Below are 144,179 nucleotides of genomic sequence, written 5' to 3'. Positions count from 1 at the left end.
GAAGTGCTAATTCTATACATTCCCATAGCACCCTCTACTTGCCCTAATTATAGCTCTTATCACTTTGAGATTATTTGTCTCCCTCATGGTACTAGAAACTCCATGAGGGTAGGAACCATGTTTGGTTTATTCACTATTCCAAGTAAGCACTGTGAGTGAGCAGTGACCTGAGCACAGAAATTACTTAAAATATTTGTTAGAAAAATCAATGAATATCCATATAATAAACTCGAATAAGGGAAGTAGATCAATAACAGAAACTTCCCTTTCAATAATTATTTACCAATTTTCCTTCATATTCGTCATAAATATGATGGTTCTCAAGTGTGCCTGCCCATCAGAATCATTCAGTGAGTTTTTTAAAAATGTCAATGCCACAGAGCCTCAAACCCAGAGATTCCAATGAATTAGTCTGGTTGAAAGGATGGTCATGAAAGATTTTCTTTCAAATGGTACACAAAAGCAACCTTCTACTCCATCTGTGCATTTGAGTTCCTTTCCTACAGTCTACCAAGCATATGGAAGGAGTCATGTGGAAAGTCAATTAAAAGAATTCAAAAGCAAAATGGATCAGAAAAATAAGGCACTGTTTCTTTTTTTTTTTTTTTAAGATTTTATTTATTTATTTGACAGAGAGAACGAAAGAGCACAAGCAGGGGGAGCAGAAGAGGGAGAGGAAGAAGCAGGCCCCCTTCCGAGCAGGGAGCCTGATGTGGGACTCAATCCCAGGACCCTGGGATCAGGACCTGAGCCGAAGGCAGATGCTTAACCATCTGAGCCACCCACACGCCCAAGGCACTGTTTCTTGTTATGACATGCCTCACTGTACTTATTCTCTCTTAACATGGGTGTTAGGTTTTGCCTGATCTCCGTATTTTCACGTATTTCACATATATTTTAGACTATCTGTCCAGCTCTGCCTCTCTTGCCCCTAATACCCTCCTAGATATGGCTCTGGCAGTGCCCTACTCCTCCCCTAGCACAGCTGACTGGATTCAGGCAGACACCTGACTTAAACAAAACTGATCAAATAATCTTTAGAAATTTTAAAAATAGGGGGTGCCTGGGTGGCTCAGTCATTAAGTGTCTGCCTTTGGCTCAGGTCATGATCCCAGGGTCCTGGGATCGAGCCCCACATCGGGCTCCCTGCTCAGTGGGAAGCCTGCTTCTCCCTCTCCCACTCCCCCTGCTTGTGTTCCCTCTCTCACTGTGTCTCTCTATGTCAAATGAATAAATAAAATCTTAAAAAAAAAAAAAGATTTAAAAAAAAATTTTATGGGCACCTGGGTGGCTCAGTTGGTTAAGCGACTGCCTTCAGCTCAGGTCATGATTTTGGAGTCCCTGGATCAAGTCCCGCATCGGGCTCCCTGCTCGGCAGGGAGTCTGCTTCTCCCTCTGACCCTCCCCCGCTCATGCTCTCTCTATCTCATTCTCTCTCTCAAATAAATAAAATCTTTGAAAATAAATAAAGAAATAAAGAAATTTAAAAAAATAGGTATACAAGACAGCTAGAATGATCCACAAACTGGAGAGCTTTAAGACAGCCACTTTCTATTAAGTGCTCAAAGAAGCTGAAAATTTCTGCTCCCAAATAAGAATAGAGTAGATGTGCAGAGAGGGGCCATGATGCCAGTGTGAGAGAAGCACTATCTTGGATGGCGTTCTCTTCTCCAGTGCAGCTACTCTCTGCTCTGATTCCAGAGCTCCCCCTAAATCATACACATTCTCATTCCTTGCTCAGGTTTCTGTGCTTCCCAACCCAAAGAACATTGATTAAGACACTCCAGGAATTAGGCCTTATGAAGACAGAGCCATAAGCCATTTACTAACCTAACTGCCTTGTGAAAGAAAGACAACAGAAAACACCTCAACTATCTACTCAAGAAAGACTTAAATAGAGAGGAGATGGGAGAAACTAGAAAGGTAAGAACATTTTTAGAAGATAAAGTCTGAAATGTCCTGTTTTCCCCAGTGAAGTCTTATCTATGTCAAGTCACTCACTGTCAGTGTACTTCTGACCAGGATTATATTATGATTCTGCCCTTAATTATAGAACATCTTCCAATGTTATATTACGATTCTGCCCTTAATTATAGAACATCTTCCAATGTTTTACATTATTGATATGTTCACCTTGTCTTTACAAATGTATTCTACATTCCCAAAAGAACAGAAATGAGGTCTTTCATATATGGATGTATAGATCTATAGATCTTCACAGGATTATGGAGAAAACCAGAATCTTGGGAAAACCTGTTGAAAGGTAAAAGTGCTTTACAAATATTGTGGATTACCAATGCCTGGGGAGTTTAGCTGTTGGGAAATGCAGTTAATATGGGTATTGATTGGTCCTGATTAAAAAGAATTGTACTGAGTCACAGGTGGTGGTGATGATGGGCATCCAGTCTAAAACCCTTTCTAGTAATTAGACATACTTCCAAAATGTAATTACGGAGGTCCTAACAATGATTGCCCTTGGGAAGCCCTTTGTAATATGGATAATAATAGCCCCTTATTGAGAACTTGGTATGTGCTAGGCATATGTCACTTTATCCTCACATTTAGGCATTATTATTTCCAATTTTAATAAACTTTTATATTTTGAAACTGGTTCAGGGATGCCTGGGAGGCTCAGTCATTAAGCATCTGCCTTCGGCTCAGATCATGGTCCCAGGTCCCAGGGTCCTGGGTTCGGCCCCGCATTGGGCTCCCTGCTCAGTGGGAAGTCTGTTTCTCCCTCTCCCACTCCTCCTGCTTGTGTTCCCGCTCTCACTGTGTCTCTGTCAAATAAATAAAAATCTTAAAAAAAGAAAAAGAAACTGGTTCAAAAATCAGAACATTACAAAATAGAAACATTAAGAAATCTTGCTCTCACCGTGTCCCTATCTACTCCGTTATCTCCCACAATAATGGTAACCACCTTTGTTGAAGTTTCCTGTATATTCTTTTAGAACATCTTTTTTTTTTTTTTTTTACTGTTATTAGTCTCCTTTTATTCTTTTGGTGATCTCCTCCAGAGTTAACTACTTCTGTTTGTGGGTGATGAAATGTGTAAGGAATCCACTTCAAACGTTGGCCCAGCTATGAGCATGGTCTTTCCCTTTACTTGAATTCAGAATGAAGACTTTTGATTCTTGTTTTTTATATTCCAGTCCCAGAAGTAGTTTTTCACTGTAGAAGTTATCTGCAGGCAGTCTTATGCTTTCTAGCAGTAGTCTACGACCAGGCTCTAGCTTCTCCAGGACACTACACAGGATGGATTTAAATGTGTGTTAAACTAAGAGGCATTCTCTCAAATGAGTTTAAACGCATTTTATTTTTAGACAACCTACATGACATGTTTTTTATTCTTAAAAACAATGCCTCTGCTCCAAATAAATCAGGGTCAAAACAAATGAAGAGCTCAAGAGGCCATCAGTCCCATCTGTCTAAGTCCTGGTGTCATGTGGGTGAAGAGGAGCAGCCCGTTATGGCAACAGCTGATGCATCCAAAGTCATGGCAGAATTCGTTAACATTTCTCCATTTCTAAACCGTCTGTAAAGAAAATCATATATGGGTTCACACCATCCTCATGGGAGTCCAGCAGAGCAACCACGCCATATGGATTCATGTTTTCACCAATAAAGAACTGGTAGTTTTTGAAATTAGCAAGGATGTGATTGATTTGCTCTGCAGCCCCTGTCATAAAAGGTTTCACTCTTTCTGGCCTCTGTTCTTCAAGTTTGCCTTTGATTGATTTCATGTAATCTTTGATGTACTTCTTGTAGGCTTCTTTTGTGAAGCTGGTTTCCTGCAACTGATGGTTCATGACAGTATCAACACCAGTGATTACTGTACTTTCGGGACCTTCGCCCTCCGGGCCTTCAGAAGATGCATTTCCACCAATGAGCGAGTCATCAATGTTACCCTCTGTCTGTCCTACTGACCATGGCTGATGAGGTCCCGGTAGACGATCATGCTAAGGCACTACCTTAGCAGGAGCCGGGAGCTCTGACCGAGCGGTGCAGCCGGAGCGGCACTTTCTATTAAGTGCTCAAAGAAGCTGAAGGAGGGGGCTAGGGGGAGGAACAGGCAGAAAAGGCCGACTCAGTCGCTCCCCGTACAGAGGGCACGCACGTCCCCCTACGTCATTGCGCGCTTTTAGAACATCTTTAGGCAAATAATTTATTCCCTTTCTTACACAAAGACAACACCTTGGGTTCCCCTCTCACTTAAATATGTCCTGGAGATTTTTTCATATATTTACAGACCCTTTTCTTGGTGTTCTTTTGTATAGCTATTCAGTATTCTATGGTGTGAGTGTACTATTGCTTAAACAGTTCCCTATCGATGATCACGTGGGCTGTTTTCAATGATTTGCTATTACGAACAATGCAGCAGTAAGTACCTTGGAACATTTTATGTTAGAGTCAGTTTTCTATCTTCCATAGGGCTTTATAGGGCACACACCAGGCACTTGAATACCTTATTAATAAAGCAACTACTATTACTGTACCTAAACATTAAAATGAAATTCCTACTGAAACTTCTGAAATGGTCCTCCACAAGAGAATTTCTATTAATTATAGCACTTTACGGCCCTGAGACAGAGGACGGCCTGGAATGACCGGGGTGCACGAGAGAGCAGGCACACCTGGACCTTTGGGAGGAGAAACACACAGGGACTGAAAGGTGGTTTTTCCAAATTACGTTAGATCCGCAAAACCTCTTTGTTTTGCGGCGAGATTCAGCTAAGGCTGAAAGGGCCCGGGAGGCAGAGCGGTTACTTTGGTCTCCCTACTCGCCGGCAGGCTGGCCTCCACCCTCAGGGGAACGCGCCAAGTCACTCCTTGAGCGCACCCAAGTTCTCCCGTGGACACTGCAGCTCATTTCCTCCTACCTTGAGGTCTCTCAACCAATGAGTTTGCCTATTCACCCAGAAAAGCAACTATCGGTGACAGTTCTAAGACTGGAGAGTGAGTCCACGCTGGAACAACAAATCTCATGACCGAGAATGGAGCTGAAGAAGCTGAAAGGAAAGCGGGGTCCACATGGGAGAAAGAGGGGATTAAGAGAGATGTTATAGGAAACATCTCATCAATGTGGCACCTCCATCATCTGGATATTCTAGAGGAAACCTCCAGAATGGCCTGCTTCCCAAATGTAGATACATCTAAAGCCAATGAGATTTTGTTACCCATAGTATTCTCTGCCTGGTGCCCAGTGATATGCTCAATGGAGGTAAAAATGCAAAGTACGGCCTGGAAAGAAATTTATTTTTGTGGTTTCTTAGAAATGACTGTCATCCGTAGCTCTTAGCACGTGAAGCAGCAGATGGAGTTGCATATGTCCCATGGGAGAGAGGACTGGTGCAGTGATTTCTTTCTGACTCCAGTGCATTTCTTACTGAGACACAGGAAGGCTCATGGAATTTGATGCCTCGGCTCATCACTGCTCAAGACTCAATTCAGCCCAAATTGCTCCTGTTGGAGAAGTGAACTCGGATGGTTCCTTTAATGAGGCAGGAAGGGGAAATTCCATTTTCTGCCTGAGCTCAGTGCAGCCTGCCCGAAGGCTGAGGGGTCCAGATACCGAGCCATTGACCGACTTGGATCCAGGAGCAGCAGTGTCAGCAGATCTGGAGGCTCAGCCTCACTTGGAATCAGATGCTATTAAAGCAGAACATAATCTTCTCTGAACAAGCTGCCACCACAGCTCCCATGGCCACCATCTGCTGTAGCAATGTCCCCACCGTGATGTGCTCCCTGCTTCTTCTGGTTACCTTCCCATGCATGAGTGCCGCCTGATTTGGGAGGCTGTAAGCTATAAATAATAGCTTTAGCACCCCAGCTCAAGCCAGGAGCAGAATTCTCTATGGTGGAATCATGCCAGCACACAGAAAAGGCAGTAGTGGCCCCTCATCTGCCTTCCTCCCTCCCCCCAGTTCCCTCCCGCCGGTCCCCACCCTTTCTTTTTTCAGGCCTCTGGGGCTCTCTCTTGCTTGGCAGCTGCATCTGGTGGACCAGCTTGGAGCAATGAGCTTCTGCCTCCCAGCTCAGTGAAACTTGCAGTTTAAAAGAGAGCCTCCAGAAGAGAGTAGTGCTGATTCCAGAAGAACGGACTTGTGAATGGTGGCTTGGCAAGTGCCCAGCTTTCTGGCTCCCGGGCCAGGAAGATACTATTGCACAAGGTGGCCTTTGGAGTGCCTATCCTCTGAATTAGACCATCTAGGTCATTTGCTACGTTTTTGGGAGTAGGGCTGGCACTGACACAAATTAATTTCTAATTCTGCCCTCAGAGTAGCAGCACCCAAGATCTGGGACTGTTGGGATTATTAGGCTGCCCTGGGGGCAATTTCTTCAGATGTTTTTGTCATTTCTAACCTGGTAGTAACTGTAGGGCTTTGGGTGTCTTAGGGAGCTAAAACAAAATATCATAGACTACGTGGCTGAAACAACAAACGTTTATCTCTCATAGTTCCGGAGGCTGGGAATCCGAGATCGTGATGCTGGCTGATCCGGTTCCTGGTGAGGGCTTGATGCCTGGCTTGCGGAGGCTGGCTGCCTTCTGGCCCTCAGAGGGGGTGGGCGAGGGAGAGGGAGAGCCAGGGACAGAGCTTTTAAGGTTGAATCGGCTTGAGACCCCAGGCGCTCCAAATTCTAGTCTACTGTTATTTCAACAATGTTCTTGTGCTTCAGGTACCAGTTGTTCTTTTAGTTACAATATCTGCTCTTTCAGACTTCCTTTGACAAGAAATTTGTACTTCTGAGGTCAATTTATCTAATAATAAGAATACCTGTCCCTCTGATGGAAGTTGAAACCTAAGCATTTGCAGATGACACAATCAAATGAGTACCATCTGCCTCAAAAAGCAGGCCTAATATATTCTACCCTGGGGAAAAGTAACAGGACCTCTTATAAGGAGAGTTGACAACTTGAATGAAAGTATCATGGGGTCCTTGAGATCAAATAGTGGCAAGTGTCACCTAAGAAAGAATTTCACATGCTCTCAACAGGAAGCTTGAGACACTTGTTTGACCTGATCAATATGATGAAGAATGAGAAAGACTGTGCCATCCAGGTGGGGGGCGGGGGGGAGGACAAGTATGTGTGGGAGGCAGGAGACCAAGGGACAGAGAGGCCAAGGTGGGCACACTAGGAAGGGAGAAGGCGCCCATTTTCCCCAACTTGATGCACTGACTCCTAGAGGCACGTGTGTTCTGTGGTGAAGAAGAATGGACTGAAAGTCCTGCAATCGGAATCCTACAACCCGCTCTGAGGCCGGGCGCACCAAGCGAACTGCTTTCAGGTTGTATTTCCGGGCTGGCCAGGTGAGACACACACACGAGGGTCCTGAAAGCTGCAAGGCTCAGTGGAAAGAATGGGACACACGATCTCCCGCCAGATGAAGAGAAAGGATGAACACAACAGTACCGATAACAAAGAAGACTGGAGGTGACTTTTGTGAGAACACCTGGAACAGTGACAGCATCTCTCTGTATGTGTGTATCACTTCACGTCAACTTTTTTTTAGTACTGTTTCCACTTTTTAATAAAAATTTTAAAAAGTTTAAAAAAAAATTATATCCCTTTGAAATGTGCCATGCATTCAAATCAATAATCTAGTTTTGCCAAATCACTAAATTTTTCAATAAACCCTCTATTCAGCTGCTCAGTTTACCTTTGTTCTATTAGGCATCTAACAGTGTCACATGTACAGAGACAGAGGGATCTTTTATTTTATTTTATTTTTTTTTTAAAGATTTTATTTATTTATTTGAGAGAGAGAGAGAGAATGAGAGAGCACATGAGAGGGGGGAGGGTCAGAGGGAGAAGCAGACTCCCCGCTGAGCAGGGAGCCCGATGCGGGACTCAATCCAGGGACTCCAGGATCATGACCTGAGCCGAAGGCAGTCGCTTAACCAACTGAGCCACCCAGGCGCCCCAGAGGGATCTTTTAAACAGCTGCTTGATTCACATCACCAGGATGAAAGCGAATTTGAATTGGTGTATCCTAAGCGGGGACAGATAATGAAACACTTGCCAATGAATGAATTTATCAGTTTTTCTATTTTTCATTTTTTCCTTGAGAAATATTAACTTATTAGTGTAAGCAAGACTTCGAAACTTGTGCTACTTATGTTAAAATATTAATCTAAGATGGATCCTATTAGGAAATACAGTAATTCTCTTAACCTTATGCAATTCCAGGCCATTATCTCTTGTCAGGCAGTTATAATGGTGACTGCAACTGCCTCCTAGTCTCCCCACGCTAGTTTATGCAACACTCCAATTTATTTTCCACACTGCCTCTGACAAGCAACCTTGCAAACTGCAAATTTGATCCTGTTACTCCGCTGGGTAAAGACTTCCAAAGACTTCTGGATAAAGTCCAAAGCGTTTACTCTGGCTTACATGGACTTTTGTGATCTTACTCTTGCTTACATCTCTGACCTTGTTTCTTGGTATCCTTCTTTCTCACTCTCTAAGTCCTGGGTTACTGACCTTTTTTTTTTTTCTGTCTCTGAAAGCACTGGCCTTTCTCTTCTGGGCCTCCACACAAACAATTTCTCCTATCTGAATGCTTTTCTGTCTGCTCCCTCCCCATCCCATTCCGAGCAAACTTCAGTATCATTTCCTCCAGGAAGATTTCCCTGACCTTATAATCCCCAACCCAACCCAAACATGGGTCAAGGGCATCATCTCATTCATATGCTCTCCAACAGCACTTCCCCATCAAAGCACATAATACACCTGTACTGAAGCTGCTTATTTGTCTTTCTCCCCTCTCTGCCCCTCAGATCATAAGCTTCATGTGAATAAAAACCTCTTGCATTTCACAAACCATAGCAATTCCATGCTGCTGAAGTACTGCTTGACAAAATAGATGGCTGAAATATTTTTAGTAAACGCTGAAATAAGTAATAAATCACACCAGTTGAGGGTGGAAGAAGATGGCACTGGGGAAGTAGTATGTGAGTTGGGACTCGGGCATGGGTAGGTCTTGGATGAGAAAAGAAGAGGAAAGTCTTTCCCACACAAAGGAACTACATAAGCAGAGGCAAGAAAACATGCTTCAAAGTCAGGTTCATAAGGATACATGAAGGGAGACAGAGAGAATATAAAATTGGAAAGATGGATTACAAATCCACATATTTTAATTAGGTACAATAATTTTTGCAACTTTATTAAAACAGGAGCCAAAAATGTTACCAGTTAAACTCTGAAATGGGGGCCCCTGGGTGGTGCAGTTGATTAAGCGTCCAACTCTTCGGTTTCAGCTCAGGTCATGATCTGAGTCTTGAGATCAAGCCCCACATCGGGATCCCAGCTCAGTGAGGAGTCTGTTAAAGTTTCTCTACCCCCCTCCTCTGCCCCTCCCTGTGCTCTCTCTAAATATAAATAAATAAATCTAAAAAAACCCAACAAACTCTGAAATGGACTAATAGTTTCTAAATAAATGTAACAATTAAAATACTTCCTATACATGGTGCCAGACCTGAAGCATTTTTTTACCTTGTACTTTTTCAGAGTATCCAGATCATGAGCAGCATCTTGTGACCCTATAAGAAATAAATCATATCACCTTGAAAATAAAAATAATCATCCTAACTTTTTAATCTAATTTTGGTAGCAATTCTATTAGTTATTTATTTAAAAAATACAACTTGGAAGGACCTCAATCCAACCTTCTAAAAGACAATTTAGAAATATTCATTAAAAAATGTTCATCTTGTGGGGTACCTATATGGCTCAGTCGGTTAAGTGTCTGCCTTCAGCTCAGGTCATGATCCTGGGATCCTAGGATAGAGCCCCACATCATCAGGCTCCCTGCTCAGTGGGGAATCTGCTTCTCCCTCTCCCTCTTCCTTTGTCTCCCACCCCCAGCTCATGCTCTTTCTCTCTTGTGTTCTTGCTCTCAAATAAATAAATAAAATCTTTAAAAAAAAATTCATCTTGTGTATGTATCTCGTCCTCTGCAATCCCACTTCCAGCAATTTGTCTTAAAACTCCCGGGTGTTGCAAAGATTAGCTATGAGGATGTTCACTATAGTACTGTTTATAATACAAAAAAACCCTAAACAAATAAAAACAACCAAAAGCCTAATCATAGGGGTTGGGTTAAATAAAATGATACATTTATGTAGTGAAATATATACACCCATTAAAATGAGAATGCAGAGGTACCTGGCTGGCTCAGTGGGTAGAGCATGTGACTCGATCTCAGAGTCATGGCTTTGAGCCCCACATTGGGGTAGAGTTTACTTAAACAAAACAAAACAATGAGAATGCAGAAGAATATTTATGGCATGGAAATATATTCTCAATATATTAGGTGATGATACCATTAGTTTACAAAATACCATCATCCATTTTTATAAAAACATGTATATGCCTAAAAATGGACAGGAAGTATATAGAACAAAATGTTTACAGTGGGATTACAGGTAACTTTTTTTTATGTTCATCTGTATTTTTTACAATAAATATCTACTTTTTTTGTAACTTAAAAAAGGGTATTAAAAAAACCACCCACAAAATAACTCAGTGCCATTTGGTTTGGGAATACCCAATAGCTTAGAGCAAACACTGTTGGTCTATGAATTCTACCCACATTCCGTGTACCAATAGGGCTATCTATCCCCTTTTACCGTTTCTTCCTGTCAAAGTTGGCTCTCCAGATCTACCAAACTTGGAAAATGACTCTAGCTAATATGCAAGTCCAAACAGGAGATAACCAGTTAAAATAAAGTGAGTTAAACAATTGAAAAAATAGGGCATTTATTATTTAAAGATTTCAAGTATTTTACTTTCCTAAATTAGGATCCATTTCCATGCATGATGTTTTTCTTACCTCACCTATCTAGGGAATCTGTCAGCTTCTATTATGTGATTTTAGGTAGCTGAAAAGCCAGCAAGTACACTGGTTGGTCAATATTCGCCTAGTAATCTGAAACTCACAGATTCCTTACTGAGCCTACATTTAAATTTATTCCTAAAAGTTAGCCTATCAAAATATTAATATCTGTTAAAAACTGGATGGTGGATATGTAGTTGTCTGTCATATTATTGTCTGTAATCATCTATACCTTTGAAATACTTCATAATTAAAAAGTAATTTCTCAGTTTTCTGCAGGAAGTTCTAACCATCTCCAGGGGGGAAATGGCTTCAAATAAATTAAATGCAAATCATTTTTAAAATAAATGATAATTAATTCTACTCTGCCTAGGTCTTAAAATAGCAAAAAAAAAAAGAAAGAAACATGCATGAATGAAATTCTTTCTTTTAACCCTAGATTGCCATTATTATATTTATCAAGGCTGGATACTTCAATCATTTCCATTAAACACACACACACCAAACACGACAGGTTGATTATATTTCAGAATTGGCTGGTACATTTTGAAAGTCACTTCCAGAATATGAACTCTATTGAAATAAATTTAGTATCCTTGAGACCAAAAAATGTTAACTTGTATGTTCTGCCTTTTCAAATAAGAAAATTATGAGTGTTAATAGGTGGGGAAACAATTTTAGTCAGCATAAATGGATTTCAGGTAATTGGCTTGTATGTTTCATTTAATACTTGGTAGTATTACAGTTCATGTTAATTCTCTCTAAATTCTAGATAAAAACATCAGCTTTTCTCCAATTTTAAGTGGCTGCTTTGTGTTACAGTCCTGTGTTAAACATTTATTGGAAAGACACATTATTAAAAGAAACACTGTATACTGTATATCATGACAATGTGTTATTTTTTTTAAGATTTTATTTATTTATTTGACAGAGAGAGGCACAGCGAGAGAGGGAACACAAGCAGGGGGAGTGGGAGAGGGAGAAGCAGGCTTCCCGCTGAGCAGGGAGCCCGATGTGGGGCTCGACCCCAGGACCCCGAGATCATGACCTGAGCCGAAGGCAGACGCTTAACGACTGAGCCACCCTGGCGCCCCGACAATGTGTTATTTTTAAAAATGATTTTTTTGTTTTTTTTAAAGATTTTATTTATTTATTTGACAGAGAGAGACAGCACGCACGCGCAAGCACAAGCAGGGGGAACAGCAGAGGGAAAGGAAGAAGCAGGCTCCCCACAGAGCAGGGAGCCCCATGTGGGACATGGTTCTGTGACTGGTCCTGAACTGAAGGCCGACACTTAACCGACTGAGCCACCCAGGTACCCCAACAATGTATTATTTAAACCTTTATTTTGAAAAAGTAGAATGTTATCCTTTTATAAACTATCTTAATTGAGATTTAAAAACAAATATCAATTTTAAGAATTTTACAATTTTAACAGTGGCTACATGAATCATAGTTGTGTTAAAACTCATAGAACTAAATACCAAGTCAACTTTACTGTATGAATAGTTTTGAAAATGATTAAAAAGTTGATGAATAGGGAAACAATTAAACAAAGAGGGCTAAGAATAACAATTTACAGTTATTTTTACATCGATACTTACAAGCCACTAATACTCATTATTTGGCCAAGGATTATTATGGAAATATAAAGATGAGGTATTTTCAGCATTTTGCCATCATAATATATGTATCATAAAAAATAGCTACATAAGATCTCCGGAATCCTGTTTAAGAGATTCTTTTTATGAAAATACTAAGTATTGTATAAATTCTGATGTAGTATGTCTTAATTTATAAGTCACCATTTTCATCATCACAAAAACAAACCAAAAGCATTACTGAAATGGGAAATAAATGATATTTGAAAGAGAAATGTTTTCTTTCAGAAAATTGGTAGGAGTGAACATTCATAAATGAATAAAAACAGGAGCATAAATTACTATGAGGATGAGTTAACAATATTTGTGGAAGAACTGCACAAAATAAAGAGCTATACAAATTTAATGTGTTATCACCTCCCATCTCCATAACCGTATAAAAGATCCCAAGATTTTCACTTAGAATTGAAGAGATCTCAAATGTCACCATTTGGAACTTCTTAACAGAATATAAATATATATATATATAAAGTTTATATATATATATATATAAACAAATAATACAGGTACCTTTCAACTACCCAAGAGAAATGGAATTTTCTACTTTTACGAAGTAAGTTGGTTTTAAGAAAAGTCCTAGGGATTTTGCTGTAAAAATATAATTTTCAAAGCCTAGGACAAAAATGCTAAGATCTTTTTGTCAGCCTGTTAGATAGTTCAAGGGCCTACGTAAGATTTTTGAAATGCAGAAGCTGGTTTGAATTTATGAGCTAACCGAAAAAGATTACAGTTTTACAGCTTCATTTTCTTTATTCCCTACCAAAAACAAATACTAATTTCAATAGTGCTAGGTGGGAGTTGTGTTGCTTTGAAGAGATGAAGAAAGCTCTTTGAAGCAACCTAGAAACAATCCCCCCATCTCCAGAGAGAAACTCAGTCTGGTCAGAAAGAACCCCTGCATCATTCATGCGGAAGAACTTAAGATGTAATCATCCACGGGTCCCTCGGAAATAAGGCACTTGTAACTAGGCAGAAAAAGGTCCATCTACCTCTCACAGGAAAGCAGGTTGTACCTGATAAAAACATCCCATTTCCTGGTCCAGAGAGGAGACCATATAAGGTCTAGTTTCAGAAGTCTCTCCCAGAACTCTCCCAGGATTCTGGGAAGGGTTCCAATGCCAATCTGAGAATACTACCTTGATCAGCTCACTTTGGATAAGTCTAGATAAAAAAATCACAAGCGAAGTTCATGAGAGTGAAATGATATTTTAAAATTCTACCATAGAATTTTAAACCATTATTACTACAAGGAAGCCAAATAACTGAAAAATGTGCCTGAGCGTATTTTCTTTCCTAGAAATGGTGTGCAAGTCCTGGGTCAACCTTTCAGACTAGCTAAATGGTCCCTTGATTTTGCACTGGGCTTCAGGAACTAGTTGGAGATATTTATTTGAAGTGAAAGATAGCTCATGTAGCAATACATGTAATACATAATACAATAACAACTCATGTAACTGCAATTAATTTGTTTCAAAAATTTTCACAACCTCAGGATAACCCTATGAGAGAAATAGATACCTTTACTTTAGTTTTACAGATGGTTTCTTGCAGGACCAGAGAGAACAAATGACTTATGCTAGTTCATCTACTATGGTAGAGCAGGACTGAAAACCTGGACTCTCCAAAGCAGTCTAAATGATAATGTAGAGTGGGAGTGGATCAGACTTGACCTTGATGCCCAGCTCTGTTATTTACTAGGTGTGTTACCTTGTGCAAATTACTTAACTATTGTTAAATCCAGTTCCCATCTGTGAAACGGAGTTGATAATCCCTACTTCAGAGAGTTTTTTAAAAAGGAGATGCTATGTGCACTTCACAACAGGACCTGGCTATTTCTGATTCCCAGTTCCGTGTTCTTTCTACTCAAGAATGGCTTGGCTGCATAAATATTGGCAAATCATTAATCTTTCCAAGTCTTAATTTCTCTACTCACAAATGAAAAATAATTCAAATCTACTTGAACATACTAATTTTTTTTAGAGAATGCCATACCATATTCTTGCCAAGCTAACAAGTTTGTACTTTTCATACTGTTCTTCATTTACTATTTGCGGAGCATGCTTTATATAGGGAAACAATATTCTCCCTAATACAAGAAATCATAAAACTATCAAATTCATAGCTATAAAATGAAAACACAATTTCTCCTTAACACTCAAAAAACAGGCACTTAGATGTGGCTATAAGAGTCATGCATTCCATGATTTGTAACAGCAGAGAAGGCAAACAAGCACTTGGCTATTTCAAGTACTAACTTTTCTATAACCTTAACCCTTGCTACTTACAGTTTTACCTAATAAAAGCATTCTTTCTAATTTGATGATTTTTAAGGCTATATCCATTTATAATCCAAGAAAATACAACATTAACATGCTATCCTCCGGAGAAGTAAAAAAAAAAACAAAAAACAAAAAACGGATGAAAGTTGTTCTAAAATCCAAATACCAGGTGCTATGTGCTACTGGAATCTATGCTTCTTATGGATATATTGTGGGCCAGCTAATGGAAGTTCCAAATCTAAAAAAGGAAACATTTCAACTTTTCAGCAGGGTAGCTGATAGAACAGAATAATACATATTCGGGAAAAAACGAGAAATATGGCTAAAAGGAATCAATGAGTTAGTGCCAAATCGATATACTCACCCAGGAGCAACCATGGCTTAATAACACCAACATGCAGGTCCAAGCTAAGGTCCTGCACATAACCACAACTACCCCCACTGCTCGGCTCTACTTCTTCCACAACATGAATTCTGGCATCTTTCCATGTTTCTATAATTTTCTTTCCAGTTAGCGTTGTCACCCTGGTGCATTGCTTCCTGAGATTATTCCGGGAGAACGCTTTAATTTCCTGGTTAAGGGAGTGCATTACACGAGCAGTGGCTAAGAACAAAATACAAGCAACTCTAGCCAAGACTGGAAAAGGCCGGAACTGCCCGTCCCTTAGCCCTCAGATTAAAAAAATAGAGCCTCAGGTGTTCAATCCCCTCCAGGTGATAGCAGCTACACACCGGAGACAAAGACTTCCAGGTCCGTTTTCCCCAGCACCACCAAGTAAGGCGAACTTTGATTGGCCACTGAGAAACGAACCCCGATTGGATGCTGTATCTTCTTCCGGTCCGCCGAAAAGCTGCGTTAATTTCCACTGGCTCAAGGAATCCGCTCGGAGTTTATTTTTGCTGCTTAAACCTAGCTTTATTATTCATGCAAAGTGGGAAATTAGAAGACTTAATTGGAGAGACGACTGATATTCCCTCGCTCTTTTAAATGCAGTGATTTTCTGGCTATGTTGGATTGGTGTCACTTGTAGAGACCATAAACAACGGGTTGAAGGACGTACGGCTGCTGCTTTTAGCGAGAAGGCGAGGTCGTAGTGCAAACCTTCCTACTCCGCAGAGGTTTTCTTGTCCGCCTGTTTTAAGACTAACACAGTGGTGCTATCGATGTCAAAAATAACTTTAAGCTTATGTTTTGTACATTTTATGCTATCCCTGCCAAGAGGGGCGTTTGCCGCATAAATACTGTTGTGTGAATTGTGAGATAAATCCACAAAAATACTTTAAGTTCCTATATGTGGTTGAGACGAGCTTGGAACATGTTTTCTAATTTTTTTCCTGTTTTCGCCACACTGGAGTCCTTTATGCAGTGAATATACGCTCTTTTTTTTTTTTTTTTTAAGATTTTATTTATTTATTCATGAGAGAGAGAGAGAGGCAGAGGGAGAAGCAAGCTCCCCGCAGAGCAGGGAGCCCGATGCGGGACTCGATCCCAGGACCCTGGGATCATGACCTGAGGTGAAGGCAGACGCTTAACCGACTGAGCCACCCAGGCGTCCCAAATATACGCTCTTTATAAGGCATTTCTTCAAGTCTTCCATACATAGTTTCAGAAAAACGGATACGCAGACACACAAATTTGTAAGACAGATCGGTTACGGAATGATGATTCTCCTTACAAAAGAATGGTTTGTTTTGCAAAAGAAATAACAAGATTAAATAGGAATTTTCCTTACCCCACTTTTAAATGGTCTCACACACAATGTTTATTTACACATGTATAAAGTGAGGAAGTTGCACTTAATGAAAACTTCTCCAACACTACATATCAAAGTTTTTGTTCTTTTGAAGTTTTCTGATGTAGAATTAAGATAAACCAAATTTTTCTCTGTTGAACAGTGAGATATAAGCCCAGGCTATCTACAAAGTACTCTAAAATGAAAAACTGAAGAAATGATTCACACCATTTAAATAATCACAGGTTCATCAAAATCAATTCTAACCACACATTATTCCATATGTTTATAATTCAACCATAAAAACGATCAACTATTGCGCACTTCCTACTTGCTAGGAACTGTGCTTGCAAGCAGTTTTTAGATTCTCAGGGCTATCCATCAGGTGCTTAATGATGCTTTACACGCATTATCCCATTTGATCTCACGACAAGTCTATTATGAATATAGTATTATAATCATCTACATTTTACAACTGAGCAAACTCAGATGCAGAGAGAGCAAATAACAGATCTTACACTTCACAGCTCCTAAATTCATAACTACAAATAAAACCTAGATTTGTTTTAGGCCAATGCCTTAGCTCTTATTTTCTTTGAAATAGTGCCCCACTCCCCCAAAATTATAGCTAAAAATATTTATTGAGTACTTGCTGTGTTCCAGGAACTGTCACAGTCACTGGTGATAGAGCACTGAGTAAAAAATAAAAGTCCCCTCTTTCATGGAGCTTGTATCCAAGTGGAGGGAGCAGATGGACAGACAATAAATAGATATATAACCATGTTAGGTCCTGATTTAAGTGCTAAAATGAAAAATTAAGTGAAATAAGGGAACAGAGTGAAAGAGCAATGCGCTATTTGCTATGCATCAGTGAGAGAGGGCCCCTCTGATAAAGTGAAATTTGAGCAGAGATTTGAATAAAGTTCAAGAGCCAGACCCTCCCAGCCATCTGGGAGAAGAGCTTTGCAGATGGAGGAAATAGTAAGTGCTAAAACAGAAGTGTACTGGTGGGAAGAAAGAAATGGAGATATCCAAGAAACTTAACGGGTGGCTAATGTGGCTTTTGGGGGTAAGTGAAGGGAAGAGAGGTAAGAGATGAGGTCACGAGAAAAATGATAAAGACTTCGGGTTTTATTCCAAGTGAGATGGGAAGCCACTGGAGGGAAACAGGTAGAGAAGTGGTGAATCCTGTATTGTGCTGCCGGGATGCTCCTTCAGTGAATGCCTGTTGTCTGGGGGTGCTTTTGACAGTCCCTTTAGGAACTGCCTCAACTGCAGAGGGCTGCCTTGCCTTCAGTTGCACCTTTCACAGGATACACCACATCGATGACTGATTGGTGAGGAAGCATAAAGGCCTGGCCATCTTGGCTCAATTTGAAACAACTCTGAAGGGCACTGTAGCTCTAAAGTCCAACATGTAGTTGGCGAAGGCTGTCATTGGACATGTATAACCTCTTGACTTCTCTGCCCGATCCTGATCTTTCCCTTCACTTCCACAAATGTCGATACCAAGGACAATCCTTTAAAAAGTCCTAGATGCCAGAACCCTACCTCAGTCTGCTTCCGGGGAAACCCAGTCGGTGACAAGTGACATGAAATTATGCTTATGCTGCAGAAGGATCTTTCTGGCTGCTGTGAGGAGAGGGGGTAAAATGGAGGCAGGGAGATTTGTTAGAGGGCTACTGCAATGGTCCACATGGGAGACGATAGTTGCTTGGGCTAGAATGGCAGCAGAAGGAGAGGTAACAGGTAGGAAGATCCTAGATATATATGAGAACCAAGGCAAGAGGATTTATTAGCAGATTAATATGGAGGAGATTAGGATAATTACAAGGATTTTTGGCCTAAGAAACTAATGAGAAGATTTGCCATTTACCAAGAAAGAGGTGATGTGGAGATGAAAAGTTCAGTTTGGGACATGTTAAATTTAATATGCCTATTAATCAACCAAATAGATATGTCCAGTGCACAGCTGCACATATGAATCTGGACTTCATAGAAAGGATCCCTGCAGAAGTGTAAATTTTGGAGTAATCAGCTTAAAGATGCCTTTTAAAGCCGTGAGAGTAAATATGATGATCTAGTAGTGAAAACTGATAGAGAAGCCTGATGTATGCCTTCATTCGGGGGCGAGGAAGATGAGGAGGATCCAGCAAAGGAGACTAAGAAGGAGAGGTCCAAAAGATAGGAGGGAAAAGGGAGGGAGAAGTCAGAGAGTACAAATGAAGAAAGTGTTTCAAGGAGGACAGTGTGATCAACTGTCACATGTTGCTGATAGTGTTGATTAAGATGAAGACTGAGCACTATTACTGGATTTAAAGGCTTCCTCAGCAGGAACAGATGCTATGTCCCAGCACTATATGAATAATATCTGATTCAATCCTCATGACAACCCAGTGAGGTAGATAATATCTACTACATTTTTAAAGAAAATTACATTTACTTTGGAACTTAAGGACCTAGCCTTTGGTCACAGAGTTTGGGTTTGTTTGTAAGATTCTAATAACAAGGATGAATACAGGTCCATCTTACTTCAAAGCCCATGATCTTTGCACCACATCACTCTGTAGAGGATGGGTAGAATGGTTGGTTACACATCGATAGCTCTGGTCCCTGCTGATTATACTGTAATACTAACATGCCTGCAGTAGCACCGGACACCCCAACACTGATTCTATTCACGAACTCTACCCAACTCAACAGGTCATTTTACAGAACAACAACCAACATCCAGAGAAATAAGCTGATCTTTCTAATGGCACATTGCTCATGATCCCAAGTCTCTTGACTCAATAGCTAATGCTTGTTCTACTTCACTATATGGTTTTCCAAAAAGTCCTTTAAGGGCAAAACTCACACTTAAGGGCTCACATAGCTAGCCTGGATGCAGAGGGATTGGGAGAAGCCCACTCTTTCAGGACTGGAGTGCTGGCAGACGACATAGAAGAGGCAAAATGTTATGAGACCCAGGCCAGAGGGAGAAGGCAGCATTTCATCCATGGAGGAAGCATTGCATTTGTTGGGACAAGATTGGTAAGGAATTTTCCTGAAAGAGGGGGCACATCCTTCCAGGGGCTAAGGGGCCCTGGGCTGGGCATAAGGGGAAAGTGTGAAGTGAATACACCCTGGAATATGTTCCCATGCCCCCTGTATAATTTCCCCCTTCTAACAGATTTAGAGTATTTATGCCAAGCACTGTACTAGGCATTTTCCAAGTATTATCTTCAGTCCTCACAAAAATCCCGCTTTTAGATAAAGTAATTGCAATGCAAAGAACTACTAAGCATCTAGTATTCAATCTCAGGTCTGTTGGATCCCAGTGCCCACTTTCATCCCACTACATAACACATTTGGGCATATTACATAATAAAATCATTGTGGGAATATGTAATCTTAATTAATTCAGATATGACTTACATGGCTAAAAACATTGATAAATAATAAAAAAGCTACTTTGCATTACAGTGTAGGGCTTGACTTAATTGTCTCAATTCTGCACTTCACTGAGATGTGCAGACATAAGCTGAAATAATACAGAGAAAAACCAAACTTCTCTCGTGATTATGGCACTTTTCCCTGTGCAAGCTTTTTAAAGATATTTTTAAAAAATCAGTTCAATTAAAACAAGTTTGAATGCAAATTTTCTTTATGGATACAATGCCTATTATATGAATTTGTTACTGGAGCATTTTGATTACATAACATCTTTTGTTTATATATACATGGCTATAATGATAATACAATAGTTAAGGATCTCACATGGCCCAAAACAAGTGAGATCTTTTCAAAGCCTGGAGGAAGAGAGTTTAGGATATAATTTAGAAATTTAGAGTTCAGTTCTTTGTAATATACATTTTTTTTCTATAGTTTTAAATTTATTTTTGTACATTTGTATTTGTTGATGACATAGAAATATAGACTATCACATTTCTGTACACTTTTGTAAAAGTCTTTTCAGTACTTGAACTCTGCCTACATTATACAGAAATAATCGGTTACTATTTTAATAACTTCTTTTTTAATTTAAATTCAATTAATTAACATAATGTATTATTTGTTTCACAGGTACAGGTCTGTGATTCATCAATTTCTTTGTAATACACATTTTTTTAAAAGTAGGCTTCACATACTTGTCTAATTCTTTTTCATCTTTTTTATCTCCCCTCAAAAAACAAATGGTTTTTGTTTTAATTTTTGAAATCAGTAACATGCTAGGAATGTGGGTTATCTTTATTGCAGCCACTTTTGTGGTTCAAAACCATATTAGTAGGGAAAAAATCAACCAACAAGCATTTATGGCATATCTGCAATGAGCCTAATACTTCTTAAAAGGCTGTAAAAGTAAAAAAAAAAAAAAATTGGTATTTGATTGCATTTAAGATACTAATGAATACACACTGTTATTTTGTGTACCACCAGGTGAGAATAAATTCTGCCAGTTAAACTTTTATAATGTTTAAGATGTCTACTTTATTATAAGATGCTTCTTGACTTTGAGGAAGTTAATAGTATAAAAAAATGTGCAGTTTAGAGTTGATAAAATTCAACAACTACAAATAGATCCTGGTTTCCAAGAGGTTAGAATTCCATTTTTGAGGGGAGTAATCAACTGAGAAAAAATAAATCACAGAATAGGAAAAACAGTATTTGCAAAAATATAGAAGTAAAAAATAATAATTCATGTTGTGGGGAAACTTCCTAGCTTTAAAGAAGGGTGCATGTTGGGAATAAAATTTACACAGTATGGTAAGTTTAGTTTATATATGTTTCAAAAGCCAGGTGGAAATGTTTGGGCTTATAGTGTTTATGAACAATAGAAGTGACATGATAGGAAATATTTTATTATACAGGCTGAAGAAAATTATCAGAGGACCAATTAGAAAACTAAAGCAATAATCCACGTATAGGGACATGATAACTGGGATTATGTTGAAGCCCATAAGAACTGATGACTTAAAAGGCACTTTTTAAAAAATAAGTGAAAGATATTGAAAGAATGAATATAGAGATTAAACAAAGTGGTTCATCAAACATGCTATGAAAGTTTAAAGCTAGGGAAACTTGGATACTAGTCTTATAAGGGTTATGAGTTACAGTTTTATCAAGTGTTGAGGAACCCAATTTATTTATTTAATACCTGCCATTTTGTAAGCCTTCAACAAATTTTCACAGATGGACAAATGAGTGCGTAAAGCCAGGACATCTGAGTTTCACTGAGGCCATTCACATAGATATGATGGTTCAATGAGAAAATATGAATTTCTCAAAAGATCCAGTTTAGAGAAAGCTCAGTCAAGGACAATGCCCAGGGGACAAATTTTGGAGGCCTGAAAAGCAACTGAAATATGAAAAGAAACCAGATAAGGAGAAGTTATGAAAGCCAGTAGAAAATATGGGCTGTGTAATCAAAGGTTAAATAGAGTTGAAAACAAAAATGTTGTCCAACGGTATAAAAAGTTACAGAAAGGCCAAGGTACAGAGAACCAACAAAAGATAACTTGGCATGATAAAATGAGATCAGCTGGTGATTTTTCATGGAATGGCTTCATCAGAGTGGTAGGGACAGATGTCAAATTAGAGGGGTTGAAGGGATTTGATGGACTGGAAGCAAAGGCAGATGTAGGTCATGCTTGAAAGTACTACATTGTCAATGATAGAAAATTCCCCTTCCATGGCGTCATCCTCAAGTAATGTTAACCTCTCCACTTTCTGTCATGAATTTATCTTCCTTTAAACTTCTTTAATTACATTATATATAAAATATGTATACATTGGAGATCTATAATTACATTGTATATAATTATACATATTTTTTTAAATTTTATTTATTTATTTTAGAGAGAGTGCAAGCAGGAGGAGGGGAGAGGGAGAGGGAGAATCTCAAGCAGACTCTGCGCTGAGCAGGGAGCCTGATGCAGAGCTTGATCCCAGGACCCTGAGATCATGATCTGAGCCGAAATCAGGAGTCGGATGCCTAACTGACTGAGCCACTCAGGTGTCCCTATAATTATACTTATTATGTATATATATATATTATACATATAATATATATATTAATATAACTTATTATATTTTTATTTAAAATGATAGAAATGGAGAAGAGAACTGTGAATAAATTATTTTAAAAATTAGGAATAAGATGGATAATGTTAACTAAGTTAATAAAAGCCTAGGATATTAAAAAATACTAGGGAGTATATCCTGAAGTTTAAAAAAAATAATTTTATGTCAACCCAACCCACACATGGTGGGGGCACCTGGGTGGCTCAGTCAGTTAAGCACCTGCCTTAGGTTCAGGTCATGATTCCAGGGTCCTGGGATTGAGCCCCACATCAGGTTCTCTGCTCAGCAGGGAGCCTGCTTCTCCCTCTCCCTCTGCCTGCTGCTCCCCCTGCTTGTGCTCTCTCTCTCTGTGTGTCAAATAAATAAAATCTTAAAAAACAAACAAAACATGGTGGGTAGTAATGTTAACTGAATATGTTGTCTAAAGCACTGGAATAAGCAAACAACAGAATAATGGTCAAGAAGTTTAGAAAATGTTTGGATCATATATCAACTGGTCTAATCCACTAAGGAAACCATATATATTTCTGGATTTTAGATGGATGCATTAGAAAGTCATAGTGCTTTCCTTCAAAATGTGTCTCTGTGTCATGGGTGGAATAGGTAATGGCGATTAAAGAGTACATTTATCATGATGAACACTGAGTAATGCAGAGAATTGTTGAATCACTATGTTGTATGCCTGAAGCTAATATGACACTCTATGTTAACTATACCAGAATTAAAATTAAAATTCTAAAAAATGTGTCTTGGTGTCAAAGTTCAGCTGGATGACCACTTGGTCAAGTGCAATATGACATTTCTTCTATTTTTATCTTCAATCTTCTCAACTGAGTCAGGAGTTCATAGTAACTTTTGTTTCTCTGGAAATACTCCTAAAGAACTATATACTTATCTGGAAATATCTCTAAAAATATCCTATGAGGATGAACAGTAAAAGCTAGAATCACTAGAGCTAAGCATATAGAAGAAAGCACTCATTCTTTTCAAAAATTGGTTATTTAAGTGCTCATGTTGGCAGCACATACACTAAAATTGGAATGATACAGAGAAGATTAGCATGGTCCCTGTGCAAGGATGACATGCATATTTGTGAAGCATTTTGTATTTATAAAAAATGGTTATTTAAAACTATTAATTAATTTGGGATGAGACTGTAGGGTGAAAGGATTTTTTCTGCTGAGAGGTCACTCATTTGATGATAGCTAAGTCTTTTACTTTCTGATGTTTAGATTTAAAAGACCAAGATTGAAAAACTTCAGATTTTAAAGATTTAGATTTACATACATTGATAAATAAGTATTTAGCATGAAGAGAGTAAGGCATATTGGATCAATGAATTTAGGAAAAAAATGCAAATTTCACAACTCTTCCCATGCTAAAATTCTAGGAAGCAGACTGCAAGAATAGTGAAGTAAAAGTCAGGGAATAAAGGTTATATTAGATTTTTTGCTGATCTCAGTTTTGGATTTTGTTAATTTTTCAAAGGAAGAATATACCCCAGCTCTAAAACTACATGATGCCTCAGTTTGAAAAAAGCAGCAAATAATGAGAAACTTTACATGACTATTTTTTATGGAAAGACTGCAGAAGATGATGTGCTGTTCTGTAGTTGTACTATACAACTTTTGTGTACTCTTTTAGCAAGAATAGAGTATTTGTCTACTAATCAAATATGTTAAATTGCTGTCTTGCGAAAAAGAGCAAAAACATATTTTGGTTTTGTTTATTTAATGTATATTTCTTGTGTTTCTATAAGACAAATAAAGGTTCATGGCTTCCTTAAAATATGCTTTTAAATACATATGCACCAATTAGTCTAAGAAATTTAACTATGCTGCATAAGAAAATATTTTGTTTTACATAAGAAAGAGTCCAACAGTGCTTCAAAACTAAATGTGGCTAAATCATCAGTGTACTCAATGTTTGAATGTTCAAGGAAGCCTTATTATTCTAGTTCTAGTCATTCTTACACTACTGAATTTAGGACCTCATATTGTACCCTATTCACAAGGAAACCTTTGAAGTTTCTAAGAAAAGTATAAAAAAATCAAATTATGGACGCCTGGGTGGCTCAATTGGTTAAGCGACTGCCTTCGGCTCGGGTCATGATCCTGGAGTCCCGGGATCGAGTCCTGCATTGGGCTCCCTGCTTGGCAGGGAGTCTGCTTCTCCCTCTGACCCTCCCCCCTCTCATGTGCTCTCTCTCTCTCTTTCTCAAATAAATGAATAAATAAAATCTTTAAAAAAAATCAAATTATGGAGGAAAAAGTTTTCTTATTGGCTAATGGAATTTATTTAAAATGGTGGAGGAAGGAGGTTTATAAATCAAACAGAATTAGCTGTATGTCAATAAGTACTAAAGCTGCATGATGGGTACTTGGGAGGGGGGTAAATTTTACTATCCTTTCTCCTGTTTGAAAAATTGAAAATATCCATTACCAAAAAGTGAACAAATAAGTAAAATAAATAAAAACAGGTTAACTTTTATCAGAACACATACCTTTGTGGGCAGCCTGGGTGGCTTAGTCGGTTAAGTGTCTAAGTCTTGATTTTGGCTCAGGTCATGATCTCAGGGTCATGAGATTGAGCCCCCTGTCAGGCTCCACAGTGGGTGTGGAGCCTGCTTAAGATTCTGTCTCTCCCTCTCCCTTTGCCCCTCCCCCATTTTCTCTCTCTCTCTCTTAAAAAAAAAAAAAAGAGTATATACCTTTGTGATCCCCTGAAATTGGCCCGTGTCTTGGGAATTTAAGCATCTTAAAAATTGTATTTATTAAGGGGTGCCTGGGTGGCTCAGTCGTTAAGCGTGTGCCTTTGACTCAGGTCATGGTCCCGGGGTCCTGGGATTGAGCCCCGCATCAGGCTCCCTGCTCAGCGGGAAGCCTGCTTCTCCCTCTCTCACTCCCCCCTGCTTGTGTTCCCTCTCTCACTGTGTCTCTCTCTGTCAAATAAATAAAATAAAAAATCTAAAAAATAAATAAATAAATAAATAAATAAAATATAATTTTATTTTATTATGTTATGTTAATCACCATACATTACATCATTAGTTTTTGATGTAGTGTTCCATGATTCATTGTTTGCGTATAACACCCAGTGCTCCATTCAATACGTGCCCTCTTTAATACCCATCACCAGGCTAACCCATCCCCCCCACCCCCTTCCCCTCTAGAACCCTCAGTTTGTTTCTCAGAGTCCATAGTCTCTCATGGTTCATCTCCCCCTCAGATTACCCCCCCTTCATTTTTCCCTTCCTACTATCTTCTTCTTTTTTTTTTTTTTAACATATAATGTATTATTTGTTTCAGAGGTACAGTTCTGTGATTCAACAGTCCTACACAATTCACAGCCCTCACCATAGCCCACACCCTCCCCAATGTCCATCCCCCAGCCACCCCATCCCTCCCACCCCCCACCACTCCAGCAACCCTCAGTTTGTTTCCTGAGATTAAGAATTCCTTATATCAGTGAGATCATATGATACATGTCTTTCTCTGATTGACTTATTTCGCTTAGCATGTCACAATGTTTTTAAAAGGTGATTTTATGTCTTTATACAATATCACATTTTGAAATGTCTAGAGTTTGCAGGTCCTTGCACCATGAAGAAATCAGCACTGCATGGAGTTTTATTATTATTTAACAAAAAGAGAGGAACACTATAACTTCACTGTGCATGTGTGCATGGGGGTGTGTGCATGTATGTGTATGTATGGCTATTTATGTCTTTGTAGCATAGATGACTTGTAACTCACAAGCTGTAGAGTCACACAATGTGTGCTCATCTCCATGGTAACCATTTCTAAGATAAATGCACTTCTGAACAATGATCCCAAAATAGTCTATTACCCATTTTTGTAGATTTCCATTTTAGCAGCAAAAAACAAGTTTGAAAAACTTTGATCCATTCCTTAACCAACAAAAATAGAGACAACAAACATATATCCAAATCTGTGGAGAAACTATGGTTAAGTGCAATAACAATTTCTATAATAAACTCAAGATTTTGTTTGGTCTTATTTTCATTTTATGGACTATCTATACTTATTGCTTCTCCTGCAACTTTTTGGCTTCCTGCATTTTAGCCATTTGCCCTTTTTAAGAGTTCTTGGCTATAAAATGAAGAGGAAGAAATGATTAATCTTGCAGGTCTCTCTTAGTTCTAAGAGTTTATGATTTTACGATTTCTCTATTCGACTTGAAACATTATGAGAACATCAGCTTGGAAAATAAAAATAAAAAAATTGAAACCTAAGTCAGGCAATTTTTTCTCTTACTAGTTAGATAAAGGAGAGGGTATTTTTTTTTTAAAGAGTCTTCTTTATCAGCAATGCACTTTTTTATACTTTTTTTTTTTTAAGTAGGTTCCGTGCCCTACATGGGGCTTGAATTCATGACCCTGAGATCAAGAGCTGTATGCTCTACTAACTGAGCCAGCCAGGCACTCCTATAAAGGAGAGTTTTAAAACTATTTACCACAATAAATTAATAAATTCCAAATTTTTAGTCTTTTTTTCCTAAATAAGTTGTCTACATTTTCTTAATTTTTTTTGTTTTGTTTTTTAAAGATTTTATTTATTTGACAGAGAGAGACACAGCAAGAGAGGGAATACAAGCAGGGGGAGAGGGAGAGGTAGAAGCAAATTCCCTGCGGAGCAGAGAGCAGGGAGCAGGGAGCCAGATGCGGGGCTTGATCCCAGGACCCTGAGATCATGACCTGAGCCGAAGGCAGACGCTTAACGACTGAGCCACCCAGTCACCCCTATAAAGGAGAGTTTTCAAACTATTTACCATAATAAATTAATAAATTCCAAATTTTTAGTCTTTTTTTCCTAAATAAGTTGTCTTCATTTTCTTAACCTTTATTAGAATATCTTAATTTTCTAAAATGACGACAAGTTGAATGGAGTTCTTACATTGGGGAAAATCCTTTCTATAGTTTTAAAGATGCTTATTTCACATATACTCCTTCCCACTTTCTCTATTTCAATATCTGACTCCTCGAAGGGATTGGGAAAGTCTCTGTGACCCTCAGATGGGCTGGGTCAGAATATACGTCAATGGAGAGAATGGTAAAAAGCAGAGCTGATTCTACCCAACCCATTTTCAGTTCTTGGGAAATTGAAGGCTGATTCCTCAGGGTTTCAGTTTCTCTATCACTCCTCCTCCCCCACCCCAACAACCTCCAGGGCCCGGACATTCTCTATCCTCCAAGATTTGTACGGATAGGGAAGAGGCAGTTTCCCTGTGGCAGAATTGTAGCACCATACTTGTCCTTTGAGAGCAATCCTTACTCTGGGCCCAACTCCTTTAGAATTCCTTTTAAATAGTTTCCTTCCTGTGGAGTATCACGTCTTCTCTAAGAGCTCATCTGAAAACTGATATGTCCTCCTCCTCTGCTTTCTTCAGTGGGAGGAAACTTCCTCTTCCTCTTATCAGGGAATAGGTGCTTCTAACAGCACACCTTGGCCAGACCACCAAGACTATCACTGCTATTCTTACCAAACCCAGACTCCCTCCCAAACAGACTAACTCTGTTCAGGTCTTCCCCCTCAGTACAAGGCTGCCTAGTGACCTAATCTAGGCTAACAAAAGAAAAGAGGGACTGGAGAATTTGTGTCTACCTTTTGGATACAAGTATATTTTAATAGCAGCCTTTCAGTCAGTGCCATTACATTTTTTGGCTCACCTTAAGAATGGTGGGGACTTTAAAAGGGTAGGGCAGCACCACAGAATGCTACAAAAGGCATAGTTTGTGCAAAGGCCTCTTCAGTTGATGAAAGGGGTGATTTTGGTATTGGGCTTTGTGAGTGCCACAGAGAATACAAAGAACCCCAAGTGGAAACTTCATTTTAGTTCCCACAGGTTAATGGATCTTGTATCCCAGAAGTCCAACTCTGTCACTCATTGTCCAGAGGCCAAGTAGGACTTGAAATGGTGGTGCTTGTCTTGTCTTGACCCTTTTTTTAGACCACCAAGCTTCCAGGTACCCCTCCCTCTCTGAAGGCCCATTTATCTGAATTACTGAATCTTGGGTTATGACCGAAGTACTTTTAAAGGGGCCTAAGAGATAGTTTAGTATTTCACCCACTTTCTCCTTTCTGCTAAGAATCTGAACTGAAGGTAAGTAACACTGTAATACTCTAAATATCAAGAGCTTACAGTGTTAGGCATATCACATCAAGTTGGTGATCTACATGCTTTTATTATAGGGCCTACTTTACCAGTAAATACACACCTTTTAGTTCTCAAAAACTAATAGAGGACCAAGAACTTCTAGCAAAAGCCTCAGCTAGCAGCAGATATATAACAGGTTTTAGACCTGGATATCCTTGTTTTCTTTCACTGACATAGAATTGCTTAGAAATTTCTTGGTATGGGGACACCTGGGTGACTCGGTCGGTTAAGCGTCTGCCTTGAGCACAGGTCGTGATCCCAGGGTCCTGGGATTGAGTCCCTCATCGGGCTTTTTGCTCAGTGGGGAGCCTGCGTCTCCCTCTGCCTCCCACTCTCCCTGCTTGTGTTCCCTCTCTCGCTGTCTCTCTGTCAAATAAATAAATAAAATCTTAAAAAAAAAATTTCTTGATATGGATATGCTATAACTCCTGTAAGTGTAAGAATTTAGGTTGTATCTTACTATGTAGTTATAAATGGTATCCATACACGCAAAATTTTTTTATTTTCGATTTTTTTTTAGGGAATATTTCCAGGAGTCAAACATTCAATTTATGAGTGTGTGTGTGTATATATATATACATATATATATATATATATTTCCCTTATATATTGGATAAGGGAAAAAATCCCTTAATCCAATACCAAAATATATATCATATTTTAAATGATTTTCATACTTATGTCCAAACTGATCCCCAAAAGGGTTATAGCACTGTACAAAAGTGGTCTTTTACTGCAAAACCAGCTTATTTTTAAACTTCATTTTTCTTGTTTTCCAAAGTATGAAGTCTTGCTGCTCTAAATTTTGGAGATCTCCTTTTTTTCCCATACTGTAAATTCATGAAGAAAATGCAGTTTGGATTTTTTGTGTTATAGAGAGGAAAAGGCATTTGACATGGACAACACAAAATTATAAAGATTAATATTTCTCTATTTTATTACAGCTCTTTTTCTTACAATGAATCTTAGGCTTAACTTAAAATTTGCTAAACAAAAAATAAATGAGGAGTATATTTATCAAGCTTGTCAATATAATAAGTCAAATTTCCCAAAGCTACAGCAGTATTTCCAGCAAAAATGGTATTCCATGATTTTTTTGGAGATGAAAAAGGGAGAAACTATTCTTAGACCGAGTTGGTCAAAATGATTTTGTAATTTTCTTGTCAATTAGTGTAAATATCTAGCAAATGTTTAATACTAACCTTAAAAGGTTTTGATTAATAAATACTTCGCTATGATTTTGAATGCTATCTGATTTAAAAAAATTTTTTTTTTACTTACACCTACGTGCCAGCCAGAGAGCTTTTTACATAAGCAAATTTTCATAATCAAAGTTGCCTAAGATCAAAATTTACAGAATAAGCACTGGGTGAGAATTATGGTAGACAGGACAGGTAACACAAGGCCTGGTGGCTTTATGCCTGCCAGTCCTCAAAGACTTGTGAGTCACTTAGAAGAAAAATATGTCATTGTTCAGTAGGTGGTTTATCTTTCTTCCAACCCAGTGACTCAGCACGATGAATGTACTTGGTGCATTCTTTATTTGCTTCTTTGATCAAACCAAGATTTAGGGAGCACTACTCAGAGAGCTGTGATATCACATGCTGTTAGCTTAGCTTCAGTTTGATAAAGAGATATATATTTCACTGATCTTAGTAAGTTTTACCACTTGGTTTGGCCATTGTTAGGCATGCCACTTTGATATTTATCCTCACAGTCTCCTCTTTTAAAATCTGTCTAAACATTACCACTAAAAAACGTGAAAATAAAATTAGCCCCATTTTAAGAATACTGTTTATTTTCAGGTCCTTCCTGAGGGAACAATAATTAGTTGTCTTTTTTTTTCTCTAAGATTATTTTTAAGTAATCTCTATACCCAACATGGGGCTTGAACTCACAACCTCAAGATCAGTGTCATATGCTCCACCAACTGAGCCAGCCAGGTGCCCCTAAATAGTTATCTTTTAAAAAATAATTCAAATGGGGGGGATGGGGTAACTGGGTGATGGGCAATAAGGAGGGCACTTGATGGAATGAGCACTGGGTGTTGAATGCAACTGATGAATCACTAAATTCTACCTCTGAAACTAATAATATACTATATGTTAATTAAATTGAATTTAAATTTTAAAAAAAGAAAAATAATTCAAAGAGATCTCTTCAAGAGTTCTTATTTATTATTTATATTATAATAATTTATTATTTATCATAAATTTAAAAATTCTGGTTTAGATTATAAACAAATTAAAACCCTTTACATTTAAATTTTGGAAAATGTTAAGTGTCAAACCTGGTAATGGGTACATGGGAAGTTAGTATACTCTTCTCTACTCTTTTTATGTTTGAAACCATTTGTAATAAAAAGTTAAAATTTAGAAAAACATTCCCTTTGAATAAATACCTCTTGAAATACCTCTTCAAATAAAAGAGACATAAAAGAAAAATAAATCCTTCACACGAATTAAACTAATCTGTTTCCCATGGAGGAAAGGGAAAAAAATCCCTTAATCCTAGTATTTGGTTATATTTTTACATGACGTCAAAGAATTTGAGGCACCTTAACCTAACTCTGATAATTGTAGTCAAGTCCATTGCTTTGTGTCAAACTGTTATTTAATGTTAAATGATGCTGGTAGTGGTGGCAGTTGCACTTACTTTATATTTACGTTTTGCTTACCTGGAAAAGCATTAGCAGTGTGAAACATAGGGCCAATTATATGCTGGTAGAGTGGGAATTTGCCATCTGGCATATAATTCAAGAATTTCAAAGTCATGTTAATGTCCAGGTATTTGAAAACCAAACAATACTGGATTTTCTTAGAATTCATTGCTTCTTCCATTTTTGTGAGCCTTTCATGTATCCTATGCCCCTTTCGTTCTCAAGTTAAGTTTGTGAAGTCTTACTTCTTATGAGTAGAGTATGAATAAGGTGTATCAGCCACAGATTTCCAAATGTGCTGCTTTATACAGAGCAGCTTTGAAAACTGAAAAGCTGGCTGAATCTGCTTTAAGCAGCAGGTTTCTGAGACTAAATTTACAATTTTTCTGCAATCATTCCGAGGCTGACTAACTATGGTTTATGTAATGTGCAGAAGCCACAGGATCTCTTTAAAGCTCTGCACATTTCATTAAGGAGGCAGCCAACCCTGTATTACATATAACAATAGGAGAAAGGGATAGGTAAGCAAATGATAACTTGCATACAATTCAAAGATTTAGTGCTAAACAGCAGTTTCCATCTTTCCTTGCACTAAACTGTTTAGTCAAGGTATTCAACTAAAAGAAAAACAAAACAACTTGAGTTTCCTGCTTTCAGTTCTCCTTCCCACCTTCTGTTGGAGGTGCCAAAGTTCTGGCAACCAGAGGAGGCAGATAAAGAGAGAACTTGAGTCATCCATCTGCAGTGGGATATTCAGTCTTGATATTAGTCTGATAAGATTACAAAGGCTACCCTATGACGTCCATGGAAAGATTACCATGGAGTTGGTGTAATGCATTGAACTATAAGGAAAAATAATTTTTAGGGGTGCCTGGGTGGCTCAGTAAGTTGGGTGTCCGACTTGTTCTCTGCTCAGGTCTTGATCTCTGGGTGGTGAGTTCAAGCACTGCGTTGGGCTCCATGTTGGGCTCCGCACTGTGCATGGAGCCTACTTAAAAAAAAAAAAAAAAAAAGGAAAAATATTTTTTACACCTCTGGACAATGGTCTTAAAAGTTTGTCTTTTAACATTTATGTCAGGTTAAACCTGGACACTTAGCTACATGATTACTTGGATATGCAATTGCTCCTGTTATGCCTTTTCAGGTGGACTCATTATAATCCAGAATGGTTCTGAAGCTTGGGTCTATGAAGCTGTATAGAGGCTTTAATGAGACCATGAACTCTTGTAAATTGCACTAAAAATTTGCATATTTTTATAGATAGGATGCATACTTCATTAGATTTACAAAGGGGTCCAAGATCCAAAGTTAATTAGGAACCTAAGTCAGAAACAAGAATTAATTTGGTCTGTAAACACCAACACATAAAGAAAAACTGATTGCAGGTTTGTTTTGTTTCTGCTTCAACTCCTTGGAGGACGTGAGTAACAATGAGTTGCTCACTTCATTCCTTTCTTCTGATTCAATTCATGGGCTTTGAGTTTATCTCATCCTCTATTTAAAATTTTTTTTTTTTAAAGATTTTTTTTTTTTTATTCATGAGAGACAGAGCGAGAGAGAAAGGCAGAGGGAGAAGCAGGCTCCCAAGGAGCAGGGAGCCCGATGCGGGACTCGATCCCAGGACCCTGAGATCATGACCTGAGCCGAAGGCAGACGCTTAACCATCTGAGCCACCCAGGCGCCCTCATCCTCTATTTTAAAACAAGAGAGTGACCTAGACTAATTCCATTATTTCCAGAATTGATTACAGAGCCAAGATTTTCTTCTGATGTTTAGAAGTTCTATAGTTTATAATTGAGTGGTTGCATTTTTAGCTGATATATTAGATAACAGAACTACCGAAACTATTTTCTATTTAAATCAATTTACAAATGTTTACTGTTCATGTCAAACTATTCTATAATTAAAATCTGACACAAGAAAGTATTTATACATATACAAGTATACGCAAAAGTTTGTTTTAAAATGCTCCTAATATTCTAAATGCAGAATCTACTATATAAAATAAGTGATAATGTGAAACTAGTTAGGAGAAGTGGTTTTCATTTCCTTATAAATTGAAAGTTAATTGCTTATCCTATCATTTCAAATATGGCACAAATAAAGATGATTAGGAATGGGAGAAATACAAAAAGTGTGGAAAATTTGAATAATTTCTGATTCTAAAGTTTTGTTGTGAAAATAGTAATCAGTTGAAGTAATTAAAAATAATAGAAGAAATGGTAAAACTTTAACATGCAAACAATCCAGGTGGGGCAGTGGTATATTCATAGTTTTAAAGCAGAAAAAAAAAGGATTTGACAGTAGCAGCTCAGTTTTTATGATAGTGGTCAAGTAATGCTGGATTTGAATTTAAGTGGGAATACAAACTTGAATTTAAGCATCAGTGAACTCCTGACTTATTTTAAACATTTAGACTTCAGTGATGTTTTAATGGAGGAAAAAATCATCTTATAATGAGTTTATAATATTTTAGCATAATGTATATTTTATAATAAGAACAAATTTAGTATCCTTAACATTTGCACATAATCAACACTTAGAAGCTTAATGATTTTGGTGTGTGTTTAACATGAAATAGTGAAAATATCGTTTTCAGAAATTATTACTTTGAAATAGGGATTTGTCAAGCAAAGCAATGTTAATACAATTAGGTAGGCTTTTAATTTTTTTGTCGAATGCTAAAACACAATGAATTAGCTATATTATTCCCTAACCACTTCTCTCAACTCCTTTACTTTCTCTCACCTTTGCACTCACCTAAAAAAAGAAAAATCCGTAACCTTCCATCTTTTTTGTGCCATTACCAATATAGAAAATTACACAACTGAGCAGACTGGGGCAATAAGAATAATAGCCATAACAGTAGTAATGACCAGTAACATTTATTCTCACTGAATTGTATAAAGTATAGCGCTAAAAATTATTTCATGCATTCCTCATAACAATCTAGAGAGGTAGGTAAGTTATACCGATTTAAGGTGAAAAATTGAGATTTAGAGAGCTTTAGTCACATGGTCAACGTCACATTGCTGTATGTGGCAAAGGCAGGATCCAATTCTATCAGTCTGACCTCAGAGCTTAGGTTTTGTTCTGCTAACCATTTAAATACATAACACCAACTCAAATGAACATTTAACATCTTCTGGCACATGACCTTCCATTTAGGCTAATGAACTATTTGTTATGATTATGAATCACATTAATGCCTGAAAAGTACTTGGAATAGAACATGACACATTGCAAGTACCCAGTAAATGTTAGCTAATATCATTATCTTGTCTCTCCCTACAACCCCCGATCAAATATCATTCTGGCTCTATATTATCTGCTTCCCCATCATATCTTTCCTTCCTGTTCTATCAAAGCTTCTGCTCTTTTTTTTTAAGATTTTATTTATTTATTTATTTATTTATTTGAGAGAAAGAGAGAGAGAGAGCACAGACAAGTGCTAGACCAGGGCGGGTGGGGGGTAGAGGGAGACAGAATCTCAAGCAGACTCCATGCTGAGTGGGAGGTACGGGGTGGGGGCAGGAGGCACAGCAGGGTCTGATCCCTGAACCCTGAGATCAAGACCTGAGATGAAACCAAGAGTTGGATGCTTAACCAACTGAGCCACCCAGGTGCCCCAAAGTTTCTGCTCTTTTGACCATCCTCTCTGCACTGAGTTATAAATCTCTCTTTCTACAGGATAATTTGGCAACTACCACTGAAAATAAACAAAAGCCCCTCCCTTAACCCCTCCAGGTACTGCCCCAGTCTCTGTTCCCTTTCACAATTCTATTCAGTTTCAGTTTGCTGGCTCTCAATTCTTAAAAGTTGGAGTTCCTAAGGGCTTTAGACTAGGCTTTATTTACCTTTTTTAAACACTTGTTCCAAAAGTGATCTCATCTATTCCCGTGGCTTCAAATAACATCTGTATTCTGATGATCCCAAATTTGTATCTACAGTCTAGGCCATTCCTTGGATGTCCAGTTCAGTTTATTCAATATCCTTCCAAATTTTTGAAAAACTGTTTACTTTTGGGGTCTACTAAATGTAAATATTTTGGGTCTTATATGTTCACCTGGAACTTGAGTATCATAATAGGCTTATCCTATATTCTAATTCAAGTTTTGTCCTACCATTGACTTTGCCAATTTTCTATGCATTCTCATATTTAAAGAAAACTTAAGATTAAACTAGAAAGATTCACCAAAATTACACTGATTTGTATTTCATCATCCACTATTTAAGTGTAAGTCTAAGCATAACACATACCTAAAACAAAACCAAAAAATTCACAAATCCTTTGTACTATGAAAATAATCAAGATGAATTAAAATCGATCATAAAATAAAATTTTTCATTACACTGGAATTTTTCTACAGGGAAAACTGAAGTTCCTTGGAAAGATAAATCTATCATTAGTTTTGCAGAACAGAAGCAAATAAACATGTGTGAAGTGCATTATCAAAGATCTGGCAAGCCAAAAGATGAAACTAATTGGATGTGAATGGTCAAGGTCAAGACTGTAACTAATTTTTCATTGTTTTCTTTTTGAACTTTTTGGATCAGTTCTATTTCTGGCATCTCTTCTGCTGACTACTGGAGACATCTCATGTTTCATTTAGGCCTGTCTTCGTTATTCCTTTGCAATACCAAGTTGCAATCTCTGGCTATAAGTCTCAACTCCTATTTCATTTACTACAGATATTGGGATACTGTTGCTCCATCTTTTCCCTATTGTCCTTCCTAATTATTTTCTAGTGGAGTAAATTTTCATACCTGATTGTCTTTGGATGTAGGGGAACAGAACTTGAAGTATTGATTTAATATGTATGTTATTGTTTACCCTTTCTATGACCATTGTTAAACAACAGTGAAATCTTTGATTGTCCTTCTCCACACTTCTTCACTCAGCGTTGGTTCCTCTCTTTGCATTATGGTCCAGCTACATGTAGTCTTTGAAACAATTTTTAAAAATGATAATTCTTTGCAAAACTCCATTAATTGTCAGAGAGAGAGCACAAGCAGGGAGAGCAGCAGGCAGAGGGAGAGGCGGGCTCCCCACTGAGCAAGGAGTCTGATGCAGGACTTGATCCCAGGCCCCTGGGATCATGACCGAAGCTGAAGGCAAATGCTTAACCAACTGAGCCACCCATGTGTCCCCATTAATTTCTGTTGTATATGTGCCTGACCCTTCCCATTGCCTGATTCACTTTTCTCTTTCTGCACTCAATTCTGTCAGAACGTAGTGGTTTCCCAAAGGAAGGGATGGAGAACGGACAAAATCAATATATATCTGTTGCACCATTCTCAGGCTGTGAGAAATCTATTTCTGAAGTCTGATGGGGACGAAAAATGTTGCATCTGTCTTTAAAAATAAGTGGAACATTACCTTTGACAAGAAACATCTTAATCAAAAGGCTTTAATCCAATCTGCCTTTGTCAATTTTTCTCTCTTCTCACTTTAAGTAGGGAGGCTGGATCACGTAAGTGATTTTTAAAAGTAAATCGAAATATTCCTCATGATTAGCAAAAAGCAATACAGAAATAATTTTCATCGTATTTTCTGGAGAAAACAAAGCTAAAGAAAGGTATCTAAAAAAAGCTGGTATATTAGGGGAAAATATGAGTCTGTTATTTGAAGAAAATTTAATGAAGGGATTATTTATAAAGGTTTGAGCACAGTTAAGGGACTTTAGAAGAAACTGCAGAATCATGTTCACTGGGATACCTGACAAATTTATGCCATCCAACTGATCTTCAGTGACATCACAGTAAGTAAGAATACGCATGAATTTTGGTCAGGCTGATAAGGGATCCAATACCAGCTTTAACACATTCTACGGCAATTTAAAAAACCTATCTGCATTCCAGTTTCCTCACTTGTAAAATGAAGATGATGATATCTCAAAGGATTGCTGAGACAGATAGATGAGAAAATGTAACACAAATAGTAGCACCTAACAACACATAGTGCAAAAACGCTTGAATGTTAAATTTTATTATTCCTGATTTGATTCCTAGTAGAGATATAATACTGGCCACAAAAACTGTTAATATTTAGGATCAGGTGTGGCTGTAATAAAAAAAAAAAACAAATAAAAGAAGCTTAAATACAATTTTCTCGGGGCGCCTGGGTGGCTCAGTCGTTAAGCGTCTCTCCCTCTCCCACTCCCCCTGCTTGTGTTCCCTCTGTTGCTGTGTCTCCCTCTGTCAAATAAATAAATAAATAATCTTTTAAAAAAATAAATAAAAGTTTCTCTTTCACAAAAATCCAGATCAGGATAGGAAAGGCTTGGTATGGCAATTCTGCTCTAAAAAGCCCGCATAAACCTTCCATGTCTATCTTTGCCCTCCTTAGCATGTGGCCATTGTCTTCATGGTCCAAGATAGTGGCCTTTGCATCCTTGTTTCATGTGTCTGAATGAAGTAAGTGTAGAAGAACTGGCAAAAGGAAAGCTGCAGCAGTCTCTTAAGGAAGGGTCTTGAAAGCTTATATCCTATTGGCCAGAACATCAGTCATATGGCCACAGTGGGCTGCAAGAGAGGCTGGGAAATGTAGTCTTTATTTCTAGGTGAGAAAGAAACCACAGACACTGAAGGATAATCTGTAATCCTTGTCACAGTCAGCAACTGTTTCAAACTATCTTTATTATCCTCAAGTTTCCCAAAGTCATCTTTTGTTCTCCCATCTTTTTTTCTATCTTTCTTCTTCTCCACCGAATTTTTTTCCTGCCTTAGCATTTGTAAGCCTATATATTTTCTGTTCCACTTTTCTTTCCACCTTTATTTCTTATTGTGTCTGTTGTGTATGTAATGAGCATTCCTATTATTTTCCTGCTATTTTGCATTTACTAAGGTTGAACTTTGTGCATAGAATGTCATTTTCTACAGGTTTATAAGTCCAAGACTTCACTCTCATTCAAAGTTCAAATGTAAGTTATTCAGAAAAGGGCTCTTAGAAGCTTCAGTTTGAAACTGTTCTCTCTAGGTCTTCTGTAGCCTTGTACCTCAGGCTGCCTCATATTAGATCTCCTTATGCATATTTCTATTCTCATCAGGATGTGAGTTCAAGGAGATCAAAATCTGTATCTTACACAGCTTCATATCTCCTTCTAGAATAGTACTCTGCACATTTTAAGTATTTGATTAGTTATGTATTATATAGAACTGGATAATATTCTTTAAATCCATCTACAATTGTTACTGTAAATGATCGAATGTTTTATAATTCCTATATAAAAAGCTGTGTGCTATAAATTAGTTTCTGAAATTTTATGAGCATTTTATAATTGAATCATTGTAAAATATATTTGGGGACCACAAATTATAACTCTAACATAAATTCTTCTATAAAGCCAACTTCACTCTTCCTCCAATTTAAATATTTTCCAGTTTGGATTTCCAAATGCTTACTTTCCTTAGAGTGAGTACCATTATACTTGCCTCAAAAAAACATTTTTTCAAATGTAGGTATATAACTTTTTAAGAATCAGATTTATTGAGATAATTTATATACAATAAAATTCACACTTTCTTAGGCATACAGGTCTATACTAGTTAATTTTATTAGTTAATTTTCTAAGATTATTACCAACTTGAAGCTATTCTCTACTTTCTACATCTCTGGCTTATAATTTTAGTGATCTCCGAATATGTTCTAGGGACAGAACAGTAGAAATCTCTTAACTGAAGGGAAACTACTTGGAAATCTTTAGTACCAAATGAACTGTTAAAACTATGCTTTATATGATGAGGGAAATAAAATCTCCAATAATGCTTTTAAAACTTAGTTTCCTAATCATTTAAAAAATTTTATGCTTTTCCAGAAAGCTATGGTAGGAAAAAACCACAACAGGTACATTTTTTTTGGTAATAGCTTTAGAGGTTGATTAACACAGTATAACGTATTTTTAGACTGAAGAACTGAAAGAAAATATAAAATGATATATACTAATTACAGTTGCCATAAAATCATATGTACATGGCAAAATACATAATTACCTTAGCTCTGATAGTATGCTTTTTATACATAGAGGCAAATACTGAAAGGGTTGAATCTTAGTAACAAGATGCTTTTTGATGCAAAATGTAGAAAAAATGCAAGAATTATAAATACTTCAGCTAGATCTAATCTCTTTTACTCAAATAGGCATATTCCATTCAGTCTAGGGTCAATATGTCTAGAAATTATAATAAAAGCTGAATACTGGACTAGTATCTAAAAAGTTCTCCCTCTATTGGGTATTCTGAATTATAAGCAGGTATAAGTGTTCAAGTTCATATGGAAACATGATAGTGGCTTTTCCTGAGGAGTAATAGTTTTGTTCAAATGATAATATGGTGCCATTTTCTTGTTCTCTTTATATAGCACTTTTCAAAAACTAGAAAATGATGTAAACTTTCATTGGTGGGACTCTGTAGTTCCGCCTCTAGCTAAATTTGTTTGTGGTCCCCCGAAAGAGCATATCTGTACCTCAACATTCACCATCTTTCCATTTTCTTAACTGGCTGCCCCAAACCCCTCATGCAGCTTTGCTTTTCCCAAGTCTGCTCTCACTGTGGCAGGCTCCAGATGATTGCCTCCTCTAAATTAAAATTTTAACTATCAGGTTGGAAAGTAACCAGATAAATTAAATCCCCCAACCTTTTACTGAGTAAGAAAAGCTCAAAAGGTCATCTTCCTGAGGTGTTTGAATTAAAAAAAAAAAAAAAAAAAAGGGCTCTTTAGGTACAAAGTCTTCATTCAAGGTAATGAAGTTCTATTTGTAGAATTTAAAGCACAGTGTCAGGTATGATTGACTTTGTGGGGGATATCGGACTTCTTTAATGTCCCTTAAGTCAAATGCACTCAGTCCATTCCCTTTCTCTTGTCAGGATATTAAAATAAAGATTTCTGTAGGAATAGTACATACCCTAGCTTTAAAAATTTTTTTTAAAGATTTTATTTATTTACTTGAGAGAGAGAGAGAGAGAGTATGAGCAGTGGGGGAGGAGCAGAGGGAGAGGGAGAAGCAGGCTCCCCACTGAGCAGGGAGCCCAAGGTGGGGGGGCTCCAACCCAGGACCCCGAGAACATGACCTTAACTGAAGGCACAGCCACTCAGGCACCTCTTAAATTTTTTTTTAAAAGCTTTCATCACAATTTCCTTTTCATAAAGCGTTTTGATCAATCCAGTGATAGCTTATCTACTCTCAGAATGTTTTTTTGAATGTGGCAGAACATTTTGTCATTCACTTAAAATTAATGAATATAATAGAAAGATTAACACATGGAAAGAAATTAAGGGCAGAATGATCAAAGCAGTGTGAATCCTCTTGGCTAGAACTCCTCAAGCCAATTACCTAAGTCCTTGATTCCGTCACTTTTGGAACCAAGTTTAATACATTTGTCTAGAGGGAGTAGTCTTGGAGTGTGGCCGGGAAGAAACCGATCAGGAAAAAAACCCAAAAAACAATGAGATGGAAAAGTAGAATGTTTCCAAGAAGGGGTGGGATTTAGGGTGGAGGCCAGAAAAAAATGCGATCGTTTCTTGATTCATTGAACATTTATTTTTTGCCTCCCTCATGCCAGGGCCTATTTAGAGTCTTCTCCGGATGGGTGCCACTAGTCGACAAATTCCGGATTCCGATTATCTCAGGAACTTGAGTTGCCCTCACTTCCGACCTCCTCTCTCACAAACTGCCTTGAGGCAGGGGAGTAGGGATGGGATGGGGAGGATGGGAGAGGCGATGCCCGCCTAGCGGAGCACAACATCTGCTGTGTTCAGCCGGGAGCAGTCTGTCAAGCAGTGGGAGGGAAAAGCTTGGAGCCACCAGCCCACTCTTAAGCGAAAGTCGCCTGAAACGCTCCCCTCCCGCCCTCCGGGCTTCTGATGGTTTCTTTAGGGAGGTGGTGCGGAAAGGCAACTTTTGGGAACTTGTAGGAGAGGGGTGTGGGGCGAAGACGAAGGAGCATGGAAATGCGACTCCACTCGGTCCCGGCGGAGGACTCCCGTGCCGGGATCAGGCACAGTGGGCTCGCAGGGCAGGGTCTGGGGCGGGAGTCCTGTCCCAAGCGGGCGGCCGCAGCGGCCAAGCGGAGTGGGGCGGGCGAGGGCCCCCCCAGGCGCAGTTCCCCGTCCGGCCTCGCGGGGGCGCCGGCGCGGCCGATCAGGTGACCGAGTGCTCGTCCTGGGCTGCGGGAAGCTGCCTCGTTCTCAGCCGCCGGAGACGCCGCCGCCGCCGCCACACCTAGTGGAGGAGCCGGGGAAGGCGGCTCGGTGGGGGCTGGGGCGGAGAACGCCGGGGGTGGGGACGGAAGGGCGGCGGGCGGAAGGCAGGAGGCTGCCGGGGCGCGGGCTGCTGCGGGGGAAGGGACCCTGAGGCGTCTGCTGCGGTTCCCTCTATCAGCCGCGCGGGATTGGGGCGCAAGGGTCATGGACGTTCTCCCCTGAGACGGAGGTCCCGGGCTGGGGGCGGGGGGAGGAGGCCCGAGAGAGGTTGACGCGGAGGCCGCGGGCCGGTGACTGGGCGCGAGGCGGCCGGCGGCGGCGGCACCACCACCATCACCACCACCACCACAGATACCACCATGTCGCGCTCCGTGCTGCAGCCCAGTCAGCAGAAGCTGGCGGAGAAGCTCACCATCCTCAACGACCGGGGCGTCGGCATGCTGACTCGCCTCTACAACATCAAAAAGGTGCGCACGGGCCGGCGAGGCCGCGGCGGAGGCGGCGGGCGGCGGGGGAGAACGGGGGTGGGGGCAGCGGGCGGCGCCCACGGCAGAAATCACGGCACTGCCGCGTCAGGCCCGGCCCGGGGTCGCTGAGATGCGCCGCGGCCTAATGCGGAGTCCCGGCGCCTCCCCCGGTGGCTGGCGGGCCGGCCGGAGGCAGAGAGAAGCCATTTCCCCGCTCCCAGCGGTGGGATCCGGCCCGGCCCGCACAGGGTGAGGGGCGCCGCTGCCGCCCCCTCCTCGGCGCCCCCGCCCCCGGAACGGGGTCAACTGGAAAGGGAGGGTAGAGGGTGGGCAAGATGGGGGCGGGGAGAGCATAGGAAAACTTGAGTGTTCCATAACTGAGGCTGAATGGTAGGAATCTGGCGGAGATGGTAGCAATTTTTTCTGAATTTTTTGATGTGTGAATGTGGGAAGGGAATTGCTAATCAGGATGAACCCCGCATCTTCTCCACTTGCCACTTTATTTTAGATTGCTAAATAGAAGTCGTTTGAGAGCATGCTGACAATTTGGAATTATTTCATTTTGAGGGTGGAGAGGAGGGGGAAGTGAGGGTGGAACTAATTTTCTTCTGAAATACTTCTGGGCTGTGAGTCACTAGAACAGGAATAACAACCTTCTCTCCCATCCCTCTTTACTCCTCCTCATCTTCGTTTTTCCAACCTTGTCTAATAGTACCGAAACACCATTTCTTAAAGTTCGGTGTCGGTACAAAATTAAAACTGTAAATATATTGCTATTATTGCTGGTTGATAACATATAAGGAAAATTTGTGTAGTTGTAGCTAATAGGCCCATTGAAAGTCTTTAAATGGCTTCAGCAGATTAAGAAATGGAAGGCTGAGTTGGAGTTAAAAAAAATAGATGTAAAGATAGAATAAATAATTTATCTTAAGAGAAAACAAACCAAATTTTTTTTTTCCTTTTAAGGCAAGGTTAGTAAGTTTCAAAGAACTTGGTAAAGAGAAAAAGAGATTTTTGGGTACACTCTTTGAGTTTCCAATGTGTATTTGATGTCATGTCTTCATAATTATTTTGTTGGCTTTTTAATATGTCATGAATATTTCCTTTAGCATGACCATAGTAGAATTATAACGTGTGTAAATTAGGGCTGCTGATGAAATAATATTTTTTTTGAAGTCCATATAATGAGGTTCAAGTATAAAACTGATTTATTCCAACAATTTGCTGTAGATATTGTAATCTTAAAGGAGAAGACTGTCCTGGCTTAATAGTAATAAGTTTTGTATAAGGATGGTTTATGTTCCTGTTGCTTACCTGGATGCAAGATTAGTTTGCCTCTAAACACAGTAAAATCTGGAGAGTAACTGCAATATGTCTATTCAGTTTGTTACATCTTACGTGGCAGGAGCTCAGTGTCATTACAAAGAAGCCCTCTGCATTTACCAAAGAGCCTTGGTTATAAATTTATGTAGTTGCAAAGAACTTAATTTTGATAGTATTACTTACAGGTTGTATTGACCTGAACTTTTTGTGAGATTATGCTTCTTCACAAACTTTGAAATTTGGTTCCTATATGAACTTTGTCCAAAAAAACGAGCAAGGCAAGCAGTACTAAAAATTACTAGACCTGTGGTATTGTGGTTAAAGGAAATGGTTATGATGGTTTTCAGAAGAGGAAGTGAGAGTAACATCAAAAGTGATTTGGGTATTTGGGCACAATGCCTTTTTAAGCATGCATTTAAACATTTTTATGGTATAAATACAACCAAACTTTACCTATTCCACCTTCATAAAGTGCATAAGATTAAACCAAATTTTAGGCATTTCAACTCTTATTATTTCAGTTCACTGCCTTAAAAGCAGATTTTTTTCACTTCCTGTTTTGAGAAACTTCAGGCTCTTGTATTACTGAGCTAGTGAAAAATGAGTTTAATGTGATTATTATATCCAAGTGTCAAATATTTTGAGTTATTGAAATGTTATATTTCAGCACTTAACGCATATTTAGAGTTTGTTGAGAAATATTTTGTCTACCTTGCCTGATTGTGAGTTCCCTCTGGGCAGGGAGAGTGTTACTCATTTTTGAATTACTAGTACTCAGGGCCTTACCTGGTTCACAAAGTCTTCAGTTAAGTCTTGTTGAATGGATGAATACACAATTTATGTTATATGTGTGTATTTAACATATGAGTGTGTGTATAATCTTGCTCTAGTTTTAATAATAGCTTTTGGTTTGCTCTCCTTGTGTAATTTTGCATACAAATGCATCAGATAGATTTTGAATCTTTTAGCCTATAGAGTTTTCTATAAGACTGACATATCTTCCTGGCTGGCTAGGGATTGAAACATTTGTTCAAAAATCTCGCCAAAAAAAGTGAGTAAGATTCGTTCACCATGTGTTTATAAGGTTCATGCAGTCTGCATTTTTATGACAGTATGAGCTACCTAATCTTTTCAATCCTAATCTCTTACAGTCCTCAAAAAAAAAAAAACTTCCACTACATAATACATGTCTGCCAATCAATTATCACCTTTTTATTAATGCATGTGTGCATCAGATTGTTAGATTTGATCGCTCTGTTTCAATTGGAAGTCTGCATGGAAATATTTTAGTGAGCATACACAATGAAAATACTTAAGTGACTTGAGTAAATGACTTCATAAATTACTGTAATCAAAAATAATATGCTTTAATGCTTATTATAGGAATGTAACATGATTATTGAAAATGTTTTGCTTTTTTAAAAAAAATTTCATCAGTTGAAAAATTTTTGACATCTTAATATGTACAGATTATGGAAATTTTAAGGAATTTGTAGACTAATCAGGGATGTGAGAACACATGAAGAAGGAGGGTTTTAGGGAAAAGACATGAAGGTGGTAGGTAGTTTTACATTTAAATTTATTTGTTTCTTGAATCCTTAGAAATTCTGTTTTTATTGAAAATATGTCTTTTTCCAGACCTGATAATACTACTCACTTATATGTTGATTTTTAACATTTTCCAAGCTCCTTTTTTATCTGTTACTGTGGCATGGCAGGCAGTGTGGTTGTGGAAGTGGAGTATGGGGCCAGAATTTAGGAGGACTGCATTACAGTCTTCAGTCTGTCACTGAGAGTTTTGTAACATTGGGAGGTATCTTGACTTCCATGAACTTCATTTTTTCTTCATCTGTAAAACGGGAAAATTAACTGTAAAACAAATGCTAAAGTCCATTCTAGCTCTGATTATCTTATCTTTACAAGTAGAAGTCATAGCCCATTTTATTTTATTTTATTTTATTTTTTATTTTTATTTTTTAAAGATTTTATTTATTTGAGAGAGAGAGAATGAGAGAGCACATGAGAGGGGGGAGGGTCAGAGGGAGAAGCAGACTCCTGCCAAGCAGGGAGCCCGATGCGGGGACTTGATCCAGGGACTCCAGGATCATGACCTGAGCCGAAGGCAGTCGCTTAACCAACTGAGCCACCCAGGCGCCCGTCATAGCCCATTTTAAACAGTAACTGAACTCAGTTTAGTTTTCTATAATTCAGAGATGGTAATCCCTTCTCCGCCTATATCACAGGATTGTTTATGAAGATAAAAGATAATGATAATGTGAAAATAGTTTAAAACCTCTGTGAATATTTAGGAGTCTCAGCAACTTTTTTGGGGCAACATTTGTTTTTTCGAAATTTTACTGCTATTAGCAAACACATTCGCAAATACCAAAACATTTTTGCTGAGTTTAGAAAATATATCTATTTTGTTTTTTGTTTCTTTTCTTTTCCTACCTGCCACCAACATGAATATGATAATTCTGTACCAAAAAGGTCTCTCATTTAATACTTGAATAATTTTTCTTGTTACATTATTGCCTTAATTCTAAAGGACAGAAAGGAAGAGAAGACCCACCCAGCCATTGTAAACTCTTTTTGAATGGCATGTTTGCAGGTTTCAATGCACTTTGTTTTAAAAAAAAAATTTTCTTATTAAAGGCTATTTTTCTTTTTTTTTTTTCAGTCTTTTCCCCATGATTTTGGATATATTTATTTTATGAGGAAAAAATGAGTAGAATAGCAGTGTAAAAAATTGAAAGTCCTTAGCTGGTATCTGCTATTTAAAGGAGGAAAAAAAGGGTGCATGGGAAGTGTGTAAGTGCAAGGTAAAGGGAGGGGACTAGCTTTAGTTTTCTCTTTCAGTGTTATGTTTCTCTTCGTTTAGGGCATTATTTTCTCTGTTCCTCAATCAGGAGCAGAAACATGCTCCAAAGATTGGTTTGTAGCAAATTGTAGACTAATAAGTATTATTAGTATGCTTCCCCTCAGTGGGGTTTCATTATTAAGAGCCTTAAACATGGTAAGAAGGAAACATCTCTCCATAAATCTGAATTAAATAATATATATTATTTATTTAAACAGATCCTATCATGTCCATTTGTAACTTTATTTTTCAGGAAAGCTGCTTGTAAAAATGAGGATTTGACAATATTTTTTCATGTTATGTTGGATGGTAGGCTGAGGAGATTAAAGATCACTGAAAAATACTTAGGAAAAATTACTTTTATTTTTTCAAGTGGCAATGATAGATATCCTTTGTGGACTAGTTAAATAACTTAAATATTAAGCATTTTTAATGATTACAAAAGGAATACATGTTTACTATCAGAAACTCAAACATAAGAGAATTGTGTCACTTTAGAAATTCTTTGTCTGCCCTTCTCCCACTTTAAAAAATAAGCCTTATGTACTTATACCCTTTTCTGTACAAATGCTAACATATGTGCATGCATATTTTATTATATTTTGATTAAATTGGACTCTTCTACAACCACTGTGGGACTCTAACTCATGATCCTCAGATCAAGAGTTGCATGTTCCTGCGACTGAGCCAGCCGGTGCCCCTGCCCAATTCTTTTTTTTTTTTTTAAAGATTTTATTTATTTATTTGACAGAGAGAGACACAGCGAGAGAGGGAACACAAGCAGGGGGAGTGAGAGAGGGAGAAGCAGGCTTCCCGCAGAGCAGGGAGCCCGATGCGGGGCTCAATCCCAGTACCCTGGGATCATGACCTGAGCCGAAGGCAGACACTGAACAACTGAGCCACCCAGGCGCCCTAAAGTTGGAATTTCTAATGTACTTTTTCATTTTAAATCTTACATAAAGTTAAATAGTAACATTTTCACATTGAAAATTTTGCAACATGAAATATAAGAAATGCAATTTAAGAAAGTCCACCAGTAAGTTTGTTTCTTTCTGTCTTGGGGAGAAATTAGTAATTAGTAAATTAGTAGTACTCTTTTCTATTCTCAAAATGTGGTTTTTTTGTGGACTGTTTTTACTGTTGGCTTTATCAGTAAATGTAGTAAAATCTTCTTTGATCCTTTTAGGAATTTTTAGTACTGTAATTAGACTTTGATAGATTTTTTTACTTAATCTGACAGTGATGAGACAATCTCCTGGTTAATCATTTCTTTGAGTAATATGCTGCAGTGTTTTACTTAAATAAGTTAACAAACTTCATAAGCTCTTGAATTGCTAATTTGTAAATAGGGTTGTACATGTGCCAATTTAAAAGGAATCTCTTGTTTTAAGTAAAAGCCTGTTTTGGAAAATACTTTCTTATTGCATAGTTGATTATTTTAGATACTTGACAGTAATAAAACTACATTTTAAAAAATATTTTATAAATCATGTGAACTATTAGTTAGTCCCAAATTTTGAGGGTTTCTTTTTCATTAATTCATTTACTCTTCATTTATTGAATGTCTTCACAGACACTGGGGAGACAGATAAATTAAGATGCAGTCTCCAATGCCAAGAAATTCACATTTTAGTAGGTTGAGAGATTTACAGTTATTTACCTAAAATGTATTGCATAAGTGTGCTTATGGGAGTCTTGAGAAGGGCATTGACGATTCCATTCTGGGGAAGAAGAGATAGTGACTTTTGTGCTTGCTTTTGAAGTATGAGTAGAAGCTTCTGGTAGGCAGTGACAAGGTGTACTGGGTCCTTATTTAAGATTCCAGAATTTTGTTCAGCAGAATGTATAAAGATATAAAATATATAAGGTTATAAAAATCCTAGTAATGTCTAATGCGCTCATGGCTGGCATACAGCCTCTAAACTTCTCTATCGTTTTCCATAGTTGTAATATATTCTGTAGCTTGAGAGAGCTAGATTCTAGATAAAGCTCTGATACTGTCTTTTAAACTTTGGACAAGTTATTTAGATGTTCTGGGTTATAGTTTCTTTATTTATAAATTGAGGAGACCAGTGGTTCTTAGCCAGGGATACACAATATAATCATTTTAAAAGGTTTTTAAAAATACATCTGTATCTTGACCCAAATCTACTGAGTAAGAAAAAGCCCTGAAGTGATTCTGATGTTAATAACCACTGAAATAAGTAAAATGTAAGTTTTTAATACCTCTGATTTCTTTCTCAGGCAGTTATTCACAGTTGTGATGTAATTTTGTTTTCTGGGGTAAAACTAAATTCCTGGATCTCCAGAATGCTTACTTGTTCTTAGCTTCTGTTATGCTCTAAGCTGTATATTTTGTTTTCTAAGCCATGTTAATCGTTTTGATTCTAATTCTTGAAATCTTAAATAGATGTTCCAGTTCTCCCATGTCTGTAGAATACTCTTTAATTAACCTTAGAACGTTGAGTGAGTTAATTCATCTAAAGTGCTAGTGCAGTGCCTGGCACAGGAGTAAGAAATGAATAAGTTTAGGCTATTGTTATTAAATCTATTTCTGGGGCTTGAAATAAAGTGGACATTTAGTAAGTTCATTTTTTCTCCCCTGTTAAATCCAGCTCTGGACCACCTTTGGGAAACATTTCCTAACTTTTCCTTTTTTACTCTCTGACATTATGGTTTGATATCTATTTACTGCTAGTACAAAATAAGTATTTGTATTTCAGGAGTCTATTCTTCATTGGCCTTTAAAGAGCAGCTTTATTTAATTAATTAATTAATTAATTTATTAAGATTTTATTTATTTGAGAGAGAGAGAATGACAGACAGAGAGCACAAGAGGGAAGAGGGCAGAGGGAGAAGCAGACCCCCAGCTGAGCAGGGAGCCCGATGTGGGACTCGATCCCGGGACTCCAGGATCATGACGTGAGCCGAAGGCAGTCGCTCAACCAACTGAGCCACCCAGGCGCCCCTATTTTATTTACTGATTTTTCAATTTTTTAAGTAAAGTGGAGCCCTATATGGGGCTCGAACTCAAGACCAATACCTGAGATCAATACCTGAGCTTAGATCAAGAGTCACATGCTTAACTGCCTGAGCCACCCAGGCGCCCCAAGAACAGCTTCTCTAAAACAGTAAAAATGTGACTCTGTATAATACTTGAAAAAAACCTATAGAACACCTTTGTTTTATAAATTGAGATGTTTCTCTATATTGCAAGCTGAAAAATGTTTAAGAGCAATAGTGACATACACCTCTTCTTGTGAATTGAATAGTAATTAGTAACTCATTTGAATCACTAAAATTTTTAAAATGAATTTTGAAATATATAGTGCATTGAAATATTTCTTAAGTTTGTGATTTTCCCAGAATTTGTGCTTAGAAAGCAGTAACCATAATATATATATTTTTAAGTTGGCTATTACTGGCTCTAAGTAACAGGTAGTTATTGATAAATTTGCATTAATTTTAAAGCATTTCCAATAATTCCAGTATACTTTCCTATGAAGCCTCTTAATCTAAATTTTAGCAGTGAATTGCTTTTTTTTTTCACCTACCCAAGCTCAAGGGGAAGTTCAAATCAGATTGGTTGGCCAAAATATAGGTGATACACATGAGAAAACAAAATAATTGGAAACAAAACCACTAATATGAGAATTTAAGTCTTGTTTTGCTCTTGATAGATTTTCCAATATTTATTGAAAATTTTCTATGTACCTTTCATTTTTAAAATTAGAAAATAAAAGAATGATAAGTAAGTTGTTTTCTCTAGTCCATGATTTTAGGTGATGTCTGTCCTTATTCTAGGCATTAATGTCAGTTAATTTCCTTGAAGACTGAGGGAAGAATCTTGGTCCTGGTATGCTTTTAATTTTGCAAAACCTGCTTTAAAAACTATGGTTTTTCTTGTTTATTGAGTAAAAATTAAATTCCTGTTTCTAGCATAAATTGGTCACATTGTGCGGTTTTCTCTTCTTCCCTGACATATTCAGATAGGGCTAGTTTCTTTCTTGTACTCTCAGAAATAGCATTCTCACTCTGAACTCTGGAATTTTGTTCATGTTTTTTCAATTACGTTATTGTATTTAAAAAATTGGTTTGTCCTGTAGTATTTTGGCAAAGGAATGTGATTTATTGCTGAGTTAGACTAGGACTTAAAAAAATAAAACTGATGAAACTAAGCAGATTTTTCCTTTGATAGTAATTACTCCAATGCAAGTTTTGAGCAGTTGAGGTATTGAAAGAATGGAGCATGTTTTTTTACTGTTTTTATGAGCATATGTATTTAGATAAGCATTTTTAGTGCTTTGGAATCTTTAGGTACTCACAGCTGAACCTTGAGCAAGTCACTTAATTTTTCTGACGCTCCTTTCCTCTCTGTTGAGAGATGTTTAGGCAGTTTCAAAAGCATAGATGTTTTACACACAACAGGTGCCCAGTAAATGTTCTTTTTACTCCCCACTCTTGGGTCTTTGTTTTCTTTTTTCTTGATTGTTGCTTAATCTCTTATGAATAGATTGAGGACTATTTCTTTTATTTGATTTTTGTAACATCATAGTAAGTTTTTGAAAAAATACATAGCATTAACCATATAAAGTTAATCTGTAGTATGTAATCTTATGTTGTGACAGCCTGAGGAAAGGACTTGAGAACGGGTTTTGGTGGTAGATTGGCAGAAAAATTTGTTTTAGAGTTATACTTTGAAATCACATAAAGTCTGGTCTTGAGGTTTCTAGTCAAAGATGTTTATTTTGTGGCCTGGATAAAATAATGTGGTTTTCTAAAACATCTCTGTTCTTTATTTTTGGTAATAATATTATACTTAAGTTTTGTGAAAAAAAAATGAACTTGGAGATGTTGATTGATAATTAATACTGAGTTAGAATTGGTTAAATGGAAAATTTTACTTTGATAATTGGGAACTCACTATAGATATCCATGTGTTTGAGAAATTTATTTTAAAAAATAGAAGGTTATTATTTAGAACTTATTTATTAGGTATTTACATACCAGTCATTGGAATAAGCACTTTATGTGCATTTTGTCTTTTAAAAATCTGAATAACCTACCCTGCGAATAGGTAGTATTTTAGTACCCTTAATTTTATAAATTAGAGAACTGAGGTTCAGAGATTAAACAATTTGCCAGGAAGTCAAGTGGGCTGTGCTCCTTGACTCAGGGACAGATTTAATTATTATATTTAAGTATTCCCTTTAACATTAGTGCAGTTTGATCTTCCACATTAAATAGTCATAACTTTGTTGAATTTAAAGATAAGTAGAATATTCATAGAAGATAAAGTTGCAGTCGTGAGAACTGGAAATTTAAGTACATAAATATTAAATTTCCTTTAGATCTGGAATTTTAAATTACAGTATTTTATGCATTATGAAAGCATGCTGAGTCAAGATAATATAAAATACACGGTTTTGGGATTGTGGGGTTTTTTTTGTTGTTTTTTTAAGTTCTTTGGTTCAGAAATGGTTTCCTTTTTGTCTAGTGAAATAGCTCTTTTAGCCAATTATGCAAAAAAAATTTTTTTTTTGGTAGGACTGTAAGGTTCAGTTATTTAGATGCAATTTTGCCCTGTACTCACCTTTCCTTCTTCTGTTTTTCTTTTTTGGTGTGGGGGAGATAGAAGTATTCAAAAGTTTTATTTGATTTAGGCCTTTTGGTAAGCCTTTCTGATAAAATTTGTTAATTAAGTATAGTAGTATATGTTGTTTTCTTAAATGTGGCACTTCAAAGGGTGATACTTTTGAGAGTGAAAGATTAATTTTATGTAATAGTGTAGTTACACTAGGATGAGGTAGAGTTTCAGGTGTACCAACTGCAGACAATGTTTTTGAAATATAGGTTGTTGTTTTATGATTTCTTTGTCCTCTGTGTCCTGAAAATGCTTTGAGTGAGGTGGAGAAGAATATTAATTTTTATAAACTGAGACATGTGGTTAGTTGGAATTTTGCTATACTGCATCGGTATAGGAGGAAACCCTTTTTTTTTTTTTTTTTTTTTTAAATTTTATTTGTCAGAGAGAGACAGAGCACAAGCAGGGAGAGAGGCAGGCAGAGGGAGAAGCAGGCTCCCCGCTGAGCAAGGAGCCCGATGCGGGACTTGATCCCAGGACCCTGGGATCATGACCTGAGCTGAAGGCAGACGCTTAACCGACTGAGCCATCCAGGCGTCCCAGGAGGAAACCCTTTTTTTTTTTTTTTTAAAGATTTTATTTATTTATTTGAGAGAGAGAGAATGAGAGAGAGCACATGAGAGGGGGGAGGGTCAGAGGGAGAAGCAGACTCCCTGCCGAGCAGGGAGCCCGATGCGGGACTCGATCCAGGGACTCCAGGATCATGACCTGAGCCGAAGGCAGTCGCTTAACCATCTGAGCCACCCAGGCGCCCAGGAAACCCTTTTTAATTGAATTATTAAGTATGGCTTTTTGACAGATGTTAATTACTTAGATATTAGCTTTTAGTCAACTCATTTTTTTTTTCTTGTACTTTTTCTTTTTTGCCTGAATGTTCCTTACACAGTTTCTCTGTTGGTATTAAGTAAATAAATCAAGCAGGTTGATTTCAGAAAAAATAAAATAGGAGCTAGTACTTCTGTATAGTATCTATGAGCCATGTATGTTTTATTGGCATTTTTGAGTGCTCATGGTATTCCAGATACCTATGTAAACTGCACATGCGCATGCATGTGCACACGTAATGGGCCTAAAAACTTTTTAGGGTAAATTGCAATTATTATCAACCTATTTAACAGATGGAAAAACTGAGGCACAGAGGAGTAAAATCACTTGCTTATGGTTATGCAGTTAAGAAGTGATGGAGTTAGGATATGAATATGGACAGCCTATCTTAGAACTCATGTTCTTAACTACTAGACTAAACTCTTTCTATGAGTACAACATATTTGGCATTTAGAGAACAAATGAAGGAAATGTGTGATTGGAAAAGGGAATTGTCATTTTTGTTAGTTCTATATACTATGATAAAGACTATTTTGCAGTTATTACTCATATGAGACTTTTACTTGGGTAATTATAATTATTGAGGCTGTTATTGACAACAGCTAACATTTTTAGAGCATTTTAGAGCACGTATGTGCTAGCCCTTCTGCTAAATACTGTACATGGTTTATCTCTTTTCTAATCCTCATAATGACTCTATGAGGTAAGTACTAATTTCCCCATTTAAACGTGAAAAAACAGACTAGGAGATATTTTGTAATATATTCAAGGTCCTATGGATTGGAAGTGGTAAAGATTGAAACCCAGTAAGTCTTAGTCTAGAGTCTGTTCTGCCTCCCAGTGTAGTATGTTTAGATATGGCTTATTGAGCAGTGTGGAAAAAGGTAAATCAATTCCAAGGAAAGATTATACAACCATTTACTTTTCCATTGAAATGAAATTTCATTCTTTTTGTTTTCAGTGTAAGAAGGAAGAGTTCTTCATATATATACATGCATCTGTATATATGAGAATACGTTTGTGTTAGTTTTCAGATATTTGATTAAATTCTTATACAGTAAAATTTGTGATCATGGGAAATACGTATGGTAGTCTCATATTTTCATTATTCGATAGTCACTAATATTGTTAGAATGGATAGCTAAATTTTTAAATATTAGAATATGGAAGATAAAACATAACATTAAAAAACTGAATGTAATAAAAAAATAAAAAAATGTAATCTGGAATCACTTTAGAATTCTGTACCACCTCGGGCATATTTAGGGAACCTGATTTTCATTGTATCATTGGTGTAAGGAAATGCTAATCTGTAGCTATTTCTATTTGGACAAATTCTTAGTATGTGGTTCTTAGTTATTATATAGTATAATATTTTTTGGGAAGTGGATTAATTGGCAGATTAGTTTATGAGAAATAATATTTTAAACAAATGATAGTCTACTCTGAGGAAAAGTCAGATGTATTTTAGTATTGATGATGTTGAAATGGAATTTGCATAGTTGCCTTGTGTCAATCTGGTTAATGATTATGAAGTTCTAAATTGCTTAAATTAATTTTATCTACTTATGTTTGAGCATTAAGAGAATTCTTACTGCATTCCTAATTCCATTTGGAAAATACAGGAATGTTTGCATTGATTTTTATACTTTGGCTTGGAAGGGAGTTAGGTGATATATGAAAAGTAGTTTCAATTTGAGCTGAAGTGCAAAAGTCATCCAATAACGATTTATTTTTATTCTTGGCTACCGTTTCTTTTTAAGGTATGTAAAATTTCACTGACGGTTTTGCTCCTATTTTTATAGTTGCATGTAGTCTTCCTTTTTCCTTCTAGTATTATTTTAAGTTTATTTAGGAAGAGCACCAAGAAACTGACATGGTTGTACACTTACACAGTAGTATTTAAATATATATGAATAGTATAAACTCTATAAATCTATTGTATACTAAACTCGCTACTTAGGATACCTTTAAATATGTAGCACCATATAGTTCTAATCTTGTTTCGTTATTCATAGTCTGCGGTGCATAAGTTCTCTACTGAAACGTATGTCATAGTTTGACAATCATTGTTTACACGTAATTTTCTCTCTTTTTATTACAATGCTTCCCCAGCAAGGACAAGTTTGGAAGGTTTGCAAAGCTTTTCACCTTCCCTCTGCCCGCTTGCCCGCTTTCAGATCAGTTTCATGTTTCATAACTTCTCTTTCTGCAATTCACAACATAGCCATAGTAAACAGTGAAAAAAACATTAAATTGCAATATATTTCCTCACACATAGTAGAGAGAGAAAACTTTTTCAAAGGACACATTTTTTAAAAAAATGCAATGAGAAGTTAAATAGCAATGTTATAATTTTAGTAATTCCCTAAGAAATAACATCTCACTAGCACGCAGTTAATTAAATGTCACATAACGAAACACTGAATAGTATCAATTATATTTGGTATTGCTAATAGTTCAGATAAAAAGTTCTTTCTAATGATAATACTTGATATTTGTATAATGCTTTACAGTTTACTACAGAGAATGCTGTATGGCTGATGTGGTCAAAATGTAAACATTCCCATTTATTCTGTGCTTATGAGATATAGAACAGATGTAGATTCATTGTTTGAAGTGCTGCTGGTATGATGGAAAAATACTGTTGTAGTAACTCAGATGTTCAGAGGAATAGGCAACACACTTTAGTACTATAAAGACAATTTTAGCAGCTTCCATTCCAGTTCTTTTGAACTAGGGCTCTCGTATTAAAATGTTTAAAGTGAATGAGGAAAACATTTTGGAAAAGACATCTAAACATAAGCTTTTATTTTATAACACTTAGAAAGAAACATTTCCAGTACGCCTCTGAATATTTAATTTTGTAATATTTTATTAGCTTCAGATGAATACAATCCTACCTCAAACCAAGACTTTTTTTTTCTTTTTCTTTTTTTTTAGGTTTGAGCTTTTTCCTTCACTGCTGTTCTGCGCTAACTGCTTTGAAACTTTCCATGCATTTTTTTCAGTAGAAGAACATCTCTGTACTGTCTCCCATTGCATATTTCAGCTGTGACAATCCCTGCACTTTGCCTATTCATTTTATCACCTGCTCACCAAAAACAATAAATATCTCTGATTTCTGATTACAGATTTGCTATTACTTGGTTTTAGAACAAGGATGCATTTCACTTTTTTATTACTGTTGTTTTATAGGCATGTGGAGATCCCAAGGCAAAACCATCCTACCTTATTGACAAAAACCTGGAATCTGCTGTGAAATTCATAGTCAGAAAGTTCCCTGCTGTAGAAACTCGCAACAACAATGTAAGTCATAGAAATTTTTGTATTACTTGATTTTAGCCATCTGTAGGGAAAGTAATGGTTAGTGTAATGTTGAAGTAGTTCTTATTTGTCTAATTCTTTATATTTTGGTATACCAATTATGTACATTGATTAAGGGCTTTTAGGAACAATATTCTTATCTCTAAACTGGAAAAAATGACTCTGAACTACATCACTCTTTAGAAAACATAAGATCTTAATTTCTTACACACTTTCTTCTCTTTCAAGTTGCGACAGAAGGTAAGGTAATAGAAATGTATATATTCCAGATATTTGCATGACTAGTTGGGGAGTTTTTCCTTATAGTCATAAACTTTATTTTGAAATTAGTAAATGTCTTCATAGAACTTGTACTGTTTTTAGTAATTAGCTGTGTTTATTCTAAAATACATTTGTTTCTTTAGTATTTTTATAATTGAGACAAACATTTCTGAAAAATAATATAACAAGGTGATGGTGTAGGATCTTTATTTTTCCTACAATAATAGGAAAAATAGTTTTTATTAGTATATAAAATATAGTCATATCCAGAGTCTTCCTGATATGTTTACATAATCTTTAGGGGTTCTTTATAATAATTTCTGTAAGTAACTAATTTTAGAAAATTAGAGCTAATTTTATCTCACCATGGTCTTTTTGTTGACTTGGAATCTTTCTGCATGTCTTCTCTTTTTAAATTTTTTACTTTTGTAGTCTCATGTTATAATCTTTGCTTTTTCTTTATGTACAAACTTAGTCTAGAAATTTCCTCTTACATATGGTCTCCGTACTTTTAAGAAACTGTTTAAAAAATATTTTGTCATCTTTTGGTTTCCTCAAATCAAGTATAGTTAATGAAGATTCATATTTTACCTGTTGGTATCACCTTTTACTTAAAAATATTGTAATGTAGAGGTAGAACACCAGTCAGAATTAATAAAGTCTGGTAAAGTGCTTTTTAAAGAATTAAGAAAAGTCTGTGTTTCTTGTGAGTATGGGTTAATAGTTTACAAAACACAATAGATTGTGTTTTGTAATTGGTATATTAAGGTATCACAATTAGTTCCTGATTACAGAATGGGTGATTCAGTGTACACACTTCTTCTTTTTTTTTTTTTTTAAGATTTATTTATTTATTTGAGAGAGAGAGAGCATGAGAGGGGAGAGGGTCAGAGGGAGAAGCAGACTCCCCACTGAGCAGGGAGCCCGATGTGGGACTTGATCCTGGGACTCCAGGATCATGACCTGAGCTGAAGGCGGTCACTTAACCAACTGAGCCACCCAGGCGCCCCAGTGTATACACTTCTTAAGAACACCGTTATTTGTGTGGAGAATTCTTTTTTAGTTATTGACATTAATTAGCTGACTCATCTGACATAATATACTCACTATGAATGAGAGAAATTTTATAATGAAAATCTGTCCTACATTTAGTTTCATACATACTTTTTTTCTCCTGGCTCATAAAATCTCTGTGATATGAGCTCTTCAGAGAATCATTTAAGTTTAATTTGTGTGTGTGTGTGTGTAAAGTTCCATGTGAAAATAAGCATAGTTCCTAAATATGAGGTCTTTTTTAAGAAAATTATCAAGGTCTGATTAAGTACATGTTCACTGTTTTTGTAACAGTAACATTTTTTGGTAAAGAGTAAATTAAGAATCTTTGCTCTTCCTGATTTGTGGGGCAAACTTTACAATAATGCTGCTGTTTTTTGTTTTTTAATAATTTTACTTTCCTTCTCAATTTCTGCAGCACAAAATTGATTTTTTTAAAATAACAGTTTTATTAAGGTGTGATTCACACACATAGTTTACCCACTTAAAGTGTACAATTCAGTGGGTTTTTAGTACATCCACAGAGTTGTGCATCCAGTACCACAATTTTAGAATATTTTCATTACCCCAAAAAGAAACCCCAGACCTGTTAACATTCACTCCTGCCAGTCCCCCATCCCTAGACAAACAGTAATCTGCTTTCTTTCTGTATGCCTATTTTTAATATTTCATATAAACAGAATCATGTAACATGTGGTCTTTTGTGACTGGCTTCTTTTCATTTAGCATGTTTTTAAGGTTTATCCAAGTTGTAGCATATATCGGTACTTCATTTCTTTTTATTGCCAAAAAATATTCCATTGTATGGGTATATCATTTTATTTATCCATTCACCAACTGATAGATGTTTGAGTTGTTTCTGCTTTTTTTTTACTGTTATGAATAATGCTGCTGTGAACATATATGTAAAAGTTGTTGTGTGAACTTATGTTTTCATTTCTCTTGGATATGTATACTTAGAGGTGGAATTGCTGGGTCATGTGGTAATTTTTTGTTTAACCTATGAAATCAATTGTATAGTATTGTTGAATATTATGCTGCTTGTAGAATTTACTCTGGTTGTTCTGTATGCAAAGTCTGAGTTTTGTCATATAGCCTTTACAACTATTCTGTGTAATGCTATTCTATTGTTTTTTGCCTACTGAAGTACTGTGTACTAGGTATTTATGAAGTTCTGTGATCTTAGTTTTGATCTGAGCCTTCGAAAATCCTGGTGAGAAGTTCCTGGCAACCTTGGGTCAGGAAATGAGAAATGAGTTGAGTTTTGTTATTTTTTAATTTCATAGGAGTACTTAATGGAGGTTTAAGGACGGGGAATGGTAGTAGCATCTGGGAATGATAGAAACTTGCAGATTTCTGGGTGTTAGGTATACCGAAGAAATGGTATTAGTATCATAGTCGGGTTTTTTCCTTTGTATTTGGGTCTTTGAGTCATTGTATAAATATGTGCCACAGAGCATGCTTACTTTATCTCACGGATCAGGGAGAATTACTGGTTAGCACTGTTTCTGTTTTGACAGATAAGCACCACTTGTCCCCAGTTTCAGAAAAGGCAATCATAAAAATATCGTTTTGGTGAAAATTAAACACAAATTTATTTTGAAGTTTCCATGATTAGATTCTTACAAAAAGGCTACCTATGTGCTCACAGATAGCTGGTCATCTGGTATTCTAACAAAGGGAGGACACTGCTGACAGATAAAGCCAGATTGGTGCCTAACATAGCTTTAACAGTGATGATGTTGGGCTCTGCTGAGTCAGTTTTACTGTCTTGCTCAGGCCCCTTTGTGACCTGGTAAGAACTTTCGTACTCTCCCAATTCTGGATTTAGGGAAAGTCTGGATCAAGGAATGGTTTTTTTGTTCGTTTGTTTGTTTTTGTTTTTTTGTTTGTTTTGTTTTCTGAGTCGTGATTTTGAACTAGATGCCCCATAGGCTTCAAAGCAGCTGATTAGGTAAAAGTCAACTGAATAAAAGTGATACAGTTTTATAATTATAGCAGCACTTACTGAGTGTCTAATAGAGTTATTTTTCTTAATTTTAGATTAAGGAAAGCATTTCTGAGCTGAGAGATTATCTAATTTATCTATAACTTGATATCTTCTAGTATTTTGAAAGTGTGACTGCCAGATGGGTGTATAATTTGTTCCCCGTAAGTTTCTTATGAGTGTATTGAGGGAAATCTGTTATTTTCCTGGATAAAGAAAATAGTAGAAACTTCTTATTTTTTTAACAGGTAAAGATTGTTTTGTCCAAGAAATTCTAAGGGGCATTTTAAGGAAATGTTCAGGTGTATGTATGTTAAAACATTTCTTACGAAATATTTAAAATATTTTAATTTACCCCCCTTTGTTCTGATGTTGGGTATTTCCATTTAAAAGCTATTCTGGGGGCACCTGGGTGGCTCAGTTGGTTAAGCCACTGCCTTCGGCTCAGGTCATGATCCTGGAGTCCCAGGATCGAGTCCCGCATCGGTCTCCCTGCTCGGCGGGGAGTCTGCTTCTCCCTCTGACCCTCCTCCCTCTCATGCTCTCTATCTCTCATTGTCTCTCTCGCAAATAAATAAATAAAAATCTTAAAAAAAAAAAATTAAAAAAAAAAAGCTATTCTGTGTTTTTTAAAACAGTAAAAATATCTGACATGAAGGTGTCATTGTAAGATTTGTCTACTTACTGTACATTTTAGTGTCAAATTTTGGATTTGATTCCCAAGTTAATGGGAAAGTGATATAAATTACTGCCCTGTATATGTTGAATTAGGTCTTAATTCGCTAAGAATGAAGGCATTGTTGGTGAGGAGAGTGCCACAAGAATCATACAGGGATTCTGGACTGAGATACAGGCCATTATTGAAATAATTAGAAAATTAAGTTTTCAAACTTAGGGGAATATTTTGTGTTATAGGTATTACTTATCTCCTCTCTTAAGGAACACAGTATTACAGGATACTATGTAATAAATTAAAATTTTTAAGTAGCTTACAGCATCAGTTAAGGAAAGACAAAAATAAAGCAACTCTAATAATGTTGGTTGTGAGACATAGCTTTAGAATCTTTTTTTTAAAAATTTTTTTAAAAAAGATTTTATTTATTTATTTGAGAGAGCGTGGGAGAGTACAAGCAGGGGGAGCGGCAGAAGGAGAGGGAGAAGCAGGCTCCTTGCTAAACAGATAGCCTGATGCAGGACTTGATCCCAGGATCCTGGGATCATGACCTGAGCCGAAAGCCGACACTTAACCAACTGAGCCACCCAGGAACCCCTAGAATCTGTTTTTAAACACCATTTTATCCCTAGTGCTTGGTACATAAGAGGCAATAAATAAATGATGAGTGAATAAAATTTCCTTTATTCAGTCATTGTTTTAAATTTATGTCAGAACCCAAACTTAGCAATAATTTTTTAACTTCATTATGTTACTAGCTAAAAAATAACTATCCTTTTTAGTGGAGCTACACAAATACATCTCATTAATGATACTACTGAGATTAAACTGGAATAAGAATAGGAGTCCCAGCTTCTTAAAAACATGAATGTGTTTTGGGAGTGGGGTGATGGTATCGAGGATGGAGGTAGGGAAGCCCTGAAAAATGCACTGTGGTTTAGTTAGAAGGAAAGGGTAAGGAAACTTGTTTCTAGCTAATCTCTAAGAGGGCATTTGTTGTCTTGTCATGGTTTCCATTATGATGTGGTAGTTAAGAGGATGGACTTTGGAGCCAGTTAACCAGAATTTGAGTTCTAGCTGAGTGATTTGGGGAAAGTCATTTCACATCCTTTTTTTTTTTTTTTAAAGATTTTACTTATTTGAGAGACAGAGAGTGAGTGAGAAAGCGAGAGCACAAGCTGGGGGTGGGGGAGAGGGAAGAGGGAGAGGCAGACTCCCTGTTGAGCAGGGAGCCCAACGTGGGGGCTCTATCCTGGAACCCTGGGATCATGACCTGAGTTGAAGGCAGACACTTAACCGATTGAGCTACCCAGGTGCCCCAAGTCATTTCACATCTTAAAGCCTCTTTGTTCTTTTTTTTTTTTTTTTTAAGATTTTATTTATTTATTTGACAGAGACACAGCGAGAGAAGGAACACAAGCAGGGGGAGTGGGAGAGGGAGAAGCGGGCTTCCCGCCGAGGAGGGAGCCCAATGTGGGGCTTGATCCCAGGACCCTGGGATCATGACCTGAGCCGAAGGCAGACGCTTAACGACTGAGCCACCCAGGCGCCCACCCTCTTTGTTCTTATCTCTAAAATGATGATAATACCAATCAGTTCTCAAGAATCAGTTTAATATCTCCTAAGTACTTCACAGATTTGTGTGACAAATTGCTTTTGAAAAATGAAAGCTGTTACTTATTATATTACCTCTGACTTTTTGGTCTACTTCACTGGTAAGAATTCTTCTAGCTGCCTTTTAAATGTGGGTATTTCTAAATGACTTCCTGCCCTCCTACCCTTTCCACCCCCCCTCCCTGCAGTATATATGTATGAAAACATTTACTTCATGGCTTCAGCTAAGTAATATACTCTCTTCTGTTTTCTGGGTTCTAGATCTGAATTCCAGCTACCTTTTGGACAGCTGCACAAGTTAAATAGCAAACTTTGTATCTAGTATTGAACACATGATTATCCTCCATTTTGTTTTTCTTCTATGTTTTCTGTCTTGAGCCATTATCTTCCACTTGGTTACCTAAACTAGACTTTTCAGAAACCCCTTTGACTTTTATAAAATGTCAAGTTTCTAATTTAGGGCTCATCAGTTTTAATACTTGTCAGTTTTAATAATGTTTTGAATTTATCCCCTTCAGGTCTGCATCTCCTGCTGGGAGAAATGCTATGATAATCCAAACACTGCTTTTCATTCCTTCCAGTCTCTCCTCCTGTTGCTACCCCCCTACCCTCCTCACTAGAAGAGGCCAAACAAAACAAAACTAATCTTTTTCTCTGTGGCAACTCACATCTCTGTTTTCCTGGCCCAAGCACTCATCTTTGAATCCTGTTAACTAGGATATAGTAGGCCAATAAATAATACTTTGGTTTTAAAAGGAGGTATCTTATAATAAAATAATGTAGCAGTACTTTTTTACTTTTTTTTTTTTAAGATTTTATTTATTTGTCAGAGAGAGCGAGCACAAGCAGGGGAGCAGTAGGCAGAGGGAGAAACGGGCTCCCCACTGAGCAAGGCCTGATGTGGGACTCGATCCCAGGACCCTGGGATCATAACCTGAGCCGAAGGCAGACACTTACCAGACTGAGCCACCCAGCCGTCCCATTGTAACAGTATTTTGATGGTATATTTTGTCATTAGTCAATATGTCTCTCTCTACATCTATATATACGCTAATGGAAACTTAAATATTTGGTCTTGACCACTTAAACTTTGCCAAAATTGAAAAACAGTGAGAACTAACTAAAGTGTCTCTTCTTTTAAAAAGGTATCATCAACATTCATTTAATATCTCTTCTACATGTAATAATTTTTAATTCTAGCTTGAATAAACAGAGTAAATAAAAGAATGAACCCCTGATTAGCAGATACATGTAAGCCATGCTTTGATATATTTGAAAAGTATTTGAAATAAGTCAAGTACTGGCAGGGAATTGCATTAGCACTAATGACCTACCTAAACTGGTTTAAATTGTCTTTTAATTTTTACCAAAATAATATGAATGCATGGTAATGAGTCAAATAGTTCAGAAGAATTTAGGATGAAAAGTGGTTATATCTCCTATTCCACTCTTTCCCACCCTGGTCATATTTCTCAGAAGGAACATGCTTATTCTTTTTCTCTTATAAATTCATTTACCAATGTTAGACAATGTCTATTATAAACTCTTTGCTATAGAAGGTAAGAATTTAGGTCATTCAGTTTCTTGCTCATTACTTACTCTCTCCTCTCTTCTTGATATTCGATAGTTTTTTTTGTTGTTAATATTTTTGGATCATTGGCTACTTCCTTTTTAAACTTTAAATAATATAGTTCTCTATTTTTATAGCCTCACCCTCGGTCATTTATACCTTAATGCTATCAAAATTGTTAGTGCTTTCTTTTGTTTTTGAAATCATAAAATGTTCTGAAATTGAATTATATGCTGATTCTAAAAATTAAAAACTAGTGAAGAGGGCCCCTGGATGGCTCAGTCATTGAGCATCTGCCTTCGGCTCGGGTCTTGGACCCGGCGTCCTGGTATCGAGCCCGACATCGGGCTCCCTGCTCAGCGGGAAGCCTGCTTCTCCCTCACCCACTCCTCCTGCTTGTGTTCCCTCTCTCGCTGTGCCCCTCTCTATCAAATAAATAAATAAAATCTTTAAAAAAGACAAACAAAAAACTAGTAAAGACCTGAGTGCTTAGTGCTTCATTCCATTGTCACACTGGACTCAGAATAATTTATATTACATATATTTACTTATGTTTATATATATATGTAGCATTAAAATGAAATGGATTCTTTCTTCCAGAATTATTTCATAGTTAAATTTGTTTCATAGGTACATCATGATTTTCTGGACTTACAGTTACATGCCTTGATAGAATTCTTAAATTTATCTGTCCTAATCATATCATCTTTATAAGCTTTCTTTTTTTTTTTTTGTGGCTCTCACTCTCTCCTATAACCTGCAGTCTTCTAATTCCCCTTTGGACAGTTTGCTTATGTCTGCTGCATAGCTTTCATCCTGGAAAATCTTCTCTTTGTTGTCCCGCCAGGGCTTTCACATGGAGTTTTCATAGAGTTTGAGAATGCCTTGAAATTGTGTACAGAGCTTGAGTGTGAATGTATTTTTCAGCTTTCATTGTATTTTCAGAGTTGATTCTTATGATCCCAAAACACATCTGCTTTGAAATCACAATCTTGTATACTGTATATTCTAATTATACTAAACTGTAATCATAACCTCTTCAGCTCATTAATGCTGTTTTCCTGCAAATGAGACTGCCAATGGACATTATACTGGGGTTTTATAGCATAGCCCCTAGCATAACCCCCAAGGAGATACATTCCTGGCATTGGCAATCATCTTTCTATTTTCCTCAAATTCCTAAAGTTATATCTTACCTTTAGTGACTGCAATGGTAATTATGATCCCCTACATAATAACAAAGGATGTTACCAATACCTAATAACTTGTTGATTTTTAATTTTTATTTTCTTGGTCATTTGTTTAAAGGGGGCTCTAGCCACTTTTAGCCTGGTACCCTTTGAGTACCCTTAGCATGGTATTTTACTGTTTATCATGGCAGGTCTGGTCTTACCTTTGGTCAGATCAAAAATTATTTGCCAAGATCCAAAGTGAAAGGCAACAAAAGAAACTACAGTGGAGTAAATGAGACATGTTGCAAAAACACTTATTTTTCTTTATTTTTCCTAGCAGTGATCTTGGCTAAAAATGTCTTAAATATGTATACCAATGGTCTTTGGCCAAAAATAAATAGGATAGTATACTGTGTTAGTCCTCTGTCTAGTGTTGGGTAGAATGTAGAACACGGGAAAATTTATTTAATTGCTTATATATTTTTTAAGATTTTATTTATTTGAGAGAGAGTGTAAGTGCATGAGTGGGGGGAGGGACAGAGGGAGGGAGAGAGAGAGAATCTCAAGTGGACTCTACACTGAGTGTGGAGCCCCACATGGGGACTCGATCTCATGACCCTAGGATCATGACCTGAGCTGAAATCAAGGGTCAGATGCTTAACCAACTGAGCCACCCAGGCACTCCTTAATTGCTTATTTTTTAAGGAGTATTTTATTTTGGGAGAGGGTATTTATACTTTTCATGGCACAAATGGCCATGCTCTCTTTTGCCTCTAGGCCTTTGTTTATTGCTGTTTTTACTATCTGGCTAAATATCTTTCTCCCATATTCTTTCACTAGGCTAACTTCTACTTGTTTTTTGGGTCTATCCTTAGATGTCACCATTTCAGAGAAGCTTTCTTTTAACCCTTCCAATTAGGTTATGTGCTGCATTTATAGTTTCCCTCCATTTATCACTTATTCACTGTATTCACTTACTCTTATTACTTTATTCTCTTACTTGAAAGGTTTGTTGAGTGCTGTCTGTGAGCCAAGTCCTGTTACGTGAGAGGGGATCTGACAGTGAATAAACAAACCAAAATATTGCCCCCTGTAGAGCTTATATTCTGTTGGGTAGAGATAGACAGAAAAGAATATGAATGTAATACCAGGTAGAGATGAGTTCTAAGAAGAAGAACAGAGCAGAATGATAGTGGGAAGATACTTAAGGTGACTAGGGAATGCCATTCTGAGGATGAAATTTATGGTCATTGAGATGAGAGCTGATTGTGACTTGGGCTAGAATTGTAGAGGTGAAAAATGTTCAGATTCTGAATTATTTTGAAGACTGGTCGTGAAATGTTCAGATTCTGGAAATGTATTTTGAAGATAGAATCTACAGTAATTTGCTGATGCATTGATAGGGGGTATATGAGACAATGAGAAGACCCCAAGATTTTGGCTTGAACAGATGTCAAGATTTACTTGGGTGAGGACACAAGAGGAACAGGTTTGGGGTGGGGTATAGAAGGGATAGTACTCACCAGCTCAATATTAGATATGCTAAATTTGAGGGCCTACTAGAAATCTGAGTGGAGATTTTGAGTAGCCAATTCTATATATAAGTATCGAGCTGAGATAGGTAGCATGAAGCTGAGAAGTTGAAGAGAAATTATTGAAGAGAGAGGAGGAGTGGCATAATCATTGAGAGTAGGAGAATGAATTGACAGTAAAAGTTGGCAGTGAAAATGGAGTAATGTTGCTACTCAGTTATGGTTTATGATCATGAATTGGGGTTGAGATCAAGTCAGCATGTATATATGCTTTCTCTCACTGTGGGTTTTATCAGGCAATAATGATAGAGGAAGAAAGAGACAAGGGTGTAATACAATGATGGGCCATTCAGTCTTAAGATGGATAAAAAAGGAAATTGGGCATGAGATGGTGAGTGAAAAGATGATAGGGTAAATAGATAGGAGGTGCCTCAGAGTTCAAAGAATTGATGAAGATGTATAGGTATTAAGAGGCTATTACAGGTATTAAGTGGGAGTTATACTTCCATTGATGCCATTTTACCTTGTCTCCAAATCTCCCAAGAACAACAGATAAACAAAAAGGCCAGAAAGAAGCCAAGACAGTTTAAGCATAAACGTTATTCCTGTTTACAGGCCTGTGAATTGAGGAAATTTAACATGAGCCACCACTCTCTGTCAATATGTAAGAAAAATAATTCCTGGGAGCCTTCTCTATTTTAGGATCTCCTTTAATTTCCCCATCTTTTTCACCGTCTTCCCTACCATTAGAAACTCCTACCATTCTTATTGTGGTCTTTCTCAAACTGTGTGTGTGTGTGTGTGTGTGTATTTAAACCTCTTTCATGTAATTGCTAGTTGGTGAGGGTCTTTGTCTTGTTAAATTAAGCATTATAGTTTTTCACCATGCACCTTGTACCTAGAAGTTAATTTTGGTGTAACCAGCTTCTAAAACTGGATATTTACCTAAAAAAAGGTGAGAGTTACCTGTGTATCTACATACCCTTACTAGATTATATACTCATTTAGAGGGCTATAATTTTATTCATAGTTTTATCCTCAGCTCCCCTCATGATGCCTGATAATTTAATAGGTTGGGATATTTGTTGACTAAATGAATAATATATTATTACAGTAACTCTTCACTTTCTTAGAGGTTACTTTTCATATCACTTGCCTCTTTGAATTACCTCTGAGAACTAGGAAGGAAGCAATTCCACTTTTAAGAATCTTTTCTTTTTTTTTTTTTTTTAAATTTTATTTATTTATTCTTGAGAGACAGAGAGAGAGAGAGAGAGGCAGAGGGAGAAGCAGGCTCCCAAGGAGCAGGGATCCCGATGCAGAACTCGATCCCAGGACCCTGAGATCATGACCTGAGCCGAAGGCAGACGCTTAACCATCTGAGCCACCCAGGCGCCCTTAAGAATCTTTTCAAGAGGGGTTCCTGGGTGGCTCAGTCAGTTAAGCTGAACCTTCAGCTCAGGTCATGATCTCAGGGTCCTGGAATCTCAGGGTCCTGGGATTGAGCCCCAGGCAGTGCCCCCTGATCAGCAGGGAGTCTGCTTCTCCCTCTCCCTGTTTCATGCTTGCTCTCTCAAATAAATAAATAAAATCTTAAAAAAAAAAAATCTTCCCAAGAAAAAGAAAGTACGCATCCACATATAGATATGTTTATAGCAGCATTCATTATTCATAATAGCTTAGAACTGGAAACAGTTCAGATGTCCAGCAGTTGATGAATAAATAAACAAAATGTGGTATATCCATTTAATGGGATACTGTTCCAGAATTAAAGGGAACACGCTACTGATACATGTTGTAGTATCAATGAACTCCAAAAACATTTAGGTTAAGTGAAAGAAGCCAGATGGAAAAAGCTACATGTTGTATGATTCTATTTTATAAGAAATGTCTAGAAAAAGCAAATTTGTTGAGACAGTAGATAGTAGCACTTGGTGCTGGGGATAGTGGGGGTAAGAGTGAGGTTAACTAAGTAGGCACAAGGGAACTTTTTGCGATAATGGAAATCTAAAGTAATAAGGTTGGTTGCACAACTCTAAATTTACACAAATTATTTAATTGTTCATTTATCATGGATGAATTTTATGGTAGGTAAATTGTAGCACAATAAAGCTAGGAAAACAATTTTGAGCAGCTAGAAGTGGTATTTTAGAAAAAATGAAGTTTATTCAGAAATAAGCTTTTTGGGTTCTCACTGTGTCAAGGTTGTTGAGTTTACTTAGGCAAAATTGTAACAAGTCTCTTTTCTAACGCACTGTACATTAAAGGTACTCTAGGAGCAAATGATAATTGACAGGAAGAGAAACTGAAACTTTAAAAAGTAAAAAGTATAGCCAACAAGGACTGTTTAATGTTGGTTTATTACCTTGTATATGTCAGCACCTGAGGCCATCCTGACATGAATAGCTTGGTATAATTATTGATTACAGTGATGACATCTAATCAGTAAGAAAAGCTTGATTTATTTCTGTGTCCCCAGGTTACGAAAGCAAGGTAATCACATATTAGAAAAATTTATAAAAATTAATTATTAAAATTGAATGTAAAGGAACTAGCTTCATTTATATTTTTATTTACATTGGAAAATGATGCCATTATATGAAGTAAATTATATTATTAACACAGTGTGCTGTCTTTCATATAAACCTGTTATGCCTGACCAACCACACTATACTAGGACCTGTAATTAGTGATTTTTCTAGTACTAATGATAAAATTACAGTAGTTTCATCAGTTTGCATTAATTTGACCATCTTGTAACCAGAAATCTTAAACTTTCAGGATTTTTTCTGATGCAAGTTAATGCACTGAGGTGGTAAAATAAAGATTGTTTTAATTTACCTATTGCTACATAACAGACCACCCCAAATCTTACTGAGCTTAAAACAACAACTTATTTTTTATCATTCTGTGGGTAGACGGGGCAGTTCTTGTGCTTGTCTCACCAGCCTTACATCACAGGTGCATTTAGCAAGTGGGTTGGTTGGGGGATGGGCCTAGCTGGGCTTAGCAAGATGCTGAGTTTCTTCTTTCCACATGATACGATATCTGAGGCTTCTTCACCCGTGGCACTTAAGGGCAGTGTATATTGAAGAGGTGTTTTGAGCTTTCAAATTTGATTGACCTGTATTGGCATTTTACCCTTTTATGGTCTATTTCTGTATCTGGAAAGTGAGTATAAAAATATACCCGGATTGGGAAATAGAAAAAAGTTCTGTAGATAGATGGGAGTGATGGCTGCACAACTGTGTTAATATATATTTTTTTAAGATTTTATTTATTCATTTAGAGAGAGAGAGCAAGTGCAGGGGGTGGGCAGGATAGAGTGGGAAGGATTAGTTATCATTTACTTTCCCTAAAATTTATTTACTCTTTGCTCAGAAAAATGCATTTCTGAAATATTGACTATCAATAGAATCATTTTGTATATGATAAAAGGAAAATCCTACAAAATCCTATGAACCTTTTGAAAAATGTGTATCCTTTTGTGAATTTGGATTTTCAGGTTATCTTAGAGATTTGCTTATATTGGATAGAATATGTCATTCTCTTTAGATATTTCACATTTCCTTCTTTTATGCTTTCTTATCCTGGAAAGACATAATGAAGTATTTTGCCCAACTTTGGGGACTTGTTTAAGGGATTAAATCACCATTCTGTGTTAGGATACGTAAACTCATTTGAGACAAGAGTTGATGCCTGATACAGCATTCATTTACAATCAGCAGTGCAGTTTGAAAATTGACTTAATATTTTTATGTTGAGAATGTTGAGGATAAGTAATTGATTGATGGATTAATTGATTGCCCATCTATGTGCTGGTGTTCTCAATGCTGGAGATAAAGCAGAGAATGATACAAATGTCCTTGCTCTCATGGATTTAAGTTTAAGTTGAGATTTTATTTATTTTTTATTTATTTATTATTATTTTTTAAAAAGATTTTATTTATTTATTTGACAGAGAGAGACACAGCGAGAGAGGGAACACAAGCAGGGGGAGTGGGAGAGGGAGAAGCAGGCTTCTCTCAGAGCAAGGAGCCCGATGTGGGGCGCCATCCCAGGATACTGGGATCATGACCTGAGCTGAAGGCAGACGCTTAACGACTGAACCACCCAGGCGTCCCTCAAGTTGAGATTTTAGACAACAAACAATTAACAGAAATAAATACATACTTTGATTTGGAGATGAGTGGTAGGAAGAAATAAAAAGCAGGATAAGGAGTTAGAGAGTAATGAGGAAGGAGACTATTTTAGAGAAGAATGCCTAACAATGGCTTCTCTAAAGAGAAATGTGGGAGTGAGCTATGCAAAGAAGTGGCGAAGAGCATCCCAGACTTGAGAAAGAGCAAGTGCAAAGGCTCTGAAGTAGGGCCAAGCTTGGTGAATTTGATTAACTGAGCAGGAAGACCAGTATGACAGCTTACAGAGTGAGGCTAGAGGAGTATGAAAGGAGATGAGGTCTTAAAGATAGGCAGGTGTCCTGTTTGAATTTTATTCTGAGGCACTGGTAGGGACTTTGTATTTTATTTTAAGTGTGATGGGAAACCACTGGAATTTTTTAAAAGCCTTTTATTTTGAAATAATATTAGACTTAAAAAATTTGCAGAGATAGTGCAGAGAGTTCCTGTATACTCTTTATCCAGTATTAATATCTTGCATAACCATTATTGGAATCAGTTTTTTTGGTAGTGTGTTACTTTAAAATTCTCACTCTCCTGCTTGTATGTGGAGAAGATTGAAGAGGCAAGAGATGAAGTATGGAGTCCAGTTTGGAGGCTAGTGTAGTGATCTAGGTGAGAGTTGATGAGGCTGGTAGCTGACAGTTCAAGAGGTTTATCCAGATAGCTTCTTGGGACTTGTATTTTTAAAAGCCTGGTTTAGAATATCATACTAAGAAAATACACGAAGCTTTCCCTGAGACCAAACTTCTGTACTTGGATTTTTTTTTTTTTTTAAAGATTTATGTATTTATATGAGAGAGAGAGAATGAGACAGAGAGAGAGCATGAGCAGGGGGAGAGTCAGAGGGAGAAGCAGGGATCCCAATGTGGGACTCGATCCTGGGACTCCAGGATCATGACCCGAGCCTAAGGCAGTTGCTTAACCAACTGAGCCATCCAGGCACCCTGTACTTGGTTGTTTTTTAAGAGGAACAAACTACTAGCATAATTTAGACCAAGAAAAATATTGTGCATAAGCAACTTTGTTAATGAAAGAAGGTAATAATTGAAATAGGTGAATAAAGGACTATAGCCACATTTCTTTGTGTTGAAAATCAGTGAGTTGCTGTCTTAGGCGTTGGTTCCTTATTGTAAGTTGCCAGTAATTTTTCTTTGAAAGAATGAAAACTAGTAAATACTACATTTCATCAATTTTTTAGATACTTACTTTGTATGGAAAATGTTTCTTAATTTGACAAAGATTAATTACCAAGATTTTTCATTGCAAAGATACACTCTTGTTTTATGATCTGCATGGCTAATCTTTATCTTGTTTATTTTCGGCTTTTACATATTTTACTTTAATGTTAAGAATAATGATTCATAGTTTGAAATTTTAATGAAAGCATTGTACAGATATTTTTTGCTAATGTATAGAGTTAATCTGTGTATCTATGATATGCTTTTGAAAGTATTAATGAATAGAATGAATTCTTCTCAAAATTGTACTTTTCTAATGTTCTGTTCTGTAACATCAAACAATTTATTACTAATTTATGTTCTTAAACTATTCCCTGCTTTTTGTTTGCTGTAAAACAGTGAGGTGATGACTTAAGAAAACTTTGTTTTGGAAGTTGAACCTAAAATTAAGTACTTTTTAGTAGTATCTACTCTCCTTCACTTTAAGAACTAAATGGTAGCATTTTTTTTTTTTTTAAGATTTTATTTATTTATTTGAGACAGAGAAAATGAGATACAGAGAGCATGAGAGGGAGGAGGGTCAGAGGGAGAAGCAGACTCCCTGCCGAGCAGGGAGCCCGATGCGGGACTCGATCCCGGGACTCCAGGATCATGACCTGAGCCGAAGGCAGTCGCTTAACCAACTGAGCCACCCAGGCGCCCAATGGTAGCATTTTTTGTGGTTGAATTCTGAAAGTTGTAGACACTTTTGTTCTTTGTTATAATTGAACTCTTTAATGCATAGCTTTGTGGAATTTATTTTCATTAAATAGGGAAGATAATTGAGATGATTGAGTGAGATACTTGTAGAATATTTGGAACAGTATCTGGCAAGGAGTGCGTGCTCACTTAATATGAACTCTTATTAGAAGTACTATAAGTAGTATTGGGATTATTTAAAATAGCCTTGTTTTTCCTTGTTTTGGAAAAAGTGGTCTGTGAGCCTCCTTTCTTACTTACCTAATATTTAATGGGTAGTTTCTGGGTGTCAGGCACTATCAGATGTTCTTATGTACATTATTTTGGCTCATGATGAGGGTATTAGGCTCTGAGAGGTGAAGTCATTTAGTCATGGGTGTGCAATAAGAGGTAGGCTTTCTAACAAAACTACCCAAATCTGTCATCTGTCATTGACATATAAAGGCCTTTTAATTTGTCAAAATCACTCTTCTGTTAGATGTTTATATTGGATACTTTCTTATGTGCAGAGCTATATGATATGGGTTGTGGAGATTGAAGAAATGAGTTTCGTACGCTGTCTTACAGTGTTGGAGGTAGCTGTGATACAAGGTAGAAAATGATATTATTAGAAATAATAATTTAGAGGATGGAGATGTTTGCATTCAGGGAAGAAGTTTAATTAGGGATGGGTGTTTTTTTTTTTTAAGATTTTATTTATTTATTTATTTATTAGAGAGAGAAAGAGAGTGTGAGAGGCAGAGAGAGAGAATCTGGAGCAAACTCTGCCTTGAGTGTGGAGCCCGTCGTGGGGCTCGATCCCACATGACCTGAACCTAAATCGAGAATTGGATGTTTAACTGACTGAGCCACCCAGGTGCCCCCAGGGATGGTTTCTTGAAAATAGGTTAACATTTAAACTAAGTGATTTGGGAGTAGTGGGATTTGGACATCTCAGTAGAGGAAACAATAATGAAAACATGAGCTATGTATAGAAATAGTGAATAGTTTGTTTTGGCTACTGTGTGTGAATGAATGTAGGGGAAATTTTAGATTGGAAAGGTAAGTTAAATTTAGGACCAAATTGTGTAAAGCCTTGAAAACTTGATGTTTTGAATTCAGACATTCATTAGTTGAGTGAATTTCTTTTAGTCATTGTAGAAGCTAGTTACATATGGTTTGGGGAAATAAAATTGAATGAGAAATTTAGACCACAATGAGATCTTATTATTAAAAAGGGAAATTGATGGGCATGCAGAATGGTAGAAAGAGCACTTTATTAGGAGTAAGGAAATGAGATTTCCAATCCTGACCCTGCCATGAAGGAGTTACATAACTTTGGAACAGTTCTTTTACATTCTGTGTGCATTAGGTTCTCAATATGTAAAATGAGGTTTGTATAAAAGATCATTAAAGCCATAATGAGATGGTGACTGTCTTTTTTTGTCCAAATTAGGATGCTGAAAGAGGTACTATTAATAATTAAGCCCAGTAGCAACTGAATTATATTCTTGCTTATCTTAATGAGTCTTTCACCTATTATGTTTCAAAACTCAAAGGACTGAAAAGCAAGAAAAAGGACTAAGACATTAATCATAAATGTTTAATGTTGAACAAGGTAAAGGTAGAATAATTGAAGAAACAGAACTTTTTAAACATTATTTATTTTTAATTGAAGTATAGTTGACACACAGTGTTACATTAGTTTCAGGGTGTATGACATAGTGATTCTAGAAGTTTATATGTTAATACTGTGCTTACCACAAGGGTAGCTACCATCTGTCACAATACAGTGCTATTACAACACCCTGTGCTATACCTTTTATTCCCATGACTTACTCATTCCATCACCGGAAGCATGTGCCTCCCACTCCCCTTCACCCATTTTGACCATCTGCCACACCCTGGAAATAGAATCACTTTTAAATAAGTATCTGCTTGATGTTATGAGTGGTAATGATTTGATTAAAAATGTGCATATGAACATGGAATTGTTTTGAAACAGATATATTCTTCAAAATAAAGTCAGTTACTATTGTAGATAAAGCTAAAAACAGTTATACATCACTGTAAGTATACACTTTAATATGTCTGGCATTTAGACGAAGTAATGAGGTACTTCATTTACACATGTTTTTTAGACAAAATTCTTTAAATGTCTTCAGGGACTGAAGTCTTTAGGGTAGTTTACCCTGTATTAGCTGGGTCTACCAGACTGCTGTGCTTGCAGTTTTAAATAGTCTTGTTACAGTTTTGTGTTTTTTTTTCTTTTTAATCTTCCCTTGATGTTATACTCACTGCTCTGAATTTTCTGGCTTATCATAATGGTGTTCGGTACAGTTATGTAGAGAGGCATCTTCCCTCCCAACCTTCCTGTATAAGTAAGAACTGCGTGAGAGCTTCAAAATTGTGTGGATTTGGTAGCAAGTTTGTTATTTCAAGCCACTTTCCGTATTTTCTAGTTTGCTCATATTCTAGATAAGTGATTCTCAGACATTTAATGTAAATTCAGATCACCTGGGTATTTTATTAGATCTGGTATGGGCCTGAGAATCTGCTATTCTAATAAGCTCCTAAATGATGTGGAGTTGCTGTTCTGTAGACTACACTCAGTATCAAAAGTTCTGGAAAGTTTATTGGAATTCTGTCAGTCTTATGATACACAGGGCATTAAATATGGCTGGATTCTTTTGGAACTTATATTGATAGTTTTAAAAAGAAAATTAGGACTTTTGTAAATCTAATAATACAGTTGATTGAATAATATTTATCTTTTGTATTCACATTTCCCTCTTTCATGTTTACCAGTGTCTTAACCCTAGTTTTGCTTCTTTCTCATTTCTTTTTTTGTTGTTGTGGTTTTTTGCTTTTGTTTAATGTATTATTGTGTTTTGTGGATCTGGTCAGGGAACCATTACTGTATTTTATGTTTGTATCTACATTTTATTTTGCATGCGTAACGTGGCTTTGCCTGGATGTTCTTTTTGGTAAGTTCCAAATTTATAAAGCATATTGTTTTTTTGTAGTGTAAGTTACAGTGTTTTTCATCTTTTTTTTCCTCTCACTTCTAGTAATGTGATCATGCTCATGAGTTGTTTTTAATTTTTTTAAAGAGTTCATTTGATATTCTTTCCTAACATTTTCCAACTTTCCTTAATAGTAGTTCAGTTTGATACTAATCTGCTTTGATTGGTTTTATAGCCTCACACTGTCAGTTGCTGATCACTGTTAGCAGTTGCTGTCTCAAGTATTTTGGTTTTTTAAAAAAGCCTTAATCATCTAAAGATATTGTTCTATGAGCTTGTGCTTCCATATAGCAATCATAAAAGAAGATAGTTTGTAGTAAAATTAAATATCTTTATTCTGAATGAACAATGCATTCTAAATTTGTTTTTACAGCAACAGCTTGCACAGCTACAGAAAGAAAAATCAGAGATTCTGAAAAATCTGGCATTATACTACTTCACATTTGTAGATGTTATGGAATTTAAGGTAGTGTATTTTAATATGTAATATTTAACATACAATGATGTTTGTTAATTGTATAAATTTCTTTATCACTTGTAGATAATAAAATTTGAATTCTAGAACTAAGATTTAAATTTGTGTATGTTTTCTAAATTTAGTATTATTTATATAGATAAAAGATTAAAATAAGCTTTATTTTCAGGACCATGTTTGTGAATTGCTGAATACTATTGATGTTTGCCAAGTCTTCTTTGATATTGTAAGTATTATTTTCAGAAAAATGTCTGATTCTCTTCTGATTTTCTAATAGAACTAAGGGGACTGAATATTTTTCTTCAGAAAAAAATTATGTGACTAGTGTGTGAAATTTTAGCATTGTTACATTGGCTTATTTTGTAGCACTTTTTTAAGGTAAGGAGTTATTATGTATTCTCTATTTTTACTTGTTTGTCACTGGGTATAAGTCTTGTACATATTGGGAAATAGTAGTTTAGTATTTTATTTTAGAAGGCCCAATTAAAAAAAAGTTAAGTGAATAATATTTTTCTCTGTGAAAGCATACTTGATGGAATCTTTCTTAGGTAAGACAATTTCTAGATACAGGAAGTCAAAGTGAAAAATGCCTCTATTGACAATTTACTTATTAAGTGAATTTTATTATTTATTTAATATTCTTTTTTCTTGCTTAGGCTCCATATTCCTTCTTATTCTGGTTTTGTTTATCCTTTTAAACTGTCATCAGTTAAGGCAATAACAAACTTTTTTTTCATCCATAAAATTGTGTCACCAACACAAAACTGTTACCTATAACTTCCAAATTTTAGGTATATTTTTGGTTGAAGGAATTAGAATCTTAGAAATGGGGATGGGGGTGCCTGGGTGGCTCAGTTGTTAAGCGTCTGCCTTCGGCTCGGGTCCATGATCCCAGGGTCCTGGGATCGAGCCCCGCGTCGGCTCCCTGCTCAGTGGGAAGCCTGCTTCTCCCTCTGCTGCTCCCCCTGCTTGTGTTCCCTCTCTCGCTGTCTCTCTCTCTCCGTCAAATAAATAAATAAAATCTTTAATAAAAAAAAAAAAGAAATGGGGATAAAATAAATAACTATAGAAAATTATTGGTTTTCAGTAGCTGCCATGAAGATTTGTGTGTGTGTGTGTGTGTGTTTAAAACTTTGCAAAATAAGGAGTTAAACTTGATTTTTGTTTTCTAGACTGTAAACTTTGATTTAACAAAGAACTACTTAGATTTGATCATAACCTATACAACACTAATGATACTGCTGTCTCGAATTGAAGAAAGGAAGGCAATCATTGGATTATACAACTATGCTCATGAAATGACCCATGGAGCAAGGTAGACCTGCATTATACAGATCTTTGTGAAATTCTCAGTTTGATGGCTAACACCTCACTGAAATTTGATATGTCTGTTTTAAGTGACCGAGAATACCCACGCCTTGGTCAGATGATTGTGGATTATGAAAACCCTTTAAAGAAGATGATGGAAGAATTTGTACCCCACAGCAAGGTAAGACCTGGTTTTTAGATGCAGTAGCAGGCATGTGAGATACAGGGTCAGGAGATGGAGCCCTGTGTTGGGCTCCATGCTGAGCCCATGTGGTGCTTGCTTAAGATTCTCTTTCCCCCTCACTCTTGCCTGCTCTCTAAAAAAAATTAAATAAATAAATAGGCATATGAAAAGGCATAAGGGTAAATAGAGTGATAAACTTCTTTTATGAAAAACATTATAATGGGATATGAATAATAGCTATGTATGGTTTTATCCAGTTGTGAACCAGAGAACTCATATTAGTTAGATTCCAAATAGTATTTGGAGACTCAGGGATCATTCATTATAGTTTTTAGATTCGGTATAGGGTATAGAGGTAGTGAAATTTAGTATTTAAGAATGTTAACTCTTATACCAGACTACCTGGGTTCTAATCCCAACTCTGCCAATTACTAAGTATGTAATATTGGGCAAGTTACTTAACCAACTTCATAGTATCTCAGTTTTCTTATCTGTAAAAATGGAGTAATAGTACCTTCCGCATATGGTTGTTAGGATGATTAAATGAGTTACTTCATAAAAAGTATTTGGATACATAGTATTTGATACATTTTATTATTATTATTATTTTTTATTTTCTTTTTCTTTGTTCTCCCCCCACCTGATACATTTTTGCTATATTACTAATAAAGCCTCTTAATGAGAAAAAATAAGAGTTTTGTGAAAATAATTTGGAATGTCTATCTTTTACAATATATTAAAAAATAGTTCTTAATGAAACAGTTTTGGTTCAAACGAGTCTTGCCATATGGCGTCTCTGCAGTAGGCTGCTTCAAATGTTCCTAAGCATATCGAGAAAATGTGTAGGTATCTCATACATCCTCATTATAGATAAGGAAATTGAGGGCTAGAGAAGTGACACAGTTAGTCATTTGGCAGTAATAGTGGCAAAACCAGAGCTAAAGCCCAAGATTTCAGAATCTTGGTTCATTCTCTTTGAATGATGAGAGTTAGACATTTTAATAATACACTATTTTGTATAAATCTGTTAATGCCAAGAATTTTCCTTCAGTTTTCTTACTCCTGTGAAAATTCTGAAGATGCATTTACAGAAGATGTGTTTGCAGTTTAATTTTTTGCAAAGCTGTATTATCCCACAAATTTATATAGGTTTAATGTTTTGAAGTTAGTTGGATCTTTAGTTAGAAAGACGCTAGTGGATGGCATCATTTTTGAAGTAAAAATCAGCATTGTAGATGGAAGTGTCAGGATTCCTCAGAGTGCTGAGCATATCATAGTCATCTGTCTCTGATTTTGGTAGTGCTTTTTCCTCACTTAGAACTGTCTTCCCTACTCCTCCCTTGTTTTCTCTGTGGATCCGTTTCTGATTTTTTGCCAATCATGGATGGCCTTGTTTTTATTTACCCACTTCAAATTTGTTTCTTTTCCCACCTAGGTGATGAAAATTTCCTTAAAGGCTGTTGGATCTCTTTTTAAGTTCTCCATAATCATTCGCATATACTAGACTATTAAATTGCTTGAGGAGATTTGTCCATTTGGATTAGACTATTTCCTGATCATGATTTTTCTGATGTTCCGTGATATCCCAGTTTTTTTTTTTTAAGTCTGTCTTTCTTTCTTTCTGTTGAGTGTGAATGGGGGGAGGGGCAGAGGGAGAGAGAAAATCTCAAGCAAACTCTGCGCTGAGTGTGGAGCCCAACAGAGGCCTCTATCCCACGGCCCTGAGATCGTGACCTGAGCTGAAATCAAGTCAGATGCTTAACTGACTGAGCCACCTAGGTGCCCCAATATCCCATGTTTTGGTAGAAAGTCTATCCTGTATTTGCTAGGATTTGTTAAAATTAATTTAATTTAAAAAATATATTCATAATCACTTGGTAGAGTATAATAAAAATACAGATTTCTGGGGTCTATTCCCAGAGGTTCTGGTTGACTAAGTTTTAGGTAGAACCTTGCTTTCTGTTTTCTGAACAAATCCCATGGTAGCAGTCAGATTAAAGAATCACTCTTGGGGGTACCTGGGTGGCTCAGTCGGTTAAGTGTCTGCCTTTAGCTCAGGTTGATCCCAGGGTCGGGGGATTGAGCCCTGCATCAGGCTCCCTGCTCAGCGGGGAGCCTGCTTCTCCTTTTCTCTCTGCCATTCACCACCTTGTGCTCTCTGGCTCTCTCTGTCAAATAAATAAATAAAATCTTTAAAAAAAATCATCATTCTTGTACAGAAATTTTAGGAAGCTGAGATGAGTACCAAAGCCCAGTTAAAAGCAAACAAGAAGCAGATGAGAAGAAACATTAAATACCTTGATGATAAAGCTGTAATTAACAGACCAAATGGCAAATAGAAGTTAAGTAATTTATTAAGATAGAGTACATTTTTTTTATAAGGCATTCTTTGGAGAAATACGAAATATGTTGAGTTCTATTAACACTTAATCATATAACCCTAACATTCTGTTATTTCAGTGAGAACTGTCAGAGTACAAAAGAATGACACTAGGCTTCCTACCCCTTTTGAAATAAAGATCCCAAGATTGCCAAACATTTTAACTTCCAAGGATGTAACGTGATTTCCTGAGCTAAGCTTTTGCCCAGGAATGCAGAATCTATGTTGCTTTTATGAAATTAAAAAAAAAACTTGAGATAGCCAGACCCGCCTCAGATATTATATGGAGCATAGTTGTAATTACGTTTTGTTGTTTTAGGATGATACGGTTAGAAACACACAGCAGTTATAGCTGAAATTTAAATGGAAAAGGAAAAAAAATTTTATTCCTCAACTTCCTTTTTTCCTATTTTAATTAGTCTCTTTCAGATGCACTGATTTCTCTTCAGATGGTGTATCCTCGAAGGAATCTTTCAGCTGACCAGTGGAGAAATGCCCAACTATTGAGTCTCATCAGTGCACCTAGTACAATGCTTAATCCTGCACAGTCTGACACCGTATGGTTCTATTTTTCACTTTTTGAATGAAAATAGTGAAGTTGATTTTTTAAAAATACCAGTTAGGCAGTGTTGTTGCAGTGTTTCTTCTAATTAGTATTAGCCTATCAGTGAAATTTATTGTAAAATGCTCAGTAAGTTATACTGTTGAGTTTATTTCTAAATTCTGATGCTGAGTTAATAAAATTAGTGTAAGTATTTTCTTTTAAAATTTAAATGTTTGTTTTCTGGTGTTGTAGAAAATTTGGAAAATGCATAAAATTTTAAAGAAGAAAACAAAAATCACCTCAATCTTCACCGACTAGAGAAAATCATTATTATGTTCTTTCACACAGTGGACCCTTGAACAACACAGGTTTGAACTGTGCAAGTCCACTTACACCTGGATTGTTTTTGTAAATGTATTTTCTGTTCCTTAAGATTTTCTTAATAGGGGCGCCTGGGTGGCTCAGATGGTTAAGCGTCTGCCTTTGGCTCAGGTCATGATCCCAGGGTCCTGGGATCGAGCCCCGCATCGGACTCCCTGCTCAGTGCAGAGCCTCCTTCTCCCTCTCCCTCTGCCATTCCCTCTGCTTGTGCTCTTCTGTCTCTCTGTCAAATAAATAAATAAAATCTTTAAAAAAAAAAAAAAGATTTTCTTAATAACGTTTTCTTTTCTCTAGCTTAATTTTAGTATAAGAGTATATTATATGGGGCGCCTCGGTGGCTCAGTTGGTTAAGCGACTGCCTTCGGCTCAGGTCATGATCCTAGAGTCCCTGGATCGAGTCCCCCATCGGGCTCCCTGCTCGGCAGGGTGCCTGCTTCTCCCTCTGACCCTCCCCCCTCTCATGTGCTCTCTCTCATTCTCTCTGTCTCAAATAAATAAATAAAATCTTTAAAAAAAAAAAGTATATTATATGTATAACATACAAAATGCGTATTAATTGACTTTATGTCATCGGTAAGGCTTCTGGTTAATAGGCTTTTAGCAGTTAAGTTTTTAAGAGTCAGAAGTTTTTAGTGACTTTTCAACTACACCGGGAGAGGGGGTTGGCAGTCCTTACTCTCATGTTGTTCAAGGGTCGACTGTATTTTCAATCTTTTCTCTGTGTGTATGAACATAGATGTTCTGTATATGGAGAATATACACACATAATTACTGATTTGGATGAGACAGTGAGCATCCATGTACATAAGTCGTTTTTAACTTGATTAAAATATTATCCTTTGGAATATTACAAACTCTGAAATGGACTTGGGAAATTTGGAATAGACTTTTGGAAATTTATCATTTACCAGATTGAAGACAATTTGGCAAAATATTGTTTTAAGGGAGGTTTCAGGGAGTGTAAATGTGAAAGGGGCCCAGCTCTCATTTTCCTTTATGGACTGCACATTTAAGTATAAATTATAAAACTTTTATCCAACTTTTCAAATAAGTCATGGTGGTATTTGAGTCATGAATTGAGTAGTAAGAATTTTTAGGAGAAAGAAAGAGAGTGACTCAGTACAGGATTTGTTTTTTAGAATTTCTTTTAATCACAAATTTGTATCTTCTCTTTTTAAGATGCCTTGTGAATATCTCTCTTTGGATGCAATGGAAAAATGGATTATCTGTAAGTAAAATTAGTTTTGTAATTACCCCTCAGGTTTTAAGTTTTAGAGAAAAATAATGGGTAGCATGGATTACTTCTGTGCTAAGCACTGTGCTAATAAGCCTTCTTCGTGCTTATCTCATTCAGTTCTCATACTGACCCTGTCAGGATAGATAGTCTGTTTTAAAGATAAGGAATCTAAAGCTTAGTCCACATAGCTAATAAGTGACAAAGACAAAATAAGAACCCAGGCTAATGTCAGGGCTCATGGTATGTTATATTGCCTCTCAGTGTAGCCATCAAAACTACATTTTTGTTTTGTTTTTAATGATTTTAAAAAATGTTGTGTTTATTCAGCTAAGGTTTTTGATTTTGCTTTACTTCAGTACATGGTTGGCAGTTCAGTATACGTGGAGGATAAAATTACTAGTTGTGCTCCTGAGAAGTTCACAAACTATAGGGGAAATAGACACAGTGACCCACAGATATAATACAGAATGAGAATTGCTATAATACAATTACTTCTACAACCCCAAAGTCCAGTGGAAGAGGGGAATAATTTTGAGCAGTTTGTTTGTTTTTTTTGTTTTTTTTTTACTTCGTCTAGTTCTTGTTTCTTGATTTATTAACTAGTAGGTAGTATTTGTTGACTTTTTCTTATAGTATGTCTCAAACTACAGTGCCTTCAGTTTTCTTTTTTTAAATTTTTTGGATTGATACTTACATAAAATACGGATTACTAAACTACTGACAACTAAAAGTGAATTACTAGAGTTACCAGAAATGAATAAAGACACAAAGTAAAAGCCTACATTTTTAATTATTAGATTCAGTTTAGTCTAACAATTGATTATTACTAGGTTTCTACTTAAATGTCAAATTTTTGTAAAAGTTTCTAAGTACTCTCTTTCTTTACTTAATCTCATTATGCCCTGGCACTTTGAATAGCACTGTTATTAGTATGAAAGCTTATACTCCCTATCCTTAGCATTTTTTTAAAGATTTTATTTATTTATTTATTCATTCATTCATTCATTCATTCATTCGTTCCTTCATTTAGAGTCTGCACACATGCGAGTGGGTGAGTGGGGGGCAGAGAGAGAGAGAGAGAGAATCGCAAGCAGACGGGCTGAGCATGGAGCCTGTCTCAAGGCTTGATCTCAGGACCCTGAGATAATGACCTGAGCCAAAATCAAGAGTTGGATGCCCCTCCTTAGCCATTTTTATTAATTATATTTTTTACATTGATTAGTTTTGTGATACTTATATTTTCTATAATGATAGTTAAGATTTTAATCCTTTCTCTTAGTTGACTCAAAACACAGCTTTCAAAGTATTGATTTTGCTGAAATATATTGTGATCCTTGATTGTTCATGTTTATGGAAGTTTGGCTGTAGAACAGAGGTAATTATTAGAGTTAGGTGGCATGGGTGACCTCTAGAGTTAATAGCACTAGTTCCCCCAGTCTGTACAGGAAAGCTGATTATAGGGCTTTGTGTGATGAGCAGGGAAGTGGGTCCGAAGGCAAGCTACTCTAATTGGGGATACAGGGACATAGAGAAGGCATACAGATGTGGAATGACCACAGTTGCCAAAGTAAGGAAGGTGATTTACTCTGAGTTTTGCTGCTTTCATGTAATTGAGCCTTGAGTAGAGTTAACAGAGGTTAAGAATTACCTTAAACTCTGTACTTATCCTTTTTTTTTTTTTTAAAGATTTTATTTATTTATTCATAAGAGAGAGAGAGAGGCAGAGGGAGAAGCAGGCTCCCCGCTGAGCAGGGAGCACGATGCGGGACTCGATCCCAGGACCTTGGGATCATGACCTGAGCCAAAGGCAGATGCTTAACCATCTGAGCCACCCACGCGCCCTGTACTTATCTTTTTGACCTCTATACTCATAGTAGGACTTTTCTGTAGAAGGTGGTCTACTTTCTTTAGCACTAGATTAGTTCAAAGTGTGGTCCCTGGGTCAGCAGCATCACCTAGGAACTTGTTAGATACACAGAATCTTGATCTCCACCTTAGACCTGCTGAATTAGGCTGTGAATGGATCCTAGCAATCTGATTTAAAAAATCATAAGCCTTCCCAGTAATTCTGATGCAACCTAAAGTTTAAGGATCATGGGTCTAGATTATAGTCTGGGGCCAAGAGTTATTGAGAGTCTGGAATGTTGAAGACCCAGCTATTTGGAATGCAATTATAAAATAAACTGATATTCTTTTCAGGGTCTATTCTTGCTATATTGGTTGGACTCAGAAGACTCCTTGGGAAAGATCTCTTTTCATCTCTGGAGTTTTGGGTTACTAATTCCAGTCTGTTTTTAAATTGATAGTTGAGTTCTACCTGCTTTCTATCTTAAAAGATTTTCTCTAACTTTCTTGTCTAGTATCAGTTTTTTTTATCTTGTTCTCCAGCATTTTTGTGGCTTAAATTTTTTTCTGTCCTTTTAATGGGACATTGGTGGGGAAAGGAGGGTAATGTGTGATTTAATAAACCATCCTAATCTTGGGCAATCGAATTTAAATTACATTACCTTTTTTGATTGTATCATAAACAAATGGATATACTAAATTCAAAGGTAATCCGTATCTTAAAAAAATAAAACATATGGTAACCCATAATATAACTGCTAATATTTTTAGAGAAACCTTTTATTGTCAGCAGCAGTTTTGTGAATCTAAGTATTCAACAAGGTATAAGACACTAAGTGAAATCTCTTTTTACTCGGGTTTAGAGTAAAAAGTCATTACGTAAGGCAAGAATCTTTTACAGTTTCTCTTGAGGATTCTTTAAATTTCTGTACATGTATTCTGTTTCTTTGCTTGTGTACCAGATTGTATAATTGGCTTGTGTTTAGGGGTCCTGTTCCATTAAAAATACTTTTATGTGTTTCAGGAAATTTAAGAAAGTTAAATACACTTCTGTACATATGATTCCACAATATATGCCTACTTAACTTAAAAAGTTAACTTGTGTAGTGGCCCTGTTTTTTTTTTTTTCTCAAACATTTTATTTGACAGAGAGAGAGACAGCAAGAGAGGGAACACAAGCGGGGGAGTGGGAGAGGGAGAAGCAGGCTTCCCGCTGAGCAGAGAGCCCGATGTGGGGCTAGATCCCAGGACCCTAGAATCATGACCTGAGCAGAAGGCAGGTGCTTAATGACTGAGCCACCCAGGCGCCCCAGTAGTGGCCCTGTTAAAAGGAGGTTGAGCTAAGAATAAAAAGATAAATGGCAAGTTGTATATTAATGATTCAGGAGTTTAGAGGTGGCAGTGACTACTGAGAATCCTAGGGAAATTTCACAGGAAATAGGATTGGTTTGTAACTGGCCCATTACAGTACCTTGTGTATAGCAGGCACTGAGTAAATGTTGAATGAATGACAGATGAGGTTTTGTGGCCTAGTATAGAGGGCTAGAGAGGGCATCCACAAACATATGTATGATTATACATTTGTGTAAATTTCCAAAGTAGATAACAAAAGATGAGAGATCTGAATTCATATACTAGAGAGCAGCATAATATATTGAAAGAATCTTACGCTTTAAGGGTAAATACTTGAGGCTAACTCTAGCTCTAACATGTTAATGGTATAACTTTAGGTAAGTCACTGAACTTTCATTTCTTCAACTGTAAAAGAGAAGGATACCATCTGTTTTATCTACTCCACAGAATTACGTGAGATAATATACGTGAAAACTTATTTGGTAAACTGTGCGTTGCTATGAAAATGCAAGATGCTATTGCATTTCTTCTGGTGATTTAGAAAAGTACATTAGTCTTACTTTTCAGTTATTTTAACAGTTGTTATGATTACTGTATTATGTGTTAATTAGTAACTTCTGATCTTTGGCTTAAAATACAAAGATTTTTGAAAATGTCTTTTACTCATTTATTAAAATGACTTCTTACACAACCCAGAAGCAACATTTCTTTTTCTCATAGTGATTATGTTTATATTTCTGAAAATTTTGAAAGCTACTTTGTAACTGAAAGAATTTAATTTTGGAATACTTTTATATTTGTATTTACTTGTGTTTTTTTAAAGTTGGCTTCATTTTGTGCCATGGGATTCTAAATACTGATGCGACAGCATTGAACCTTTGGAAGCTAGCTCTTCAAAGTAGCTCTTGCCTCTCTCTCTTTCGGGATGAAGTTTTCCACATTCACAAAGCTGCAGAAGACTTATTTGTAAACATACGAGGGTATGGCATTTTCATTTATCTTGTCTTTTTTTGTATATGTGCTGCCGAAGCGAGCACTATCTTGTCTTTTTTTGGAGAAGGGTAGTGAGTGGATTATCTTTATTGAAGTTTGTTGATAGAGAAGGGTCATGTCATGCAAGAAGGTATCATCTGTATTATCTTACTGGCCATAGTAAGTTGTTTTTAACAATCATCCTGATACGGTAGTATTCATATTTTTTTATAGGTAACTTGATAGATTAAAATATCTAGTGTTTCTGCCCTTTCAAAATTTGTATTCTAGGATAAAGATGTGTCCTCTTTTGTAAATCATGATATGGATTTAGACATAAAATTGCTAAAAGTACCATATACATTTTAGAGTTTTGACATTTTTGTAAGTGCTATTTAAAAGGATGTGAATCAATCAAAAGCTCTTTAAATTAGTTATAACAATTACAGAAGTCATACCGCTGCACATAAGAAATCATGTTTCCTTTTAATAAGGTGTTCCAAGTGACTCATTTATATTCATTCCCTGTAAAGCAAGCGGTTCATACAAATTTGTTTTCTTGAAATTGTTAATGCCTGCATTGCTTTCCACATGAGGTTCTATAGACAGTATATAAGACAGGTTGAACTCAGACTTGGTAGCAATTTTGAAATCTTTTGAAATTAGGAGCATCTAAAATATTCTGGGGCATCCTGTACCTGAAAGTGTTGAATAATTATGTTTGGCTTCTATAGCTTCAGATAGAAATGAAGTTTACCTACGTTTATTTCATATCCAATTTAGAAATGTCTTGATGAAATTGAGATGAAGCAACTGTTAGTTATTAAAAAATAAAGATCTGTTAAACCTACCAACTTTAGCCTCAAATTTTAGTATGTGTAAGAATTACAGGTTCCTGGACATCATCCCTAACTTGTATTTCCTATATCTGTATCTTGAAGAGGCTAAAGGAATCTGCCCTCTTTCCCCTAGTAATTTTTGAAGTAAAATTTACAGACAGAAAAATGCATAAATTTTAGGTGTCTACAACTTTGTATATGAATACTCTAGGTGATCACCTAGTCAAGATACAGAACATTTCCATTATTCCCAGAAAATTGATTTGTGCCCCTTTTGGTCATTACTGCCACCCCTGATCTCCCACCTCCCAGGCCCTTGATCAAGTGACCACTGTTCTGATTTCTGTCACCGTGGGTGTTTCTGACATTCTCATGTGGTAGTTTCTCAGTCATAAAATGAGGTCTGGTGCCCTGTGTACTTTCCAGCTCTTATTTGGCTTTTATTTTAGGTGGTGGAGTACCTGGAAATATCCTATGTCATATGGGATACTTTCTAATTGATTTTCATTTTCTAGTTGATTCAGGTTGAAAATCATGAAACTTGTAGCATATTGATAGCTACTCTGTGGAATCATATTTAAATATATGTAAGCATTTAGAACCAGGTGGTCTGTATATTGAGCGAATTTATGCATGGTACACATAGGCTTAATGACCCCATGAGACCGATTGTCTTGATGTTAACGCTTTTCTTTTCTTTTTTTTGGTTATGCTTTTCTAATATTAATTTACCATTTAAGAATCTTCATATTTGAAGTTGAGAAGTCTTAATTTTTATTAAATTATGAGTGATCAATTTCAAATATGACTTCCAGTAGTTACATGTCAGATTGTTAAGTATAAAAGCTTATTAATTATGAAGGACAGTGATTACAGAATTAATGTATTTTGGACATTTGCTCAAAGAACACATAAATCTTAGAGTATTTAATTTAGAAGTTGGAGTTCTTAGTATAACTGGTTTTAGTCAGGTTGTCAGGAAGATAGTTTTAACATTTTAGGAATTTTGAGTTTTTGTATGTAATATTTATAAAAATAATGTATTTATTAGCATTTATTTTTCAAATGTTACCTTTAAACTTTTGATGTTGGTGTCCTGTTTCTTTTAATTTAAAGTAGTCAGTATGCTTTCCTGCCCCAGTTTTTTCTACCACAAAACCCCTATCTCCATTCACTAGTGCTGCTCACTAGTGTATGTTCTTTCAGAACTTTTTTTTATGAGATAGCATAAAAATCAGAAGTAATAGCTTTGTTATTACTTTAGATTTGGGGAAACCACTGTTAATTACATTGGAAGTATAATTTTAATGACTCCATAGGGGCTTAATGAGGTGTATTTAATCAAGATCTACATAGTGAGCTTTAATTTTTTTTGTGAGATTTAATATAATATGAGATCTATTTTTCTAAGACGACTTTACTGGGTACTATAAGGTACCAGGAAAGGAGGTGCGTGGATTTCTTCCATGCATTTTTAGTTTGAGGGCCAGTTTTTCTTGCCGCTAATAGTAATTTTTAATTGACTTTTAGTGTTTGGCTAATTCGTTTCGACTGTTACCGATGAAATTAAGATTAACATGGTTCTAAATTTTTTTTTCCACGTAGCTATAATAAGCGTATTAATGACATAAGAGAATGCAAAGAGGCAGCTGTGTCACATGCGTAAGTAGTTCTGTTTTATATGTGGAACTTAAAATCAAGAAGAATTTCTTTCTTAAAGAATAATTTTGTTGAAGTGATTGCAGGTTAACGTGTGCCAGATGTGATAGAAGTGAGAGACTTTGAATCAATGAAAAATAAGTACATATCCTCAGTATCTGCTTAGCTTCAAGTTAGTGTAGACAGATCTTAAATATTTTTGAAGTGTTGATAAAAATGCTCTAAGGAAGTACCGTACAAAGGTCTTTTATTTTAGATATCATTCAAGTCTTTTACCATTACTAGGCTTTTGTGCCAATACTTTCCAAGTTATGATGATTTTTGTACTATTTCATGAAAATTTGACATATCTTCACACTCTCCTAAATAGTATTTACTTTTCAAAGTATGCCTTTCCTGAATTGTAGTAAATATTATATATTAGTAAGTATATAGAATAACTTAAAAGTTAGCATATTTAAGATCTTTGAACAACTTTTCAATTTTATCATAAATTATAAATAATTTGATATTTCAATTGAATTGTTATAGGTGGTATACTTGTGTAGAATATTTTTTCTACTGAGCTTAGATAGAAGTAATAATATTTGATCCATCTGTGTTTCTATAAGCCAGAGAGAAGATAATGCACCATTGCCATTGATGAAAATATAAAACGACAAGTTTTAGAATTTAGGTTTAGGCTATGGGATGGATATTGGGACTTTAAACCATCTTTATTCATTGCTGTCAGTGCTGTATCATTTCCTCATGCATGTTTTTTCACTTGAATGAGATGCTTATATTATTAAAAGTTATTTTCTAGTATAAATAACATACTTTGGAGTGTGTTAGAATTCCTTTCTTGACATACAGAAATACAAATGACTATCACTTCTTCATTGGATAGACCCTGTTGTAAGCCATATATATGGTGTCATAGCTATCTTTTATGAAACTTTTAAAGGTAAGGCATTTCCCCCCTTTATTTATTATATAAAGTAATCATAAGTGGTAAGCAGTAGTAATTTTTCGTAGGAATTCCTCATTCCCATAATCCAGGCTTAGTACTTTATAGACATTTTCTCTCTGTATTTACAACACCATAGGCACCTTGTAGCAACTCTGTGTAGTAAAATAGTCAAAATAACAGTTGACCCCTTTCTTCTTAGAAATTGCACAGGATGACTTTATTATTGTCAGATAAAAAAGAGCTTGTCATTGGAATTAACCTAACGTTGTAAAAGTACTGTGTATCAGCCATTATAAGATGTATCTTTTGAGGCAGGTATCATCATCCCTGTTTTATAGATAAGAGGCTAAAACCAGGAGAGGTGAAACCTAAGGTCACTAGACAGAGGTTGGATTTTAATCAGAGTCTTCTAAAACTAATCTGTGTCCTGGCCAAATTTCTGGTATTCTATATCCCTTACACTTGTTTTTTTGGCATATATATATATTGCGTGTGTGGGGGGCTGTTGGTGGTGCCATTTTTTGTACCTATCAAAATCTTAAAACCTAAAATTGGGACTGTATATTTTGCATAGTGTGAGAAGTTGGAATACTTAAAACATTCTGTGATTTTTTTTCCATGTTAATATGTGAGAGTAATTCTTTTTAAAAATTTGCATTTCATTTAAAAAATACCTAGTAATGAATATTTATAATTATCTCTTCCTTTCCTCATCTTTCTGTTTTTGAACAAGAGTGCCAAATGATCTCATCCTAATGTCTTTCTTGTATATAGCTCTTGTTTAGTCAGTCTTATATATTTAATAGGAACGTACTTAATAAACTGGATATGGATTATCATATATTTATTAACTTGTGTTCATTGGTTTTTTTGTGGGGGTGACAGAAATGTATATACATAGTAGGACATTGCTTGCTTTCAAGGATTTCACAGTCTAGTTTATAAAGTGCTAGGCTAAATGGTATTAAAGTTGCAGAAATTATTTAGAAATGGACATCTGGAACTGCTTTTTGAAGGATTGGTCTTGAAGTTTGGGTAGGATTTTGATAGGTGGAGAGTAACAGAATAAACATGGTTATAAAAACAGCATAAGAAAGACAAGGATAAACGTAAGATTGGAAAGTCATTTAATGACATGACATACCATAGAAGATATTTGTAGGGACTTCTTTCTAAAAAAACTTTGGAAATTGACCTGAAATGATAAGTTATTTAATTGCCAATAACAATTTTAGTGGAAACAGATAAATTATAATGATGTCTTTCCCTGTAGTGGTTCAATGCACAGAGAAAGACGCAAATTTTTAAGGTCTGCACTGAAAGAATTGGCTACTGTCCTCTCTGATCAACCGGGCTTGCTAGGTCCCAAGGTAATTGATTTAATTCTTGCTTTAACTACAGGTGTGCCATATTAAAATGAAAACTTCTGTGTGAAATTTTACTAAAATTTGATTTAATTTCTTAACTGTAGGTGTGCCATACTAAAATTAAAAAAATATTTTCTATGGGGAATTTTACTAAAATTTGAAATTTTACTAAAACTTATATTTAACTGAGAATGAATTTACTTACTTGACACTCAATACATCACACCTTCCTCCCTTTTTCTCACTTCTTACTTATATGTGTACCTTTCTTGATACATATCTCCAAGTTTTCTTTTGTGTTTTCATTTTTGTCTTTTGAACTTGATTTTATCAGTTCTTGCCGGTGACTTTTCACTTAGAGAAAGATTATGGATAGGTTTTACTTATAATCTTGGCATGAGAATAAGCAATGTTGTTTATTTTTTTTAATTAGGCACTTTTTGTTTTTATGGCATTATCCTTTGCCCGTGATGAAATTATCTGGCTACTTCGTCATGCAGATAACATGCCAAAGAAGAGTGCAGATGACTTTATAGACAAGTAAGTTAGCAACATTTAAAAAGTTATTTTTTAATATTTTGGATGTATGAGATATGGAACTTGGGAACTTGGAGTTAATTTATTTTGAAAGACCTTTTTAAGGGCTTTGCATATTTCATAATAAAAGAATATTTGTAATACATCATTAGATGATATGAATTAGAATGCAGAGTCTACTTTAGCTTAATATTAGGGCTTTTAGTGTTTCCTTTCTAATACTCTAGGTGGTCATAAATTCTTCCTTGTTTTCTTGCTATAACCAGTGATATTTCCTTTGGAATTAATTTTTTAAGATGATTTACTACACAAAAATTTAAATAAGAATCCTTACGAAGTAGAGTTGCAACCAAGTGTGTGATTTGAAATGTCTTTCTCTCATTTTAGTCCACAGTTTTTGAATAGGAGTTAGATAAATGAAGCAGAGAAATAAGAGCGTACAGAAAAGTCTTACTCCTAATCTTCTAATCTTCTTTCATTTGTGATATTTTTGTAATGATGTAATTTATGAGATACCCTAATTTTATTTTCATTTTGGGTTTTCCTTTATCAACTTCTTTAGTCATGGCTGTTTTGCTGTTCTTTTATTTTTGTTTTCTATCATGGAAATATCTTTAGAAAGTAATTGACATAAAATGATATTTAGCAGTGCTTTTTCTAAGACAAAAACTTCTTGTAGTAATACCAAAGTCATTTTATATTTTCCTTGATAATGATGAATTTATTTTTTGAAATACTTTTCTTGAATTTTTTAAAAAGGCACATTGCTGAATTAATATTTTACATGGAAGAGCTTAGAGCACATGTAAGGAAATATGGACCTGTAATGCAGAGGTATTATGTGCAGTACCTTTCTGGCTTTGATGCTGTTGTTCTCAATGAACTTGTGCAGGTAAAAACTGTATCATGCTATTCTCCCTATTGTTCTTTCCTTCCCTCCTTTCTAGTAACTGATTTGTTTGCTCAGTATAATTTAGTGCCAAGTGGTGGAGATACAAGTGTAAGTCAGTCATTGTCATATCATGTCAAGGAGATCATCATCTAGAGGGGAGAAAACACTTAGTTGTAGTTGAGTGTAATAGTTGTTATGCTTAATTGTGTACACAGTTCAGAGTGAACACAATGCAGGGAATAATTCTTTATTTTGGAGGTGGAGGTGTACAGTGACCAAATTATAGAGGGCCTTGCAAAAGAGGAGGATAGCCATAAATCAGATTTAACCAAGTTTTAGAGGAAAAGTAGAAGATGAATCTTTTGGCAAAGTATGTTAGAAGGTGACCAGATTTTTTAAAAAAAATTCATCTAGATGACCTAATTCATCTAGATGACCTTTGATTAAATATCCTAATTTTATTTTCAATTTGGATTTTCCTCTGTTGATTTTTAGTCTTCTTTTTTTTTGGTTTCTATAATTTCTTTATTCAGTCTTTTTCATCTTAATATAAATTTATCTTTATTTCAAATAAGCTAACTAAGGAAAATGGTTTTTTTTTTTTTGGCTTCATTTTATAAAATCAAGATGTCTAAAGACTACTAGTAAACTAACATATAAAGAACAGCATGAATTCTCTATATTTTAAAACTACTGGTTTTCCAGAGGAATAACCATACTTTGATAACCTGTTTTTTTTCCAAACCTACCTAAAAATGCGAATAAGAAAATAAAAAATTGTTCATGTAATTGTTTACCTTGAATTATATGTACACCTCATAGGTTACTATCCTGAACTGGTGTATTTTTTCCTCTATCCACTAGATGGAGCTCAGATGCTTTCTGTCTAGAATGCCCATTAAAAACTGGAATAGAAGAGCTGATTTTATCCCTAAAATGTTATTACTTTGCTGTACTTTTATTTAAATAGTTACTACTTACCAGATAAACTAGAGGCTTTTGTGCTGTCACAATTTAAAAAATAAACCGGACTCCTGGTTTCATGTCATTTTGAAACTTGCTGTGGCTGGTTAGATATTAGTTAATAAATGTAGATTTATATTACATTATATTAAAATTTTTAAGTCATTCCATCTCTTGTGGTGTCTTTTACATCAGTTGTATTTTAACAATACTAGGAAAATTAAAGTTTTATTTGTTTTTCTGGAATTACAATATTAGAAGCAGTAATAATAATATTAATTGTCAGATTTATTGATAGTGTATTTTACTACGTCTATGCACAATTCTGTGAGGTTAGATATAGTTACCATATGTTGAAGAAAAAAGAATTTACATAACTTGCTCAGTATCCTAGAGTTCATGAGTAATAGAGCCAGTATTTGAGCACAGGCTTTAACGCCAGTGCCCGAGCTGTTTATACCCTCTTCTGTTGTAAAGTACATGCCTGGTGTTTTTAACCATTTACTAGGATTTAAATTTAGAACTAAGATTAACCTGTTAATATAGTTCACTGTAATAGGTGTTAAATTTTTTTATTGAAGTGAAATGTACATAACATACAACTTTCTATGCTAGCCATTTTTAAGTGTACAGTATAATGAAATTATGTATATTCACATTGCTGTGTAGGTTTTAAAAATTATGCTATTTGTGAGCTAAGCATCCACTTTTTAAAAAAATATCTTATTCAGCAACAACTTCAGATGTAGTTTTTAAGGTATTCAGTTTTTTAGCTGACTTAGGAATATTTTGGTCCTAATTTTGTTGAAATATAATTTACACACAATAAAAGTCACCTGTTTTCAGTGTACCGTTTGAATTTTGACAACTGTACGTCCATGTCACTACCACTATAGTCAAGACATAGAAAGTTTCCGACACTTAAAACACTTAAAATTTTTTTTTTTAAGATTTTATTTATTTATTTGACAGATGGAGACATAGCGAGAGAGGGAACACAAGCAGGAGGAGTGGCAGAGGGAGAAGCAGGCCTCCCGCCGAGCAGGGAGCCCGATGCGGGGCTTGATCCCAGGACCCTGGGATCATGACCTGAGCCGAAGGCAGCCACTTAACCGACTGAGCCTCCCAGGCGCCCCTAAATTACTATTCTAACAAAAACCCACATCGGGCTCCCTGCTCCATGGGAAGCCTGCTTCTCCCTCTCCCACCCCCCCTGCTTGTGTTCCCTCTCTCGCTGTGTCTCTCTGTCAAATAAATAAATAAAATCTTTAAAAAAAAAAAAAAAGTTTTCTTGTGTACCTTTATAATTGATTCTCTCTCTAAACCCTGGGCAACCATTCATCTGCTCTTTGTCACTTTTGCCCTTAAAAACATTTTTTCTCATATAAATGGAATCGTATACTATATAATCTATTGTTTATGATTTTTTTCAATTAGCATAGTGTTTTTGAGATTCATCTGTGTTAATGTATGTATCATTTCATTCCTGTTTAAGGCTGAAAAATATTCCACAGTACGGATATACCAACTTGTTTATCCATCCACCACTTGATGGACCTCTGAATTGTTTCCCCAGTGAGATGTTTTTAACATTATTTTTTGTTTCTTTTTTTCAGAATCTTTCTGTGTGCCCTGAAGATGAATCGATCATCATGTCCTCTTTTGTTAACACTATGACTTCCCTGAGTGTAAAACAAGGTGAGTCTTCCAAATAAAAACATATTTTCTCCTAATTAGATTTTCAAATTTGATTATTAAGGAGGGGATTTAACAGTTAATTTTTCTAGACTCATTTATTTTAGATACATTTACTCTGTTCTCTTTTGTCTTAGCTTTGTTCTCTCTGAAGCAAAAGTTGCCAAAATGGGTGTGTGATGATATTTATAAAAATAATGAGAATTATAGCTTGAAATTTCTTATTATTCAGCAGGGGGGAAAAGACATTTTGTAATTAAAAAAACAAAACATAAGTATATATGTGGTCCAAGCATCACCTATGACAGTAGTTAGTACCACTGATAAAATTATGTTTTAAAAAGTGCCAGGCAGTTCCATATTATCCTATTTAATTCACATCAGTTTTAGAAAGCTGTTTATACTTTTATTTGGTAGATTTGGAAACTCAGGGTTTGAGAGTTAACCTCTCAGTTATTTGCCCAAGCTCTAACAGGTATTAAGTACTAGTGTAGGGATTTTTTTAAGTTAAGGTCTGTCAATCCCAATGTTAATGTTGTATACTCGACTGCCTCTTCATTATTTGAATACTTCAGTCTAACAGATTAGTACGATGTCTTAGTGTTGTAATCTTTAAGTAAAAGATATCCAAAGCCTTGAAAATTTCTGAGTAATAAATACATTTTAGTTTAATCAGTCTTTATCACACTTAAGTAATGAAACTTTTGTAAAGTTGCCTGGTGATACTTGGTTTATAGTTACTTTGAGGAGCTTCACCCTGCTGTCCAAAGCTTCTGTTTACAGGATTTCTGAAGCTCTATTCTAGCTTCTTCAAAATTGGCATGTAAGCACACTGAGAGAGAGTTTAGGAGAGAAGTCTGTACTTTACACATCTCTTAGCATAACTCCCTCCTTATATCAACATCTTTAAAGGATTTGAGAATGACTTCACTGTATTAGCTATTCAGTTATTTTTGTTTTTTTAAGGGTACAGTTTAATAGTGTTTAGTATATTCACATAGCTGTGCAACCAATCTCCAGAACTTTGTCATCTTGAAAATCGAAACTCCATAGCTATTAAAGAGCAACTCCTGATAACCCCTCGCCCCTGACATCTACCATTCTACTTTCTGGTTCTATGAGTTTGTCTACTCCAGGTACCTCATAAGTGGGATCATGCAGTATTTGTCTTTCTGTTACTGACTTATTTCAGTAGCATAATGTCCTCAAGGTTCAGCCACACTATAGCATGTGTCAGAATTTCCTTCCTTTTAAAGGCTGAATAATGTACCACATTTCATTCATCTATTCCTCTGTTGATAGACATTTGGGTTGCCTCTGCCTTTTGGCTGTTGTGATTAATGCTGCTGTGAACATGGTGTAAATACCTCTTTAAGACTCTGCTTTTAATTCTTTTGTGTACATGGCCATAAGTGGAATTGTCTTAGATGTTAAATTTTAAAACTGTGATTATATATTTGTGAAACATTAATTTGCTTTGTAATATTTTTTCTGTTATTGTAGTTGAAGATGGGGAAGTATTTGATTTCAGAGGAATGAGATTAGATTGGTTTAGATTACAGGTAAGAATAACTTAATTTTCATTGTCATTCTGTTTGGGTGTTGAATATTTTAGCTAACATGAAAACACTATTTAATAAGAAAAAAATTCATTGTTGTATACCTGTTGAAAGACTAGTTTTGTGTAACTATAGTTTTTACCTCATAAAAGAAATAGTTTTTTTTTTAAGATATAATCAACATATAACATTTTATTAGTTTCAGGTTTACAACATAGTGATTCATTCATACTGCAACATGATCATAAGTCTAGTTAACATCCATCACCACACATAGTTAGGAATTTTTTTTCTTATGAGAACTTTTAAGATCTACTTTCTTACCAACTTTGAAATGTGCAATACAGTTTTACTGATACAGTCATCATGCTGTACATGACATCTCCAGGACTTATTCTATAACTGGAAGTCTATACTTTTTGTTACCCTCAGCCATATTGCTGAACTCTGGCTCCCCACCTCTGGCAACCAGCAGTTTGTTGTCTGCTATGCATATGGTTTAAAGTTTTTGTTATTTTTAAAAATTCCACATATAAGTGAGTTCATTTGGTCTTTGACTTTCTGTGTCTGACTTAATTCACTTAGCATAATGCCTTCAGGGTCCACCCATGTTGTCACATGTGGCAGGATTACCCCATTCTTTTGTTGAATAATATTCCTGTGTGTGTGTGTGTGTGTGTGTGTATATATGTATTTACACCACCATTTCTTCATCTATTTATCCATTGGTTGCCACTTAGGCTATTTCCATGTCTTGGCTGCTGTAAATAGTGGGGCATATGAACTTGGGTTTGTAGATTCCTTTTTGAGTGAGTGTTTTCATTTCCTTCAGATAAATATCAGAAATGGAATTATTGGACCATATGGTAGTTCTGATATTTTTGAGGAGTCTCCATACTGTTTTCCATAGTGGCTGCATCCATTTACATTCCCACCAAGAGTACATGACAGTTCCCTTTTCTTCACATTTTTGCCTTGTGTTTTTGTTAATAGCTTTTTTAACAGATGTGAGGTGACATCTCATTGTGGTTTTGATTTGCATTTCCTTGATATTTAATGATGTCGAGCACCTTTTCATGTGCTTGTTAGCTATCTAGATGTCTTCTTTAGAAAAGAGCAAGCACAAGCATTCAGCTCACAGGCTGTAGTTACTGTCCCCTGATGTAGTGCCAAAAGCTTCATTTTTCTGAAATGCAGAAATAATTGGTATTAGACTTTAAAAGTTTTCATTTAATATATAACTCAAATAGTTTTTAAGAGCTTTTAAAACTCAAGCTTAAAATCTTTGCATAACTAAATTTCATGAGGAAATTTAATTGCCATGTAAGTACTTCTAGTAATTATGTGAAAACTGTGGCCTAGTTTTTTCAGTAGCTGAATATTTTTAAAATATGTGTATTTTTTTTTTTTAAAGATTTTATTTATTTTAGAGAGAGAGAGTGTGTGAGAAAGAGCATGAGAGGGGAGAGGCTCAGAGGGTGAAGCAGACTCCCCACTGAGCAGGGAGCCCGATGTGGAACTTGATCTCGGGACTCCAGGATCATGACCCGTGCCAAAGGCAGTCGCTTAACCAACTAAGCAACCCAGGCGCCCAAAAATATGTATATTTTAAAATAATAATAGTATGTTCTCATTATAAGATATCAGAATACCCAGAGATTAAAGTAGAATATGAAAGTTTGTACTTTTCCCAGTTTCATACCTCAGAAATACTTTTAAATAAGTGGTTTGTATCCTTTTAGGTGTTCAAACAGTAAATGGAATTATACTGTATACACCCATGGTTCTGCAACTTAAGTTAATTTTTGTTTAATTAAAAAGTGAAAATATAACCAATATGTGTTGGTGGAAGAGATTTTTAGATCAACCTAGTCTCAGGAAGGTCACTCCTGGGAAGAGCATACTTTTCTGGCAGTCTGCTTACTTCCCTGAGGTAATTTTGCTCTCAGGTTCTTTCCTTCCAAACTCAAAATACATAGGCATTTTTCTCGCTCTTGTTCTTTGTTCTGTGGTTGTGTACTTTTGGAGATGATTTTATAAATGAGGCCACAAGTATTAGGTAACTTGCCTGAGGTTGCAGAGTTGGTTAATGGGAAATCAGGGAAGAACACTTAAAACATCACCACCCCAAAATACTAAATGTGTATATATAATGGGTTGTTTTCTTCCTATTAAAAATAAAATTTAGAAATTAAGATTTCTTTGTTTTAACAAAAGTTGTGAAACAATATAGAAGTAGAGCATATAAAAATGAAAATAAAAGTGAAATTGCTCTACCACAGGATATACACATTTAAAATTTTGAAAGTCACTCATTGTCAAAAAGCTTGAACTATTTGTCTCCTGCTGTCAGTTTGTGAGAGTGCCTAAATCAACATTTGGGTTCAGAAAATTTTAGAGATTTAGATGCATTTCAAATTTACCCTTATGAAATACTTTCAGGATTAGTAACTTACTTATTTGAAGGATTCACTTGAGAATTTAGCTGTGTTTAGTCATATGGCAGAATATAAAGCATTTGTGTAGCATTAAGAATGTAGAACTGATATATCCCTCTGTAAGTTTTTTCTAAATTTTTATGAGATAATTATAAGAATATCACCTGCTATCAGATTCTTTCATGTGTTGTATTCTTGCTTTCATTAGTTTGCTAGGGCTGCCATAGCAGAGTACCAAAGCTGGTAGCTTAAACAACAGAAATTTATTATTTTATAGTTCTGGAGGCTAGAAGTCCTAAGTCAGGGTGTCAGCTGGGTTCATTCCTTCTGAGGGCTATGAGGGGAAATCTGTTCCAGGCTTTTTTTCCTGGCTTCTGGTGATTTGCTGGCAATCTTTGATGTGTTTTGGCTTGTAGATGAGTCACTCTAAAGGCATTGTCCCGGTCTCTCTTCATACAATCTTCTGTGCATATCTCTGTGTCCAAATTTTTCCTTTTTTATAAGGATTTCAGTCATACTGGGTTAGGGTCTACTCTGATGACCTCATTTTTAACTTGATTGCCTCTGTAAAGACCCTGTTTCCAAATAAGGTCACATTCTGACATACTGGGTACTATGACTTCAACATATTTTTTTGTGGACACAGTTTAACCCATAACATTGCTCATAATCATGACTGGGACATACAGTCACTTTCAACTGTAATAACCCTTAAATTTTTAGTGACAGTGGGGCAGAGCATACTGAGGAAGAAAACATGGGACATACAACTAAGCCAGAGAAGTCTTGTCTGAGGGAAAGGGTAAAAGTGCAAGGTGTGAGGCAGTAGCCAGAATCCAGAACATTAGCATAGGCGATAAAGAACAGGTCAACAGTGAAGGTTCCACACCTACAGACTAGTCCATAGGATACAGGAGATAAAATATTGAGTAGTAGTATATAATCTATAGAGGACTACAGATCCTCTTTTAAGGATGTTATAAATCTGGCTGTGGAGACAGGCATTAAAGATAATGAAAAATTAAATAACAGTTGAAAATTTAGAAGATTAACTTAAAAGATGCCACTGATAGAATATGATTATAAATTAACTGTAGTTTTCTTAGAAGGGCGAAAGCTTTTTTCAAGTTGGAATTGCTAATAATGATTTTATAGAGAAAGCAGCATTTTGCCCAGACATTGAAAGAAGGGTAGAAATTGAATAGGAAAATAGCTTACACAGGAAAAGGGCAAACAGTGAGCAAAGGGCAAGTAAAGAGACTTTTTAGTGTTAAATATTACTACAAGAAGGAACAAATCTTCACAAGAGAGATGAATGATCTGACCTATCAGTGGTCAGATAGAGGGATAAGAGTTCAGTATGAACACATGGCCAGACAGAGGTGTACAGTTCTCTAGATATCAGAATTCTTGAGAGCAGGGCCAGAAGGATAAGCCTTTGGGAGAATTTTATAATTGCTTTATGCCTCCACTGGAGTCCTATCCAATTTGATCCTAAGATCATTGGTCTTTTATAGGTCATATTCTCCTTTTTTCTAATCTTTAAAGAAGAATTCTTTCTCCATGTATTCTCTGTCGTTTTTTTCCTACTTCCTAAGGCATCTTGTTCCCTTATGTATTCCAGTAGTCTCTTAATCATCTTTGGTCACTTTTATTTATCTTCTTCCTTTCTGTCATCAGATTTACTTAGGTTGTTCTTATCTTATACTTTTATTTAAACCTGTTTTTTTTTATAACCGGTTTCTCTTTTCATTGTTAAATATTTCAGATGAGTCTTTTAAATTAAATTATCTCATTTTGTCACCATCCATTTCATCTGAAATTATTTCCACAGTGATATTTTAATTCAGAAATTTTGAAATGGGGGTCAATTAGTGGAAGTCTTTATTGAGTTCCTGCCACAAACGTGGTTCCTCTTTATACTCTAAAGCTGATTAAAGATAACTTAAACTTCAATTAGACTTAGTTTGTAAAATATATCTAGAGTATACCTTGCCATCAGAATATTGCCCTCATTAGTCTTCATTAATTCAAAAACAACAAAATACAAAACTCTGTTTTCTCTGTGGTGTTTCTGTGTTAGTGAATGGTAACCATCCATGTTGTGGCCCCTTGCCATTGTAGGGGCTGAGATTCAATTTTTATCCAATTTACAAGGAAATAATTATTTAGTCTCTACTGTTTCATGGAAACTGGCAGAAGACATATGGGGCTCCTGCATCAGAGACAAAGGACTTAATTATTCACTGCACAGGAAGCAGCATGAGCATCAACATGTATGTCTCATTTTTTCCGTTGCTTCCATGACCCATGGTGGCAGGCCCAGAGGAACCCAGGTGAATGCTATGTATGCAGTAGGTTTGTATTGCAGCTAAGGAACACTGAATTTGATGAACCCTCCGTTGTAACAACAGTAAGCATTCTGGCTCTTTGATCCAGAGGTAGATACTGCCTCATTTCCTCAAGTTTGGTAGCTGCAAATAAAACCCTGAGAAATGGCCTGAGTAATGAGTGCTCTGGGCCTTGAATTCTTGGCATATTGAAGATGTGTAGGCACGCATGGGATCCATGAAGGAGTATCTCCCAAAGCCAGAATCCTGGCCATCATTCATAATTCGTCTGTTGCCCACCTATCTAATCATTTCCCAGATGAAACTCTTGAACTACCACCATTGTAGACCAGACCATCATAATCCTATCTGGATTATTGCCACCACTGCCTCCTAATAGATCTCTGTCTCCTATTCCCTTTCTGTCTACCTTTCCCCAATTCCCTCTTCCACATAGAATAATCTTTCTAAAACAATAATTGGCCACTGCACAGAACCTTTGGTTCACCAAAAGGTTTAAATTCTTTAACGTGGTATACAGGGGTCTGCATGATCTAGTTGAATCTCTTACACCATTTTCTTTCTCTGCTTTTCACTTTAACTGTAGCCAGAGTGAACATTATTTATTCTGTAGACACTCCTTCTATTCTTGTTCTGTGCCTTTCTGGAATGCCCACTGTCCGTGGACAGGTTTCTGCTCTCTGATTTGGTACCCTTATAGTAGAATTTCTTTCCCTTTAAACCTATCCTGATGGTTTTGGTTAAGTTCTATCACCCTATTGGTCAACCTACACTAATTTTTACTATCTTCAGTTCTTTTCTAGAATTCATCAGTTAGTACAGTATGTTTTAATTACTATAATCTAAAACCTCAGTGAATCAACATGTACAATACTTACTTTCATCTGAGTGTTTCCCATGTATTTTTTCCTCTCAAACTAGTTGGAAATTTTCTTTTGGTAGAGCTAACTTGACAGTTCACTGTTTTATACTTTTAATATTGTAACTTCAGTTCCTTTGGGGTTCTAGATGAATGACCCATATATTAGATTTTGTTTTATTGGCAGTAGTATTTCAGTTTATTTAAAGAATTTTTTGATAGGAATTTCAAGTTTGAGTCACTATTGACAACTTTAAAAACGTGATGTTACTGATACAGTGTCAAAATATACATTAAAAATTTTTCAATAGTGGGTATTTTTTTTTCCCCAGGTAGAATGTCAAGGCTAAAATCATCGGTCTGTGCTTAAACTACTTTTGTTTTTTACTTTCGCAGGCATACACTAGTGTTTCTAAGGCTTCACTTAGCCTTGCAGATCACAGAGAACTTGGAAAGATGATGAATACAATAATTTTTCATACAAAGATGGTAGATTCCTTGGTGGAAATGTTGGTGGAAACATCAGATCTCTCCATATTTTGGTACGTGGTAATTTTTTTTAAATCAGAATTTGAAATTTTTAGTATCCAAAGATCTCTTTGTTGATCGTTTTTATGATAGTGTCGTCCTTGAGACCATTCGGTAATAGAATAAAGGGAATAGGGGTGCCTGGCTGGCTCCGTCAGTGGAGCATGTGACTCTTGATCTCCGTGTGGGTTTGAGCCCCACGTTGGATGTAGAGATTACCTAAAAATAAATCTTTAAAAATAAATAAATAAATGGAATAGTTGACAACTTGCTAACAAAAGGAAGTCTACCAAGTAGGGATCATGTCTTTTGTTTTTTGTTTTTTTTTTAATTCTTTATAAGAGCAACTCTTACTGTTCTGAATTTATTTTTACACTTTTTTTTGAGGAGGTAAAAAACAGATCTTGCCTTAAGATCTTCTTTCGCATCATTAGATTAAGGAAAAAAAGTTGTGAATTGGTCAAGTAGAGCAAATGTTGGAAATTAAATAACAAGTAATTTCACTTTGAAGTAATTAGATATTAATATTATGATAATGTGGTGACTACTCCCTCCATTGTGTTCTGTTTTCTTTTGCTCCTATCATAGCCTCTTTAGTTATTTTCTTCCCTCTCTTACTCCCCATATAATGTGGTCCTTGAAGGAAGGTCAGGCTTTTGTTCTTTTAGTGTCTAACAAAGTAGGTACTTAATAAATGTTTGAATGAATAAATGAACTTGATTGTGATCAGACTAATAAACAGTGGGAGCAGGTTTCATACATAAGTATTCTGGCTCCAAAGCTGTGCAGTATCAACTCTGTATCTGCTTCTTGGCTTTTTTTCCTGTATGGAAGCTGATCGGAGTAACCTAGTATGTCCCTTTATTTCTACAATGCTGAGATAATCTCAGTGGATAGTGATAGTAGTTTCTGTGTATTGAAAAGCCATTATTATGAATAGCTTCTCATTGTTTTTATTTTGGAAGATACCCCAGTCCACACTGATTTGGGCAGTTTGTTAGGATAGCTTTAATTAGCAGTATTGCAAAAGAAATTCAAATCACCAAACAGGGAAGGCATGAGAGGTTTCTTAAAGAAACTCCTGAAACACAGTATATCACTGAAAAACAATATATCACATGTCAAATTTGCAAGAATTTTAAGATTATTTGGAACCTATACTATTGTCTGACTTGGAAAGAAAATGGAACATTTTATGTTTGCATATATTTGAGCTACAGAAAGGTTCCTATTGGTAAAAGAAGGCTACTGTGATTAAAAAGTCCCTTCCCTTTCCTTGGAAATAAGAATACTTTGAATAATGTTTAAAATGTGTGATTTTTAGTCATATGTAAGTAATTTTTATCCATTTTTTTCTCATCACATTCTTATTTTGTCTGTTACATCCAAAATAAAGACATGTTTATTACTTTTGGTTGTCTTACTATTCCAAGATGTACTATATTTTATTGACTCATATTCTTTTATGTTTAGTATCTCCTAAAGCGGGAAGTAATTTAAAATTGATGGTGCATCATTGTTTAACTGACAGTGTTTTTCTTTCTCAGTGGTACATAAAATAGTGGTGTTTCTTACAATTGATAGTGACTTGCCTTTGATAAAAGTTGGTAGTGTGAGATTTGAATGTCATATATTCACATGCCATAGATATGGTTTATTTTTTGTGTACATTTTTTATTTTAAAACTTGTTACTATTACACAAATATTTTTATTACTCTGTAATTGTTGGTGTATGAAACATACTCTTTGGAAAAATAACTACACTTCAGTTGATAACTTTCATTCACTGGAATCAAATTAAATTAAGTATTGTATCATAAAATTTTTAACTATAAAAATGGTGATTCTAATTTTTAATTTGTTTCCTTATATAGTTTTTATAGTCGTGCTTTTGAGAAGATGTTTCAGCAGTGTTTGGAGTTACCCTCTCAGTCAAGATATTCAATTGCATTTCCACTACTTTGCACTCATTTTATGAGTTGCACACATGAACTATGTCCAGAAGAGGTAATTTCAGGGTAGTACTGTGATTTATATTTATATGCAGAATAGACTAGACCAAACGTGTAGCTGGCTAGATTTCACAAAGTCACAATTACCTGATCTAGCTTCTTACCTAATTTCTCTCTATGCAGAATCAGAACAATGTTTGAATAGGTTAAAATAGATGTAATGTTTATTTGCGTGGATGGATAAATGCACATACATATTTTTAAGAACATATCATAAAGTCATTTGGAATTACATTTATTAAATGGTGGGTCAGGTGTTCATATTTATGGTAAAGTTACATACAGTAATTGATTTTTTATGCTTTTTCTCTTAAACTATTGGAAAGAGTTGAAAATTGAATGTACAGATTACTGACTGTAAACATAAACATGTCGAAGAATTTCACTGACTTAGTATGATATAGTAAACAAAATTAACATTATTAGTATTTGTAAGATATATACAGGCACACATACTTATTAAATAATTGAACTACTCAGTAGTTTTATCAATAATAAGTATCAAAAATGTACTCAGTATTCTAATCTTTAAAGAAGAAATGCCACTTTGTAAGCGTGTTAAGACTATATGTTAAAATTAAATGGTCTATTTCTTAACTTAGTGTTGAATCCCTTTACTTAGAACTACAGAACTTGGACAAAAGAAACTGACAAATAGCAGTAGCATTATTAATGTCTTTAAGTATTAGGTAACATCTGTTGCAGATTGTATTCCAGCAGTACATTCATTGGAAGTGGACTCTGAGACAGAGGTTAGCCTGCAGGAAATTTAGTAAGGACTGCTTTTAGGATTATTACCTGTGAGGATATCAACACCACCAAATTTAATACTTTTATAGAGTTTTTAGATATAATAGATTTTATCCTCAAGCTTTATTACCTAAGATATACTATTAATTTTTTCCTCATAATCATCCTTCCCATTAAATTACCCATGAAGTCCTCTTAATTTTATTTGTTTGGTTTCATTTCTTGAATCCGTCTTCTGCTTTCCATCTCTTTTGTCACTCTTGTAGCTCAAATTTGTAATACTCTTCATATGTACTCCTAAATAGTTTTCCTGCCTTCAGTATTTTTGCCTTTAAGACTATCTAATACAGTGCCATCAGCGTGTCCCTTTCTTTCTTGAAGAATCCTCAGTGATTGTCTCTTGCATATGGAAAAAGTAAAAATTTCTCATCCAGACATTTAAATCTTCAACAATTTGCACTCTGCTCCCATTCCTTTTTTAAAAAAACTGTGATTAAAGGGACGCCTGGGTGGTTCATTTCATTAAGCGACTGCCTTCGGCTCAGGTCATGATCTCAGGTCCTGGGATGAGTCCTGCATCTGGCTCCCTGCTCAGCGGGGAGCCTGCTTCTCTCTCTCCCACTCCCCCTGTTTGTGTTTCCTCTTTCACTGTGTCTCTCTCTGTCAAATAAATAAATAAAATCTTTAAAACAAACCCCTGTGATTAAAATCTATCTATATCTATCTATATATAATATATGTATGTTATATATATGACATTAAAATGTACCATTTAAATTATTTTTAAATGTGCGGTTCAGTGGCATTAATTACTTTCACAGTGTTGTGCAACCACCACTACTATCCATTTCCAGAACTTCTGTCATCCCAAGCAGAAACTTTATAATCATTAAGTAGTAATTTCTCATCCCTCCAACTCTTGGTATCCTCTAGTCTATTTTCTGTCTCTAAAAATTTGGCTATTCTAGGTGGTTTATATAGGTGGAACCATGTAGTGTTTGTCTTTTTGTGTCTGGCTTCTTTCACCTAGCGTATTTCTGATGTCTCCCAGATTTTTATCTCCACTCCAGACCTTTCACATCTAGAATTTCTGGGTATTCTGCTGCAGTTCAGGTGCTTTTAGCCATCTGAAATGTAACATGTCCAGAATAGAACTGTTGATTCTTTGCATGTTACCCCACCACCATCCTTTGAAGTCTTTTCTGCCTTTTGGCTTCATATATATCCAGACTCCTACCACTTCTCATCATTGTCAAAGCCACATCTTTTTTCCTGCATTATCTTTGTAGTCTCCTAAGTAGTCTCTGCTTCTGGCATTGTTCTCCTAAGATCCGTTCTCAGTACTATAGCCCGAGGCTAAGGCAGATCATGGAGAGACTTTAGTTGTTTTGTTTTTCATCCAGTCTCAGCATTTCTGAGCCATTGTAGGGGAGTAGTGATACCAGATTTGTATTTTAAATAAGTCTAGTACATTTGAAGAAATACTAATTTTTGTTCTGTTTTTAGGAATAAGTGATAGCAAGGGGTATGTTTCATCTTTCAGGAGTCAGAATTTGGTTAAATAAAACCCTAAATGTTTATAATTTGAAATCTTACCTCAAGTAAAGTGAACCAATATTTAATTATATCTGGCCTGGAGATTCCTTTTGGTTTGGCTTCCTCTTAAAGTTTTCAAGGGCATTTAGAATAAAATACATTAAAATATCATGATAGATCTAGGAACAGTTACTTTAGGTGTTTAAGTATTTTTATATTCTTGTATATTACATTTATTTTAGCAGCATAGAAATACCATATGTAAACTGTATATTTGTTATGTAATTATGGAAGATCTGGTAAGGTAAACTTTCAAAAATTTATCTCTATAAAGTATTATTAATGTGTAGTGCAAAATTTTATAGCATTATATACTCAACATTCCAGTTACTATTGACAAGAAAAACCTATTAAATTATTATGATAGCCACCAAAACTAAAAAGATACAGAATCCTATAGAGATGGATGGATTTGCGTGAGTGTATGTATACATATACATATCTAATCTCCTAAAAATTAAATATAATGTGTCGTTCCCCCCCACCCCGTTGTGTTCAGAAACGTTTGATTTTAGGGAGTTGAATGCCTTGTGAATTTCTTTGTTTTACTGACCTGATTTCTAACAATTTAAATTAAATATTTAAGCTTTTCTGGGGCGCCTGAGTGGCTCAGTCATTAAGTGTCTGCCTTCGACTCAGGTCATGATCCCAGGGTCCTGGGATCGATCCCTGCATCAGGCTCTCTGCTCAGCGGGAAGCCTGCTTCTCCCTCTCACATTCCCCGTTTGTGTTCCCTCTCTCACTGTCTCTCTCTCTGTCAAATAAATAAAATCTTAAAAAAAAAATATTTAAGTTTTTCTGTTTATAAGATCTTTATATATATATGTATATATAGTATGTATGTGTGTGTGTGTGTATGCATACATACATGTCAGTTACGATTAGAAAACATTAAATGTGTTCTTTCACATCCTCTGATTGGTAGTTTAGTATTTTAAGATCCAGATGTATGACCTTGCAAAAATTGAAAATTAATCGTTTTCATATTGAAATACTGGTACTCTAAGATCCCTCCAATCATACTTTTCTTGTATAATCACCACATACTTTGTCAGCTGTGTAAATACAGTATGGTAGGTTAGTTCCAAGAGATAAAAGTGATCTAGAACATTCCCTACCCCCACTCCTCCGTGTACAATAGACTTTAACTTTTCCATGTTTATTTAAAAAGTATTTTAATTCAAACTACTTTCTTATAACTTGTATTATTGTTGTTATTATTCTGCTTTGACAGCGACATCATATTGGAGATCGCAGTCTTTCCTTATGTAATATGTTCTTGGATGAAATGGCCAAACAAGCTCGAAATCTCATCACTGATATTTGCACAGAACAGTGTACTCTTAGTGACCAGGTAATAATTCACATATTTCCTTACAGACAGGAAGTTTGTGTATGAAGTCAAGAAAATTAACTGTTAGCCAGGTTTTTTTTGAATTTTCTGTCTTTTTTGTTAAATTCTTAGTAAATCTCATTACCTCTTCTTATAAAACTCCATTTTTCGGTTTTTAAAAATTTTCCACTGTCTTTAGGATTACTTACTGCTTAAAATCCAACCTGTAGCTTGGCATTCAAATCCCTTCCTCATAGCTCAAACTGTGTACTTCATCCTGCTGCACTTGATGCTTACCACCTAGTAGTTCTCACTAAATTCTGAACTTTTCCTTCCAGTAAAATGTTCTCATTCTTTGCTTGCCTAGTCTGTTTTTACTTATCCTTTAAACTTTTGCTTTGATAATAACTTCCTCTATGAAGTTTTCTTCACACAAGATTTACCTATTTCTCTTTTCTACCAAGCTGTGTGAGCTCCCCGAGCTAGCTAGGTAAACTGCATCTCACTTCATACCTCTGTTCTTAGTGCTAGATGGCATTTGCTGCATTGTCTGGATTCAGCTAAGGTTTGCTTAAATAGTTAATGTTTTTTCAAAATAATTGGTGTAATGTAAGATTTCATTTCTTTTTACATTTAGTTGCTACCCAAGCATTGTGCCAAAACCATTAGTCAAGCAGTGAATAAGAAGTCAAAAAAACAGACTGGTAAGAAAGGGGAACCTGAAAGGGAAAAACCAGGAGTTGAGAGTATGAGGAAAAACAGGCTGGTAGTGACCAAGTAAGTCATCCATTTTTATTATATCTTTTTGTTACAGGTAGAAGTTTTTCATTTTTTTGTATGGCATTAGTACTGAGGGAATGCTAGTAATTATAAATCCTTCATTTCTTAGTCATTTATTATTATTATTAATTTTACTTTTGTAAACTTGAATAGTTAGTGCTTATTTCCAAAATACAGATTTTGGATTTTTGAAGAAAATTCGTGTAATAGGTAATATTTGTCTTTATATACTGAATACTGAAGGCCAAGAATCTGTCTAAAAATTTGGAGGGGTACACTATATAAGCAATCCATAGTTTTCCATTTATTTAAAATCAGATAGCCTGAGACTTTATTTTGGCATGTGTTATATTAGAACATACATCATTTTTAAAGTGGATATATCAGACTAGATATTATTAAGGATTGTGTGTTTGGAGGGTAGGCATTGGTGGGCAATAATGCGTGAACATTGTTTAAAGTAAATTTTCTACTTACTTGCTTTTTTTATGTTGAGCAAGCTGTTTGCTGTTTTGTAGACAACTTTCTTCCTCCAATACAGAAAGTAGAGCAAGATTTGGAAATGATTGTCTTTATGAGCATGTAATAGGCTCTTACTTGTATATTAAATCAGTATAGTCATTATCATCTGAACGGAGAAACAAATGAGTATTACTGTCTTTAGAAAACTGCTCTCATGTTAGTAATATCCTTAAAGATTTTGAACTTGTCAGTTTAGGAAAGAAAAATACCAAATTCTGCAATTATTATCCCCAAATAAGGTCTGATATGTTTATAAAAGTAATTTTGTATTGCTATGATGAAATGAACATTTTATTTACTGTTTATTAATATTTTTTCAGCCTTGATAAATTGCACACTGCACTTTCTGAGTTGTGTTTCTCTATAAATTACGTACCAAACATGGTGGTTTGGGAACATACCTTTACCCCACGAGAATATTTGACTTCTCATCTGGAAATCCGCTTTACTAAGTAAGAATGAATATAAACTATTTTTGTTGGTTCAGTTAATGAGTTTGTTATGTTCTTCATATCCATATAGTGTTTACTTTTATGAGGAAAAGTATTAGTAGAACTGATACAGTATCGAGAATAATGAATGCAGAAGCATAGAGAATAGTGGACTGGCAATTACTTAAATTATCCAGATTCTTGTCCCATACTTGTTATTAACTAGTCGTAACACTGGACAAGCCAGTTAATCTCTGTGAGCCTTAGGTTCCTTATAAGCAAAATGGGAAGATTGGAGCAAATCAGTGTATTTCAGCTGACAGGTAGCAACCAAATAGGGTCATGAAATCAGTGTAGAAGGTTGTAGTCAGCATTTAAAAAAAGAAAGAAGAGGCAGGGAAGGAAAAGAAACAGGGAAGAGTAGGAAAAATCCATGCACTGCATGTGGTGAATATAAATACTGCTTCATGAAACTCTTCACTTACATATATGTATGTATGCCAGATACAAATCTTTTAGTTGGTTACAGTTAAATGTTTGAAAACATCAGAACTAGTGAATTCTTATCTTTTCTGAATTCAAATGTATGCTCTTAAGCCAGTAGAATTCTAGACTCTTGAGGCATTCCTAATTAGAGTGTTATAAGTCTTATATGTTTCTTGAAATCATACTACATGTGATATCAGAAACCTTTCAATTTTATAAATATTGCTTCAACCTTTTTTCTAAAGTTACACACTTATTAAAGAAAATATAGATTGATTTGAGAAGTTTTTCTTGGAACGCCTTAGAACAATTTATAAAACAAAATTTAGCCAAGGATTTTTCAAAGTTTTGTAGTCATTAACAAGTAGTATTTGCACCATATGCTTGACATTGTGTTAAGTACTATAAGTAGTAATGAAATAGTATAAAGTTTAGAGCTACAGTCTGTGAGAAGACTACAACAATTAGAGAACAAAATAGGAGAATATATAAGTGGGCACTAAATTGTGTGTTAAATCATCAGTTGCCTAGTCAGGTGTTAAACAAAGACTGTCTTTTGCTTTCCTTTAGTAAGGCAGGCATCCTGACAGTGAAACCCAGAATAGTATTTAGACCAAAGGGATATTATGCACTCTGGTATTTATTATTCTCAACTCGGTGGGGGTTGTTAAGAGTGGTGGGTGGAAGATAGGGTTCACTTTACAGCTCCCTTGTTTTCCTTCTGTATGTAGTCTGGTCTGTTAATCCATAGAGAAACAGATGTTCTTTTGACAAAACATCTACTTAGTTATCAGGATCAAGGCAAGGCTGTAAACTTGTTTACCTGGGAAAGATTTTTATGCCAAAACAAATAGCTTGTATTAGTTGGTTGATTTTTGCTGATCACTTGAGCACAATCTTAGGATTTTAGGGGTTATATACAAAGATAGCAGTTATTGCCTTGAGTTGGTCTTCTGGGATTATTTCTATTGATGGGATTTGTCATCGTCTTTAAAGATTTATCCTTACAAATACAAGTTTAAGATCTTTACAAATCTAAAGCTTAGGGGGTTTTAAAGATGGTAAGATAGGGAAGGCCAATGTAGGAAAAGATCAGGTAGGAAAGTATTTTCAAAATTTGTGTTTCCTCTTAGGCTTATAGTTTATTGGGATATAAACATAACAGATCTGTGTTTTATGTGCTACAAATGATTAAAAAACAATAAAGTTTTTGTTTGTTGCCTTGTTTTGACTGTCATGCATTTTGTTGAGTGGCAGCACTGCCGGGCAGATGTGGGCTCAAACCCTAGATCTGCTACTTCCAGACAGAGTGAACTTTATCATTTACTTGAGTTCTGAGCCTTAGTTTTTTGTTTTTTTAATCTGTGAAATGGTGGTGATAATAACTACATCGTAGGGTTATTAAATATTAGGATGATCAGTATAAAGCCAAAAAAAAAAAAACAAAAAAAACTACCAGCACGTAATAGTGCCAGGTGAATTTGAGCTATGGATTAGATAGTCCATTTTACTTGCTACAGACGGTGTATCCTGTTAAAGGAATTTTTTAAAAATTTTATTTATTTATTTATTTTAAAGATTTTATTTATTTGACAGAGAGAGACGGAACACAAGCAGGGGGAGTGGGAGAGGGAGAAGCAGGCTTCCCGCTGAGCAGGAAGCCCCATGCGGGGCTCCATCCCAGGACCCTGGGATCATGACCTGAGCCGAAGGCAGACGCTTAATGACTGAGCCACCCAGGCACCCCTTATTTATTTATTTGACAGAGAGGCATAGTGAGAGAGGGAACACAAGCAGGGGGAGTGAGAGAGGGAGAAGCAGCCTTCCCACCGAGCAGGGAGCCTGGTGTGGGACTCCATCCCAGGACCCTGGGACCATGACCTGAGCCGAAGGCATTAGCTTAATGACTGAGCCACCCAGGCGCCCCTAAAGGAATTTTTAAAACCATCTTTATTGTTAAATCATTTTTAATATTGAATTAGAATTTTTCAATCATATTTAATCATATTTCTACTTTATTGTAGCTTTTAGGTGTTCATTCTTTTTTTAAGGTTGTTTCTTTGGAAGATAATGACAGTAATTTCATGGCTTTGTAACAAATTGTATTTAAAAATAATGTTATTGCTTATTTAATATTAGATATCAGTAGGTTGAATGGCCTATTTACATAAATGGCAAAATCAGTTCTTTTATTCCCCACTCCCCAGGTCAATTGTTGGAATGACTATGTATAATCAAGCCACACAGGAAATTGCAAAACCGTCAGAGCTTCTAACAAGTGTAAGAGCATACATGACTGTACTGCAGTCAATAGAAAACTATGTGCAAATTGATATTACGAGAGTATTTAATAATGTTCTTCTTCAACAAACACAACATTTAGACAGTCATGGAGAACCCACCATTACAAGTCTATATACAAATTGGTAAGCACATTTAGAAATCTGGAGTGATAAAAAGTTACTTTGTCATGAACTGCTTCAGTTATTTTTTATCAATAAGTGCTCATTTTTGTTATCAGTCAACTTACACAGGAATGTATACCATAGTAAATTTTGACTTAATTTCTCCTTTTTATAAATTTACTTTTTCTCCTTAGGTATTTGGAAACTTTGTTAAGACAAGTCAGCAATGGTCATATAGCTTATTTCCCTGCAATGAAAGCATTTGTGAACTTACCTACAGAAAATGAATTAACATTCAATGCAGAGGAATATTCTGACATATCAGGTGAATAAAACTATGACATGTTTTATAGAGTGAAGAAACCTTGATTCCTTTGGCTTTTGATTGTTACGACTATTTTCTCTCAATTACATTCATTCAATGCATAATCATACATTATATCTTAGACTTACCTGTGCATTTGTGTTACCTTTTTTATTCTGGAGACTTCTCAGGATATTTGCATTAATAATTTGCTTCTATAATGGAACATTCCAATATGTTAATATTCATTTTCTTAAAGTGTTTGCTCTGTCAAAGTATAAAATTAATTACATTTCCTTTCAGAAATGAGGTCATTATCAGAACTCCTAGGCCCATATGGTATGAAGTTCCTAAGTGAGAGCCTTATGTGGCATATTTCATCACAAGTTGCTGAACTTAAGGTAATACAGTCTATATCAGTTTTAGCTTTGAAACACTAATTCCTGAAAAACATTTCAAGAATATGAACAGTAAGCCTAGAATGTTAATTACTTTAATCCAACCTGAAAGTTCTCATATGTAATTATAGAGCTAGCATGGCCTTTCAATAGCATTTTCATTTAGTACTGTCTCTTTTACAGATGAAAAAACTGAGAGCGTAGAGAGGTGAAATGACTTGCTAAAGGAGGCTAAAACTCCCGATTTCTTGACCTTTGGTCATGTTTTTATTCTGTTTACTGTGATGCTTTTCTTTGAATGACTGTTCAAAATTCCAGCCAAAGTCATTTATTTGAATTTGTAGTTTGAATGTATTACTTTCCACAGATTATATTACAGACATTATTAGGCTCATTGGGTTTTTTTTTTTTCCCCCCTGAGTAATCTCTACATGCCCAGTGTGGGGCTCAAACTCATGACCTGGAGATCAGGAGTCACATGCTCTATCAACTGAGCCAGCTATGCACCCCTAAGCTCTTTGTTTTTTATTATTAAGTAATCTTTTAAATTATCATGCCCTTTAAGCTGGATAAAAAATATGCCTTTAGTTAGCTTTTTGGGGCGCCTGGGTGGCTCAGTCGTTAAGCATCTGCCTTCAGCTCGGGTCATGATCCCAGGGTCGTGGGATCAAGCCCCACATCGGGCTCCCTGCTCAGCGGGAAACCTGCTCCTCCCTCTCCCACTCCCCCTGCTTATGTTCCCTCTGTCACTGTCAAATAAAATCTTAAAAAAAAAAAAAAAAACAGAATGCTTAGCATTTTATTAAAGATGTAAAAGAGCTGAAGCAACGGCATTTTAAATGACTTTTTTTTTAAATCCTTTTAGAAATATCCCAGTGTTAAGGTGATTTATATTGAATGAGTCTGTGTATATAATAGCTATCAAGTTTTTGAAAGAATTTGAATTTGAGCCACTAAAACTTTCCAACTTTAAGAACAGAATAGATGAGGCATATTTTAAAATGTGCCCTTTTAGGGACACCTAGCTAGCTCAGTTGGTGGAGTGTGAGGCTCTTGATCTCAGGGTTGTAAGCTTGAACCCCACGTTGGGTATAGAGATTATTTAAAAATAAAATCTTAAAAAAAGTTATTAAAAAATGTGCCCTTTGTGAAATTTTTTTGGTGGTTACTTGTGCCTTGCATTTTTAATTTCCCAAGAATATGGTTATAGCACTGATAAGTAGCTTGCATTTTAAATGTAGCACTTAGAGATTTAAATGTGGTAATCTGATTTACTGAAAATTGAGCAGATATGTAGGATAAGTCGATTGCTGCAAGGTGAGAAATACTTTGCTGAATGAATAAAAGTTTAAGAACTCAAGCTTTTTTTTAAAGTTGTTTATTTTATTTTAGAGAGAGAGTGCATGAGTGGGGAGAGGGGTAGAGGGAGAGGGAGAGAATCTCAAGCTGATTCCACACTGTGCAGAGCCCTCTGCGGGGCTCAATCTCATGACCCTGAGATCAAGACAAGCCGAAACCAAGAGTTGGATTCTCAACTGACTGAGCCACCAAGGCACCCCAAGAACTCAAACAGTTAAAGACTGAAATTACCCTGAATTTCAGTCCTCTCATTTAAGAGCTTTGACTTTGGGTAAAGTTTAAACTCACTAAGCTTTTACTTAGAGATAATTATATGAGATAATACATGTCAAACAGTTAGGTACTGAGCGTAGTTCTTAACCCACAATAAGCATTGAGTAAAATGTTACTTGGTATTCATCATGTCCATTATCCTCTTACTGTTCTTTTTCAAAAGAGTGTTCTACAATTCTTGTATAAAAGTCAACTTTTAGATACTGTATAATGTGGGTTTTAAATAACAAACTGTATGCTTTATATAGTTTTAAATGCATAAACATTGCAATGACAGTTTTGGTTCTTTACAAGCAATCACTGCTGTTTATTAGACTCATTCACCTGTAAATACATGATCTCTTTTCTATCCTCTTGTTCTTAGGTGACCAATTTCTCATCTTCATTATACTTTCTTATGTTCTTTTCAGTATGAAAGAAGAATTATGACAAGATACTCTTTTTCTTGCATTCTAGAAAAGAATTTTACTTTTCAGACTGAATAATAAGTACTTCTAGAATTATTTTTAGTGCTTCTTTGCCATTTAATGTGGTAGATTGAATAGTCATGTAATAAAACAAATTAGCCTATTTAGATATCTGTATCCATATCTATGAGAGTTTAAAGGCATTTAATGTCCTTAACAGTACTGGAAGGCAAGCCCCTATAAGATCTGGCCTTTCACTTTTCTCACCTCCTTAACTCCTCCAGCCTGGTTGGCCTACTTGTTATCTCAAAATACTCTTCACTGAGCTATTGTCTTAGCTAACCTTCTCATAATATTCATGTATTTTTCAAATGTGTTTGTTATCAGAATATCCTTTCTTCACCACACTTTCTAAAAGAGCAAGCATCACTTTTTATTCTCTTTATTCAGGTTTCTGTGTATCTTACTTGTGACCTTTCTTGTCATGTATTTGTTTATGTCACTGTCATTAGAATAAAAACTCAGTTATAAACTCTCTTAAAACTTTGGTACAAAATTAGTGTCCACACATAGAAGGTACTTGCTAAGTATTTGTTGGATGCAGAAGTAAAAATAGGTAGCTATTTTGACTCTTTACTTTGTCCCAGGACTTTTCTGAGCTCCTCACATAAAACCAGTATTGTCCCTATTTTACAAATTAGGAAAGTAAAACCAAGAAATACTAAGTACTTGTGCAGTTTCACATGCTTAAAAGTGGTGAAACTAAAATTTGAGCCTGTGTAGTCAGTCTTGACCTAGAGCTTATACTAGTACTGTGCTATACTGTTTTTAGAAATGAAAGGGATCTAAGCAATCATCTAACCCACACTTATCTAATGCAGGAAGATCAGATAGGTTTTCATTATAACATCGAGGTAGAGATTGCCTTTGGCAAGATTACCCTTCACATATTTAAAAACTTTTGTAGTGTATTGCCTTTGTCTTCCCCATGTGAAATATATTCATGTTAGTCTCTCTTTCTTCTCTACAAATTCTTTTGAAATTGTTTGTGTCACCCTTAAATAATAGTGCCTTGAACCGAGAATAAACTTCAGCTAGAGATCTGATTAGTGAAGGTGGACTTACCTATTCTGGATGCTATGCTTGCTAGTACAGTTTAAGATTGTGTTAACACTTTTGGTAGCTATACTAATATTGTCATGTCAACTTGTAATCATAAATTTTCTTTCTTTTCACATACTGACGTTGAACCATGGTTCTCCACATCTTAGATGTTGTACATTTTTTTTTCTTTAGACCTAAGTGTTACATTGTTGTTGTTCTTCTAAAAATTTATCTTGTTAGATACTGTCCATTATTTCCAGATCGCTTTTGAGTTCAGATTTTATCATAATCTTTTAGTAATACTTTTAGTAATACTTCATAAACTTAACTCTCTTAGCTCTGTCCTTAAGTATTGTTATCAAGTACATTCTTATTCTTGAAAAGAAATGGGAGGAGCTTATGTCTTAACATTTCTGTCTATATTTTGGAGTGACTATTTTTGTTTCTTGAATGTTACTAAAATTTTAAAGTTTTGATGAGAGTATAAATAATATTGACTTCTTTTTTAATGCTAGTGAATTTTCTGACTCAAGAGTGTTGTTTCTTGGATGGATCCTCTTAAATATTTGATAATATTAAACTTGAGTGAAAAACCTAGACGAAAGAAACTTTTTGTGTTAGATTCATAATAATTGAGATGCATGGGTATGAATTAGCTTGGATTTCTCATTAAATATAATATACTCCAAAACCAAGATGGAGTAGGATACTACACATTTTTTTCTAAAACTTTTGATTTTAGCATATTTTTTATTTTTTAAGTTTTTATTTAAATTCCATTAGTGAATATATAGTGTAATATTAATTTCAGGTGTACAATTTAATGATTCAACACTTACATACAATACCTGGTGCTCATCACAACCAATACACACCTTAATCCCCACCCACCTCCCCTCTGGTCACCATCAGTTTGTTCTCTGTAGTTAAGAGTCTGTTCCTTGGTTTGCCTCTCTCTCTTTTTCCCCGTGCTCATTTGTTTTGTTCCTTAAATTCCACATATGAGTGAAATCATGTGGTATTTGTCTTTCATTGACTTATTTTGCTTAGCCTAATACTCTCTAGCTCCATCCACATCATTGCAAATGTCAAGATTTCTTTTTTTTTTTTTTTAATTTTTTTTTTTAAGATTTTATTTATTTGCGAGAAAGAGAATGAGAGACAGAGAGCATGAGAGGGAGAAGGGTCAGAGGGAGAAGCAGACTCCCTGCTGAGCAGGGAGCCTGATGTGGGACTCGATCCCGGGACTCCAAGATCATGACCTGAGCCGAAGGCAGTCGCTTAACCAACTGAGCCACCCAGGCGCCCGCAAATGTCAAGATTTCATTCTTTTTTGTGACTGAGTAATATTCCGTGTGTGTGTGTGTGTGTGTGTGTGTGTGTGTGTGTACACAGAACATAATTTCTTTATCCATTCATCAGTTGATGGATATTTGGGCTGTTTCCATAATTTGGCTATTGTAGAAAATGCTGCTATAAACATTGGGGTACATGTATCCCTTTGAATTAGTATTTTTTTATTTTTTGGGTAAATATCTAGTAGTGCAATTACTGTATCATGGAGTAGTTCTATTTTTAACTTTTTTAAGGAACTTCCATACTGATTTCCAGAGTGGCCACCTGCACCAGTTTACATTCCCACAAACAGTGCAAGAGGGTTCCCCTTTCTCCCTTGTGTTTTTGGTTTTAACCATTCTGACAGGTGTAAGGTGAGATCATTGTAGTGTTGGTTTGCATTTCCTTGATGATGAGCATCTTTTCATGTGTCTGTTGGCTGTCTGTATTTTTTGGAGAAATGTCTGCTCTTTTGCCCATTTTTAATTGTGTTATTTGTTTTTTTGGGTGTTGGTTTCTATAAGTTCTTTATATATTTTATTTTAATTTAATTTAATTTTTTTTAAAGATTTTTATTTATTTATTACACAGCGAGAGAGGGAACACAAGCAGGGGGAGAGGGAGAAGCAGACTCCCCGCCAAGCGGGGAGCCCGATGCGGGGCTTGATCCCAGGACCCTGGGATCATGACCTGAGCCGAAGGCAGACGCTTAACGACTGAGCCACCCAGGCGCCCCTCTAAGTTCTTTATATATTTTAGATACCAACCCTTTATTAGATACGTCATTTGCAAATATCTTCTCCCATTCAGTAGGTTGCCTTTTGGTTTTGTTGATTGTTTCCTTCACTGTGCAGAAGCTTTTTATTTTGATGTAGTCCCAATAGTTTATATTTGCTTTTGTTTCCCTTGCCTCAGGAGACATAACTAGAAAGAAGCTGCTATATCCTATGTCAAAGAGGTGACTGCCTGTGGTCTCCTTTAGGATTTTAATTGTTTCATGTCTCATGTTGAGGTCTTTAATCTATTTTGGATTTATTTTTGTGTATGGTATAAGAAAGTGGTTCAGTTTCATTCTTTCACATGTTGCTCTCCAGTTTCCCCAACACCATTTGTTGAAGAGATTGTCTTTTTCCCACTCGATATTCTTTCCTGCTTTGTTAAATTAATTGACCATATAGTTGTGGGTTTGTTTTCTGTTCTGTTTTAAGGATTTTTCCATTCTGTTCCATTGATCTGTGTGTCTGTTTCTTTGCCATACCATACTGTTTCGATCACTACAGCTTTGTAATATAACTTGAAGTCTAGAATTGTGATGCCTCCAGCTTTGCTTTTCTTTTTCCAAAATTGCTTTGGCAATTTGGGGTCTTTTGTAGTTCCATATAAATTCTAGGATTGTTTATTCTAGTTCTGTGAAAAATGCTGTTGGTATTTTGACAGGGATTGCATTAAATATGTGGATTGCTTTGGGTAGTATAGACATTTTTACAATATTTGTTCTTCTAATCCATAAACATGGTGTGTCTTTCCATTTTTGTGTTGTCTTCAATTTCTTTTTTTTTTTTTAAGAATTTTATTTATTTGAGAGAGAGAGAGAGCATGAACTGGTGGAGGGAGAGGGACAAGCAGACTCCCTGCTCAGCATGGAGCCCGATGTGGGGCTCGATCCCAGACCCTGAGATCATGCCTAAGCGGAAACCAAGAGTTGGATGCTTGACTGACTGAGCCACTCAGGCGCCCCATCTTCAATTTTTTACCGGTGTTTTATAATTTTCAGAGTATAAATCTTTCACCTCTTTGGTTAGGCTTAGTCCTAGGTATCTTATTATTTTTGATGCAATTGTAAATGGGATTGTTTTCTTAATTTGTCTTACTGCTGCTTCATAATTCACGTATAGAAATGCAGTGGATTTCTCTACATTGATTTTGTATCCTGTGACCTTACTGAACTCTTTTATCAGTTCTAGTAGTGTTTTAGTGGAGTCTTTAGGGTTTTCTATATATAGTGTCATGCTGTCTGCAAATAGTGAGTTTTATTCTTTGGATGCCTTTTATTTCTTTTAACCAGTTTGGATGCCTTTTATTTCTTTTTGTTGTCTGATTGCTGTGGCTAAGACTTCCAGTAGTATGTTGAAAAAAAAGTGGTGAGTGGACTTCCTTATCTTGTACGTGACTTTAGCGGGAAAGCTCTCAGTTTTTCCTCATTGAGTATGATGTTCACTGTGGGCTTTTCATATATGGCCTTTATTATGTTGAGGTGTGTTCCCTCTAAACCTACTTTGTTGAGGGTTTTTATCATGAATGGATGTTGTACTTTGTCAAATGCTTTTCCTGCATCTATTGAAATGATCGTATGGTTTTTATCCTTTCTCTTATTGATATGATGTACCACATAGATTGAGTTGCAAATATTGAACCACCTTTGCATACTGGACATAAATCTCACTTGATCGTGGTGAATGATTTTTTGTAATGTGTTGTTGGATTCTCTTGGCTAGTGTTTTGTTGAGGATTTTTGCATCTGTGTTCATCAAAAATATGGGCCTATAGTTCTCTTTTTTTTTATGGAGTCTTTATCTGGTTTTGGTATCAAGGTAATATTGATAGTTTACGACCATTTTCTTAGAGATCCTTTTTAACAACCCCAGGATGTGATCCACATTTATCTGGATTCAGCTACTTGTGTATTATTAAAAACTGGAGAATGTGTTATTTATGACTTTGTATTCTTAGCCTCTATGTACGGAGGTATACTTCCATGTGTATTCTTGTATTTTATTACATAAGCAATCTTATAATATAATGGTGTTTCATATAGACAAGTTTAATGTATTGTATAGTATTCTGTCTCATTGAGATAAATGTCCTAAAGTACTCAGTCTGTCAGTGATGATTCTGATTGTTTTGCATTTTTTAATGTCCTGTAAAGTTTCTTTAGAATGACCTAATTTATGAAATTATAGAAACAAAATAACATATAGGTTTTTGCTTCAAGTATTGGTAGGGTAGGTTTAGACCATCTTTTCTCCTAAGGACAGCTTAAAAAGGTGGCAAGATATATAAAGAAAGATTCTTCTTTTAAAGAAGCTAAAAAGGTAGGCCAAAATCAAGAAGAATGTGGGAACTCAGAGACATAAGCCTAGTACTGGAAGCCACTTTTGACCTGAGGATATTTGCTGATCCAGAAGCAACATTTGTAAGAGTAAAGTAGGTTTTATGACCTAGTGGGGTCTGTAGTAAAATCCAAAGCCTGCCTAAAGTGGAGAGTGGGAAATCTGCTTAAATTCCTCTCCACCCTCTTTATACAGATACCCCAAAGGGTTATATCTTCAGGGTAATCGTGAACTGGAAATGATTTGCTCCTCCCCAGGATCTCCAGCTCTTTTGTTGTTGCTCTTTTTGTCCAAAGAACCTATAGTCTTAAACCTGGATTAAGATGGTCCTAGATTAGTAGTGCCCCAAAGTGCTTGGCAGAAGCTAACAAATACTCTTTGGAGAAAGGTATCTTCATCATAGGTTTCAAATGATTCCTACAGTCATTTCAAAAACAGTAACCTCCCCTAGAGAGTGGAAGTCTCTTGGAGATCATTGGAGTGTTGGAGGTAGGAGGTTTAATACATCTGGCTGGCTGCCTTGGGTCATTTTCTGCCCCCTCCCTCCGTCCTGCCAACTTTTGCTCCTGATTTTAGAGTTGTCCTTGTTGGCATCACTTCTTAAGATTGCAAGAGGTGTATAACAACCCCCCATACAGACATGTAATAACCTTCTTGTTTTCATCTTCAAGTGTTTCTTTCTTTCTATGCTACTGCCTACAGCTTCTGTGCTCTGCCTGGGTCCTAACACATGCATCAACTTGCTTTCAATACTGTATCTCCCTTGCTGGAATTTGCCGGTCACACTTCTCACCTCTACTTACTCTTTGCTCCAGTTTCCATCTTCTAGAAGTTTGTTGACATCTCTCATTTGGTCTTGCTTGTTTCCTATATTTTCTTTTTTTTTTTTTTGTAGATTTAGTCTTTTTTATTCTTTTCCTTTCACTTTAGTGAATTTCTGGAAGAAGAGGTTTAGACATATGTGTAAAATACTCGACATTTAACCAGCACTTCCATATAGTTTACAAACTTATTTGAGCATAGGAAAAATTTCTGAAGTGGATCAAAAGGTATGGATACCTAATTATTTTCTAATATTGCCAGATATCCCTCTGAAGAGATTGTAACTCACACTCTTCACATTAGAATATGCTGATGCCTCTAACCGCATTTTAGTCTTTTTTTTTTTTTCCCCAAGTAGGCTCCACACCCAGCGTAGGGCTTGAACTCAAGACGCTGAGATTAAGAGTCGCATGCCCTACTAACTGAGCTAGCCAGATGCCCCACATTTTAGTCTTTTTTTAAATTAGTGAATAAAGGGGCACCTGGTTGGTTCATTTGGAAGAGTGTGCGGCTCTTGATCTCGGGTTGTGAGTTTGAGCCCCACATTGGGTGTAGAAATTACTAAAAATAAACTTTATGAAACTAGTACATAAAATGTTTGGGGGGAATTATAATACTTTTAAGATCATTTCTGTAACTTCTTAGCTTTTATTTTTCTGTTTTTTATATTTAATCTAAATTGACATAAACTAAATATGTGGGTGCATATTTTCTTTGTATCTTAAAAATGATATTCATTGTTTCAGTTCCTGTTTTAGCTTGGGGACCTTTTTGTTTCAAAGAGTAAGTTTCTTTGTCAGAAAAAAGGGAGAACTTCTTTATATTTAATTATTGTGAATAAATCATGTGTCAGACATAGTCAACACTGTGCATGCATACTCATGGTAAAACGTGTTCATTGCTCTCTGGAGAAGAAAACAGCCAGTCTTCTTTCCTACTAAAAGTCTTGAGGTGTTTCATTTGGTGGTGTGCCCATTGAGTCAATATCTCCTTCTAATCCTGCCAAAAGAATCGTTTTTAGCATTTTACAGATCAGTTCTTCTAGTTCTTCATAGAAGACTTTTTTTTTTTTCAAATGAAGTAGGAAATTTAAATATGAATTGTGCCAAGAATTTAACACTTCCTTATTAACTGCAAACAAGTTTATTTGTAGTACTCTTCATATATGTTTTACCTGATATGTATTCACTAGTATTACTTCCAGCTTATAGTCCATTTGCCAATGATATTAGTCAATGGCTTTAAATGTTTAGAGAGCTCTGTTTTAGGGTGCAATTGAGGGAGAAAAGAAAAAAAATTTAAATATATAAACTATTTTTAAGTAGAGACATTATTAACATTCTTTTTGGTAAGGAATAATGTGCAAACAAATATTTTAGGGTAATGGTTCTTAAAGTATGGTCCTCAGATCAGCAGCAGAAGCATTACCTCAGAACTTGTTAACAATGCACAGTTTTTGGTTCTGCCTCAAACTTGCTAAATCAAAGCCTGTGGGACTGGGACCCAGCAATGTGTGTTTTAATTAATAAGCCCTCTAGATTGTTCCAATACACTAAAAATCGGGAACCATTTCTTTAGGGATTAAGAGCATGGATTTTAAATCAGACCTATCTGAATTCAAATTCCAAAATCCACTATTTAATATCTTTATAACTTTGGGCTAGTTATCTAATTTCTCCAAGCCTTAGTTTAGTTTCCTCAGTTGTAAAATTGGAATATCACCTTTCTCGTGTAGATCAAGTAAATGGTATTGTTTGTAAATTGCCTGGTATGGGAGCTAAAAAGTGATTATAGTATCCTTACCATTGAACATATAATTTATTGATTCTAAAACACAGTTATTCTGTATTAATGTTTCTGAAATTGTAGGTGTCTTAAAGTCATATGATTGGAAGCATTGTGTCAGCTTACTTGTTAAAGTTTTCTATCTTAATGGCACATAAAGTAATGGTGCATTTAAAACTCAGTGGTGTCTGATTCAGTGATATATGTGGTATTATGTTCAAGGTGCAGGAGCACTGTCAGGGTTGAGCATATATTTGAGTGTGTATTGATTGAATCAAGTTTTAGCGTGGGACAGGTAATTGAATTGGCCCCAGGAAAAGCAGGCATTTTAATCAGAGATTGTAGAAGTTGAGTTTAGCAAACACATATGACTGGAAATGTATTTCTGATTGGGAGCATAAAGAGAAATAATCCGAAGTACAGGAATACCTCATTTTATTGCACTTTGCATATACTGCAGTTTTACAAGTTGTAGGTTTGTGGGCATCCCTATGTCAGACAGCAAGTATATTGGTGCCATTTCTCCAGTAGTATTTGCTCATGTCAGTGGCACATTTGGTAATTCTCCCAATATTTCATGCTTTTTCATTATGATTACATTTGTTACAGTGATTTGTGATCAGTGATTATGACTCACTAAAAGCTTAGGTGATGGTTAGCATTTTTAGCAATTAAGTATTTTTTAATTAAGGTACATACATTGGTTTTTAGACAATGCTATTGCATATTTATAGACTATAGTGTAGTGTCAACATAACTTTTTATATGCACTGGGAAACCAAAAAATTCATGCGACTCACTTTATTGTGGTATTTGCTTCAATACAGTGGTCTGGAACTGAATCTGCAATACCTCTGAGGTATGCCTGTAATATCAAGTAACTTAAACAAAATTCATACTAGTATAGGAAAACTGATTTTTATAAATTTTCTGTATAGGGTTTTCATCCTCCCTTAAATCAGTTATCATCAGTGTTTGGCTTGTAACAAAACCCTCATGGCACTTTAACAATATGCTTGCTGTTAAATCTTTGCAACCAGGCCCGCTAAATTGAAATATCCAAGGATGAAGCTTGGATTTGTATGTATTTTGAAATATACCCAGGCTTTATCCTTGGATATTTAAATATTATATCCAGGCTCTCCACATACATATAGACATTATCTCTGCCAAAATCAATTTAATTATATTTGTTTTCATTTTAATTTCAAACTACTTTTCCAAAGCGCCTTTTAAGAAAAACATTCTTTAGTGAGTTATACTTTCCTTGAATAGCTATTCTTTACTCCCTTCCCTTATTTGTATCTCTTCCTTCTCTTCCTTTTTCGCAGTGGTCTCTGAAAGAGAAGGTAGATAGTTAACACTTCCATTTTTATAATTTGTATGGGAAACCTTGCTCTTTTTTTTTTTTTTTTTAGATTTTATTTATTTATTTGAGAGAGAGACAGAGAGAGAGAGCATGAGAGGGGGGAGGGTCGGGAGGGTCAGAGGGAGAAGCAGACTCCCTGCCGAGCAGGGAGCCCGATGTGGGACTCGATCCAGGGACTCCAGGATCATGACCTGAGCCGAAGGCAGTTGCTTAACCAACTGAGCCACCCAGGCGCCCCTGAACCTTGCTCTGTTATAATCCCCATGAAGTAGTACAAACATATGAAGTAGTACAAAAGTTATTCTCCCTCTGATTGTATACATCCAGTGATGAACTGTAGGCTGTCTTTGGCTAGCTTTAACTTTAGCAAGTTCTTTTTATTTTGGTTGGAATTTATTGCTCTCTGTATCCCCTTCAGTGTCTGTTTTTTATTATTGATGCTGTTCTGTGTCTAAGCATTAGATAATCTTTTATCCTACTGCTTATCTTTATTGCTTTTTCCTGAACATCCTCCCTTCTTGAATTTGCAAATTGAAGAAAAACATTAATCCCATGTAAATAATTTTAAGATTCTTTTGTTAAACCAACAACAAAAGTATATAGCGTAGAACATCTGGATTTCATGAATTGTATTTCCTACTTGCTGGATTATGATTTCCAAGCATGCTCTTATCTCATTAACACAAGGTGGTCCATGCCTAACCTAGGATCTTTTTTTTTTCTTTCTTTCTTTCTTTCTTTTTTTTTTTTTTAGAAACTTGTGGTGGAGAATGTTGATGTGCTAACACAAATGAGGACCAGCTTTGACAAACCAGACCAGATGGCCGCACTCTTTAAAAGATTATCATGTGGGTAACTCATGAAACTTTCTATAAGCATTAAGAAGACTTTGACACTCAGTATTTAGCTTTTGCTTAAATATAAGTATTCTTTAGCTTATGAAGAGAGCAGAAAATAGTTGCAGTCAAAGGATATTTTAAATATATGGCTTATCTATTTCACATTTTTTTTTAACCATAGTCTTAGTACCATGTATCAAATATTTAATGAGTATTATCAGTTAGTTCATAAACTCACTTAATACAAGTAAGTCTATATTAATTTAGACTAAAGGAGAATTAACTTTTGAGTCTATAACTTTCTAAATATCAGCTTTATTGTGGTATAGTTTGCATACAATGAAATCTACGCATGTAAGTGAACAGTTTGATGGATTTTGGCAAATGTGTATATCCGTGTAACCTTACCACAGTCAAGACATAGAGCACTTCCATCACCTCAGGATGTTCCCTCACATCCCTTTGTAGTCAGTTTCTCAACATCCCACAAACCCAGACAAAAACTGATCTGATTTCTGTCACTATAGATTAAATTTGCCTGTTCTAGAACTCCACATAAATGGAATCACACAGTATATACTCTTGTCTCTGCCTTTTTTCACTTCGTATGTTTTTGAGATTCACCCAGCTATGTTACGTGAATCAGTAATCTGTTCCTTTTTATTGCTATCTAGTAGTCATTGCATGAAAACTTTAGCCCTACAACTAAAAAAAAATGTTTCTAATGTCTTCTTGACACTGATTCTCTGTGGGAGGTATATTGTGAAATAACAGTGAATCTTAAAAATTTATGAAAGCATATTTAGCCAGGTAACTATTTTAGGTGCACTTAAATTAATTTTATTTTCATTTGCTTTTGTACGTGAAGTATAATTAAAAATTATTCTGAAGTCATACTTATTGATTCATTTAAAAGCCTTTCCAGCATTAAAAAATTAATGAAATACCAAGTAAAATATTCTTTGTATTTGAGAAAACCAAAGAAAGAGTTTATTCTCCCAAATAAAAAATAATCCTGAAAAAAATTAAAGCCATATGTATTTTACATAATACTTCCCCTTTGATAGTTTTCTTTTAAATGTTATGCACCTATATCAAATTTTTAAAAGTGTAAAATGATTTAGAGAATCACTTTATTAGGCTGTCTTATCCAGCTTCAAAAATATAAACTTATTTAATAAAAATTAGTATAAAATTGAACTACACAATAGGTTGCCTTATAGAACAGATCAGTTGTTGCCAGAACTGGGAAAGCAACAAGGGAGTTTTTTGGAGTGGTGATGGTGGTAACACAAATCTACACATGTTAAAATTTTTTCCTAGAGCTATATACCAAAAGGGGGGGGAAAGGTTAGGTTTAATGTACAGTACTTTAAAAAATGAAATTAAAATGATAAAAATGAAAATACTGATTTGGTAGTATTTTAGGGAGATCGAGTCTGAATAAATACTTAGTAGGAAATTACTTTTTAAATTTCTACCTGATCTCTTTTGTTCATTGTTTTACTATATACTTATATTTACCAGTCTTGTTTTCCTTATTCTTAATTATTTTTTCATGTTTCTCCTGTTTTTAAATGCTCAGTTGACCACCCAACCAGCCTAACTACTTAACTTCTTACTAGTAAATAATATTTTGACTGTATCATTTGGTTAAAGGCCTTTAATCCACTGCATTGTTCAATGCCTGTTTACTGTTACTTTAACTCTATTTGTGGAATTGAAACAAAATGGAATTTGTTAAAATTCCAAACAATTTGTAAATTTTCAAAATAAAATCCATAATCCTTAATGGCCCATCTATATCAAATTTGCCTTTAAATAGAATTTATTAATTCTTTTTTGTGATTTGGAAAAAGAAAAGATCTGCTTGAGAATGGCTTACTTAGGGGACCAGAGAAAGCTATTCTTCCAGTTGAAATATTTTTCAAAATACTCTCTTTTGTTTCAGATTCCCATCTTTGTGCCTCCTTCATGCTATATCCAGAGGTTGATACACTTTTGTAGCAGTTTGATTTTCATAGTCAACAACCATATTCTTTTTAATACCCTTAAAAAGCCTTGTAATTTGTTAAAAGTAGCCCTAATTGGGGCACCTAGATGGTGCAGTCGGTTAAGCGTCTGACTCTTGATTTCGACTCAGGTTATGATCTCAGAGTCCTGGGATCAAGCCCTGCATCGGGCTCCGTTCTCAGCACGGAGTCTGCTTGAGATTCTATCCCTCTGTCCCTACCACTCATGCTCACTCTCTCTCAAATAAATAAATCTTATTAAAACAAAAAAAAGTAGCTCTGAATTGGGAGGTAATCTGGAATTAATTTTCAGTTTTAGGACTTTTTAGCTATGTGACTTGAGCAAATTTAATACTGTATCTGTTTCTTCATGTTTTCTGACAGTGTGTCTCTTGGGACTAGGTTCATTGCTTTATTGACTCCCTTATTATAGACCTTAATTTTCTAGTTTTCCTGTAGTAATTCTTCCTTTTTAAAAATTCATTCCATTCACTTTTGCCCTGACCTTGCCACCATCTACAAATCTACAAGTTGCCTCCAAAGACCTTTACTTTAACAATACTTTGAATGTTTTTATCATCTAAAATTGTTGCACTGGTAAGATCTTGAATTTGAAGCTCTACTCTCAGATCAGTTATGTCTTCCAGCTTTTCCACTCCTTCACTCCTATTAAATTCTTTGTTCTAGCTCATTGAAACATTGATGTCTCTCTAGTTTTCTAATCAGTCTCTTCCTGGCTTTACTTCCTTATCCATTCAGGACTTTAAAATTTAGTGATTTTAATTATATTGTCTTCTGTGCTATCATACCTTTGACTTTTTGCTACATTCATCATTCCAAGCAATTTCCCTGATCCCAGAAAAATCTCCTGCTCCCTGGAAGCCAGATACTGCTTGTAAAATAACACTTGTTAAAGTCTGTTGTTACACCTCCCTCTTATTCATCTGGCTACTTGCCTGAAACCTTTCTGGAAGAGATCATTAGTGACTACCCATTTTCAAAATCTGGTCCTCTTTCCTCTTCTTCTATTTGATTTCTCTGTAGTGTTTATCTCTTTTATTCTCCTTTTTATTGAAATTTTATTCTCTTCATTTGCCAATGCTTTTACCATTTTTAAGCCATTGTTTTTATAATTCTTTTGAGGAAATGTATCCAGTCTTATTTATCAGTGTATCTTTAAAATATTCATCCCCAGCCTTGACTCTGTATGGAGCTCCAGGTACTTAATACCAAGTGCTGATTTGATCAGGGTGTGGTCTATGGACCAGAAGCAACAAGCAAAAGCACCACATAGGAGTTTGTTAATGAAAATTATTAGGGTTCCACTCCAGACTTACTAATCAGTTTGCTGGGGCCCAGCAGGTGATTCTGATTTCCATTGAAGTTGGAGAAACATTTTTTAGATATCTACAGCTGTATGACCCACAGATACTTTACAGCATCTCTGGAATAGGAAGGATATTCCCCTGATGGGAGGTATAAATGGGTGGGGAGAAAAAGCCTGATATTCTTCTGTTATTGACCATTATATTACCTCCCATGCCATTCACCCAGTGATTCTCAAAGAGAAACTTGGGTATGTTATCTGACTTTTCCTGTAATCACATTCCATTCCATATCTAGTAGCCGTGTCTTCTAGATCAGAGTTTGCAAATTGGTGGGTCATGTTTGGCCCAAAGACATGATTTTTTTGCTCTATGCTACATTAAATTAAAAAACATTTTTTGATCATTATTTTAAAAATGCAAGATTTTGCATAAATATCCAAACTTTTGGCTCTCTTTCCCCCCAAATCCTGGGCAGTATTTTGCCACATGGCAGTGATTGGCTGGAGCTTAGTAGCAGTTGCTTCTTTTAGAAATGTTTTTCTCCAGTTTTTCCCCTCACTATTCTGTCTTTCACTTAGTCTACTTCACTACTTTATGTTACCTGCTATAGATACTGAGCTTGTAACCCCTGCTGCAAATCCCACCTCTTAAATGTGATGCCTAAATCTATTCCTTTTATTCCCATGGTTCACATTTAAGGCTTTGTCATTATTTTGTGAACTACAATCTTGGCTTCCTAATGTGTTCAGTCTTCACTTTCTAACCCATCTCCCACATTCAGAGTTATTATTTCTAAAGATTTCTTTTCATATCACTCTTTATATTTAAAAAACCCTGAACTACCTCCTCCTTGCTTAGAGGATAGTCTAAAAACTCCTTAGCATGCATTCAAAAGCCATTATTTGGATAACCTCATATCCAGCCATTGTTTCCCCTCTTTTCCTTCACAACTTTTTGCTTGCCTGGCCTGAGATCCACATAGCTCTGCTCTAGTGTTAGTTCCTTGGGATGTGCCTTAGTCTGTTTGGGCTGCTACAACAAAATATCACAGATTGGGTAGTATATAAACAACAGAAATTTATTTCTCATCGGTCTAGAGGCTGGAAGTTCAAGATCATGGTGCTGGCATGGTTGGGTGAGGGCCCTCCTCAGGGTCACAGACTTGTCATTGTACTTTTACATGACTGAAAGGGATCGGGTTCTCTCTGAAGCCTCTATAAGGCAGTAATCAAATTCATGAGACTTCACCCTCATGGCTTGAACACCTTTCAAAGGCCCCACCTCCTAATACCATCAGCTTTTGGGGCTTAAGTTTTTAATACATGAATTTTATAAGGACATAAACATTCAGCCCATAGCAGGATGTTAATGGAAATTATGGGGAATTAGAGGAGGTGCCAGTGCTTAAAAAGGTATGGCAAATAATCCGTTAATGATAATAAGTTAAACAACGTTTCTTACCATGAAGTTCCTCAGAACTTTTAATGTGTTGTTACTGTTATATATATTCAAGAGAAGGTTATAGGATATACTTCTGGCAGAATTATTTGATTAAATTCTGGATATCATCCCTTGGGAAATATATGATTATATCACACTACTTATTTTCTGATTATTCATCTTATTCTCTGTCATTGCTTTTTCTAGATTTCCTTTTGTTTTGTTCCCTGGCCTGGAATGCTTTTTGTCTTCTCTTTTATGACCAACTTGGATGACATTTTCCCAGAGACATATTTCCTTTCACCCTTCTTTCTTCTCTCCTTTTCTGGATGATAACATAGTCTCATTTCTTGAGTAACCATTTCATTGAACATCTTCTAGTCTTCTGGGTCCCAGGCACTCTACCGAGTGCTAGAGAAAGATTCGTTGATTAGACTGGTTCCTGCTCATGTGGAAGGTATAACATGTAACATAATGCCTTACCTCATTTTGTTAACACTACTGTTTTAAGTCTCATCACATTTTGGCTTATATTATGGCTGTTAGTATGTTTTAATAAAAGATGCCATGGTCAAAGTTTAAGCAAACCACATAGGAGGTAGAAAGTCAAAACAACTCTCCATTCCTACTCCTCAAAGGTAACTATGGTTAATGGTTTTCTATACATCTTTCTAGAAATTTGCTATATATGTACAAATATATGTATATATATATACTGTTGACTCTTGAACAACGTGGGGTTTAGGGGTGCTGACTCCCTGTGCAGTCAAAAATCTACATGTAATTTTTGACTCCCCAAAAACTTAACTGCTAGTAGCTTACTGTTCACCTGAAGCCTTGCTGATAAAATAGTTAACATATTTTGTATGTTATATGTATTATATACTGTATTCTTATAATAAAGTAAGCAAAAGAAAAAATACTAAGAAAATTACAAGGAAGAGGAAATATATTTACTGTATTTACCAAAAAAAAAAAAATCCATGTGTAAGTGGACCTGCACGATTCAAAGGTGTTGTTCATGGGTCAGTTGTGTATCTTTTTGTCTCACATAAATAGGATCATATTTTCTTAGTTTTCTTGACAGTCCATTTAGAATGTTAGTTATGGTCTAGATTATTATTCTGTTTATATTTGTTTCCTTATTTACACAGTACTATGCCTTGTATATTGGGAGTAATTCAATAAATGTTTGTTGGCTTTTTAAAATATGAAGGTATTGATCCTTCCAATTCTAATGTCCCTTGATTTTGTTAATTAAGTTTTAATATTGAATATATAGTAATAGTTTTCAGAATAATGCTTTCTAACTAAAATGTAAATGATCAAATCCATTTATAGTCTTCAGCAACCTGGTCTTGCCAAAACTGCTTGTGATCTCAATAGTCATTTTTTTGTTTCTTGACTCTCCAGACCTCAACAGTTTAAGAGTTTAGCATCTCCAAGTTCTGGGACCATTTGAGAATTTAACTCCTGTCCACTCTGACAACTCCTCTTTCTCCCCTAGTCTTTCTCTCCTTCCTCCTAACTTCTGCCATTTCTGAGAGGATTATACAGGTGGCTACTTTTATGTGATTATTTCAAGATTCTGGTGAACCATCTAAACCATTTTAAAGAATAGTGTCTACTCCATATGAGTAAACTGTAATTTCCTTACTTTTAATATCAGCTTTCAGTACCTTTCCATCTTTAATCCTTTGTTGTAATCAAATTGCTGTTGTATCTTTTATCATGGGAATTTTATGACTAAGAGTTTTCTTCACAAAGTTAAGAAAGAATTGAATTCAGACTCTTCTCTCTTTCCTTCCAATTTAGCTGTTGACAGTGTCTTGAAGAGGATGACAATAATTGGTGTAATTTTATCCTTCCGATCATTGGCACAAGAAGCACTTAGAGATGTAAGAAACCATTTTAAGTACATATCCTATAGTTAAGTAATCCCTTTTAATTTCCCAGAAATTAAAAGTTACTTAAAATTCCAGTTTTCATAGTTATATAAAATCAAATATATAGAAATTAGAGCTATTTAAACTTATTTTTTATTTTGGCATTGAAATTGGGGTGGGGATATAGCTTGCCTGGATATTGTACTACTTTTTCAACTTTCTCTTCATTGAAGCATTTTCCATTTTGGCTATATTCAGTTTGGCATTCTAAGTACTGTTCTTAGTACTTTAGAAAATCATGTGAAAATAGAAAAGGTAAAATAATTTTTATGAAAACTAGAAGTAATTGAATGGTAATATTTAAATTTGGGGCTCACCATTTAAAAATAACTCTGCATTTTTATTTGTTGCCCTGCCTAGGTCCTATCTTACCACATTCCTTTTCTTGTAAGTTCAATTGAAGATTTCAAGGATCATATTCCAAGGGAAACTGATATGAAGGTAATAAAGCTTCTATTTGGATTTTACAGTTTCTAAAATGAAATATTTGAGTTATATATGAAATAAAATTTAATAAATTCTAAACTACTGTAAAGTTTTTATTTTAGAGTGATCTGTTAGCATGTTTACCTTTGAAAATACATCTTTGAGAGCTCAGCACCAAAATGCTACATAGGCATTTTGAAAGTTAATCTTCCTTAATCACCCATAGCAATGTAAAATGGGTTGGTATTGATCTTTTCTTACACTGATAGCTGTCCATACCTGGTCATAAGCAGAATTAGAAAGACAAGCCAGTGAAATAAGAGTTGTAGTAAAATTCAGTCAGTTTTTTTATTTTTATTATTTTTTTAGATTTTATTTATTTATTTGACAGAGAGAGACACAATGAGAGAGGGAACACAAGCAGGGGGAGTGGGAGAGGGAGAAGCAGGCCTCCCGCGGAGCAGGGAGCCCGATGCGGGGCTTAATCACAGGACCCTGGGATCATGACCTGAGCTGAAGGCAGACGCTTAACGACTGAGCCACACAGGCGCCCCTCAATCAGTTTTTTTAAATTGATGTTAAAAAGTCTTGTAAGAGGATGTCAATTATAGGGTATAATTTTTAAAAAATTTAATACCCTGTTTTTAGAAATATAAGATAGAGTATTAGTAGTCATATGTGAGTTTACAATTTTTCTTTTGAAAATTTTTCATCATGAAATCCAACTCACTTATCTAACCCCAGCAATAATTAACCAGTGGTTACACATCCACTAAGTGACCTCATATGTATGTTTTCTAAGCTTTCATGTGTCTTGGAAAGATTATTTTCCATTTCACATGTTTTGAAACGCACTGTCTGAAAAAAGTTATGTCTAAACTGTTGTATGACACTCAAGTTTTTTTCTCAGATCGATGCTACTCACTTTCTGAGGCTTATCTTTCATGGCTTGTTCCATCCTTCTCCCATGCTCTTCCCTTTCTTCCTCTACCCTTCTGTTCACATGTATCCCATGAGGTAACTAGCTCTTTCCGTGTGCATTCTCACATCTATCTAATTTATTCTACCTGAAAATCCTGCACTTTTCTGTTTTCTGCCTTTTGAAGTCCTGCTTATCTTTTAAGGTCTGATTTAATTGCAGTATTCTAAGAAACATTCCTTGATCCCTAGGCAATAAAGGATTTCTTTTTTCTTCTTCTTATCCGAAAACTTTTTGTTTATCCATTGCGGAGTTAAATATGTTCTGCCTTGTATTATAATTGTGTTTTTTCTCTTAAATTTATACTAGATTGTAAACATTTTGAAGACCTTGTTTTATTTTTGTGTCTCCCACAGTGCTTTGCATAGTGTAAACATTTGAGATTAATGATTGTCCTATGATTTTATGATTGAAAACCATGTGTGATTAGCGTAAAATTGTTAAATGGAAACACTGTGGAAAAAAAGTTAAGAAAACGTTAAAGAAGAATCATTCATTGAAAACACAATGGTGTGTGGATTATGAGAATATTCTCAGCAACCATCCAGTTCTCTCAGCACCTGACATAATTATGTTTAGTTTTTAGCAAACTTTCAACAGAACTTAATATTTTTTATAAGATTTTATTTATTTATTAGAGAGAGAGAGAGACAGCGAGAGGGAACACAAGCAGGGGGAATGAGAGAGGGAGAAGCAGACTGCCCACAGAGCAGGGAGCCTGATGCGGGGCTCGATCCCAGGACCCTGGGATCATGACCTGAGCCGAAGGCAGATGCTTAACGACTGAGCCACCCAGGCGCCCCAGAACTTAATATTTATTTTGAAAACTGAAATATATATTTTTAAAATTAATTTTTAATTGAAGTATAGTTGTCATACAGTATTATACTAGTTTCAGGTATACAACATAATGATTCAACATTTATACACATTATGAAATGCTCACCGTGATAAGTGTAGCTGCCATTTGTCACCAAAGTTACTACAGTGTTGTGCGACATACTGCATAAAACATTGTTGACTATTTCCCTGTGCTGTACTTTTCACTGATGTGACTTATATCTGGAAGTTTGTACCTCTTAATTCCCTTCACCTGTTTGCCCAGTCCCCCTCCCCTCTGGCAACCACCAGTTCTCCAAATATATATATTTTTTATTTTTTTAAGATTTTATTTATTTATTTGACAGAGAGAGACACAGTGAGAGAGGGAGCACAAGCAGGGGGAGTGGGAGAGGGAGAAGAAAGCTTCCCACCAAGCAGGGAGCCTGATGCGGGGCTCGATCCCAGGACCCTGGGACCATGACCTGCACCAAAGGCAGACGCTTAACCGACTGAGCCACCCAGGCGCCCCCAAATATATATATTTTAATAGCTTTATTGAGATATAATTCAGTTATCTTAAAATTTACTCACTTAAAGTATACAGTTCAGTGGATCTAAGTATAGTCACAGAGTCATGCAGCTATCACCACAGCCAATTTTAGAACATTGTCATCATCCTAATAGGAAGCCTTATGCCCATTAGCAGTTATTGCAGAATTCTTCCCAGTCTCCAGCCCTAGGCAACCACTAAGCTAGCTTCTGTCTGTAAGTTTACCCATTCTTTTTTTTTTTAAGATCTATCTATTTATTTATTTATTTTGGAGAGAGAAGGCGTGCATGCATGCACGTGTAGGGGGAGGGGCAGAGGGAGAGAATCCTCAAGCAGACTCTCTGCTGAGCGCAGAGCCCTGCATGGAGCTCAGTCCTACAACCCAGGAGATCATGACCTGAGCTGAAACCAAGAGTCAGGTGCTCAACACAGTGAGCCATCCAAGCGCCCCAAGTTTGCCTATTCTTGACACTTAATATGAATCATACAATATGTAGGCTTTTGGTACTAGCTTCTTTTACTTAGCATAATGTTTTCAAGGTTTATTCCTGTTGTAGCATGTATCAGTACTTCATTTTTTATTGCTGATTAGTATTCCATTATATGGATATACCACATTTTATTTATCCTTTCATCAGTTGATGGACATATAGGTTTTCTTTTTTTGGCTGTTATAAATAATGCTACCATGGATATCCCTATACAGTTTTGGTGTGGACATACGCTTTGCTTTCTCTTCGATATATGCCAGGAGTCAAATTGCTGGGTCATATGGAAACTCTATGTTTAACCTTTTGAGAAACTGCCAAATTGTTTTCAAAGTAGTTGTACCATTTTGCATTCCCAGCAGCAATGTATGAAGGTTTCAGTTTCTCCATATCCTGTCAATATTTGTTCCTGTCTTCTTAATTATAGCCATGCTAGTGTGTATGAAATGGTATCTCATTGTTATGTTATACATTTTTCTGAAATGATGAATGTTGAATACGTTTTTATGTGCTTATTGACTATTTGTGTATCTTCTTTGGAAAAATATCTATTCATATCCTTTGCTCATTTGGATTGTTTGCCTTTTTAATTTTGAGTTGTAAGAGTTCATTATATATTCTGGATACAAGTCCATTAACAGGTAGATAATTTGGAAATCTCTCTTGTTGTGTGGGTGGTTTTTTCATTTTCGTAATAATGTCCTCTGTGGCACAAAAATTTTTAGTTTTGATGAAGTCCAGTTTGTCTATTTTTTTCTTTGTTTGCCGCTTCTTTTGATGCCCTATCTAAGAAACTGTTGCCTTACCCAAGTCATAAAGATTTATACCTGCATATTCTTCTAATAATTTTATAATTTTAACTCTTAGGTTTATGATCCATTTTGAATTCATTTTTGTGTGTGGAGTAATAGATCACAAAAAAATGTTTTTCCTTTTTTTTTTTTTAAAGATTGATTTATTTGAAAGAGTATGTGCATGAGCAGGGGGAGGAGAGCAAAGGGAGAGAGAGAGAATCACAAGCAGACTTGCTGCTGTGGGGCTGGATCTCACAACCCTGAGATCATGACCTGAGCCTAAATCAAGAGTTTGACGCTTAACCGACTGAGCCACCCAGGCGCCCCCCCAAAAAATGTTTTTCTAGAGCTTAATCCATGACAATTTCCATTTATTTTTAGATACACAGTTTTACTTCATATTTTATACTGAGTTTTTTTTTTTGGTAGCAATATCAAAAGTAACCATCTGTGTAGGTGGTTTTTAACTGAGGTATAGAGCAGTCAGAATATCATAAATACTTGAAATCCATATGTAATGCCAAAAAGAATTATTTTAGTCATTAGAAATTCCTTTATCAGGCTTTAAATCTGTACTCCTTAAAAATCTATTATGGGGCACCTGGATGGCTCCATCAGTAGGGCATGTGACTCTTGATCTCTGGGTTGTGAGTTCAAGGCCCATGTTGAGCACAGAGCTTTAAAAAAAAAAATCTATTATGATAAGTAATTTACCATATTTATAGCTATGATATGATGAGTCATTGAACCACCACAATTTTTTATTAAATAAATATGAATGTAAATATAAGTTCAGCGATTTTGATTTACTTTTGTTCATTTATTCATTTCTTTTGGCTTGATATTTTACATCCATGCTTCCAAGGAAAGTAATGTTAGCATGATTTTACTGGCATTTGCCGCAGAGAGTATACAAATTTTTTTTGGCCTAACAATAAGAAGTTCTAATAAGCAGCACATCGTGAAGTAATAACTCAATTTTTCATTGTAGGATAGTTGTGCTATAGTTCCTGTTTCAGCCAAGTTTTGAAATTCTGTAGTGTTCTTATAGGTAGATTCTAATTTAAAAAGTATGTCTTTCTTACTAAAGTGAGATTTCTTAGAAATTTGCTAAAATATTTCTTACTCTGTAATTCTTAAATATTCCATCAGGTTGCAATGAATGTGTATGAGTTATCATCAGCTGCTGGATTACCTTGTGAGATTGATCCTGCCTTGGTGGTAGCTCTCTCCTCACAAAAATCAGGTAAAATACATTAGTAAATATGTATTAGTCTTAGTTAAAATTACCAGGGCAACACAGATACAGGTGTGGTACTTATTATTCAAATGCCTGCTTAATGTCCAACTTGCTTTTTTTTTTTTTTTTTGGTAGTTGGAATATAGCAATGCAGAAACGACAAAAATCCCTGTCGTCTGGAACTTATGTTATAGTGGAGTCATCATACAGACAATATTTAAGCCATAAGACTAGATGGAATTTCTAAGGTTAGTTAACATAGATGCAGAAGAAAGAGGATCAAGGTCTGAGCCTTAGGACACTTTCAAATTTAAGAACTCAGGGAGAAGAGGAGGAACTACCAAAAAGAAACTGAGAAAGAAGGATGGATGATGGAGAAGAAAAACTAGGAAATAGGAGTTTCCAGCCAAAATGGAGAGGGATTGATCAAGTATGCAGATTAATGGGTAATGCTGCTAAGAGCAGGGCAGTGGAATTTTTGGAGCAAAAGGCTGAGTAGAGAGGGCTTACGAGAGAATAGGAGAAAAGGAATTGGAAATAATAAGTATAAAACAACTCTATCAAAGAGTTATACTGTAAAGGGGAACAAAGAAATGAAATTACAGTAGCTAGAGGCAGGAATAAAATCAAGAGAAGGATTTTTTTCAGGTGAGAGAGTCACAGAATTTGTATACTGATGGAGATGGTCCAGTAGGTAGCAAAATTGGTATCTAGAAAAGGGTGTCCTATTTTCACTGGACTAGAGCTATTTACTGTGGAGTCAGTGCATCACTGTGTTGTATTAAACATTTAAAAGATTTTAAAACCAGCTCTTTGAAATGTAGAACCCAGAATGCTCTAGATATTTCTAGACTTGTCTACAAAGTAACATTTTACCTGTTTCTGATACTAAAATGACCATCCCTATCCCCTTGTACCTAGCATGTTTGGCTGGGTTCATCAGTTCTTTTTTTATTTAACATTGCTTTTTGTTTCATCATTCATGCAATATGTTAATTATATTCACATGGGTAATTGCCACTGTTACTCATTTGGCTACAGCTATATTTTTCTTTTCTTTTTTTTTTTTTTTAAAGATTTTATTTATTTATTTCACAGAGACAGAGATAGCGAGAGCAGGAACACAAGCAGCGGGAGTGGGAGAGGGAGAAGCAGGCTTCCCCTTGAGCAGGGAGCCCGATGCGGGACTCGATCCCAGGACCCTGGGATCATAACCTGAGCCGAAGGCAGACGCTTAACAACTGAGCCACCCAGGCGCCCAGCTACAGCTATATTTTTCATAGCCAAATTTTAAAACATTCTGGCTCTTACGTTTAATTCTTACATATATGTGGTGGGGTGAATAGTAGAATAACTGGAATTTCCCAGGTACCAGATTCAAGTGCCTTAGGTAACCTGTAATTTTAGTACACATTATAATAAATATTTTAGAAAGGATTTTATCTTAAAAGACTTAGGGCAGTGCTAGTTATTTTCATTTATGACTGGTTCCTTCTGTCTTCTAAAATGGATAGGTTGGAAATCTAGTCCATTTTCCATATTTATATCTTTTAAATACTAATAATAAATTTCAAATCACATTTTTTAAAAAAAAATAAGGTTTTTTTGGATGATTTTACAGAGTAATTTATGAGATATTAAATTTTCTAAACTGTAGTACACAGAATATTCTTATAAAATAATAATTTATCAGTTTTCAGTTAGGAAATTTTAGGATTCCACTTACCTAATCATATTTTTTTTTTTGCCTTATAATCTTACAATTAAAAATATTTTTTTTTTGCCTTACTGTTTTTTTAGAGGTCCTTAAAAAATGCTTGGGTAGTTGATAATAGCCAATAATGTATGTTACTTCTATTCTATATCACTTATAACAAAGTTGCGATTAGTTCTGTAGAAGCTCAGTAATATACCTTATACAAAAATTGAAATTTGCATTTTCTGGTTTAGATTGATAACTCTTAACTAATCTTGAAGAAATACCTTAGTTTTATTTTGATTTTTCTCCCTTAGAAAACATAAGTCCAGAAGAAGAATATAAAATTGCCTGCCTCCTTATGGTCTTTGTGGCAGTTTCTTTGCCAACATTGGCTAGTAACGTGATGTCTCAGTATAGCCCTGCTATAGAAGGTAATGGTTTAAAACTGTTTTGGCAATGAAAAAGTCATGAGTTTTGATATAGATACTTTTCAAGTAATTAATGTTCATTTATAATAGAATGTGGGTTAACCTCCTAGTCACTTACTAGCTTTACAACCTTGAATAGTTGATTTTTCTTTTTCAAAGCCCCGGTTTCCTGATTCATGAAACATGTATGTGTGAGCTTTTGGGTGCCTGAGTGTGTGTGGCAGGGAATGATGAAGGAGTATCCAACTGTAAAGATCGAATGACAAAATGTTTGTAAAGCAGCTAAGAACAGCTTTTTTAAGTTTCAGAGACAATATAAAATTTATGTATGATTTCTCTTGGGGATTTTTTGAAAATTTGCCTGTTTAATAGAGACATCATCGTTTGTTGCTTTTTTGCTATAGTGTTTTTAAAAGCACTAGTCCTCATAAAAATGAAAGGAGAGCAAGGCAGGCAATCTCCCAACTCTTAATAATGTCACTATGTAGATTGTGAAGTGATTAAAGACTTGCTGTTTATGTATTTGAAATTTTGGGGTCATGCAGAAACCACAAACCCTACTTGCACTTTTCTCAGGGCACTGCAACAACATACATTGCTTGGCCAAGGCCATTAACCAGATTGCTGCAGCTTTGTTTACAATTCACAAAGGAAGCATTGAAGACCGTCTTAAAGAATTTCTGGCGGTAGGTATAATCAAATAGAACTCATGATGTTTTATAAGGAAAGTAAAAATGGTAACTAAACAATAAATTCTCCTTTTTTTTTCCCCTGGAAGGAGGACCAGGTGAAGGTAGGCATTAAAATCAAGGAGGTGGTTAGCAATTTTTTCCCTTAGAAATCTCTCATTTCTAGAACTCTGCAGTATGACCTTTTTTTCTAAGCTGGTATTTGGACTGCCTAGAATTTTGCCCATTATCTTATATATAGGCACTGAATGATTGAAATATATTATAAGTTGAAGCATACTGAAAATAAGTAACTCGTGAGTGAACATTTCATTAAAACTTTCTTAAAATGTTTATATACTTTTAAGCTTGCATCTTCCAGTCTACTGAAAATTGGCCAGGAGACCGATAAAACAACAACAAGAAATAGAGAATCTGTTTATTTACTGCTAGATATGGTAAGTCTCATTTTATTTTTTATTAACAAGAAAAAAGTTCCAGTCATTCCTAATAGTCTTTTCTTGGCATTTAGTGATTAAATAATAATATGAGCTGAAGTACCTTTTTGATCCCTTCTGTTCAGTCCACTCAAGCCACACACTATCTAAATATCACTGGAAAGACTAACATTACTTGTATTTTACCATATGGTAATCATACCAGAAAACAACAGAATAAAAGATTAATATTACCTATTTTATGAATAGTTTTTCAACCAGTGGCAAGCATTTAAGGCTTTATATTTTCCAAGTGTGTCAGTTTCAACTCTTCCAGTTTTCTGAATTTTCTACATTCTCTCTTCCACCCATCTAATATAATTTCCTGTGATTCTCAGTGCCTAGTCAGCTCTTTCTCTTCACTATCTGAACCAGCTATGCTTGTTTCTACACTGTGGCTCTTCTCACTTAGAATAATTTCCTTTTCCTGCAGAGATCTGTATCTGTTCTATGATTCGGCGTACCCCATAGCTAAAATCTTTTTCTAGATAGACTTTCCTGATTACTCTGGCCCACATTAATCTTTCATCCCTTTTGAACTCCTCTAGCTTTCCACTTAATTACAGTTGGTCTTATGTTTGATTTGGCTTTTTGGTTTAGTCTTGGGAACTTGATGGTATGGACCATATTTTAAATATGTTTATATTCTCTTATATGTCTAGTATACAGTTGAGGGCAAATGAAAGTGCTCAATCTGTTCCTCTGATTAATAGACTTAATTGAAAAGTAATTTTAAACATTTTGATAGCAAAACACTGGCACATTTATATTTCAGGTTTTAAAGTAAAAGGAAAATAATTTTCTAATTATTTCTAATAAGGACACTATAGAAATTATGATTTACTGGCTGTAAATGTTCCCATTAAAATAACTTCAATTCTGTGATGCATTTTTGCTACTTTTCAGATTGTGCAGGAATCCCCATTCCTGACAATGGATCTTTTGGAATCTTGTTTTCCTTATGTCTTGCTGAGAAATGCATACCATGCTGTCTACAAGCAAAGTGTTACATCTTCTGCATAAAATATCTACTTATTGAAGACAAGCACGCATTTTTGTTGCTCTGGTTTTACCTGTGAACTGTGGAACTATTTTACCTTAAGGCCTGAAAAACAGTTTTGTGGATTATAAATTTCTTTCATACGGTTGTATTTTCTGATCATTGGTTTCATTTAATATGGTTCTCCTACAGTATACTTGGTTGATTTAGGTTTCACATTCACTGAATTCACTAAAATTATTCCTATAATTTTAGAATATCATTGTTTGAAAAACATACATTATGTTTTTGATATTTGCAAATAAAAAAAACTTTTGCTTGTTTATTTCTGAAAAAGAATTGTATTTAGTGATTATTTTAGATAGTGATATTATAGCATTCATCTGTGTGTAAATTATTTCATATAGGGAAGAGTTCTGATCTGTACCTATGGTTCTTATTGAAAACAAAACTGGATGTGCATTTCTGTGATGTTATGAATACATTTCTACTTTATTTTGAAACATTTGCCAAACTAAACACTGTAACACTGTATAACATTAAAAATGTTAAAGGACTGCTTAGCATTAGAAGCAGACTCTGTCCGGAAATTCTAAAACAGCAGCATATGTTGTTGCTTGTATAAAGCCTGGTGATAATTTTTAGACTAACTTCCATTGTACCCTGCTGTATAATAAACAGTCTTAGACATTTATCAACTGTTGATACACATGTTAGTCCCTAACCACTTTTTATATGTTTTAAATTTTTGAAATTCAAGTGTACCTGCCATAACATAAAATAAACACTAGACTGTATCACAGTTTGAATTATTTCCTTAATTTTGGATCTCCAGAAATTTATTCAATAATATGAATATTTTAGTTTCAATTTAGTTTAAAATATAGGAATGTCTAAGTGTAGCATTTGATACCAGGTCAGCTGTCACAAAATTCGATTAAATATTTTGAAAAACATTCCACTGGAAAAAAATTTTAAATAAAATTGGAAAACAAAATTACATAACATTTTTTTAAGAGTTAAGAACTAAAAGGAAACTCCTGTGCCATCAGCTTGCAATTGTATATGCGACCAAATGGACAGAGTTATTTGAAAGAATGGGAATAAAATGAATGTTTATGGAACTAGTAAAATGTTGCTGAGAACTACATCAGTCAGTAATGAATGGGAAAGACCTATTGCTTAGTGGTTGGCATGGAGGGCAGAATAGCTCATTTTGTTTAAAAACTAACCAGATGTTTTGTTCTTTAATTGGCATTATAAAGACTATTTCTCAACAGCTTTGTATCTGGATATCATATAGAGCTTTTGCTCACAGCTTCTTAAGTATACACTAGTAAAATGTTAAGAGAAAAGAAAGCCACTATGAACTCAGTTATATAATGTTCTTCTTTGTTCAGATACAAAGAGTAGAATGAAATTGAGGTGCCACAAGATTATTGTGTTGCTATTTTGCATATGATATTTTCCAGTCTATACTTAAAGCAGGAATAGTTACCACTATCTGTTGGAAATTTTCAGTAGTTCAGTGAGGATTTTTGAAAAGGGAAGGAATTTTCTGGGGTGCCTGGGTGGCTTATTAGTTGTCTGGCTCTTGATTTGGGCTCAGGTCGTGATCTCCAGGTCCTGGGATTGAGCCCCAAATCAGGCTCCGTGCTCAGCGGGGAGTCTGCTTGAGATTCTCTCACTCTGCCTTTGCCCCTCCCCTCACTCGCATGTGCGCGCTCTCTCTCTCTCTCTCTCTCTCTCTCTCTCTCTCAAAATAAGTAAATCTTTTAAAAAGAGGGGAAGGAATTTTTAAATGGAGTGGTTTTATAGACTTGAAATAGCCTAATGACTCAGTGAACAGTTGAAATTAAGATTAAATGTTGTTTGTCTTGAAATATTAGCATCCTAGAGTGACAGTAACTTATTGGTAATGATATCCTGAGAGGTAAAGTAGGCATTTGATGAATATGTGTACTTAGATTGGTAAATGTGGTAGAGCATAGGGATGTCCATATGCCATTATTTACCCCTGTTCAGGCCAAGAAAAGATCGCTCCTTCATAGTCATGTGAAGTTTTTCTTGCCCAGTTTTTTTCCCATATCCCCAAACTGACT

At 35.7% G+C, this 144,179-nt stretch overlaps 3 protein-coding genes and 1 non-coding gene across 8 annotated transcripts in view; 2 read left to right on the top strand and 2 right to left on the bottom strand.

Moving 5' to 3' along the window:
* DUSP19 (dual specificity phosphatase 19) overlaps nucleotides 1-15,539 on the bottom strand; it is a 21,488-nt gene extending 5,949 nt beyond the window's left edge. For all 3 annotated transcript variants that reach the window (XM_021703045.1, XM_044913348.1, XM_044913349.1), the window contains exons 1-2: nucleotides 15,143-15,539; nucleotides 9,497-9,543 (exon numbers count right to left, since the gene is read on the bottom strand). In XM_021703045.1, coding sequence (XP_021558720.1) covers nucleotides 9,497-9,543; nucleotides 15,143-15,368 — 273 coding nt within the window. In that variant the 5' untranslated portion in view covers nucleotides 15,369-15,539. The remainder of the gene's footprint in view (nucleotides 1-9,496; nucleotides 9,544-15,142) is intronic.
* On the bottom strand, nucleotides 3,510-5,774 carry LOC110591974 (translationally-controlled tumor protein-like). Its single transcript, XM_044913301.1, has 2 exons — nucleotides 5,763-5,774; nucleotides 3,510-3,959 (listed from the first exon to the last, which is right to left on the bottom strand). The coding sequence occupies exons 1-2, from the start codon at nucleotides 5,772-5,774 to the stop codon at nucleotides 3,510-3,512; spliced, it is 462 nt and encodes a 153-aa protein (XP_044769236.1).
* Nucleotides 15,540-23,579: 8,040 nt separating the features above from the next.
* On the top strand, nucleotides 23,580-23,686 carry LOC123324383. Its single transcript, XR_006539764.1, has one exon. It is a non-coding gene; the product is annotated as a U6 spliceosomal RNA (small nuclear RNA).
* An 18,012-nt stretch (nucleotides 23,687-41,698) lies between these two features.
* On the top strand, nucleotides 41,699-142,879 carry NCKAP1 (NCK associated protein 1). Of its 3 annotated transcripts, XM_044913685.1 has the most exons (32): nucleotides 41,699-42,078; nucleotides 54,846-54,863; nucleotides 55,929-56,039; nucleotides 75,395-75,487; nucleotides 75,666-75,722; nucleotides 76,669-76,811; nucleotides 76,895-76,985; nucleotides 79,788-79,925; nucleotides 81,473-81,521; nucleotides 85,552-85,708; nucleotides 88,145-88,201; nucleotides 90,424-90,520; nucleotides 90,951-91,057; nucleotides 91,814-91,946; nucleotides 94,526-94,607; nucleotides 96,108-96,166; nucleotides 102,208-102,353; nucleotides 104,215-104,347; nucleotides 107,933-108,052; nucleotides 108,669-108,808; nucleotides 109,654-109,785; nucleotides 112,458-112,676; nucleotides 112,850-112,980; nucleotides 113,263-113,360; nucleotides 125,676-125,769; nucleotides 132,356-132,438; nucleotides 132,847-132,927; nucleotides 137,698-137,791; nucleotides 139,799-139,915; nucleotides 140,489-140,598; nucleotides 140,949-141,038; nucleotides 141,984-142,879. In XM_044913685.1, exons 1-32 carry the CDS (start codon nucleotides 41,971-41,973, stop codon nucleotides 142,098-142,100), a joined length of 3,405 nt encoding a protein of 1,134 aa, XP_044769620.1. In that variant the 5' UTR covers nucleotides 41,699-41,970; the 3' UTR covers nucleotides 142,101-142,879. The 3 variants fall into 3 exon arrangements, with proteins under 3 accessions (XP_044769620.1, XP_021558953.1, XP_044769621.1); XM_021703278.2 differs by lacking the exon at nucleotides 54,846-54,863; XM_044913686.1 differs by lacking the exon at nucleotides 54,846-54,863 and having other exon boundaries at nucleotides 139,799-139,921.
* The last annotated feature ends 1,300 nt before the right edge of the window (nucleotides 142,880-144,179 follow it).

Source organism: Neomonachus schauinslandi, chromosome 3 (assembly GCF_002201575.2).
Source record: "Neomonachus schauinslandi chromosome 3, ASM220157v2, whole genome shotgun sequence".
NCBI lineage: Eukaryota > Metazoa > Chordata > Mammalia > Carnivora > Phocidae > Neomonachus > Neomonachus schauinslandi.
The sequence above is the reverse complement of the archived record's forward strand: the minus strand, read 5'-3'. Positions and strand labels throughout refer to the sequence as shown.

What these genes read in the sequence shown, in the direction of transcription:
- NCKAP1 (XM_044913685.1), top strand. Translation starts at nt 41,971, where the DNA reads ATGTCGCGCTCCGTGCTGCAGCCCAGTCAGCAGAAGCTGGCGGAGAAG. An exon ending in ATGAACTATGTCCAGAAGAG is followed by an intron (nt 104,348 to 107,932) that starts GTAATTTCAGGG and finishes CTGCTTTGACAG; the next exon opens with CGACATCATATTGGAGATCG. An exon ending in AGTGTACTCTTAGTGACCAG is followed by an intron (nt 108,053 to 108,668) that starts GTAATAATTCAC and finishes TTTTACATTTAG; the next exon opens with TTGCTACCCAAGCATTGTGC.